We start from the raw sequence: 144,179 nt of genomic DNA, 5'->3' as shown, positions 1-144,179 counted from the left end.
TTTGTGTATGGTGTTAGGGAGTGTTCTAATTTCATACTTTTACATGTACCTGTCCAGTTTTCCCAGCACCACTTATTGAAGAGGCTGGCTTTTCTCCACTGTATATGCTTGCTTCCTTTATCAAAGTTAAGGTGACCATATGCGTGTGGGTTTATTTCTGAGCTTTCTATCCTGTTCCATTGATCTATGTTTCTGTTTTTGTGCCAGTACCATACTGTCTTGATTACTGTAGCTTTGTAGTATAGTCTGAAGTCAGGGAGCCTGATTCCTCCAGCTCCATTTTTTGTTCTCAAGATTGCTTTGGCTATTCAGGGTCTTTTGTGTTTCCATACAAATTGTGAAATTTTTTTGTTCTAGTTCTGTGAAAAATGCCATTGGTAGTTTGTTAGGGATTGCATTGACTCTGTAGATTGCTTTGGGTAGTAGAGTCATTTTCACAATGTTGATTCCTCCAATCCAAGAACATGGTATATCTCTCCATCTATTTGTATCATCTTTAATTTCTTTCATCAGTGTCTTATAATTTTCTGCATATAGGTCTTTTGTCTCCTTAGGTAGGTTTATTCCTAGATATTTTATTCTTTTTGTTGCAATGGTAAATGGGAGTGTTTTCTTAATTTCACTTCCAGATTTTTCATCATTAGTGTATAGGAATGCAAGAGATTTCTGTGCATTAATTTTGTATCCTGATTTTTTTTAGCAGTTCCTTGCTTTCTGTTTTAAATATTGTTTGTGTTAAATGTTATCTGAATACACTGAGAACTACTTTAAACAACACTATATGTTTTTTTGCTTTTCAATAGCAAACAATTTTTAAAACCTCAGTGGAGAATAATCTAGTATCCTCACAAAATATTAACCCTTTCTATTCTTCTTTTTCACTCCTGACATTCCCTGTTTCCTTCTGTTATCATTCCCCTTCTGTCTCAAGAACTTCCTTTAGCAATTTTCAAATTAAGTCTGCTGGCAACAAATTCACTCAGTTTTCCTTCATCTGAGAGTGCCTTCATTTCACTTTCATTTCTGAAGGATATTCTCACTGGATATAGAATTCTGTTCACAGTTCCTTTCTCTTAGCACTTGAAAAATGTTGTGCTATTTCCTTCTGGCCTCCATGGCTTCTAATGAGAAATCACAGGAATTAGAGACAATCTGCCCCAGAAGGCAATGTGTCATCTCTCTATGGATGTGTTCAGGAAGTTTTTTTTGTTTCTTTTTTTGTTTTTGCTTTTTATTCCTTTAGTTTTCAGTAATTTGATTATGCTGTTTCTGGGCATTATGATGTTTTGGGGCTTATTCTTACTCAGCTTCTTGAATCTGTAGGTTATGCCTTTCCCCAAATTTGTGAAGCTTTCAGTCACTATTTATTCAAATATTATTTTTCAGCCTTGCCCTCTTCCTCCTCTCCTAGATGTTAGATATACTGCTATTTTCCTACCAGCCCTTTATATTCTGTTTATTTTAATTTTTTTTATTTAAATAGTTTTAATTGTGGAAAAGAACACATATAAAATTTACCATTTGAACTATTTCTAAGTGTACACTTCAATAGTGTTAAGTATATTTACAGTATTGTGCAACCAATATCCAGAAGTTTTCATCTTGTAAAACTGAAACTCTATACTCATTAAAAAACAGCACCCCATTTCGTCCTCCCTCCAGGCCCCAACAACCATCAATCTAATTTCTGTTGATATGAATTTGACGTCTCTACATATTTCATATAAGTGGAATCATACAGTATTTTTCTTTTTGTGACCTGCTTATTTCACTTAGCATAATGTCCTCAAGATTCATTCACATTGTAGAACATGTCAGAATTTTCTTCCTTTTTCAGAATGAATAGTATTCCATTGCATGTATATACTGCATTTTGTTTATTCATTTCTCTGTCCATGGACACTTGGGTTGCTTCCTCCCCTTCCCTATTGTGAACAGTGCTACTATGAAAATGGGTGTGCAAATATCTCTTCAAGATCCTGCTGTTAATTCTTTTGATATATACCCAGAAGTGGAATTACTGGATCACAGAGTAATTCTATTTTTTTCTTTTTTTTCTTTTTTAACATCTTTATTGGAGTATATTTGCTTTACAATGGTGTGTTAGTTTCTTCTTGATAACAAAGTGAATCAGTTATACATATACGTATGTTCCCATATCTCTTCCCTTTTGCATCTCCCTCTCTCCCACCCTCCCTATCCCACCCCTCTAGGTGGTCACAAAGCACCGAGCTGATCTCCCTGTGCTCTGCGGTTGCTTCCCACTAGCTATCTATGTTACTTCTGGTAGTGTATATATGTCCATGCCACTCTCTCACTTTGTCACAGCTTACCCTCCCCCCTCCCCATGTCCTCAAGTCCATTCTCTACTAGGTCTGTGTCTTTATTCCCGTCTTACCTCTAGGTTCTTCATGACCTTTTTTTTTATCCTTTTTTTTCTTTTTCCTTAGATTCCATATATATGCGTTAGCATACTGTATTTGTTTTTCTCTTTCTGACTTACTTCCTTCTGTATGACAAACTCTGGGTCCATCCATCTCGCTACAAATAACTCAATTTTGTTTCTTTTTATGGCTGAATAATATTCCATTGTATATATGTGCCACATCTTCTTTATCCATTCATCTGTAGATGGACACTTAGGTTGCTTCCATGTCCTGGCTATTGTAAATAGAGCTGCAATGAACATTTTGGTACATGGCTCTTTTTGAATTATGGTTTTCTCAGGGTATATGCCCAGTAGTGGGATTGCTGCGTCGTATGGTAGTTCTATTTTTAGTTTTTTAAGGAACCTCCATACTGTTCTCCATAGTGGCTGTATCAATTTACATTCCTACCAACAGTGCAAGAGGATTCCCTTGTCTCCACACCCTCTCCAGCATTTATTTTTTCTAGATTTTTTGATGATGGCCATTCTGACCGGTGTGAGATGTTATCTCATTGTAGTTTTGATTTGCATTTCTCTAATGATTAATGATGTTGAACATTCTTTCATGTGTTTGCTGGCAATCTGTATATCTTCTTTGGAGAAATGTCTATTTAGGTTTTCTGCCCATTTTTGGATTTGGTTTCCTGTGTTTTTGTTATTGAGCTGCATGAGCTGCTTGTAAATTTTGGATATTAATCCTTTGTCATTTGCTTCATTTGTAAATATTTTCTCCCATTCTGAGGGTTGCCTTTTCGTCTTGTTTATGGTTTCCTTTGCTGTGCAAAAGCTTTTAACTTTCATTAGGTCCCATTTGTTTATTTTTGTTTTTATTTCCATTTCTCTAGGGGCTGGGTCAAAAAGGATCTTGCTGTGATTTATGTCATGTCATAGAGTGTTCTGCCTATGTTTTCCTCTAAGAGTTTGATAGTGTCTGGCCTTACATTTAGGTCTTTAATCCATTTTGAGTTTATTTTTGTGTATGGTGTTAGGGAGTGTTCTAATTTCATACTTTTACATGTACCTGTCCAGTTTTCCCAGCACCACTTATTGAAGAGGCTGGCTTTTCTCCACTGTATATGCTTGCTTCCTTTATCAAAGTTAAGGTGACCATATGCGTGTGGGTTTATTTCTGAGCTTTCTATCCTGTTCCATTGATCTATGTTTCTGTTTTTGTGCCAGTACCATACTGTCTTGATTACTGTAGCTTTGTAGTATAGTCTGAAGTCAGGGAGCCTGATTCCTCCAGCTCCATTTTTTGTTCTCAAGATTGCTTTGGCTATTCAGGGTCTTTTGTGTTTCCATACAAATTGTGAAATTTTTTTGTTCTAGTTCTGTGAAAAATGCCATTGGTAGTTTGTTAGGGATTGCATTGACTCTGTAGATTGCTTTGGGTAGTAGAGTCATTTTCACAATGTTGATTCCTCCAATCCAAGAACATGGTATATCTCTCCATCTATTTGTATCATCTTTAATTTCTTTCATCAGTGTCTTATAATTTTCTGCATATAGGTCTTTTGTCTCCTTAGGTAGGTTTATTCCTAGATATTTTATTCTTTTTGTTGCAATGGTAAATGGGAGTGTTTTCTTAATTTCACTTCCAGATTTTTCATCATTAGTGTATAGGAATGCAAGAGATTTCTGTGCATTAATTTTGTATCCTGATTTTTTTTAGCAGTTCCTTGCTTTCTGTTTTAAATATTGTTTGTGTTAAATGTTATCTGAATACACTGAGAACTACTTTAAACAACACTATATGTTTTTTTGCTTTTCAATAGCAAACAATTTTTAAAACCTCAGTGGAGAATAATCTAGTATCCTCACAAAATATTAACCCTTTCTATTCTTCTTTTTCACTCCTGACATTCCCTGTTTCCTTCTGTTATCATTCCCCTTCTGTCTCAAGAACTTCCTTTAGCAATTTTCAAATTAAGTCTGCTGGCAACAAATTCACTCAGTTTTCCTTCATCTGAGAGTGCCTTCATTTCACTTTCATTTCTGAAGGATATTCTCACTGGATATAGAATTCTGTTCACAGTTCCTTTCTCTTAGCACTTGAAAAATGTTGTGCTATTTCCTTCTGGCCTCCATGGCTTCTAATGAGAAATCACAGGAATTAGAGACAATCTGCCCCAGAAGGCAATGTGTCATCTCTCTATGGATGTGTTCAGGAAGTTTTTTTTGTTTCTTTTTTTGTTTTTGCTTTTTATTCCTTTAGTTTTCAGTAATTTGATTATGCTGTTTCTGGGCATTATGATGTTTTGGGGCTTATTCTTACTCAGCTTCTTGAATCTGTAGGTTATGCCTTTCCCCAAATTTGTGAAGCTTTCAGTCACTATTTATTCAAATATTATTTTTCAGCCTTGCCCTCTTCCTCCTCTCCTAGATGTTAGATATACTGCTATTTTCCTACCAGCCCTTTATATTCTGTTTATTTTAATTTTTTTTATTTAAATAGTTTTAATTGTGGAAAAGAACACATATAAAATTTACCATTTGAACTATTTCTAAGTGTACACTTCAATAGTGTTAAGTATATTTACAGTATTGTGCAACCAATATCCAGAAGTTTTCATCTTGTAAAACTGAAACTCTATACTCATTAAAAAACAGCACCCCATTTCGTCCTCCCTCCAGGCCCCAACAACCATCAATCTAATTTCTGTTGATATGAATTTGACGTCTCTACATATTTCATATAAGTGGAATCATACAGTATTTTTCTTTTTGTGACCTGCTTATTTCACTTAGCATAATGTCCTCAAGATTCATTCACATTGTAGAACATGTCAGAATTTTCTTCCTTTTTCAGAATGAATAGTATTCCATTGCATGTATATACTGCATTTTGTTTATTCATTTCTCTGTCCATGGACACTTGGGTTGCTTCCTCCCCTTCCCTATTGTGAACAGTGCTACTATGAAAATGGGTGTGCAAATATCTCTTCAAGATCCTGCTGTTAATTCTTCTGATGTATACCCAGAAGTGGAATTACTGGATCACAGAGTAATTCTATTTTGAATTTGTGAGTAACTGCTATATTGTTTTCCATAGCAGATGCACCATTTTACATTATTTTGTGTCAAGTTTCTTTGCTGAACATTGTGTTTGGGATTCATCCATGTTGTTGCCAGTAGTTATGCTTTGTTTATGCTCATTGCTGTGTAGCACTCCATTAGGTAAAAATCCCACAATTTATTTATTTATTTTACTATAGACTTTGGGGTTGTTTCCAGGTTTGGGCTATTAAAAAGAGTGTTGCTATGAATATTCTTGTGTGTTTCTGGTGAATATATATGTATATATATATATATGTATGTATGTATGTGTGTGTATATATATATATATATATATATATATATATATATATATATATATTTACACATTTCTGCCAAGTTAAATTCCTAAGAGTGGAATGATTCTGGTGATTATAGTAATATTGTATTACAGTTTTTATTTGAAATTTCCTGATGACTAGTGGAGTTAGCACAGACCTTTTCAAATGCTTATGGGCCATTTGGCTATCACCTTTTGTGAAGTGTCTATCACAGGTTTTGCCAATTTTTCTGAAGGTTTGCTTCTTCTTTATGATTTTGTAAGAGTTCTTTATAAGTTCTGGATATGAGTGCTTTGTCAGATACATGTGTTACAATACCATGTCCCTTTTTGTGGCTTTGCTTTTCACTCTCTGAATGGTTTCTTTTGATGAAAAGATGTTCTTACTAATGACGAAGTCCGACTTCTAATTTTTATTTCCCTTTTAGTATTTTCTGTAACCTTATTTAGAAAAGGCTTACCTAACCCAAAGTCATTAATATATCATGTTTTCTTCTAAGAGCTTCATTGTTTACCTTTTATATTTAGGTATGCCGTCCATCTGGAATCAATTTTCGTTTATGATTTCAGATTTGGGTCAATAGACATTTCTTCCTGATATGACTTTTCAAATGACCCGTAATATTTTTTGAAGACCATCTTTTCCAATTCCACCACTGTGTCTACCCTCACCATTTATAAGAGCTGTAAAGCATGTCATTTTAAGTTACTCTCATAACTTATTCAGCCACTCTTCCATGGGATATTTGGATTATTGTCTGGTCTCTGCCATCATCAAACAGGGTGAACATCTTTGTATGGACATCAAGGCCTTCTTCTGAAGTTGTTAGAACAGAGTAGAATTTCTGAGCCTGAAAATTCTTACTTTTTTTAAGAATTAATAAATTATACAGTTCACATCTCAAAGAATACGAAGAGCCCCAGTGAAACATCTGCCTCCTACCCTGTCCGCAACCCTCCCAGTCCCTTCACCAGGTAAGCACAGTCATGAAATCTTGAGTATTTTCCAGATATCCTGTAATGCACAAAAATTCATTCTTTATATTCTTTTCTTCTTTTCTTTTTACACGGCTAGTGGTACTCTATATGCTCTGTTCTTCATCTTGCCTTTCTAACTTAACAATACATCTTAGAAATCTTCCTATTATTGTAATAAAAAAGCATCCTTGTTCATTTTTAAGGTAGTGAGCATAGTTTTTCATTTGATGGGTGTATCAGAATTTAGACAGTCTCCTATTGATTGGCATCTATGGTGTTTCTAATCTTTTGCTATTCAAACTATGCTTCAATGAATAACTTTGAACATGTCATTTCGCTGTGTGCAATATATCTGTTGGAGGTACTTCTAGAAGAGACCTTGCTGGGTCCAAGGGGATATGCAGTTGTACTTTGATTAGCATTGCCAATGCTTCAGCAATATATGCAAGCTCCTGTTTTCCCACAGCATGGCCAATGTGAGGCAGGAGATAGAGGGGCTCCAGGCTAGACATTTACAGCTGGCCTCCTGTTTGCCCTTCCTGGGGTGAGAAGAAGTTGTACTCCAGGCTGGACATTCATAACCAGCCCCCTGTTTACATTTCCTGAAGCAAGAGATAAATGGGCTCCAGGACTACATATTTATGACTGGACTCCTGTCTATATTTTGAGATCTGCACCTCAGTATAAAAACCAGCAACAGGAATAGGGTAAATAACTGGACACTGGAGATTTTTATGGCAGGGACAGAGTGGGACTAAACCCTGTGAAAAGATCAAGGGGTCATACATTTCCCACCCTTGGGGCACATGTGCAGAAAGGCTCGTTGGGAGTCAAAAGGGAGGGGGCACCACCCCATAATATGTGATGCTAAGGTCATCCCATAGGCCTCTGGGCTGTAATCCATCTTGGAAAAAAGTTGCGCATGCACGTTGGGTAGTGTCCTAGGGCAGGTCAGGTGTGGAAAAGGAAACCAGATAATTGGCCAAAGGTACACAAAGACCCAGAAGAACTGCCCTATATAAATGACTTCACCTCCTCTTTACTGTGCTCCCCCTCATTAGGGAGGACACCCACACCCTTTGTCTCCAGGTGTGCATCTCTGCCTTGCTTCTATCTTAACTAAACAAACTGTTTCTCTGTGTGCTCTCCCACTTGTTGTTGTTGTACTGTGTCTCTAATAATAAACTTTGTACCTGTTTTTATAGTTTTGCCTCCATGAGAAATGCATTTTTCACAGGGGGCAAGAGCCAAGGGGTGGTGGCTAGGATTCCTGGTTTTCATCTAGGCTACCCAGGTTCAATTCCTGGCACGGAATTAAGATCTTGCTTCACTCCACCACTCACTGCTGCCTCTCCAACATGAAATGGACTGTTAGATCTGAGATCTTTAGCTATCCCAAAGATGGAAAAATGTAGATTATTTTACATTTATCTCATTGTGTATGAGATCGAGCACCTTTTCAGAAGTTTAAAAAGCTAATTGTGTTTTTTGTCAACATCCCTTCATGGCATGAACTTCTTAAAAATCACTCAGGCTGCAAATTCCTCCAAATGTTTCCTCATGAGAAGCCCTTAGACATGGACTTTCCGGGGCAGAGTTTTTACTCTTTAAACGTTGTCTTTACATGTTGCCAACTGACGCTCCCTCCACAATGCAGACCCGAACCCGTCTCGTCTTAATCATCATTGGCTTTGGGGCTCATAGGTGGAAATGGCACCTGTAGGTTCTCACAGGTGGAAGCTTGAACCTCTAGGTATGGGGGCGAGGGTACCCTGGCCTGCCAGAGTAGCCGACCCCGCCCCGTCACCTTTCGGCCACGCCCTCGGCGCCGCGGTCCCGCCCCCGGCTGTGCGGTCCCGCCCCGTGCCCCGCTCGCCCCGCTGAGTGCCCCGCCCGCCTCGCTGAGTGCCCCGCCTCCACCCCGGAGAGCGGCTCCACGCTCCGCCTATGTAGCCCGCTCCCAAGGCTGTTCCGCCTTGCTCGCTGGCTGCATGCCCCCGCCCCTCTGCGTAACCAGGCGTCACTCGTCACGTGACGCCCGGCAGTGCCGCGAGGGGTCGGCGGTGGCTCTCGCTCCCGCTGGCACGGTCTGCGCACGGGTGATTCCCGCCGAATGAAGCGCACTGAGGCGTGGTGGCGAGGGCCTAGGGGGAGGCGCAGACAGGCCTGGACGCTGCCTGTAGCTGCCTTCGGCCTCCCGGCCTCTGCGCTCTTTCCTGCGCCGTTGCTAGGCAGCCGCATCTGGGCGCGGCAGGCAGGGCGGGCTAATGCGGAAAGGTACGGGTGCCGGGGAGGGGCTGTGATTGCAGAGGGTCCGGGTGTCTGGCAGAGGGCTATGGAGCAGTACTGCATCCTGGGCCGCATTGGGGAGGGCGCGCACGGCATCGTCTTCAAGGCCAAGCACGTGGAGGTGAGCACCCAGCCCTTCCTCCTTGGGTTCCATTGAGATTTACCCGTTGTCCCGACCCACGCTTGGGCTCCTGCCTCCCCGCAGCTTTTCGTGGCGTGCTCCCGCCTCCTTTGCTCTCTTGAGTGGAGGGCGTCCAGCAACCAGCGGTGCTTTCTTCGGGCGAGTGCCCCCTAGGAGCGTGGCGTGGATGTCTCTGAGCTGCTTGCTCAGCGCTGCGCCTGCTGGCCCTGATTTCCCTCCAGCCCGGGGTGGGGGGCGCGTCCCACCCCCACGAGGGCCTCAGGCCTCGGCGTCGCAACCCCTTTTCCAGCCGGGGATGGGCCTGCAGTGTCTGCGTCCTGTCCCAAACAGACTGGAGAGATCGTTGCCCTCAAGAAGGTGGCCCTGCGGCGGCTGGAGGATGGCATCCCCAACCAGGCCCTGCGGGAGATCAAGGCCTTGCAGGAGATCGAGGACAGTCAGTATGTGAGTGGGGCTGGTGTTCTGAGGTGCTGGTTCCCGCCCTCCTCCACTCACTCCCACTCTGAGGTCCTGCAGTCACTCTGTTCACTCATTTGCTTCCTCACCCCTCACTCACTCCCTTTCTTCTCCACTTGTTGTTCACCCTCATTCACTCAGTTACTTCACTCATTCATTCCCTGTCGTTCACTCGCTTATTTCTTCGCGTACTCGTTCGCTCATTCACTAACTTATCCCTTTTTTCTCAAAACACTTGGTGATTTCTGATGATAATGATAATTGCCACCTATTGAGCTCCTGTTATGTTCTGCATGCCAGGTTAACTGCTTTATGTATATTGTCCTTCTGAGTTTCGTCCTCTGCTCCGCAAGGCACGCTCAGGCCCTCCCTATCTCAGGCCAGGGGAGGAGGCGCAGCCACCAGCTTACCGGTGCTCAGCTTGTTCCGCTTGTCTGTGGAGGCTTTGGCCCAGGTCTGATCGCAGAATCAGGACGGTTTAACACTGGGGCCTCCCATAGACTCTACCCTCTACTGGCTACTGGCAACACAGAAACCAGCCCCTACCCTGCTCTTGAGAACTGAAGTGTGGTAGGGGAGATGGCCAAAGGCTACAGCGCCCATCTGGCGTGGTTTGTGCTGTGACAGGCCTGGGAGGGGCTGTGGGCACACGAGGAGAGACACCTCACACACCCAGTTTCATTCTCTTTGTGGTATTCTCTCTTGTCCATGTCCTGAGTAGAGGATGTGCTTAACTTCCCAGGGAGTGACAAGGGTAGGTCCACCCACCTAAGGGTGGGTGATACTCTGACTTGTTTCTTATTCTCTGGAGATGTCCTTGATATATTGGGTGACACAAGCATGTTATAAAACTGTGTGTGTCATCTTGGTTTTGTATGAAAATATTTTGTATATATATACGAATACATGCCTGTGTGTGCCATGTCTCTTGTAAAGTCTGGTGGAATAGACTCCTAAGGTTGACTGTAGGTGATAGGATTTTTCTTTTGCTGTTTTTTTCATTATAATTTTGGGTATTATCTGAATGTATTTGTTTGTCCCAATCTGTAAAATGAGTGTCTACTACCCTCAACATCAGAAAAACAGCAATATGGCCATTCTTGTTTTTTGAGGAAAGTAAAAGGGCTTTGCTGACAGCTTGTGTGTGGGAGAGGTGGAGGGCCCATAGGAAGCTGGTGATACGGTCCCATGTCCTGTGCATCAGCAGGCCTGAAGAGTCTACGTTCAAAACACTCCAGATCTTACCCTGGCCCAGGCCATCCTCACCTCTCATCAGAACAACTACAGCAGGCTCCCCTGCCCCCCCGCCCCCCCGCCACTGCCTCCACTCCACAGTCAAAAAATGTACATGAAATCATCCACTCCCTGGCTTGAAAAGCTCCAGAGGCTTCTCTTCACTCTGAAAGAACTGTCACCATCTGCTTCCACCCCGCTCCAGCCTCTTTTTTCATTCACAACTTCTTAAGTGTCTCGCCCGTGATAAGCACTGTCTAGGCTCCAGGAGTGCAGAACAGAGCAGCCTCCTTCCTGTTCTTGCCTCCGGGCCTTGTGTTTGCTGTCTCCTGGCCCAGAGCTCCTTCCCAGATGCCTCCTCTTCTTTCTTCATCAGAATCTTCATCAGAATACCCTATACGTTTGTTGTTTGGTCATTTGTCAGTCATTTGTCCCCTGAACTCCTTCAAGTCCTTCGGGACCCACCAGCCCTTGCTCCTGTTCACTACTGTGCAGCCTGCCCTTGTGACCTCGTGGGCCCTCAGGAAGTATATGTGACATGTCTCCTGCTCTCCCAGTGCTGGGAGTTGTGATCACCTGTGTGTGTGTGTGTTTCCAGGTGATTTTCCAGTTCGTGGGCTGGGTGGGGGACCAGACACTGCCCTAAGTCGCCTTTCTTAGACCTCCTTTTCCCTGAGTGTTTACTGGAGCATTAGAGTAGGGACTTGCCTTCTCCTGGGAGAGGGAAGCAAGAGATCACCAAGCTCCCTGATTCTGAGCTCAGATCTCATGCCACCATCTCTGCCTGCCTGGTCCTCTGTTGGTGCAAGGGCTGAGGGTCCCAGAGAGAGTCTGAGCCATGTGAGTCTGGCGGCTGACGGGATGCCCCGCTTGCAGGTGGTACAGCTGAAGGCCGTGCTCCCGCATGGCGCAGGCTTCGTGCTGGCCTTTGAGTTCATGCTGTCAGATCTGGCTGAGGTGGTGCGCCACGCCCAGAGGCCGCTGACCCAGGCGCAGGTCAAGAGCTACCTGCAGATGCTGCTCAAGGGGGTCGCTTTCTGCCATGCCAACAACATTGTACATCGGGTCAGTTCCAGCATGGGCTGGGGTGGGACCGGGGGGGTGGCTGGGCTGTGGGTAGGCCAGCCCTTGATGAAGGGCATGGTTAGAAAAGGGACAGAGGGGGCAGGGCCTATGGGTAGGAGGCCAGGGCTGGGGCCCTGGAGGAGGTCGGGTCTTGCGCTGACCTGGGTGCCCAGCCTGCCAAGCCCTCCTGTCCCGAGGTCCTGTGGGGGCTCTGGAGGGACTGATGCCTCTTCGGGTGCCCTCAGGACCTGAAACCAGCCAACCTGCTTATCAGTGCCTCGGGCCAGCTCAAGATAGCGGACTTTGGCCTGGCCCGGGTCTTTTCCCCAGATGGCAGTCGTCTCTACACGCACCAGGTGGCCACCAGGTAGGGAGGACCAGTTCCCAAGCAGGACCTGGCAATAGACAGGCCCCAACCCTCCTGCTGGGAAGAGATGCTTCTGGACCTTCTGTCCAAACAGTGCTCTTGGGGCTGGTGTGGGGGCCAGGATGACCTTCCGAGGCAGCTTCCTGACAGACCGGTGACCTGGCTGTGACCACCTGCCCTCCTCTCACAGGTGGTACCGAGCCCCTGAGCTCCTGTATGGTGCCCGCCAGTACGATCAGGGTGTCGACCTGTGGTGAGACTCCTATGGGCTGGGCAAGGGGGAGTGTGGGTCGTTGGGTCACCTTTTCCTCCTGGGCATTGAGGTCTCTAAGCCATTTGGGGGTTTTCCTGCTGTGAGCTCTAGGTTGCCATGGGGGTGTCTCCCCTGGTTAGAGTATCTCTGCGGAGTTTGGGATCAGTGTTCCTCCCCATGACAGTTTTGAGCTGGGAGGGGTCAAGTGGGATCAGAGTGGTTGTCCCAGTAGGAAGCTTCTGGGCTGAGGTCGGGGAGGTGGTCCGAGGCATGGGGCGTCTAAGCTGCTATGCAGGGTGTGATATCCCAGGATGCAATGTTCTTGAGCTATCCAGAGGCCTGGGTCCCTGGATATGAAGGCCCTGAACCTTTATTTGGGGTAGGATGGTTTGTATATGCCTAAGAGTTTGAGATTTGGGGGCCGTTTTGGAGTCTGCCCCAGAATGGGAGGAGGTGGCAGTGTGTCCCAGAATGTGAGGCTCTGAGAAGTCTCAGAACGGTTGAGGGGTTGATGTGTGTTCCAGAGTTGAGGCCTGAGAGCTGTTTAGAGAGGGGGATATGCTCTGTGTTCTAGGCTTGAAGTCTTTGACTGTTTGGGGATCTGTATCCTTAGCTATGAAGCCTGAAGGCTACTTTGTGGGTATCTTGACCACAGTGTGAGGTGTGGGTGCTGGTGTGGGGAGATCTGTTTCCATGGTGTGAGATCTCTGAGTTGTTTGGGTTCTGTATCTGCAGGGCTGTGGGCTGCATCCTGGGGGAGCTGTTGAACGGGTCCCCCCTTTTCCCAGGGGAGAATGACATTGAACAGCTTTGCTGTGTGCTTCGAATCTTGGGCACCCCCAGTCCTCAAGTCTGGCCGGTTTGCAGGGGCCTACAGTGGGGAGGGGTGGGGGCGGGTGGCTTCTATTACCCCAATAGCTAGTGACTCCCCTGCCCTGCACCTTCTCTCTCGTGGCCCCATGCCTCCTTGACTTGCCGGACCTCGGTCCTGGCCCAGCGTGGGGTCTCCTCCACCCCTGCCCTGCTGGAGGTGCGAGGGCCAGGGCCCAAGCCCTATCCCTTCCCACCCGTCCCCAGCACACACGCATCCAAACCGAGCTGGGCATGGAGCAGGCGCCTGAGATGTGGAGGAAGGACTGAAGGACTGAGTGAGCACGTGATGTCATGAGTGACTTGTGAGCAGGGGTGCATGGATGGGGGAGTGATGAGTGAATGGGAGCAGGTAGGTGACAGGGAGCGAGAACTGACACCTTAAGGGGGCTGGCGGGGTGGGTGCCGGCTCTGATGGACCCCCTTCTCCTCCAGGAGATCAAGGACCTGCCTGACTACAACAAGATCTCCTTCAAGGAGCAGGCTCCCGTGCCCCTGGAGGAGGTGCTGCCCGATGCCTCTCCCCAGGCCTTGGACCTGCTGGGGCATTTCCTCCTCTACCCTCCACGCCAGCGCATTGCAGCCTCCCAGGTAGGGTGACACCCGTTGCCCTGACCCTCCTCGTCCGTGTCCTTTTGACCAGGCAGGCTGAGATTCTCAGAACCTGTGATGGGCTGGGACCAGAACCCCTGGAGCCAGGGTTAGGAGGGTGCAGGGCAGGTGTGCCTCTCCTGAGTGGACCCTAGAGCGAACCCTAGAGGGCAGGTGGCCAGGGGTGGCCCATTAGAAGGGCATGCACACGTCGCAGAAGAGCGAGTCTTGGGTTATTGGTGACTCACTTCTTCGTCCCTTCATTCCTTCAACAAGAATTTACTAGCATCTGGCACGTGCTGAGCACTGTCCTGGAGGCTGATCCAGAGTGAACAGACGTGGCTTGTGCCTGTGGGGTCTCCACCCTGTGGTGAGGCAGGGCCGTCAGTCTGTGGGAGCCGAGGGGAGGGATGTTGGGACTGACTTTGGGGTCATGCAAGGCTTCCTGGAGAAGGGCAGGTTTAAGCATGGGGAGCTGTTTTCCCAAGAGAAATGATGAGCAGAGGCCTGGAGAGGAGGACCCAGGAGGGGTGGGTCGTGGCTAGAAGGCAGGGGAGGAGGGGAGGACCATGGGCTGATGGCTGATGGTGTGAGGGCCTCTGTCGGGTGTATCTGTCCATCTGGCCTCATGGCAGCCTCCCCTCCCTGCCCTGGGCACTAGCAGTGTGTGTTTACACATGCCCCTGGCGAGTTCCCATGTCAGCAGCACCTTCAGAGTGTACTGAGGCCAACTGACCACCTCTCAGCTCCCTGCTGCTGCCCCCATTCTAAGCGCCCCCCCCATTGCCTCCCAGAATCTGCTTCTCCTGCCCATTTAGTCTTTCCTCCACGTGGCAGAGAGAGGGACCTTGTCCAGGTAGGCTGTCGCATCCTCGCCTGCAGGGCCCTCCTGGGGCTCCCTCAGAGGAGAAGCCAGGTCCTAGTGGCCCACAGCCATCACACATTTGGGGCCATCACCTCTGTGACTCTGCCAGCTCCCATTCCCCTTGCTCACTCCCCTCGGGCCCCAGGGCTTCTCCATGTCCTGGGGGTCTGTGCATTTCTGTCCCTAGGCCTCACTCATTCACCTTTCAGGTCTCTGCTTGAGCGCCACCTCCCAGGGGCCTCCCTTCACCATTCTTCAGGCCTGCAGCCCCTCCAGTATTGCTCATCCCCCCCTCATACTTTCTCTTTCCCACAGCACTAATCATTTGATGCACTGTTTGTCTTACTTCTTTATCGTGTTTATTACCCCCACCCCTCACTATGTGGAAAACTTGAAGGCAGAGCTCTTTGTTCTGTTTACCGCTGCATCTCCTGTCTCTGGAGCAGTGCGCAAACAGTGAGCACTGCGAGGTGTTGGAGTCACCTGAATGATGAGCAGATGAAGGAAAAATCCTCTCCAGGGCAATGTTCACGTCTCCCCCTCGGAGGGAAGTGGCTGAAGCTGGGACGGGGAGGTGACCAGTTTCCTTTTGCTGCCCCTCGCTTGCTGCCCTCAGGCCCTCCTGCACCAGTACTTCTTCACAGCTCCCCTGCCTGCCCACCCCTCGGAGCTGCCGATTCCTCAGTGGCCAGGGGGACCTTCCCTCAAGGCCCCCCCAGGACCCCCCAGCCACGTCCATGACTTCCACGTGGACCGGCCTCTCGAGGAGTCGCTGTTGAACCCGGAGCTGATTCAGCCCTTCATCCTGGAGGGCTGAGACGTTGGGCCAGGCCCCACCGGCGTGTCCCCCACTTCCCTCCCCAGGACAAGCCAGGCCTCTTGTTCTTCTGCTCTGGCCTGATTCGACCACAGTGGTCCTGCTCCTGGCCAGGCCATCCAGCCTCAGCAGAGGGGACCCTCGGCCTGTGCTATCGGCCTCCCATCTGTTGCTGGTAACAGATCCATCAGAAGGAGGCAGTGAGTTCTGCTGCCATGCCTGCCATGGGGCTGGTTCTCTAGTTGCTGCCTTCCTGGTCAGGGACAGTCCTGGTAGAGCCATTTGGGGGAGCGCTGAGTGTAGGATGTCCTCATGTCGGAAATCCAAGTGGGAAGGAAAGTTTGGTTTGATTTTGTTCTCAGAGACATTAAGCACTAGTTCACTTTTGAGATTTATTATAAAAACGCCCGGTAGTTCTACATGATGTATGCCCCTCTTCCTTTCCAGTTGAGGGAAGTGGCTGAGGTAGCATCATCCCCTGGCCCTTGCTTCTCTGTGGTCACTGGGAAAGTGGCCCCATTCATGGCTACTTTAGTCTTGGGAGATTGCTAGGTGCTTCATGTGACAGAGCTCCCTTTTGGAGGTGAGTTGGCAGAAATCAGGACCCAGGAATGGCTCAAGTTGGGGACCCAATAAGTGACCCTCCACACCTTGAGCTGGTTTACCAACATCACCCTCAAGATACGGGTGAGCCTGGACCACATGGGCCTCCTCTTTACTCAGAGATACTGGGCAAATAAGAAGACAGACATTCCTGGAACTCATTTGTTAATTCAGTAAATCCCAATACAATCTGAACTGGCTCTTGTTTTTCTTATTAAATAATTTGGTAAGCCAGTTCTGAAGTATATGCAGAAATGAAAGGGTTAAGAGGAGGCAGAAGCAGAAGAAAAGGCAAAAAATGATGAAAGGACTTACCCTATCAGATACCAAGACTATCATAGGGCTGTAATAAGCAATGTGGTATTGGTTCACAGATAAAAACAGATAAATCAGAGAAACTTATTCTTAGCAATCTTGTATTCTTAAAATATTCATTTTGTGCTCATGTGGATAAAATTCTGTAAGCACTGCAGTCACAGAGGTGACTAACAGTGCCACAGTCACTGCCCTCCAATCTCTTAGAGGGCAAAGCACAGTAAACTCCAGTTGTTGCTTTCAGGGAAGAGTCTGAGTGTCCCATATGTCTTTAAAGATGTTTTAAGGATCTGGCCTCTGCCTGTTTGTCCAGCCACATCTGTAGACTCTAAGCTTCAGTCTAGCTCAGTTTCTGGTGTCCCTCACCTTCGTATGAATGCAAGGCTGTACGCAAACCCTGACCACTGACCCTCAGCCAGTTCCACTCACAAAGACTCTAAAGCTTCCACCCTGACATTGACCCTCACCTTTACCTTAAACCTTACACTTAACCTGACCCTATCACCCTGACCCTGACATATACACTGACTCTCACCCTCACTCAATTCTTTGCCAGCCCCTTCCCCACCCATGCCTGGCTTTGATCTTGGCATTGACTCTGACCCTCACCCAAACTCTGACCCCGTTTGACCTAGAACTAAACCTTGTCCATGAACTTGGCTCTTATCTTAACCTTAACCCTGAGTCTCTAATTGACATTCCTCTTACCTTGATGCTCATTATGATCCTGATCCTGACCGTTAACATGTCCCTTACACTTGCCCTGAACTTGACTTATCTTTGACAATGACAGCTTCTCTCACACTGATTGTGAATACTGTGATAAATGAGATACTCACCACCTTCAATCTGATTCTGACCCTCAACTTCACTCTGCTCCTAGACTGAATCCTCACCTTGACAAGGACCATCATACTGACACACCCTGCCCTTGAACTTGCGCCTTGATGCTGAACTACACTGTACACTCAAGCTGAAACTAGTCAGCACCCCAAGCCTGACCATGATCCTGATCCTAACCCTCATCTTGACCTAGACCTCAATTTCATCCTGACCTGGGTCCGCATCCTAATGCTGAGCCTCACACAGAACATGGACTCACACTTGGCTGTCACCATTGACACCCTAATCCCATCATGACCTTGAACCTGATCTAGACCCTGACCCTGAAATTGAACTTCACACTGACACTGACTTTCATTATTATGATGACTCGTCCTCAGCCTGATCGTCACCTTCATCTTGACCCATCCTCACTTTGAAACTTAACCTTGAACTTGATTTTGGCTATAAACCAAACTCTGACCCTCTGTGGTAAGCATAATAATGCCCCCCCCCACCAAAGATGCCCATGTCCTAACCTATGAATACATTGCATTACACACAAAAGGGACTTGGCAAATGTGATTAAAGGGTACAGACTTTGAGATGGAAAGAGTATCCTGGATTATGCAGATTGGGCCAATGTAATTGGGGTTGGGAGGAGGGTGAGTTGGAGGAGGAGGACTTAATTCCTTCCAGCAGCAATGGAAAAGGGACCCACCTTGACTTTTAATTGACCTTGACCTTCACAATGAACATCATGCTCACCCTGACATTACCTCACATTGATCTTGACCCTGAACCTGACACTGACTCTAATCCTGAACATCAACCTCACCCTCACCTTGACCCTGAATCCTACACGGAACTGGACATCCACTGTCAACTTGAATCCAACTTTCAATCTTACTTTCACCCTGACAATAACCATCATCCTAATCCTGACATTCATCCTCTCACTGATCCTCTCTAATGGAGCCTCAACCTGATCCTAACCTTGGCTCTCACACTGATCTTGAACTTGATCTTGAACCTAACCCTGGATCTAAAATTTCCCTCATAGTGATCTTGTCCTTGAACCTGATTCAGACACCATGACCCTGACCATTCTCTTATCTTGATCCTTAACCTGACATAGAATTTTACCTTGAACTGTACACTCACCCTCACTCTGACTCTGATCTTCATCACTCTGTCTCTGATCTTACCCTCATCCTGACTGTGACCCTGGCTGCTCTGACATTGAGCTTGATCATGACCTTCACCCTTACACTAACTCTGATCTGATCTCGGCCAGGGCCACGACCAAAACCAGGGTGATGTCCAGGGTTGGGGCTAAGGCTAGGTAGGGTGAGAGCCCGGGCAGGGGCCATGATGAGGGAAGTACCAGGTTAGAGCCAGGGCTTGGGCAAGGGCCAGTGCCAGTGTAAGACGGAGGCTGAGGGTCATTCTGAAGGTGATTGTGAAGGCCAGGGTCGGGGCTAGGGCAAAGCTCAGGATGAAGGTGTGCATTAGGGTGAGTCAGGGTCAGGTGAGGGTAGGGACAGGAGTATGGTAGATGTCAGATGCTAATGAAATCAAGGGTGATGATTAGGGCGAGGTTGAGGAAGAGGGTCAAGTTCTGGATAAGAGCCAGCACCAGGGCAAGGTCTCGGGAGGTGCTGGGTTCAGGGGCACCACAGGGTCCCGCGTGAGGGTCAGGGTGAAGGTCAGAACAAGGATGAATGTCAGTATAAGGGGGTGGGCGAGGGTCTCAGCGAATGTCAGGACAAGGGTTAGAAGCCAGTCTAAGGTCAAGTAGAAGCGGGGCTGGTGAGCGGATTAGTAGAAGTGAGTGTTCCGAACAGAAGCACGGAGGCTGGGCGAGGATGAAGCGAGCGGGCGGGGCTCGGCCTGCGGGCGCCGGAAGCGCAGCGAAGGCGTAGCCCGACCCAGGCAACCACGGGGGCTGGCGCCGTGGAGCCGCAGATGGGTTTGCCCGAGCTGCTGCACGTCTTCTCCTTCTTGGAGGCCCGAGACATGCTCTGCGTCGCCCAGGTGGATAAGGTAGCGCGTCCTGTCCCAGGCGGGAGGCAGGGCTGGGCTCCTGGTCACTGGCGTGTCCATGGTCGGCCCGTCCCCTCGGAGCCTCCGTTTCCCAAATCTGGGAGGGGGCGTCGGACGGCCCTGAATCCGCGATCTGCAGAGGACGCTCTTGGCCCCCGGGGTGGCAACCTCGGCGGCCTATGAAGGGGTTGCTGTGGAAAGCTCTTATCCCTCTGTTCCTCCGTCTGTCGGTGTGTCCAGAGCCCCTGCGCGGTTGGCTTGCACTGGGCACCTGTGAACAGGGTTCACCCCTAAGATTGGCCTAGGGATCCCACCTCTTCTGGAATATTCTGGAATTCCCCTTCTGGGGCCTGCCTGGAAAGCCGTGCCCTCCCTGTGAGTGGCACCTCCTCCTGCGGGCTCCGCCTGTCCCTTCCCAGCCAGTCGAGTTCCTGTACTGGCTGTGCTCCCTAAGTGCCTGTTTGGTGTTAGTCTGATCTGCGCTTCTGCCCCTGTTGTGCTCCGAGCTCTTCCTCCTCTGTGCTCTTACTCAGCACAACTGTGACTAAATGATCACATACTGTGCTTGTTAAATGTTTGCTTCCCCCCCACGCCCGCTAGACTCATTCTTTTGTCTCCTGCATCACTGTGTGTATAACCACTGTATGATCACTGTGTGTATACACTCAGCGTATGGCTTGATATTTAGTGTACTCTAAGTAAATGTTTGTGGAGTAAATGAATTTCTTTACTTTTAAAATACATTATTATATCATTTTACAGAAAGATTAATAAACAGGCCCTTACCTGAATTGTGTAATTATAACTTAAATGTATCAAGTAAAATACTGGGTTGTTATCCCCATTTTTACCAATAGGGAAAGTGAGTATCGTGCCGAGAGTGCATTGGCTGAGGTTGCCCAGGTAGTCTCCCAGCAGATTTTGAAAGGGAGGTGCCTTTTACCCTTTGATAGCAGCAACTTCTCCAGGTTCTGGTTTCCCTGTTAGGTAAAATGAGGTCAATAAACCCTGCCTCACAGTGTCATCATGAAGATCAGCATCTAACAGAGGCATTCTCCAAGGTGGGTAACACCCATTTTGCAGGTTATATTACATATTATAATTTTATGTTAGGGAAGTAAGAACATCTCAGTTGGGTTTTGAACTGGGAACTATAGAAAAAAAGAATGCGGAAATCTTCTTACTTGGTTTGATTATTGCAAAATATCAACTTTACATTCCTACTAGCCAAAAAGATTTCTTAAGGACTGAGAAACTTTGATCTCGGGTGAGTGAGGGCTGTGGAAGTAGGAACCTGGGCTCAGACAGGGTGGTTGTTATTTCTGCCAGGGCCTGGAAAGCCACGTATCTGGCTGGGACCCTCAGTAGGTCTGGGCCACAGAAAGCTCCAGAGTGGTTTCTACTGAAGCTGTATAGGCTCCAGAACCCAGGGTGGCCCAGCTGGAGAGGCCAAGAAGTTCCAGGATGCAGGTGTGGGCCTGAGGGAGGGGGAGGCAGGGTACTGTGGTCCCTTCCCAGGGCCACCTGAGCCTCTTCCAAATACTTCTGCAGAGAGCAGTTTGTGGGAATACGGCCTGTGTGCCCTCCCCAGGTAGCAGTTCTGTTCCTGCACCTTGGCATCTCTGGGACATCCCTTTAGCCAGAGCCTTAATTTACTCCATTGCAGAAGCCTTCTTATGGGTCCTGCTGCTCTGCCCTCGTTTCCAGTCTTTCCTTCTCTCTCTCTTTTTTTTAATTGGCCCTACCACGTGGCTTACAGGATCTTAGTTCCCCAACCAGGGATCCAACCCGTGCCCCCTACAGTGGAAGCTCAGAGTCTTTTTTTTTTTTTTTTAATATTTATTTATTTATTTTGCTGCATCAGGTCTTAGTTGCGGCACACGGGATCTTTGTTGTGGCACGTGGGATCTTTCGTTGCAGTGCACGGGCTCTCTAGTTGTGGCGCATGGGCTCTAGAGCGTGCATGGGCTTAGTTGCCCCCGCATGTGGGATCTTAGTTCCTCGACCAGGTATCCAACCCATGCCCCCTGCATTGGAAGGCGGATTCTTAACCATTGGACCACCAGGGAAGTCTCCAAGTCCTTCCTTCTCATAGCAGCCTAAAACACAGTTTGACTTGCCACTCTTCCATTCACAGTTCTCAAGTGACTTCTCACTGTTTTTGCCCTTCTGACTTCCAAGAGTTGGTCTAAGCCTGTCTCCAGCTCCTTTCTCTATGTTCTGATTAAGGCAACTTACTCATCATCTTTTTCATACTTCTGAATCTTTGCCCAAGCGGATCTTTCTCTCCCTGACATGCTTCAGCCGTTTTCTTAGAGGATAACTACTCATCCTTCAGGAGTTGATCAGTGGTTACTTCTGAACCCCTTGGCTCCAACTGAGTTGGTCTTTCTCTCCTTTGTCATTCATTAATTGGTGTGTTTTATTTGATGGTCTGAATTTGTCTCTAACTCCCCAGGGTGAGTGTTCTTGAGTGCAAGCACTGGGTCTCATTTAGCTCTCTGTCCCCTCCACAGGGCCTGGCAGGCTAGGCACTAACTGCATGTTGACTGACCAGCTACTCTTCTAGGTCTGGAATGAGGCTTCAAGGACCAAGGAACTGTGGCGGTGAGTGGAGGAAGAGCCAGGCCTGCTCAGGAGAGTATCCCTCCAAGGAGAGAGGGGTGTACTTTTCAGCACTCACTGCGTTTCTGTTAAGTAGACAAGAAGGGACAATCCACAGCCCTTACCAGCAGGAAACTCCTCCCTAGTTGGGGGTGTGAGACTTTTTTTTACAGTATATTGAAATATAAGCGATTTTGTTAATCAAGTGGAGGTTGATGTAGGTGGGGGTACCAAACTCAGGGGCAGAAATGTACAGCAAATTGAATGCAACTGGCTGATAGACAAATCAATAGACAAATAAACCACTTTTATTTGATTTCAACTTTGGTGTAACAACATAGTTATATAAGCATGTTTGATATGAGAACTTAAATAAAATACAAAAAATTAAAAGTAGAAAATAAAAAATATTTTAATCATTAAATTATTAAAATTTTCTTTTCTGTTCATTCCTCCTTTGGAACCTGACATCTTTTCTTTTGTCCCAAGAGGTAAGTGTCAGATCTTCTGCCTCTTGCAGAATATAGGACAGACTATATAGCCTTGACTATCAACTAGGAGCTATATTTAGTTTTAGTCTTTCATGATGGAAAACAACTGTTCACATGAAGTTTCCTCCAAACATGGAGGGAATCTTTGCTTGATGGTTTTTATTTTTAGAATAACTGTGAATTGATATATTTGAGAATTGTGGAATGCCAATCTTGCCATATTTATTTTTCAGTATCATACAGCACTGTTCTGTTTGTTGCTTTTTATTCATTTTTTTATTGCTAATAATATTAATTAGAAAAATGATGTTAATCTCTAGTCAATTTTGAAGTAAGGGAACTTTTATTGGATTTCAGTCTTTATCTCTACAATTTGGGGGATGTACTCCAGATAGAACATTCAATTCTGGAAATTGATTTCTCTGTAGATAAGTGGACAAGAGAATGTCTTGCCAAATGTGATTCTCAAAGACACTGTGTCACTAGAAATAAATGAGTTGACTCATAGATTGGTGTAACTATTTGTGGAAGCCCTTGGAGGGCAATTCTCACAGTTGAAATGGGTAGGATGCCAACCTTAAACCCTAGTCTTTGTTCTCATCTTTACTGATAAGCTGGGGTAGGAATTTCCCTTTGAGTAACATAAGTAATATATTTCTTTCAGCAGTTCAAAAACTCTCTTGTGCAGCTTATCACCTAACCCCCACATGTATGCATGTGTTACCATATTGTGTGTACCTCCAGGTTCCTCAAGCAGATTCTTCAGCTGTCTGCAAGCCAAGTCACGAATGGGTTTTCGGTTCATTACTATTTTATAGTTTTTGGTGCTAAACTCTTTTTAGCATACAGTCATTCTTTGGGATGGTATCCTTGACCTATGTTCATATAAAAAACACTGGGTTTATGTTTCTGGAACTGGGACAACTGCAACAGCATTCCAGGAGCATCGTCACATGCACGTGTCATTTCTAATGTTGTACCTGTCATGGGTACTAGGCCCCAAAACTCTCCAGGCCCATAGGAACTCTTACGGACACAGTAAATGAACATGGTTAACCGGTCATATGTTTTTAATATGTACTCTATAATTCTAATTTAAAACACTGCAAGTTACTTCTTTAAAATGCTTCATGACCTTTTAAATTCTGCCATCTTTTTAACACACTATGTGTTAGATTTTTGGTTAAAAGTAAAATTGCAAATATTTGCTTTTGTTTAAGGTACAAATTTTTTTTTTTGTTTGTGTACAGTAGATTTTTTTTGCTGTTAATTGCTATCTGAAAGGTTTTGGTGCCATGGTGTTTTATCACTTGATACATCCTTGTATTTCAGAGGCTTATCTCATACTTTACTCATGTGCACACTTTAGCCATGTTGACAGTCTGCCCTTTTTTTGGTCAAATCACTTGGTTTTATTTCTTCTGAATATTGGTCATGGTTCCTACTTATGGTTTGATGTATAATGGCCTTAAATATGTAGAAATAGACTTCACTTCCACAAAGAAATGTTATCCCCCCTTTTTCTTAAACCACATTATCTTCTTAGTCTAGCTTTTATTTTCACACTGTTTAGGTTGAGATATGGGTACAAGAAATTTCCCTTTCCGATTATTTCAACTAAAAGAAAATCAACAACATAAGAATGATGATGTGAGGCAGCTGATACTCAGCCTCTTAGTCCAAGAGATAAAAGGGATGGTGAAGGCCGTGGTGGAGCTGAAAGCTCATTCTTTTTTTTTTTTTTTGGCTGTGCCATGCGGCTTGCAGGATCCTAGCTCCCCGACCAGGGATAGAACCCAGGCCCTCAGCAGTGAAAGCGCAGAGTCCTAACCACTGGACCACCAGGGAATTCCCTGAAAGCTTATTCTTGTCTGAAGAGTACCCTTCTGTGTGGCCCCAGATAAATTTTTCCAGGTGAGAATTTGATTTCAGTATAGTTAGATCTTCTTCTTTTACCTAATTAGTATGTGAAATCTCTCGATTTTTAAGTATTGGCAGTTAGTTCACATAGGCCAATCCTATGCAGGCCAGACAAGGTAATCTGGATGCCCATTCTGCCTGCAGGCTGTGAGTATGCTACTTCTGGTAGAAGGAACAGGGTTTCAGTGGGTACAGGAAAACCCATATCCAACATAAGCACTGGATCCTTCACAGTGTGTTAGAAGGTCACTGGTGCCTAGTACAGAGCCTGACACATAGGTGCTCGGTGAGTGTACAGGCTTTGAATGGAGAGAAACTCTTTGCGTTGTACTTATTGGGACCATGGGCTGTGAGCTACTTATTTCCCACCCAGCCTCATTTTTCTCCTCTGTGAGATATGACTGGAGTCCTCTGATGCTGTATCAACTCTGGTGACTGTAAATTTTGAAAGCCTTTGTCCATGGGGCCTCCCTAATCCTCTCCCAGATGTTCACTCTCCTTGTGTTTTACTCCCGTGGCACCATAGGCTGCCCCTTCTGAAACTTAGCATTTCTCTCCAGAATTTTAGTTTTATTTTTCCTCCTAACCACCAGCTGAGAGTACTCATAGGGCAAGGACCATGTCTCACTCACTTTGGGGTCCACAGACTAGGTGGGGATTCAGTATTCTCCATAGTGTGGATGAGCTAATGTTTTATCTTCAACAACCTTATAAGCGAGTTGCTATCATAGAATTGACAGTAGTTATTGATACATACAAGTTAAGGATGCAGACTCTTGGAAAATGGTGGATTAATGACTTCTGAAAATTTTCTCCTCCATAAAAGTAATGAGAAAACTGGCATAAATTGTCAAAATCAACTTTTACAGAACTCTGGAAATTAACCAGAGACTTACAGTAGTCTGGGAAATGTTTATTCAAGAAAAAAATGGCTTATTCTCAGTAAGAGCAGCAAGTGTTCACTTGCCCTGTTCCCATAACAACCTTCCAGCTTTGTGTTAGCCTTGAATACCAACAGTTCACAATCACAGTGAAAGCAGGAGCTGCAGTCACTGGAAGGGTAAGAATGGGATGAGAGATTCTTCAAAGCCTTATTCCCAGAGAATTGTCATTGTTCGACCTGTCTGGTGTTTCCTGGAAGAGCTCACGTGTAAGCTGTCTTTATTTTACCTTGCTTGGAGTTCACCCAATGTGAAAAACCTTTACCTTGGGGCATTTGTCAAAACAACTAAAGAGAATTGATTAACTTTTTAATTAGTCTTTAATCAGAGTTGATGAATGATAGTTAAGGAAACAATAGGCTAACCAAAGAGTTTAAAAGGAAAAGCTGGGAATGTGATGTCCTTAGGGGTTTTGGAAAGCTCCAACACATTCCTAGGAATCTAGAAGGCCAAGTGCTTGTGCAGGGCTGTGTGCTAACTCAGGGAAGATATAAAAGGGCTCTAAACTTTTACCTCTGGTTAACCTTGAGGTTCTGTGGAAGCAGGAAGTGAAGACTAAGGCAGAGAAGTCAACTGCCTGGCTGAGTGTTGAATACATGCCGCAACCTGCACATAGAGCCTTTGGCAATGACTAGGAAACTTAGTGGTTCCAGAAATTTAGGAAACCTCTGTCCTCTCATTACTGCACATTAATTTAACTGAGCAGAGACATAAGTGGCCCTACATAACAAAGAATACAGACTTTCAGAGTTACTTCAGAAACTTTTCAGAGTTACTTCACTAAACAAACAAAAAATAATAACAGCAATAATAACAACCCGGGGGTGGGGTGGAATCAGATTTCCAGAGTTCTACATTATGTTATTTAAAATGTTCAGTTTTCAACAGAAGTTATGTCATGCAAAGAAATAAAGTGTCGCTAATATGCAGGAAACAAAGCAAACAATAAAGACTGTCCCCAAGGAAGCGCAGGCATCAGACCTACTAGACAAAGACTTTAAATCAACTATTTTAGTATGTGCAAAGAACTAGAGGAAACCACGTGAAAAGAACTAAAGGGAAGTATGAGAACAGTGTCTCATTTAATAGAGAATATTAATAAAGAGAAAGTATAAAAAAATAACTAAACAGAAATTATGGAGTAGGAAAGTACAATATCAAATTAAAAATTCAAGAGCAGATTTGAGCAGGCAGAAGAAAGAATCAGTAAACTGGAATATAGGTCAGTTGAGATTATCCAGTCTGAGGAATGCAATGAAGCTAAAGATGAAGAAAAATGAATAGTGCCTAAGAGACCTGTGGGACACCATCAAGCATGCAAGCAACACATAATAGGGAGTTCCAGATGAGAGGAGAAAGAAAGTAGAAAGTATTTAAAGATATGGCTGAAAACTTCCCAAATTTGATGAAAAATGTTAATTTACACATCCAGAAGCTCAGTGAGCTGCAAGTAGGATAAAGTCAAAAGAGTTCCATGTCGAGACACATTATAATCCAACTTGAAAGCCAAAGACAGAATCTTGAAAGCATCAAGAGAGAATCAACTCATCATGTATGGGACAACCCCAATGAGATTAACAGTTGATTTCTCATAAAAAACCATGGAGCCCAAAAAGGAGTGGGCTGATATGTTGAAGGTGTGGGAAGAAAAAGATTGTCATCAAGAATTCTATATCCTTTGCTGTGCAAAAGCTTAGAAGTTTCATTAGATCCCATTTGTTTATTTTTGTTTTTATTTCCATTACTCTAGGAGGTGGATCAAAAAAGATCTTGCTGTGATTTATGTCAAAGAGTGTTCTTCCTATGTTTTCCTCTAAGAGTTTTATAGTGTCCGGTCTTACATTTAGGTCTCGAATCCATTTTGAGTTTATTTTTGTGTATGGTGTTAGGGAGTATTCTAATTTCCTTCTTTTACATGTAGCTGTCCAGTTTTCCTAGCACCACTTATTGAAGAGATTGTCTTTTCTCCATTGTATATCTTTGCCTCCTTTGTCATAGATTAGTTGTCCATAGGTGCATGGGTTTATCTCTGGGCTTTCTATCTTGTTCCATTGATCTATGTTTCTGTTTTTGTGCCAGTACCATATTGTCTTGATTACTGTAGCTTTATAGTATAGTCTGAAGTCAGGGAGTCTGATTCCTCCAGCTCGGTTTCTTTTTTTTTTTTGCACAGCAAAGGAAACCATAAACAAGACGAAAAGGCAACCCTCAGAATGGGAGAAAATATTTGCAAACGAATCAACGGACAAAGGATTAATCTCCAAAATATATAAACAGCTCATTCAGCTCAATATTAAAGAAACAAACAACCCAATCGAAAAATGGGCAGAAGACCTAAATAGACATTTCTCCAAAGAAGACATACAGATGGCCAAGAAGCACATGAAAAGCTGCTCAACATCACTAATTATTAGAGAAATGCAAATCAAAACTACAATGAGGTATCACCTCACACCAGTTAGAATGGGCATCATCAGAAAATCTACAAACAACAAATGCTGGAGAGGGTGTGGAGAAAAGGGAACCCTCTTGCACTGTTGGTGGGAATGTAAATTGATGCAGCCACTATGGAGACCAATATGGAGGGTCCTTAAAAAACTAAAAATAGAATTACCATATGATCCAGCAATCCCACTACTGGGCATATACCCAGAGAAAACCGTAATTCAAAAAGACACATGCACCCCAATGTTCATTGCAGCACTGTTTACAATAGCCAGGTCATGGAACCAACCTAAATGCCCATCGACAGACAAATGGATAAAGAAGTTGTGGTACATATATACAATGGAATATTACTCAGCCATAGAAAGGAACGAAACTGAGTCATTTGTTGAGACGTGGATGGATCTAGAGACTGTCATACAGAGTGAAGTAAGTCAGAAAGATAAAAACAAATATCATATATTAATGCATGTATGTGGAACCTAGAAAAATGGTACAGATGAACGGGTTTGCAGGGCAGAAGTTGAGACACAGATGTAGAGAACAAACCTATGGACACCAAGGGGGGAAAACCGCTGTGGGGTGGAGATGGTGGTGTGCTGAATTGGGCGATTGGGATTGACATGTATACACTGATGTGTATAAAATTGATGACTGATTATAAATAAATAAATAAATAAATAAATAAATAAATAAATAAATAAATAAATAAATCTATATCTAGCAAAATGAAGGAGAAAATTAAGACATTCCCAGGTTAACAAAAGCTCTGAGAATTTGTTGCTAGTAGACTTGCCCTACAAAAAATACTAAAGAGAGTCTTTCAGATTGATATGAAAGGACATTAGACAGGAACTTGAATCCACGTGAAGAAGTAGCATCAGTAAAGTAACCATATGGGTGTATATAAAAGGCAACATAAATGAATTCTTTTGTTTGTAACTCCTTTTTTCCTATGTGATTTAAAGGACAACTGCATAAAACAATAATTGTGACTCTCCATTGGGTACATAATGTATGAAGATGTAATCTGTATGACAATAACAGCATGAATGAGAGGGGCATAAAATGGAGCTACACAGGAGCTAAGTTTTTTGATACTATTAAGTTGCTATTAATCAAAAGTAGATTGTCATAAATTAAGATTTTTATCCAGTAACCCCCAAGGCAACCACTAAGAACTAAAAGAATATACAGTTGAAGAAATGACAAAGGACACAAGAAAATACTTAATACAAAAGAAGGCAGTAACAGAGGAATAGAAGGAAAAATGCATAGAAATATGCAAAATGACATATGTAAATCCTATCTTATCAGTAGTTGTATTAAATATATGGATTAAATACTCCAATGAAAAGGCAGAGATTGGCAGAAGGGATTAAAACTATCCAAGTATATGCTGTCTACAATAGACACACTTTAGATTCAAAGATACAGGTTGAAAATAGTAGAATGGAAACATATACCATGCAAACAGCAACCAAGAGAGAGCTAGAATGACTATGCTAATATCAGACAAAACAGACTTTAAGACAAAAAGTGTTACTAGGGACAAAGAAGGGTATTTTATAATAATAAACAGATCAATCCATCAAGAAGATCTAAAAATTATAAATGTATATGGACCTAATAACAAAGCAACAAAATGCATGAAGGGCTGACAAAATTGAAGGGAGAAATAGACAGTTCAACAATAGTTGGCGGCTTCAAAAAAATGCAGACCCTTGAGTTCCAGTTGCATGACCAAGGCTGCATGACCCTGGGTTAGTTGTTTAACCTCTCTCTCATGTGTAAAATGGAGATGAGGACCGACCTTATGGGGTTGTTATATAGATTGACTGGAAACACGAAAAGCACCTATTCCTGACACGTGGTGAGCACTCGTTCAGTGTCATATCATTATCCCCATTTAACAGTGGAGGAAACTGAGGCCTACATAGGCAAAGTGAGTTGTCCAAGCTAGTAGATGGTGAAGCTGGGAATCAAAGCTAGGCCTATTGATGCCAAAACACTCCTGTTCTGCCTGGGACTGTGGGTGTTTGTTTCAGGCAGCTGTGTCTGAGACGCTGGTCCTCCTGTAAAGCCTCCCAGACGACCCTGGGCACACAGACATGGAAACAGTACTATCTCTGCTGATCTGAACTGGAGTTCCGAATGGAATCTGGGTGGCCAGAGAAGGACTTTTATCTGCAAAGCCATTGCTGCGCACAAAGGTATGGGGTGGGGAAGGTGGTAACTCTGTGCATTCCCACTCTTTCCCTGGTCAGATCTCTAGGGATTTGGTTTTTCAGCCAATTAGTTGGAAAATGCCACATAATGAGGACATACCCTGCTATGTTCTATACCTGTGTTTTCATTTGATCCTCACAGAGATCATTACATCTATTTCAGAGTAGAAAGAAACAGAAACTAAGAGATAAGGATGTTGTAACTGTTGTTCACAGTAACATGGCTGGCGGGTGGTAGGCAGTCCTGGGCATGACACCCAAATTGTAAGTCTGAAGTCCCAGCTCTTTCTGTCCACCACTATCCCCAGAATCAGCATCTGTCATGCTCCTGAGAGAGAAGAGGAATGACTTGCCTGCCTCCCCTTCACCAAGTTGACTGTTCACATCCCAGGCATCCATGTGTGTGCTTAAGGCAAGTCTGTGTTCTCTTTCAGAAGAGATAGATGAGCTGGCCTACATCTCAACCAAAGAGTACTGGTTTGATGGGCAGGAGAAGTCCGTGGTGTGCACCGTGTCGTCAGATGGCACCGTGTGTGCCTGGGATCTGCAAGAGGTGAGCTGTCCAGGAGGGGGTCAGGATGAGAAGTGACCAGATGCTGCTATGTCCTCAGTCTTAGCGAGGCCCTTTGCCTTTATTCTCTTTAACCATCACAGCCAACTTGTGAGGTGAGGAGTGGGAGCCCCATTGTACAGATGAGAAATCTGAGCTGCAGGAGGCTCAGTCGCTGTGCCAGGTCACACTTCAGACTTGAGTCTGATTGATCGCAAATGCCCTTGACTCTCTGCTGTCCTGCCTCAGGGAGATGGGCATTTTTGCAGTGCCTGATGGAGGCTGTTTATGCAAGGGGATGACAGCTGCCATGCCCAGTTCTGTGATGTCCACATTGGAGCCAATGCCAGCCTCTGGGTGGTTTTGCCCAGATAATGCAGCTTTTACTCACCCCACTTGCAAACTTAAGTGTTACAACCTCGATAACTTGATTAGTATTTTGGACTTGGTTGGTACTAATTGTTAAAAAGCTTTCCTATCCATTTTCATATTCTCTGATTGCTCTTTTTTGTTGTTTAAAGGATACAGTTATTTGCATCATATGTCTTTCCTCCATGGTCAGTTTTTCATTTGTTTATCATGTTTTTTTTTCTCTTCCACGTGCTTTATTTTCCTCATATACAGTGATGTTTGACATTATAATTTCGAGTGAAGGTCCCTGGTGACTGATGGGTGCAGGTGGCTGGTCTCTGTTTCATTGCAGTTGTGTTGCCCTGAAAGAGACCCCCCTTAGGCTGTGGACATGAGACCACACAGGCTTAGATGAGGGGCTCTTGGGCAGGAAGAAGACCTGAAGGCTGGGAGGTTCCATAGTTGCCAAAACAAAAAGGTCTTGACTTGAACATAAAGAGCTTTGGTGCTGGGGTGGCAGACCTTTTCTGTAAAGGGCCAGAGAGCAAATATTTTAGGCTTTGTAGACCACATGGTCCTGTTGCAACTACTTAACTATGTGGCTGAAATGCAGAAGCAGCTGTAGACAACAAGTAAACAAAAGGGGAGTGGCTGTGTTCCAATAAAACGGTACTTATGGACCCTCACATGTGAGTTTCTTGTTTTTTTCATGTGTCATGAAATATTCTTTGATTTTTTTTTTTTTAACGAAAATACAAAAATGGTTAGTGGGCTGGGTTTGGCTGCAGGCTGTGGTTTGTTGAACTCTAGTGTGGTCCGTTGGTCACAGTGTGGGACTGTTAGACAGGGCTAGACCCCTCTGCACCCATTCTGCCTGGCTTGCCAACCTTAATCCTCTTTGTGAACACATCTCCAATCTTATTTTATTTTTATAAAGCTCAATCATTTTGTTGGAGTCATGCAGTATGTAGCCTGTTTCTGCGCTCTGTTCCCCTGGTTGCTACTTTCTATTCTGAAATGGGAAGGGGAGTTTCACTGCTTCTTTGCCCACTTCCATACTACTAGCCACTGGTGAATAATGTGTATTCTCCGAGACCTAGTTGACATGACCCAGTCACCGGTGCCGAGTTCCTACTAGTAATAGTCTTGTTAGCTGTTTAAGCAACAGAAATCAACTGTTGATTTGTTGATGTGAGGGGGAAGAAAGAAAGGAATGGAAGAATACTGGGATATCATGATTGGAAAAAGATCATGCTAACATGATAACACCTGATAGAAAAAGAACCGTAATAACTCCAAATTGGAAAGAAACCCCATGTGGCAACTCTGAGAAACTCAGAAAGAGCAATTAGAGGATTGGTTCTCTGACGCTCTGTCCTAATGTGCCATGGGCCTGCTGGACCCGGGCTCTTTACCTCGCTGTTCTAGCTTTCAGAATCCTGGGAGAGACCATGTATCTGGGAATCAGCCCATCTCGGACCAGTCATTTTCCTCTGTGCTAATGGCCGTGACAGGGCATGGGCCTTCGCCAGGCCTGGCCCGCGGTGGCACTGCTGGGTACACCACTGGGAAGGGCATGTTCTGAGCAGGGCAGTTGCAGATATGCAACAGAAACTGTTTACAACCACAAGGCTGAATTAGCTTATCTGTAAACCTGGGTTCCTTGGGGACCAAGTGAGTCGTTCCACGTGGAAGTTCACTTTATGCAGCCCTGCAAAGCCCAGGTCCTGAATACAGCCCAGGTCCCCAGCACAGCCTAGGTCCCAAGCACAGCCCAGATCCCGGGCAGGGTGGGTAGTGTTGGGTCCTGCCTCCCTGCCCAGCCTTCTTCAGTTGAGCCATAGGTAACCACTGGGAGTGCTTCAGACATCCTGTGCCCAGTGCACATGAAGGACCCCACCCTCAATCCCCCTGCAATGGCACCAACCCCAGGCAGTCTCAACACCCACGCTCAACCACTGCTCTCCTCCAGGACACACCTGTCTCCTCTATGGTGGAACATTGCTTCTGTGTTGTGTTCCCTACCATGCTGTGCAGCCTGTGAGGATGGGGATCATATCCTTTACACCTACATGTCCCCAGCGTGCACTGGGTGATGGTCGAATGAATGAAAATAATAAGTGTTTAGGAAATAAATGGGCCCTATGTGAGTTGTTACATTAATTTTGTTGTTGCCTAGGGCACGGAGATCTGTCGAGCCCTCTACAGCCTGCAGCTCTGGTGAATTTGGTGACTTACCCTCGGCTGCAACTGGTTGTCACCGTGGACGAGCGGGGACTGATCAAAGTATGGAAAGCAGAGAACGGGTGTGAGCAAGCCTCCTGCCTGCCTACATACTGTGACTTTCCAGAAGGCCCCCTCCTGCTGGTGAGTGACCCAGCTCTCAGGAACCTCTGCTGTTTCTCAGGGTCTGTGGACCTGGCACCAGACCACTGTGCCAGGTGGCACTTCAAGCCAGGCCCTCCACATGGCAGAGCAAGTGACCACATAATTCTGCTCGGTCCCCCAAGCTCCTCCTTGCCTGCCACGTGGAGGGCAGACTCCTCATCCCCCTTCGGCTGTTGTGTGCCACAGCCTGTTCCCTGGCCCCATCTCTGCAGCCTCTCACCCTTTCAGAGTGAGGTCCAGCCCTGTGGGCTGCCTGTGTTTTCTTGTCCACGGGCCCCTGCTTTCCTGTCTCCTGGTCCTACTCATAGTCTTTCTTCCCCTTGCAGTTCCTTCTCACTACTGCATTCTCACCCTTCTTTCCCCCTTTTCAAGTCTCCACGAGGGCCCAACTCAAAGGAAAACTGAGGCATGTTCGACAGAATGCAAGCATTTGCCTCAGATGATGAAGGCCTTCTGTTGCCAGGACATTTGTTTTAGAGGTGATTCTTGGGCATTGGGAGGGAGCATTTGGCCAGAGAGAAATGGCAAAAGTGGATGTTAGCTGGCAGATTGAGGAAGTAGCTCTCACCTGGGGGCAGTATCCTCCTCCTGGAGGGAAGGAGGTCTTTGCAAGTGTGGGCAAACTGGCATCCCAAATATCAAGATGAGCAGACATCCAGGAACAGTTTCATATGTAAACAGAACTAACTCTGTAAAAGAACTAAGCTCGTAAACAAAAAAAGTAAAACCTGATGAAACAGATTTCACATAAACAACTCTAGTTGTTTAAAGAAGACTTTGGAATAAGTGTAATTAACATCTCCAGAGCAATTTGAGAATATATTGTGTAGATGAAGAGGAAGCCACTAAGTTTCTCTCCTGGGAATGGTAGAGCACATGATTCACACATACTTGTCAGTGAAGGACAATTAGAAAAATTAGAATATATATCAAGTCAGAGAGCTAAAAAGAGCAAACGGTTTCTAGGCCAAGATTCAGAAGATGGCAGAAATCAAAGTGCTGAGCCTAACAATGGGGCTGCTTTTGCCCTGGAGATGTTTACTACAAAGCTAAGGGGCTGAGCAGAGCTTAATAGCCAAGTAGACAAAAGTTGGACTGCAGGGCCACCAAGGAATGGAGCCCTGTGAATCCTCTTACGTTGGGTGGGTTATCAAGTTTCAACCTAAGAGTGAGGGTGGTCTGAAAGTAAACAGTCCCTGAACTGGCTGCAGCTGCCCAGTTACTGGCTGGGAGTAAATGAAAATCCTTTCTGGAGAAGGTTAACAACTCCCAAGGCCTCTCTTTTCAAATACAGTGTTCAGCACTCACTTAGAGATAAGTAGGCACATGAGGTAAGATGATATGAACTACCCAAGGCAATCTACAGATTCAGTGCAATCCCTATCAAACTACCATTGGCATTTTTCACAGAATTAGAGCAAAGTTCTTTTAAAATTACATGGAAACACAAAAGACCCCAAATAGCCAAAGCAATCTTGAGAAAGAAAAATGGAGCTGGAGGAATCAGACTCCCTGACTGCAGACTATACTACAAAGCTACAGTAATCAAAACAGTATGGTACTGGCACAGAAACAGAAATATATATCAATGGAATAAGTTAGAAAGCCCAGAAATAAACTCACGCTCCTATGATCAATTAATCTATGACAAGGGAGGAAAGAATACACAGTGGAGAAAAAGCAGTCTCTTTGATGTGTGGTGCTGGGAAAACTGGACAGCTACATGTAAAAGAATGAAATTAGAACATTCTCTAACACCATACACAAAAATAAACTGGAAATGGATCAAAGACCTAAATGTAAGGCCAGACACTATAAAACTCTTAGAGAAAAACATAGGCAGAACATTCTTTGACATAGACTGAAGCAATATCGTTTTTGATCCACCTCCTAGAGTAATGAAAATAAAAACAAAAATAAACAAATGTGACCTAATTAAACTTAAAAGCTTCTGCACAGCAAAGGAAACCATCAGCAAAACAAAAAGATACCCATAGAATGGGAGAAAATATTTGCAAATAATGTAACTGACAAGGGGTTAATCTCCAAAATATACAAACAGCTCATGGAGCTCTATGTCAAAAAAACAAACAACCCAATCAAAAAATGGGCAGAAGATCTAAACAGACAGTTCTCCAAAGAAGATATACAGATAGCCAAAAAGCATACGAAAAGATGCTCAGCATCACTAATTATCAGAGAAATGCAAATCAAAACTACAATGAGGTATCACCTTGCACCTGTCAGAATGGCCATCATCAAAAAGTCTACAAACAGTAAGTGCTAGAGAGGGTGTGGAGAAAAGGGAACCCTCCTACACTGTTGGTGGGAATGTAAATTGGTACAACCACTATGGAGAACAATATGGAGGTTCCTTAAAAAACTTAAAATAGAGCTACCATATGATCCACCAATCCCACTCCTGGGCATATAGCTGGAGAAAACCATAATCCAAAAGGATACATATGCCCCTGTGTTCATTGCAGCACTATTTACAATGGCCAGGACATGGAAGCAACCTAAATGTCCATCAACAGAGGAATGGATAAAGAAGATGTGGTACATATATACAATGGAATATTACTCAGCCATAAAAAAAGAATGAAATAATGCCATTTGCAGCAAAATGGATGCTAAAACCTAAAGATTATCATACTAAGTCAAGTAAGTCAGACAAAGACAAATATCATATGATATCACTCATATGTGGAATCTAATTTAAAAAAAAAAAGATACAAATGAACCCATTTACAAAACAGAAGCAGACTTAATAGATATCAAAAACAAACTTATGGTTACCTAAGGGGAAACGTGGTGGGGAGGGATAAATCAGGAGCTTGGGACGAATACACACACTACTATATATAAGATAGATAACAAGGACCTACTGTATAGCACAGGGAACTCTACCCAATATTCTGTGATAACCTGTATGAGAAAAGAATGTAAAAAAGAATGAATATATGTATATGTATAACTGAATCACTTTGCTGTACAGCTGAAACTAACACAATGTTGTAAGTCAACTATACTCCATAAAAAAGAAAAAAAGATAACATGAACTAGAACCTGCAAGATAAACAGCTGACAATGTCAGTAGAGCCCCAGGGGATTTGGATATTGTAGTTAATAGACACAAACACTAGCACACCTGTGGTTGCCCTGCTCAAGGAGATAAATTTCAACAGAGAACTTAAAGCCGTGAAAAATGACATACAGATTTGGAAAAGAACCAAGTAGAAAGAAATTCTGGAGTAGCAAAACTGAATAACAAACGTTAGGACTCAGTGGATGAATTTAATAGCAGAGTGGACAGTTGAATCCCACAGAAGTCTGGGGTGGGTGGGGGGAGCTTGTGGGCCACTGGCAGTGTTCTTAACTTCGGTGGTGACATGAATATTTACTTTGTAAAAATGTACTGGGCTCTTATGTTTATGTCTTGTGCAATTTTCTATGTGTATTATATACATCAATTAAGAAGTTAAGAGTATGAAAGAATTAGTGAACTGGAAGATAAAAGTAATTATCTACAATGGAATGGGGAGACGAGGAGTGGTAAATGTGGAAGAGAGGCTGAGAGATGGAGACCAGTGCTTCTCAGACTTGAATGGGATGTGACTCACCTGTGGATCTTGTTTAAATGAAGATTCTGATTCAGTGGATCCCTGGGGATGCCTGAGATGCTGAGTTTTTAGAAGCTTCTTGAGAATATTGATGCTATCAGGTCATAGACCACACTTTGAATGGCGAGGCCATAAAGGATCCATGAAAAAAATTTAGTATTTGTTTATTTTATATCCTAGGCGTAGGTGAGGCAGGGGCGCATAGGAAACATTTGAAGAGATGATGGTAGAGATTTTTCCAAAATAGACTAAGGACAGTACTCCATGGAATCAAGAAGGCCCCGCAAACCCCAAGCAGGGTAAATAAAAATAAATCTGCATATAGACCCATCAGAGTGAACTGAGATAACTGAAGACTAAGAAAAATGTATGTAATAGCAGCGAGAGGAAGTAAAACGACCTTCGGTGTAATACTAATGAGACTTCTTCAGGCAGAGGGAAAATGATCACAGACGAAATGTCAGAGAAGCAGGAAAGATCGATGAGCCGCAACAGTGAGGAAATCCACCTCACCTTTGATGAGGAAATCTAAATATTGACTGTATAAAACAGCAACAACAATGCCTTGTGGACTTTAAACTATATGTAGAAATAAAATGCATGACTTTAGCATTTAGGCTAGGGGAGGTTTATGAGGAACTAAAAGGTCTAAGCTCCTTGAATTGTCGGAGAAGATTAAATGTACCAATTAGCAGTATACTTTATAAGGCAGGCTGCAAATAGTAATCTCTCGTCTAACTCCTAGAAGAATAGTATACAGCATATAGCTTCTAAATCATAAGAGGAAGATGAATGTGTTTTGTGGTTGCACCACAGGGGGCAGGATCAACCTGACCCAAAATGTGGCTTGGTTATTGTTGACTGAAAAAAAAATGCACAACCTAAAAGTTGAGAGTTATGTTTTATTGGGTGGACTTTCTGAGGACTTCAGGCCCGGGACATGGCATCTCAGATGACATTGCAGAAACTGTTCCGAAGAGGCAAGGGTGGGGAGCCAGGATATATAGGAGATTCTCAACAAAAGACCAGGTAGTCAGAACATCAAAAGATTACTGTTAATAAAAGAAAACCAGATTTCTCAAGTTATGGAATTTAGCACTTTTCTAAGTTTGGGAAGATGCAAGAGCCTGGGCTCACTGAAATCATTCCTTTCATATGCACCTTAAATATCTGGGGCCAGTATCCTGTGTTTTCTCATCCTGAGTTTCCTCAGGGTACACTCGCAGAACCAGGGGGTGTGGCAGTGGCTGAGGGTTTGGCAGTGAGCAGCCCGTTTGTCTACATCCTGGGTTCCCTTAGGGCTCACCCTCCGGTGGCTGTAATATGATGGCTTGATGGCTGCAACATCCTTTGTTTACTGATATGGCAGGCAACATTTTAGTTCTCATTATCAAGACTGATGATGCCACACATGCAGCGAGTGGGTGTGAAAAGGTCAATTTTTCACATAATGAGACTTTGCTGGGAGAGCAGGGTGGGCTCCCAGGAGGCAGCTCTGGAAATGGCCTGAGGAAGCAGGGAGGAGTTACTGACTCTGGCTTTCCCTGTGGTTTGGGAGGTGGGGTTCTTACCCTGGGCCAGGGTTTACTGGTGTGAATTCTCTGCAGGTGCCCCTTTCTTATCAGCTTGCCCTGGGGTAAGAGAGGGGGGTGGTCCTTAAAGGCTATCAGCTGTCAAACACCAAAAATGGAGTAAGTTATTATGATGCATTTCTGATGTTTGATGACTGACAGGTGCATGTTTCATTTCCCCGAACCTGAACTTGTATAAGTAGGCCATATGGTCCTCTGTGAGGCCTGCGTTCTAAATTGGCAGATGAAGGGAAGTTCTCTTGAATGACTTGCTCAAGAGCTTGGTGTTGTGTGTTTTTAAAGTGAAATGAGAGTCTTGGTCACTGTTGGTAATGTCTGGGTCTCCGAAGGGGATAGGAGTGCCTGCTATGTGCAGACATGTGTGACTATCATTTATATTTGGGGTGTTTGGGGGGCAAGAGGTCCTGAGGTCTTCCTCCCAAACGGGAAAGCTTGGATGAGAATTTAGTTTCTGCATTGGCTGGCCACATGGCCATGCCACTGGCAATGGCCAAAGAGTGTAAACATGCTGGTTGTTTGCTGGGGCATCAAGGGCTAAGGTGACTGAGATGACAGCCTGAAGGTCAACCATTTGTGTGGACTGTTGTGTCTGTCCTTTATCAGGGACACCCGGTAAGGTACGGGCAGCAGCAGTGCTCTGGTGGGCCGTGTGGCATGGGACAGTGGCAGTGCTCTCTATACCACGAGAGAATTCCCTTTCTTGTCTACTCAGAGGGTGGCCTGCTCTAGTGTCATTGCCTGTAGCAAGGGTCTGAGGACAACAGGAAGCTACTTCCTCCTGCACCAGATGGCCAGGCCTGCCTTCATCCTGAAGATGTCATTTCTGTCTTAGCAAGGAGGCTCCAGTGGCTGTACGGAGCCTGCAGGATGCTACCTCCACGTCCCAAGGCATAATACGTACCTGGGAACAGAGAGTCACCTGTGATCTGAACCTGAACCTGTGATCACCTCTGTCACCACTAGGGCCCAGATGTAGCCTGCAGCTTTCACTTTGATGGTGTGTTGTGCGGGGCTGAGGTCGGTAGGTTTTGTATCAGAAGCACTGATTTTCTTGAGGTTGCCCTGTCGGAGGATGGGGCAGGATCAACCCCCTACACAAAATTTGGCTCAGATTTGGAGACTGCTGACTTTACACATGCACCAGTGGGGTACGGAAAAGGGTATCCCCCCAAAATTCAGGTCTACCCAGAGCCTCAGAATGTGACCTTCTTTGGAAATGGTGCTGCTGCGATGTATGTATGTATGTATTTATTTATTTATTTAACATCTTTATTGGAGTATAATTGCTTTACAATGGTGTGTTAGTTTCTGCTTTATAACAAAGTGAATCAGCTATACATACATATATACCCCCATATCTCCTCCCTCTTGCATCTCCCTGCCACCCTCCCTATTCTGCGACGTGTTTAGTTAAGGATCTCAAGATGAAATCATCCTGGATTTAGTCTGGGCCCTTAATCTAACGGTATCTTGCTAAGAAGAGGAGAGGGCACAGAGACACACACAGAGAAGCCATGTGCAGATGCCGCAGACATTGGAGTGTGCTGTTACACGCCAAGGAAAGCCCTAGAACCTTCAGAGGAAGCAGAGCCCTGCTGGTACCTTGACTTTGGGCCTCTAGCCTCCAGAACTGTGAGGGAGTAAATTTTTGTTTTTTTAAGCCACCCTGTTTTGTTACTTCAGCCCTAGGAAATTAATACAAGACTCATCTAAAACAGAACACTTAAGGAGGATGGAATTAAAAGGATGGGAAAATGACAGGTGTTGGAGATGCCAACCAGAAGCAAGCTCACACAGCTGGTAATGTTAGACGAGAAGACCGGAAGATCAAAGTTTTTACTAGATCTTAGGGGTCATTTCAAAATAATAATTTGATCAGCCTCCCAGAAAGATACAGCGAGGCTAATTTTGAATGCACTTTAAAGTATGGCCTAAAATATATATGGAACAAAAATGTGTGGAATTTCAAGGAGAAATGGTTAAAGTTACAAGCATCATGAGAAATTTCTGTTACCTGGCTAAAGAGAGATGATCTGGGCGGGCCCACTTTAATTCCATGAGTGCTTCAAAGGCAGAGAGTTTTCTCTGACTGGTCACAGAAGAGGAAGTCAGAGACTCACGGGTGCGGGGGCCTCACGTGCTGGCTGCCAGGCTGTCGGTGGGCCTGAGAACAAGAATAGTCTCTGCCACCAGCCAGCAGGCAGGGCAACCTTAATTCTGTAGCCACAATGTCCTGGACTGCCAACAACCTGAATGGGGCCCCAATGAGAACCCAGCACCTTGACGCCTTGGCTTAGCTTTGTGTGACTTCGTCTCATGGGTTATTGGGAAGATGATCTACATATAGGTCTGTGGCTCATTTCAAGTTAAATTATATTTGTGTGCATGGTCAGCGTCAGGGTTCATTTTTATTTACAAATGGGTATCCAGAATTTGTAGGAAAGACCATCCTTTCTTCATCAAATTATATCATCACCTTCGTTTGTCAAAATATCAAATGACTGTATGTGTTATATGTGTTATATGTTGAACATGTGGGTCAGTCTCCACTGATCTGTTTGTCTGTCCTCATGACAGTAACACAGGGTCTTGTTTCCCGCAGATTACAGTTAAGTCGTGACCTCCAGCATTTTCTTTTTTGGAAAATATATCCATTTCCATAAAATTTGTCAAGTCAGCTTGGAAATTTCTACAAAACGGCTTACTGGGATTTTGATTACTTTGAATCTATAGATTGATTTGGGGATAACTGACATCTTAATGTTTAGTCTTCTAAGCCATGAACATGGCATATATGACCCCATTTATATAGGTCTTCATTTATTTCTCTCAACAAAGTTTTGTAGGTTTAAGTGAACAGGGCTTGCACATATTTTGTTAAAATTATTCGTAAGTATTTTTATACGATTTAAATGTTATTTTAAAATTTGATTTTCCAATATTTTCATTGCTAGTATACAGCATATATAGAAATACATAAATAATTGTATGATCAAGCCACCCAAGATGGCTCTTCTCTTGCTCGCTGTACAACCCCTGCCCGACCAGTCCTCCTTCATCTACACACTACTCACATCACCAACCTTCCCTCCTAATACATACTAGCCCCCGGCCCCAGCTAGTGATTGTTCTAATCTTTAGATCAGAGCATCTCCACCGTGATAGCTTATCAAAGGGACGGTGAGGGACATGCCCCTCTGCTTGTTTCCCTGGTAACCGATGAGCCAACCTGATGTCAATTCCCCCTATAAGCGGTAACCTCCCCGAGCCCTGGAAGCAAAGACTACTACCATGTCCTGCCCGCTGTCTGCCGCACACCGTGGAGTGTTGCTCCAGGACATGTAAGCTCCTCCATCCATTAAACCATTGATGTCTATGTCGCTGACTCCAGGCTCTTTCTTCGGTCTCGAGGCTGGGCAAGTGCAGGGCTTGCAGGCCTGTAGGGTGCAACGCAATAGTAATAAATAGGGGAATGTATAGTTTTGTATTTACAGAAAAAATTCTGTGCATACTATATGTAGCATACATAGAAATCATTTGTGTATAAATATAAATAGAAATGCATTCGATTTTTGTATATTGACCCCTATTCAACTGCCTTGCTAAATTTACATATTAATTCTTTTTTTCTGTGTGTGTGTGTGTTTTGAGCACTTAGAGTAAATCTAATTTCTTTTTTTTTTTAAACATCTTTATTGGAGCATAATTACAAGGTGTTAGTTTCTGCTGTATAACAAAGTGAATCAGCTATATGTATACATATATCCCCATTTCCCCTCCCTCTTGCATCTCCCTCCCACCCTCCCCATCCCACCGCTCTAGGTGGTCACAAAGCACCGAGCTGATCTCCCCGTGTGATCCAGCTGCTTCCCACTAGCTATCTGTTTTACATTAGGTAGTGTATATATGTCCATGCCACTCTCTCACTTCGTCCCAGCTTACCCTTCCCCCTCCCCATGTCCTCAAGTCCATTCTCTACATCTGCGTCTTTATTCCTGTCCTGCCCCTAGGTTCTTCAGAACCTTTTTTTTTTTTTTTTTTTTAGATTCCATATATATGTGTTAGCATATGGTATTTGTTTTTCTCTTTCTGACTTCACTCTGTATGACAGACTCTAGGTCCATCCACCTCACTACAAATAACTCCGTTTTGTTTCTTTTTATGGCTGAGTAATATTCCATTGTATATATGTGCCACATCTTCTTTATTCATTCATCTGTTGATGGACACTTAGGTTGCTTCCATGTCCTGGCTATTGTAAGTAAAGCTGCAATGAACATTGTGGTACATGACTCTTTTTGAATTATGGTTTTCTCAGGGTATATGCCCAGTAGTGGGATTGTTGGGTCGTATGGTAGTTCTATTTTTAGTTTTTTAAGGAACCTTCATACTGTTCTCCATAGTGGCTGTATCAATTTACATTCCCACCAACAGTGCAAGAGTGTTCCCTTTTCTCCACGCCCTCTCCAGCATTTATTGTTTGTAGACTTTTTGATGATGGCCATTGTGACCAGTGTGAGATGATATCTCATTGTAGTTTTGATTTGCATTTCTCTAATAATTAATGATGTTGAGCATTCTTTCATGTGTTTGTTGGCAATCTGTGTATCTTCTTTGGAGAAATGTCTATTTAGGTCTTCTGACCATTCTTGGATTGGCTTGTTTGTTTTTTTGATATTGAGCTGCATGAGCTGCTTGTATATTTTGGAGATTAATCAATCCTTTGTCAGTTGCTTCATTTGAAAATATGTTCTCCCATTCTGAGGGTTGTCTTTTCATCTTGTTTATGGCTTCCTTTGCTGTGCAAAAGCTTTTAAGTTTCGTTAGGTCCCATTTGTTTATTTTTCTTTTTATTTCCATTTCTCTAGGAGGTGGGTCAAAAAGGATCTTGCTGTGATATATGTCATGGAGTGTTCTGCCTATGTTTTCCTCTAAGAGTTTCATAATATCTGGCCTTACATTTAGGTCTTTAATCCATTTTGAGTTTATTTTCATGTATGGTGTTAGGGAGCATTCTAATTTCATTCTTTTACATGTAGCTGTCCAGTTTTCACAGCACCACTTATTGAAGAGGCTGTCTTTCCTCCACTGTATATTCTTGCCTCCTTTATCAAAGATAAGGTGACCATATGTGCGTGGGTTTATCTCTGGGTTTTCTATCCTGTTCAATTGATCTCTATTTCTGTTTTTGTGCCAGTACCATGCTGTCTTGATTACTGTAGCTTTGTAGTATAGTCTGAAGTCAGGGAGCCTGATTCCTCCAGCTCCGTTTTTCTTTCTCAAGATTGCTTTGGCTATTCAGGGTCTTTTGTGTTTCCATATGAATTGTGAGATTTTTTTGTTCTAGTTCTGTGAAAAATGCCTGTGGTAGTTTGATAGGGATTGCATTGACTCTGTAGATTGCTTTGGGTAGTAGAGTCATTTTCACAATGTTGATTCTTCCAGTCCAAGAACATGATATATCTAGAGTAATATAATTATATATATATACATATGTATTATATATATAATATATTAGAGTTAGATATATTTATAAATATATTATATATTATAATTATGTGATTTATATAATAAATATAAAATAAATACATTTATATTATAATTATATATTTATAAATATATATTATATAATATATATTTTGTATATATATAAAAATATATATACTTTGTGGTATAAAATTGGTTAAAGCAGTCAGAAAATAACTACACATAAGGAATAGATTTATAATTGAACTACATTAAAATGTAAAAGTTCTGTATATTAAAACACTATTTAAAAGTTGAAAGATAAAGTAATGAGTGTCAGAGAATATTTTCTAAAGATATAAACAATAAAGGATTAAAATGTATATAGATATATATATTGTTAAATTGAAACATATAATTTTAAATCTCTTTGATTCAATAGGAAGGCAGGCAACGTATAGAAAATAGGTGGTGCTTCATAATAGAGAAAATAAAAATGGCCAAAAAGATATGAAAATTTACTTAAAATCATTATTATTCAGGGAAGTGCATATTAAACTATGGTGAGATACCACTCTATCCCCTCAGACTGGCAAACATTAAAAACCTTTAGAGTTATGAGTGTTGTTGAGGATATGTCACAACAAGAACTCATTCAGCACTGGAGGCAGTGCATATTAATCCGTCCCTTTGGAAAACAAGTTGTTATTAAATGGTAAAGTGGTGATATTCCTATCACCACCCCTAGGAATATATAACTTTGAGAAGCTCATGAGCACATGAACCATGACAGTATGAACAAGATTGTTCATAAAAGCAAGCATAGTAGTCCCAAATTAGAAACAACCCAAGTATTCATAAATAGTAAAATGGATAAATATGCTGCAGTAGAGTCATACAATGGAAATATTCTACAGAAATGCAAGTAAACAAACTAGAGCTCCATACAACAACATTGATGAATCTTACAAAAGGTTGAACAGAAGAAGGCATAAAAAAGTAAATCTATGATTCCATAGATTCCATTTATATGCAACTCAGAAATAAGCAAAACTAACTTGTATTGTTTAGAGATGTAAACATAGGAGATAAAATCATAAAGCAAAGCAGAGAAATGATCACTATGACAATCAAGATTGTGATTGCACATAAACTGGAGCAAGAGGGTTTTGATCATGAAAGAACACTCATATTCTTTTCGGGGACCTGCAATTTTTAATTTCTTAAGCTGGGTAGTAATTACATTAGTGTTTGCTTTATAATACTTTGTTAAATTGTACATCTATGTTTTGTTTGCTTTTGCACATACATTGTGTTTAACAATAAAAAATTTTAAATTATATATTACTTATATGTTGTAAAATGATTTACCACAAAATTCAACAGTTTAAGTAGGCAAATACTTATTATCTCACATATTTTCTGAAGGCCAGGCCTTTGTGAGTATCTTAGCCGGGTGGCCTTGGGGTCAAGCCATAGGCCAGGGCTGTAGTCATATGGCTTGACTGGGGCCGGAGGATCCACTTCCATGAAAGTTCACACACATGTCTGTTGGTTGGGGGCCTCAGCTCCTTACCATGTGGGCCACTTCACAGGGCTGCCTGAGTTTCCTTACCACATGACAGCTGACTTCCTCCAGAGTGAATGATTCAAGAGAGAAAGAGAAGAGGGCAATGCCTTTCATAACCTACTATCAGAAGTCAAACACTGTCACTTTGCCACATTCTATTCATTAAAAGGAAGTCATTAAAGTCCAGTCCATGATGAAGATAGAGGAATTAAACTCCATCTCTTCAAGGGAATGGTATCAGAGTATTTGTGGACATATTTTAAATCACCATAAATTTTATCAGAAGTCTACTATAAACAAATTCAATGTAGAGTACCTATATTAGGAAAAGTATTTGCAACATATAGGAAAGCAAAATGACTTAATCTATTATAAATGAGGATAAGAACTCAATATACACACTGAAAAAAGACATGAAAAAATTCTAATGAGCATATAAGAGGAAAAATATAAACATTGCTAGTGAAAATGAAAATCTGAGTTTTTACAGCTTTTGTGGAAGAAATGTCACATATATTGTATATTAGTGTGGAGACTTAAACCACTTAATATACGAAGAATTTATTTCTTTAAAAGGGAATAAAGACACAGACCTACTAGAGAATGGACTTGAGGATACGGGGAGGGGGGAGGGTAAGCTGGGACAAAGTGAGAGAGTGGCATGGACATATATACACTACCAAACGTAAAATAGATAGCTAGTGGGAAGCAGCCGCATAGCACAGGGAGATCAGCTCGATGCTTTGTGACCACCTAGAGGGGTGGGATAGGGATGGTTGGAGGGAGGGAGATGCAAGAGAGAAGAGATATGGGGACATATATATATGTATAACTGATTCACTTTGTTATAAAGCAGAAACTAACACACCACTGTAAAGCAATTATACTCCAATAAAGATGTTTAAAAAAAAAAAAGGGACCAATATGTATAAAATATATATGGAGATGTTTATTTTACATTATTTGCAGAAGAAAAAAGCTGAAACAAATTGAATGACCAATAAGTACGGAAATGTTTGAATACATTATGACACATCCATGATGTGAAAACATTTTTTAAACTTTCTATTGACAAATAGTGTACATACAGAAAAGTGCAATATTGCATGCATAAAGCCCAAAGAAATATCACTATCTGGTCATACTCATGATATCAGCATTCTAATCAAGAAAGAGAACAATGCCAGGACCCCCAAAGCCCTCTCAGCTTCCTTGTAGTCTCAAACTTCTCTGAGTAACCACTATCCTGACATCTGAGAACATAGATTAATGTTGCTTTTTTTGGTACTTTGCATGCGTGAAATCATATAGTATGTTATGTTATATATTATATAGTTGACGCTTGAACAGCACTGCTTTGAACTGTGGGTTCACTTATATGTGGCTGTTTTTCAATAGTAAATAGTATAGTACTACACAGTCGGTGGTTGGTTGAATCTGCAGATGCAGAGGAACCAGGGATATGGAGAGTTGACTATAAGTTATACATGGGTTAACTCCCATGTTGTTCAAGGGTCAACTGTAGTTTTATTTTCCTTTGTATTGTGTTTGTCAGATTCATCCATACTACATGTAGTTATAGGTAATTGATTCTCATTGCTGCATAGTACTTTATTGTGTCTCAACTTATTTATCCACACCAGTTTTAACAGGTATTTAGTTTCCAGCTTGGGACTATTATGATTAGTGCTATGAATATTCTAGTACATGTCTTTTGGTAAATAAATGTGCGTATTTCTGATAGATATATACCTAGGAGCAGAATTGCTGGGTCATAGGATATGCATGTGTTTGGCTTTGGTAGACTCTGCCAAACAGTATTCCAAAGTGGTTGGACCAATTTATGCTCCCAGTAAGAGTGTATGAGATTTGCTGTTGTTCCACATTCATACCAACACTTGCTTATTCCATGTTTTAGATTTAAGCTTTTGGATGTGTGTCATGAAGTGGTTCTCATATATTCTCTTCTAGAAGCCTAATTGTTTTTTCTTCACATTTAGGTATGCAATCCATATGGAATTGATTTTTATGTATGGTATGAGGTAAGTGTCAGGTCACATTTATTTTTTCATATGGATATTCAATTGACCCAGCACCACTTATTGAAAAGATCCATCTTTACCATGCTATTTTGATGATGATAGCTTTTTAGTATAGTTTGAAATCAGGGACCATGATACCTCCAACTTTGTTTTCTTTATCAAGGTTGTTTTGACTATTTGGGTCTTTTGTGTGGAAAGATACACTGTGTTCATGAATTGGAAGAATTAATATTGGTAAAAATGACCATACTACCCAAGGCAATCTGCAGATTCAGTGCAATCCCTTTCAAAATACCAACAGCATTTTTCACAGAACGGCAATAAATTATTCTAAAATGTGTATGAAAACACAGAAGACACAGAATAATCAAAACAATCTTGACAAAGAAGAACAAAGCTGGAGGTATCATGCTCCCTGATCTTAAACTATACTACAAAGCTACAGTCATCAAAACAGTATGGTACTGGCACAAAAATAGACACATAAATCGTTAGAACAGAATAGAGAGCCCAGAATTAAACCCACACTTATATGGGCAATTCCTCTATGCCAAAGTAAGCAAGAATATACAATGGGGAAAAGATAGTGTCTTCACTTATTGGTGTTGGGTAAACTGGACAGCTCCATGAAAAAGAATCAAACTGGAGTACTTTCTCACACCATTAAAAAAAAAACCCAAAAAACTCAAAATGGATTAAAGCCTTAAACGTAAGACCTGAAAACATAAAACATCTAGAAAAACATAGTCAGTACACTCTTTGACATTGGTCTTAGCAATATTTTTTTGGATATGTGTCTTCAGGCAAGGGAAACAAAAGCAAAAATAAACAAATGGGACTACATCAAACCAAAAAGCTTTTGTATAGCAAAGGAAACTTTTAACAAAATGAAAAAGCAGCATGCTGAATAGGAGAAGGTATTTGCAAATGATATCCAATAAGGGGTTAATATCCAAAATATACAAAGAACTCATATAACCCCAAAGAACTCATATAACCCAATACCAATTGAAAAATTTGCAGAGGACCTAAATAGACATTTTTCCAAAGACATATATATATGGCCAACAGACACATGAAAAGATGTTCAGCATTACTAAATATCAGGGGAATGCAAATCAAACCACAATGAGATATCACTTCACACCTGTCAGAATGGCTATTACAAAAAGACAACAAATAACAAGTGTTGGTAAGGATGTAGAGAAAAGGGAACCCTTGTGCACTGTTGGTGGTACAAATTGGTGTAGCCACTATGGAAAACAATATGGAGGTTCCTCAAAAAGTTAAAAATAGAACTACTACATGATCCAGCAATTCCACTTTGGGTATTTTTCCAAAGAAAACAAAAACATTAATTAGAAAAAATATATGCATCCCTATGTTTATTGCAGCACTACTTACAAGAGGCAAGATATGGAAACAACCTAAGTGTCCATCGATAGATAAATGGATAAAGATGTGGTATATTATACACAGTGGAATATTACTCAGCCATAAAAAAGAATGAGATCTTTTGTGATTTCGATGTGACAACATGGATTGACCTAGAGGTTATTATGCTAAGTGAAATAAGTCAGGCAGAGAAAGAAAAATGATGTATAATTTTAACTTATATGTGGAATGTAAAAAACAAAGTAAATGAACAAATGAACAAAATAGAAACAGTCTCTTAGATACAGAGAAGAAATAGTGGTTGCCATAAGGTAGGGGGTGGGGGGTTGAGTGAAATAGGTGAAGGAGATTAAGAGGTGTAAACTTCCAGTTACAATATAAATGAGTTGTGAGGATGAAATGTACAGCATGTGGAATATAATCAGTAATATTGTAATATCTTTGTATAGTAATGTACTGTAACTAGATTTATCATAGTAACATTTTCTAATGTATAGAAATATTGAATCACTATGTTGTACACCTGGAACTAACATAGTGTTGTAGGTCAATTATACTTCAATTAAAAAAAAAAAACTAGTTCTTTGAAAAGATCAATAGAGCTGATGAGCCTCTAGCCAGGCTAACTAAGAAAAAAAGAGAGAAAATACAAATTAGTAACATCCAAAATAAAGGAGGGACATTACTACAGATCCCATGGATAGCAGAAGGATAATCAAGGAATATTATGAACAACACTATGGCCACAAATTTGATAACTGAGATTAAATGGAGTAATTCCTTGAAAGACACATCTGCCAAAACTCACACAAGAAGAAAGAGATGCTGAATAGGCCTGTATCTATTAAATAAATTGAATCAACAATTAATAACCTTCCAAAACAGAAAGCAGCAGGCTCAGATAGGTTCACTGGTGAATTCAAACATTTAAGGAAGAAATTATGCCAATTTTATACAATCTCTTCCAGAAGATAGACACAGAGGGGAAACCTCCTAACTCATTATATGAGGGCAGCATTACCCTAAAACCAAAACCAGATAGTCTTTAAAAGAAAACTACAGACCAATATCTCTCATGAACACAAATGCAAAAATTCTCAGCAAAATATTAGCAAATCAAAACCAAAAATGTATGAAAAGAATTATACACCATGACCATGTGAGGTTTATCCCAGGTGTGCAAGGCTGGTTTATCATTTGGAAATCCATTAATGTAATCTATCACATCAACAGTCTAAAGAAGAAAAATCACATGATCATATCAATAGATACAGAAAAAGTATTTGACAAAATCCAATACTCATTCTTGATAAAAACTCTTAGCAAACTAGGAATAGAGGGGAACTCTCTCAAATTGATAAAGACCATCTATACAAAATCGATAGCTAACATTATACTTAATGATGAGAAACTAAGTTTTTCCACTAAAAGCAGGAACAAGGCAGATGTCCTCTCTCACCACTCCTTTTCAACATCATACCAGAGGTTCTAGATAACTCAATAATACCAAAAAAGGGAAATAAAAGTTATACAGAGTGTAAAAGAAGAAATAAAACTATCTTTGTTCATGGATGACATGATTGTCTATATAGAAAACTCAAAAGAATTAACAACAAAATTTCTGGAACTAATAAGTTATTACAGCAAATTTGAAAGATGTAAGGTTAATGTACAAAAGGTTAACACTTTCCTTATCCCAGCAATAAACAAGTAGAATTTTAAATTAAAAACATATTGCCATTTACATTAACACAAATACTTAGGTGTAAATCTAACAAAATACATACAAGATCTATATGAGGAAAACTACAAAATTCTGATGAAACAAATTTAAAAAAGAACTAAATAAGTATAGAGATATTTCATGTTCATGGATGGGAAAACTCAATTTTGTCAAGATGTTGGTTCTTCGTAACTTGATTTATAGATTCAATGCAATCCCTATTAAAATGCCAGCATGTTATTTTGTGGATGTCAACTAAGTGATTCTATAGTATATCTGGAGTGGCAAAAGACCCAGAATAGCCAGTATTGAAGGAGAAGAACAAAGCAGAAGGACTGACACTGCCTGACTTCAAGACTTACAATAAAGCTATAGTAACCAAGTGTGGTGTTGGTGATAGAACAGTTAAATAGACCATTGGAACAGAATAAAGAGCCCAGAAAGAGACTCACATAAATATCACTATATTTCTGTGAAATTATCACTGATCTTGATGAAATACAACGGTAAAATGGAGAAAAGACACTCTCTTCAACAAATGGTGCTGGAACAACTAGACAGACACATATTAAAAAACATAAGAATCTAGAGACAGACCTTTCAAAAATATTAACTGAAAATGGATGATAGATAGACCTTAATATAAAATGCAAAATTATAAAACTCCTAGGAGTTAACACAGAAAAATTCTAGATGGCTTTTGGTATGGTGATAACTTTTTAGATACAACACCAAAGGTATGGTCTGTGAAAGAAATAATTGATAAGGTGGACTCATAAAAATTAAAAAAAAGAAAAACCTTCTGCTCTGTGAAAGACACTGTCAAGAGAATAAGAAAACAGCCACAGACTGCGAGAAAATATTTGCATAAGATTTATCCAATGAAGGACTGTAATTCACAATATACAAAGAACTCTTAAAATTAAATAATAAGAAAATGAACATCCTGATTTAAACATGGGCAAAAAACCTGAACAGATACATCATTGAGGAAGATAAACAGATGACAAAATAGCATGCAAAAAATGCTCAACATTATATGTCATTAGGAAATTGCAAATTAAAACAATAGTAAGATACCACTACATACCTATCAGAATGGCCAAAATCTGTAACACTGACAACACCAAATGCTGACAAGGATGTGGAGCAAGAGGAACTCTCATTCATTGCTAGTGGGAATGCAAAATGGTACCACCACTTTGGAAGACAGTTAAGCACTTTCTTACAAAACTAAACATACTCCTACCATATGATCCAGCAATTGCACTACTTGGCATTTACCCAGAGGAATTGAAAAGTTATGAACCTGCACATGGATGTTTATAGCATCTTTATTCATAATTGCAAAAACTTAAAAGCAACCAAGTTGTCCTTCATTAGGTGAATAAATAAATAAACTGTGAAACATCCAGGCAATGGAATATTATTCAGCACTAAAAAGAAATGAGCTTTCAAGCCATGAAAAGACATAGAAGAAACTTAAATGCCTATTACTAAGTGAAAGAAGACAATCTGAAATAGCTATGCACTGTATGGTTGCAATATATGAAATTCTAGATAAGGTAAAATTATGCAGACAGTAAAAAAGAACAGTGGTTTCCAGGGGTTCAGAAGGAGGGAGGAATAAATAAATTTGTGGAGCACAGAGGATTTCTAGGGCAGTGTAGCTGTTCTGTATGATACTATAATGGTGATACATGTCATTATACATTTGTCAAAACCCACAGGGTGAACCTTGATGAACTTTTGGTGATAATGATTGTCAATGTAGGTTGATTATCAAATAACCTGCAAATGTACTCTCTGGTATGAGACATTGGTAGTGGGGGAAGCTGTGTGTATGTTGGGGCAGGGGGTAACTTTTATACTGTCTCCTCAATTTTTCTATGAATATGAAATAAATAGAGCTTCTTAAGAAAATATTTTCAAATTAAAAAATAGAAAAGGAGAGATTCCTAACTCATTTCTGAGGCTAGTATTAGCCTTAAAAGGCCTTGTAAGAAAGTTACAAATCAATATCCCTTATGAAAATAGACATAAAATTTTCTAATAAAATTATAGCAAATTAAATCCAGAAATTTATAAAAGGAATAATACATCACAACCAAATGGGGGTTTTCTTGTGATGCAAAGCTAGTTAAACAGACAGAGATCATTGATGCAATCCACTATATTAATCAACTAAAGGATGATTTGGCAATTGTTTTTCAGTAAAGAACCAGATAGTAAATAGTTTAGACTTTGTGAGTGACATACAGTTTTTATAGCATATTCTTCTTCTTTTTACAATACTTTAAACATATGAAAAAATCATTTTTTGGCTTGTGGCCTCTAAAGAAATAGTCAAAGGGCAGGGTTTGGCCTGTGAGTCACAGTATGCTGACCCCTGGACTAAAATAATTAAAACCACATGATTATATCAATTGATACAGAAAAAGAACTTGAAAAATTCAACATCCATTCAACATTAAAACTCTAGTAAATTAGGAATAGAAAGCATCTACAAAAAAATTCTATAGCTAACATCATACTTAGTAGTGAAAGATTTAATGTTTTACCCCAGGATCAAGAACGAAGCAAAGATATATATTTTTACCACTCCTATTCAACACCATAGGTTGGTTGACAAGCCAGTGCAATAAAGCAAGGGGAAAAAAGCATAGAGATTGGAAAGGATGACATGATTGTTAAAGTAGAAATCTCCAGAATCTATTTTAAAAGCTACTGGAATGAATAAGTGACTGTAGCAAAGTTGCATAATAAAAAGTCAATGCACAAAAATTAAAATGTAATTTATATAATATTAATGAAAAATAGGAAACCAAATCTGTTTTTTAAATACCATTTACAATAGCTTCTTTTAATAAAAGGAAATACTTTGATATAAATCTAACAAACGTGCAGGAGCTGTACACTTAAAACTAAAAAAAGCTAATGAAAGAAATCAAAGGATGTCTAAAAAATCTAAATAAATAGAGAGGTATATCATGCTCATGGATTGAAAGACTCAATATAATTAAAATGTCAATTCTTTAAAAAATGATCTATAGACTAACACAATTCCAATAAAAATCCCAGCATCACTCACTGTATATATTGACAAGTTAACTTTAAACTCTTTATAGAAAGTCATAGGAATGAGAGTAGCCAAAATAAATTTGAAAAGAAAAATATTTGACTTTAAGACTTACTGTAAAGTCACAGTTATTAAGACAGTGTGGTAATGGTGAGATGATAGACACGTAGATCAATGGAACAGAACAGAGAGTCCAGGTATGAATCCACACAAATACAGGCTTTTTTACTAAGGTAAAATTTACATGAAATGAAATTCATCATGTTAACCATTTTTAAGAGTACAATTCAGTGCTATCGTTAGTACTAAGGTCTGTAGTAATTTCCTCACTTTCGTTTCTGATTTTAGTAATTTGAGTTTTTCTCTTTTTTGGTCACTCTAGCTAAAGGTTTGTCAATTCTGTTGCTCTTTTAAAATAAATTTGGTTCATTTATTTTCCCTCTTGTTTTTCTATTCTCTATTTATCTCCACTCTAATATTTATTATTTCCTTCCTTCTACTAGTTCTGTGTTTAGTTTGCTCTTCTTTTTCTAGTGCTTTAAGGTGCAAAGTTAGGTGACTGATTTGAGATATTTTTTAATGTAGGCATTTAAAGCTATAAATTTCCCTCTGAACTTATCTCACTGCATCCCATTAAGTTTTGGTATAGCATGTTTATGTTTTTGTTTTCATTTTTCTTAAGGTATTTTCTAACTTCTCTTGCAATCTTTTCTTTGGCCCATTCGTTGTTTAAGAGTGTGTTGTTAGTGTGCACATATTTGTGAATTTTCCAGTTTTCCTTCTGTTAGTGTCAGGGCAATTTCATAAGAATTTCTTGACTTACTTGGGCAAGGGAAGAAATTCATGAGTAGACCAGAAGAAGCAGAAATTTTGTGGAATGCATTCTGGCTCTCTTCACAGGGCTACTTTTTTCAACATTTAATAAAATAAGGTTATATTTTACTGAAATGACTCTCTCCAGCATTGACAGTGACAACTACAGGGAAACTTAATTTTTGATCCTGAGATGGGGGGGAGGAGAAAAGGTCGACTAGAGACCTGCCTTCTCCCATAAGAATGAGAGATGATAATACAGATGCTCATTCCTTCTACTCCAGCAATAAGATGTAAACCTTGCATTTGGTATGGTCTGGAAATAGAGCACTTTGTTTAGTCAGATATTACTGTTGTCAGAAAGTTACATACTTTCGTTTAAAATGCCAACTTTTCTACATTTCACACTAGTAAAGGCACATTTAAGTTGATTTTATTTATAACGGTCATGAGATAATGATAGCTGTAGTACCATAGTTCATTTCACCGCATCTCCAATTCCTAGAAATTCGACTTCATAGACATGCCCAATGAAGAACTGACTGGTAGCAGTTTAATGGTTCTCCTGTGAAACCTCTTAGAACTGATTTCAGATTGGAAGTATTACTACAGTGAGAAGTGAATTACTGTAATACCTTTTTTGTTGGCTAACATTTTACAAATTTTTCTCTGAAGGGTTTCACAGATGTGATTTCAGGATGGAGTTGGAAAAGTGAGAGTCCACTACTGCAGAAGAAACAAAAGGACAGGTTCCTCTCCAGGTATATAATACCATAAATAAATGATCATATTCGCCACTTTTTGAAATTACGATGGCTATCCTCAAGGGGAAATTGGAAGAGGTGAATTTCGAATTGCCAAAATATCTTGGCCTGTTTTTAGTTTCCTGAACAAGGTGCTGAGCTAGAGGAGCTCTGAAGTCCATTGCATCTCAAGGTTTTTATTCTCCCTGACCAGAGATCATAAAGGAAGCCAGCAGCCATTTCGGGGCTGATGGAGGTGTGCTGGGTTTACAGATGCCAAGCTGGCAAGCCCCAAGCTGGCTCCATGGGGTGAACCTCTGCTCTCAGTTCATGCTGGAAGCCACCCCCAATTAGGACATAACCTGCACTGAGGTTAATTACTGAGGATATGGGTACCCTGTGGATATTTTCAGAAATGCCAAATTTCACACACTGTGGTTGTTTGACTATAATGGCTAATAAACTTTAACAACGTTTTTGCAAGGAACTTTATGACGAACACCATACTAGGCTGATTGTATGGTATTGTTAATGGTGTCTTCATGAAATTTATTACATATATTTATTTACTCATGAACTATTAATAATTTATGGGACATCATATTTGCTTTCTAATCCTAGTGATATTCTTTCCTACCAGAACAAAAAATTAATTCTGTGTCAAAGAAGCCTTGGTTTGATTAGATTCTTATGGAAATACTCAATATTGATAAACCTCTAACAGATGTATTCTCACCAATTTTTCTTCTATTATGAAAAATTTTGTCACATTTTATATTTATATACAAAGTGTGTGTGTGTATAGAGACAGAGAGGTTGGCTTTCAACTTTCAGAAGTGACCTAAATTTGTTTTTATTCTCATTTTGTATTATACAACTCTAAGCCATTATTAATATTTTACTTCATTTTAAAGTAAAAATAAAATGATGGTGTTGGTTTTGAGGCTTCAAGTTGTTTCAGGGATTGAGGCAGGAGGTAGATGGGTCCCAGGCTGAACAGTTTCTCCCCTGTGGACAGGAACTCCATAATAGCAGGAACCCCATAAAAGCAGGATGATGGAGGAGGTTGGGCCCTGCTCAGATAAGAGATAAAAGACCACATGTTCCTCATTCTTGAAGTCAAGGAGACCTTCTCGACTATACATGCACAGAAAGGCTCCATGGAGGTCAAAAAGGGAGGGGGGGCCACCCCATAGTAAGTGATGTCAACTACCTATAGGCCTCTTCACCAGAATCCAGCTTGGCTAAGAGATGCGCACGCACACATGGGAGGACCCTGAGATAAACCAAATACAGACTCAGAAGCAGGCAAAGCAAGATGATTGGTCTAAGGAAACCCAGAAGAAATGCCCCATAAAAGTGATACAAACTACCACGAGGGAGCGACTCTCTCTCTGAGCCCACCTGTGTGTCCATCCACATGTACTGTACTCTTTTCCTCCTAATAAACACTTTACTTGTTTCACTACTTTCCGTCTCTATGTGGAAATTCATTTCCACACAGCTGACGGGCCAGGGACTTGTCACCGGCCACTGGTCCCTGGCAGTGTGGTGGCTAGGATTCAGCACTCTCACTGCCATTGCCCGACCTCAATCTCTGCCTGGAAGCCGAAATCCTGCTTCAAGCCGCTACAGGCCAAGGCCACCTGCGATCAGGATGATGCTGTTTTACCAAACAAACATTCTTTTCACATTAACAGGTTTAAAAATTGCTCAATATCAAAGTATATCGTCAAGTCATCCTTTAAGAAATTAGATTTCCCCACAAATGCAGAGCTTTGAATTCCAGCATATAATTTATTAAATTCTTTTTTCATACTTGAAATAATCACAAGAGTTGGTGGATGCCACATTTCTGAAGCCCTGACATTAAGGAACTAAGCTGAAAGGATATTTCCCAGGCTTAGGGTTTCAGGAAATTGCAGGTGGAGTAATGTCAACAATTCACAGGACTCTGATATAGATCACTAGTTTTCATTCTCCCAAATAGAAAAACTCGCCATGTGACCCTTCGTTGGCTGCTCTAGTGAAGCAATTTGAATTTTGCTGACCTAAAGTAAGTGAACAGTTTATACAAGCTTTAAGTATTGGTCATTTGAAAGAATTCTCTTGTTTCTGAGTATCGTGCCTTTTATGTTTCTAATGATACTTGCTTGGAATTCCTAAAAAGTATAATTATTTTTACTTTGGAAAGTGCTGAAGTATAGAGTACAGTATAGGATAGATATGTGGTATGAGGTTTGTTATTTAATTTCCTTAATTTAGGGTTGTTAATAATTTTCCTGAATCAAACCATTTCATTTGTATACTGCCTTTGTCATGATTTTGGAAATGTACTCTATGTCTTATTGTCATTATTATTCATGAAATTCTTTAGGAATTTACATTCTTTCTTCGGTTGGGCTGTGCAAATGGGAAGCCACTTTTCTTCCTGCCATATACAAATTTATCCAGCCCACCATAGATATGTAAAACTGCATGAGATTTTTTCAAAGAGAAATGTTAATACACATCTTTCTTTCTTTATTTCCACAATTACCTGAACCATAACCATTTTATTTTGAGGGATGATTAGTGTACTGAAGGAGAGTGATGATGACAACTGCTTTTCTTGCTGAACTTGAGAAAATAATAAAAATAAAGAGGTGAAGAACAGGTTAGTGAGGTAAGATTATATTTTTATTTGTTATTTCCATGCTACTGAACCTCAGTATTAAAAATACTTCAGGTTAAATATTATCTTCCTTATGATAGCAATTATACTGCCCTTGTGAATGTTTTACTATACCTTTAGAGCTATGAATCTGAGATTGTAAGTCTCCATGTCATGATAGGAGTTACTCATCTGTACTTTTGTCCAACTCTCCCATTTTTCTGCCATGTTGCCTATTTTTCATTAATTTGCAAGAGTTGTTTATACATTCTTTCAATGAGCTGTTTGATACTTACAGCGTAAACTGCTGATCACTTTTTTTGTGGTGGTTTATGATAAACAAAGTATTCCATTTTAAGTTCCTAAACATCAATATTCTCTTTAAAGCTTAGGGCTATTTATTCATTGTTTTGGTGACACATTACAATTTTATTTCATTTTCTTACTTTTAAAGTTGAGGTAAAATTCATACAACATTACATAAAATTCACACAAAACAAACCATTTTAAAGCAAACAATTCAGGGGCATTTAGTATTTTCACAAGGTTGTGCAAACACTGTCTCTATCAAAACATTCAACACATATTCATCGCCCCAAAAGAAAACCCCATACTCACTGAGGAGTTACTCCCCACCCCCCTTATTGTTAGGGCTGAATAATATTCCATTGTATGTATACACCACAATTTGTTTATCCATTCATGTGTTGATGGACATTTGGGTTAACTTTTTGATTATTGTGAATAGTGAATAGTGCTGCTACGAACATTCAATAAGTTTTTGTATAGACAGATGTTTTAAATAATCTTGGGTATACACATAAGAGTGGAATTGCAGGGTCATGTTGTAACTTCATGCTTTCCAAGTTGGCTGCACTATTCTACATTTCCACTACCAATGAATGAGGATTCCAATTTCTCCACATTTTTGCCAACACTCGATACTGTCTGCCTTTTTAATATATCCATCCATATAGGTGTAAAGTGCTATCACATTGGTTTCTTTTTTTAAACATCTTTATTGGAGTGTAATTGCTTCACAATGGTGTGTTAGTTTCTGCTTCGTAACAAAGTGAATCAGCTATACATAAACATATATCCCCATATCTCCTCCCTCTTGCGTCTCCCTCCCACACTCCCTCTCCCACCCCTCTAGGTGGTCACAAAGCACTGAGCTGATCTCCCTGTGCTGTGCGGCTGCTTCCCACTAGCTATCTATTTTACATTTGGTAGTATATATAAGTCCATGCCAGTCTCTGACTTCGTCCCAGCTTACCCTTCCCCCTCCCCTTGTCCTGAAGTCCATTCTCTACGTCTGCGTCTTTATTCCTGTCCTGCCTCTAGGTTCTTCAGAACTTTTTTTTTTTTTTTAGATTCCATATATATGTGTTAGCATACAGTATTTGTTTTTCTCTTTCTGACTTACTTCACTCTGTATGACAGACTCTAGGTACATCCACCTCACTACAAGTAACTCAGTTTTGTTTCTTTTTATGGCTGAGTAATATTCCATTGTATATATGTGCCACATCTTTATCCATTCATCTGTCGATGGACACTTAGGTTGCTTCCATGTCCTGGCTATTGTAAATAGAGCTGCAATGAACATTGTGGTACATGACTCTTTTTGAATTATAGTTTTCTCAGGGTATATGCCCAGTAGTGGGATTGCTGAGTCATATGGTAGTTCTATTGTTAATTTTTTAAGGAACCTCCATATTGCTGTCCATAGTGGCTGTATCAATTTACATTCCCACCAAGAGTGCAAGAGGGTTCCCTTTTCTCCACACCCTCTCCAGCATTTATTGTTTGTACATATTTTGATGATGGCCATTCTGACCAATGTGAGGTGATACCTCATTGTAGTTTTGATTTGCATTTCTCTAATGATTAGTGATGTTGAGCATCATTTCATGTGTTTGTTGGCAATCTGTATATCTTCTTTGGAGAAATGTCTATTTAGGTCTTCTGCCCATTTTTGGATTGGGTTGTTTGTTTTTTTGTTATTGAGCTGCATGAGCTGCTTGTGTATTTTGGAGATTAATCCTTTGTCAGTTGCTGCATTTGCAAATATTTTCTCCCATTCTGAGGGTTGTCTTTTCGTCTTGTTTATGGTCTCCTTTGCTGTGCAAAAGTTTTTAAGTTTCATTAGGTCCCATTTGTTTATTTTGGTTTTAATTTCCATTTCTCTAGGAGCTGGGTCAAAAAGGATCTTGCTGTGATTTATGTCATAGAGTGTTCTGCCTACGTTTTCCTCTAAGAGTTTGATAGTGTCTGGCCTTACATTTAGCTCTTTAATCCATTTTGAGTTTATTTTTGTGTATGGTGTTAGGGAGTGTTCTAATTTCATTCTTTTACATGTAGCTGTCCATTTTTCCCAGCACCACTTATTGAAGAGGCTGTCTTTTCTCCATTGTATATTCTTGCCTCCTTTATCAAAAATAAGGTGACCATAGGTGTGTGGGTTTATCTCTGGGCTTTTTATCCTGTTCCATTGATCTATATTTCTGCTTTTGTTCCAGTACCATACTGTCTTGATTACTGTAGCTTTGTAGTATAGTCTGAAGTCCAGGAGCCTGATTCCTCCAGCTCCGTTTTTCTTTCTCAAGATTGCTTTGGCTGTTTGGGGTCTTTTGTGTTTTTATACAAATTGTGCAATTTTTTGTTCTAGTTCTGTGAAAAATGCCATTGGTAGTTTGATAGGGATTGCTTTGCACCTGTAGATTGCTTTGGTCATTATAGTCATTTACATAATGTTGATTCTTCCATTTCAAGAACATGCTATATCTCTCCATCTGTTTGTATCATCTTTAATCAGTGTCTTATAGTTTTCTGCATACAGGTCTTTTGTCTCCTTAGGTAGGTAGGTTTATTACTAGGTATTTTATTCTTTTTGTTGCAGTGGTAAATGGGAGTGTTTCCTTAATTTGTCTTTCAGATTTTTCATCATTAGTGTATAGGAATGCAAGAGATTTCTGTGCATTCATTTTGTATCCTGCTACTTTACCAAATTCATTGATTAGCTCTAGTAGTTTTCTGGTAGCATCTTTAAGATTCTCTATGTATAGTATCATGTCATCTGCAAACAGTGACAGCTTTACTTCTTTTCCGATTTGGATTCTTTTGATTTCTTTTTCGTATCTGATTGCTGTGGCTAAATCTTCCAAAACTATGTTGAATAATAGTGGTGAGAGTGGACAACCTTGTCTTGTTCCTGATATTAGAGGAAATGCTTTCAGTCCAACACCATTGAGAATGATGTTGGCTGTGCGTTTGTCATATATGGCCTTTATCATGTTGAGGTCAGTTCCCTGTATGCCTACTTTCTGGAGGGTTTTTATCATAAATGGGTGTTGAATTTTGTCGAAAGCTTTTTCTGCATCTATTGAGGTGATCATATGGTTTTTCTCTTTCAATTTGTTAATATGGTTTATCACATTGATTGGTTTGCATATATTGAAGAATCCTTGCATTCCTGGGATAAACCCCACTTGATCATGGTGTATGATCCTTTTAATGTGCTGTTGGATTCTGTTTGCTAGTATTTTTTTTTTAATAAATTTATTTATTTATTGTTGGATGCATTGGGTCTTTGTTGCTGTGCTCAGGCTTTTCTCTAGTTGTGGCAAGGGGGTCTACTTTACGCTGCAGTGCGCGGGCTTCTCAGTGTGGTGGCTTCTCTTGTTGTGGAGCACAGGCTCTAGGTGTGCGGGCTTCAGTAGTTGTGGCTCACGGGCTCTAGGGTGCAGGCTCACCAGTTGTGGCACATGGGCTTAGTTGCTCTCCATCATGTGGGATCTTCCCGGACCAGGGCTCGAACCCGCATCTCCTGCACTGTCAGGCAGATTCTCAACCGCTGTGCCACCATGGAAGCCCTGTTTGCTAGTATTTTGTTGAGGATTTTTGCATCTATGTTCATCAGTGTCATATTGGTTTTTAAATTTTTTATTTCCTTGGGACTTCCCTGGTGGCACAGTGGTTAAGAATCTGCCTGCCAATGCAGGGGACGCGGGTTCGAGCCCTGGTCTGGGAAGATCCCACATGCCGCAGAGCAGCTAAGCCTGTGCATCACAACTACTGAACCTGCACTCTGGAGCCTGTGAGCCACAACTACTGATCCTGCGTGCCACAACTACTGAAGCCTGTGTGCCTAGAGCCTGTGCTCTGCAACGAGAAGCCACCACAGTGAGAAGCCTGTGCACCTCAACGAAGTGTAGCCCCCACTCGCCACAACTAGAGAAAGCCTGCACACAGCAACGAAGACCCAATGCAGCCAAAAATAAATAATATGTGAATAAAATTTGTATTTCTGTAATGTCTGCTGTTGTTGAGAATCTTTTCATGTGCTTATTGGCCATTTGTATACCTTCCTTGGTGAAATGTCTACTCAGATCCTTAGCCCATTTTAAATTGGATTATTTATTTGTTATTGATTTGTAAGAGAGTTCTTTATATATTCCAGATACACATCCCTAAGATACAGGATTTGAAAAAAATTCCTATTGTGTGCATTTTATTTTATCTTTCTTGATAGTGTCTTTTGAAACACGAAGCTTTTACTTTTGTTTGATGAAGTACAATTTATCAATTTTTTTCTTTGGTTGCTTGTGCTTTAGTTGTCATATTTAAGAAAACATTGCCCAATCTGAAGATTTACATCTGTTTTCTCAAAGCTTTATAGTTTTACTTCTTACATTTATGCCTATGATCTATTAATTTGTGTGTATGCTGTGAGTAAGGGTCCAACTTCATTCTTTTGCATGTGGCTATTCAATTGTTCTTAGCACTATTTGCCCACTGAATTTTCTTGGCACCCTTGTTGAAAACCAATTGACCATAAATGTATGAATTTTTTCTGGACATTTAATTCTATTTCATTTATCTCTATGTCTATTCTTATGCCAGTACCACAGAATCTTCATTACTGCAGCTTTATGGTATATTTTGAAATGTGGTAATGTGGAGTCCTCCAACTTTTTGGGTCCTTGAGACTGGCCCTTCCTCACTGAATGGTCTCAGCACTCTTGTCAAAAATAATTTGATCCTATATGTGAGGGTTTATTTCTGGGTTGTCTATTCTGTTCCATATATATATATATATATTTATGCCAGTACCACACTGTTTCGATTATTGTAACTTTTTAGTATATTTTGAAATCAGGGATGGTGATTTCTCTAGTTTTCATCTTCTTTTTCAAGATTTTTTTGGCTATTTGGGGTCCCTTGAGATTTCATATGAATTTTATTTCTGCAAAAACCTCTGTTGGGTGTTTGACAGGGATTGCATAAAATCTATAGATCTCTTTGGCAAGCATTTACCTATTAACAACATTAAATTTTTCAATTCATGAACATAACATGAACATGTCTTCCCATTTATTTGTGTCTTCTTTAATTTCCTTCATCAATATTTTATAGTTTTCAGTGTACTAATCCTTCACCTCCTTAATTAGGTTTATTTCTAAATATTTTACTATTTTTGGTGCTATTTATTGTAAGTGGAATTGTTTCTCAATTATCTTTCAAATTGTTCATTGTTAGTGTAGAGAAATCTGATTTTTGTGTTGATTTTTTTATCCTGCAACTTCACTGAACTTATTTAATGGTTTCCTTTGCTGTGCAAAACTTTTAAGTTTAATTAGTTCCCATTTATTTCTTTTTGCTTTTATTTCCATTCCTCTAGGAGAGGGATCTAAGAAAATATAGCTGTGATTTACGTCAAAGAGTGTTCTGCCTATGTTTTCCTCTAGGACTTTTATAGTATCCAGTCTTATGTTTAGGTTTTTGATCTGTTTTGAGCTTGTTTTTGTATATGGTGTTAGGGAATGTTCTAATTTCATTCTTTTACATGTAGCTGTCCAGTTTTCCCAGCACCTCTTGTTGAACAGACTGCCTTTTCTCCACTGTATATTCTGGCCTCCCATGTCATAGATTAATTGATCATAAGTGCATGGGTTTATTTCCGGGCTTTCTATCCTGTTCCATTGATCTATATGTCTGTTTTTTGTGCCAGTACCATACTGTTTTGATTGCTGTAGCTTTTCTGAAGTCAGGTAGTGTCATTCCTCCAGCTCTGTTCTTCTTTCTCAAGATTGCTTTGGCTATTCAGGGTCTTTTGTGTTTCCATAGAAGTTAAAATTTTTTTTGTTCTAGTTGTGTGAAAAATGCCATTGGTAATGTGATAGCGATTGCATTGAATCTGTAGCTTTCCTTGGGTAGTATGGTCATTTTAACAATATTGATTCTTCCAATCCAAGAACAGTAGATCTTTCCATTTGTTTGTGTCATCTTCAATTTCTTTCATCAGCATCTTATAGTTTTTGGAGTACAGGTCTTTTGCCTCCTTAGGTAGGTTTATTCCTAGGTATTTTATTCTTTTTGATGCAATAGTAAATGGGATTGTTTCCTTAATTTCTCTTTCTGGTATTTTATTGTTAGTGTATAGGAATGCAACAGATATTTGTATATTAATTTTGTATCCAGCACATTACCGCTGAGATCTAGGAGTTTTCTGGGAGCGTCTTTAGGATTTTTTATGTATAGCATCATGTCATCTGCAAACAGTGACAGTTTGACTTCTTCTTTTCCAATTTGGATTCCTTTTATTTCTTTTTCTTCTCTGATTGCTGTGACTAGGACTTCCAATACTATATTGAATAAAATTGGCGAGAGTGGGCATCCTTGTCTTGTTCCTGAACTTAGAGGGAATGCTTTCAGTTTTTCACTTTTGAGTATGATGTTAGCTGTGGGTTTGTCATATATGATCTTTATTATGTTTGGGTATATTCCCTCTATGCCCACTTTCTGAAGTTTTTTTATCATAAATGGTTGTTGAATTTTGTCAATTTTTTTCTGCATCTTTTGAGATGATCATATGGGTTTTATTCTTGAATTTGTTAATGTGGTGTATCACATTGATTGATTTGTGGATATTGAAAAATCTTTGAATCTCTGGGATAAATCCCACTTGATCATGATGTATGATCATTTTAATGTATTGTGGGAGTTGGTTTGCTAGTATTCCATTGAGGATTTTTGCATCTATGTTCATCAGTGATATGGGCTTGTAATTTTCTTTTTTTGTGATATCGTTGTCTGGTTTTGCTGTCAGGGTGATGGTAGCCTCATAGAATGAGTTAGGAAGGGTTTCTTCCTCTGCAATTTTTGGGAATAGTTTCAGAAGGATATCTGTGAAGTCTTCTCTAAATGTTTGGTAAAATTCACCTGTGAAGCCATCTAGTCCTGGACTTTTGCTTGGTGGGAGTTTTTAAATTACTGATTTAATTTTATTACTGGTGATTGCTCTGTTCATATTTTCTATTTCTTCCTGGTTCAGTCTTGGGAGATTGTACCTTTCTAAGAATGTGTCCATTTCTTCTAGGTTGTCCATTTTATTGGCATATATTGAATAGTTGCCTGTAGTAGTGTCTTATGGTCCTTTGTACTTCTGTGTATTTTTCATTTCTAATTGTATTGATTTGGGTCCTCTCCCTTTTTTTTCCTGATAGGTCTGGCTAAAGATTTGTCAGTTTGTTTAACTTTTCAAAGAACCAGCTTTTAGTTTTATTAATCTTTTCTATTGTTTTTTTAGTCTCATTTATATCTGCTCTGACCTTTATGATTTCTTTCTTTGTACTAACTTTGGGTTTTGTTTGTTCTTTCTCTAGTTGCTTTAGTTGTAGCATAAGATTGTTTATTTGACATTTTTCTTGTTTGCTGAGGTAAGTTTGTATCAGTATAAGCTTCCCTCTTAGAACTGCTTTTGCTGTGTCCCATAGGTTTTGGATCATCATGTTTTCATTTTCATTTGTCTCTAGGTATTTTTTGACTTCCTCTTTGATTTCTTCAGTGATCCATTGGTTGTTTATTAGCATGTCATTTAGCCTTCACATGTTTGTGTTTTTTGCAGTTTCTTTGCTTATAGTTGATTTCTAGCCTCATAGTGTTGTGGTCAGTAAAGATGCTTGATATGATTTCAGTTTTCTTAAATTTACCAAGGCTTGCTTGGTGGCCCAGCATGTGATCTATCCTGGAGAATGTTTCATGTGCACTTGAAAAGAATGTGTATCCTGCTGCTTTTGGATGGAATGCTCTATAAATATCCATTAAGTCTATGTGGTCTCATGTGTCAGTTTCCTTTAGTACACTCACAATATTGTGCAACCAGTACCTATAAGTTCCAAAACATTTTCATCACCTCAAAAAAACACCACATACCCACTGCACAGTCACTTCCATTCTCCCCTATTCTAACTCCTCATAACCATCCGTCTTCTGTGTCTATATGTTTACCTATGGATATTTCATATAAATGGAATTGTAAACTACATCATCTTTTGTGTATGACTTCTTTCATTTAGCATAGCTTTTATTTTTATTTATTTATTTATTTTGTTTATTTTTAATTTTGTCTGCGTTGGGTCTTTGTTGTTGTGCATGGGCTTTTCTCTAGTTGTGGCGAGTGGGGGCTACTCTTTGTTGCAATGCACGGGCTTCTCATTGTGGTGGCTTCTCTTGCTGTGGAGCATGGGCTCTAGGCATGCGGGCTTCAGTAGTTGTGGTGCACAGGCTTAGTTACATCCATGGCATGTGGGATCTTCCTGCACCAGGGCTCGAACCCATGTCCCTGCATCGGCAGGTGGATTCTTAACCGCTGCACCACCAGGGAAGTCCCTAGCTAGCTTTTAACTATTCACCCACATTGTAGCGTTTATGAGTTCTTCATTCCTTTTTATGGCTGAATAACGTTTCATCGTATGTATATATTACAATTTGTTTATCCACTTATCTGTTGATGGACATTTGGGTTGTTTCCATCTTTTGGCTATTATAAATAATACTGCTGTAAAGATCTGTGCTCAGGATTTTGTTTGAACCCCTGTCTACAATTAGTGGTAGTCTATAGTTAGGAATGGAATTGCTGGGTTGTATGGAGTTCTGTTTTTAACTTTTCAAGGAACTGTCAGACTGTTTTTACACAATGACTGAACCATTTTATACTCCCTACAGCAATGTACAAAGGTTCCAATTTCTGCACATCCTTACCAACACTTGTTATTTTTATCTTTCTTTTTTTAAAAATTTTAGCCATCCTAGTGGGTGTGAAGTGGTATCTCATTGTGGTTTTGATTTTCATTTTCCTAATGACTAATGATGTTGAACAGTTTTCATGTTGGAGAAATGTCTATTCAAGTCTTTTGCCCATTTTTTAATAGAGTTGCTTTTTGTTCTTGAGTTATGAAAGTTATTTATGTATTCTGGATACCAAACACTTATCAGGTATGTGATTTGCAAATATTTTCTTCTATTCTATAAGGTTATCTTTTCACCTTTTGATAATCTCATTTGGTGCACAAAAGTTTTTAATTTTGATGAAGTTCAATTTTTTCATCCTCAATAATATTAACAGCTGATTTCTCATCGGAAACCATGGAGGCCAGATGCAGTAGTATTGCAGGAAAATGGGGCATAAGAGGATGGTCAGGTCTCAGGTGAGTTCCTGGGATGGGCTGCCAAGAAAGGGTCCCTGGCTTCACGCAGGAAAGAATTCAAGAGCAATCCATCGTAAAGTGAAAGTGAGTTTATCTAAAGTGATACACCTTCAACAGACAGAACACAGGCCATTTAAGAAAGTGAGAGTGGCCCCGAGGTATGGGGTTGTTAGTTTTATGGGCTGGGTAATTTCATAGACTAACAAGTGGGAGGATTATTCCAACTGTTTTGGGGAAGCGGCAGGGATTTCCACGACATGGGCCACTGCCCACTTTTTGGCCTTTTATGGTCAGTCTTGGAACTGTCATGACACCTGTGGGTGTGTCAGTTAGCATGCTAATGTATTACAATGAGCATATAATGAGGCTCAAGGTCTACTGGAAGTTGAACCTTCTGCCATCTTGGACCTAATCACTTCTAATCATTTTCTGTCGTATCCCATTCTTCTCAATGGCTATGTCATTCTTTTAATGGTTGTGCCCTGCCTCCTTCCATCTTGTCTCAGTATGAGGATATATTCAAGTGCTGAGAGGAAAAAAAGCTTGTCAAATGAAGTATTCTATATCCAACAAAACTATGCTTCAAAGATGAAGAAAAATTAACATATGTTGAGCTATACAAAAGCAAAGAATTCATTGGTAACAGACCTACCTCACTAAAGGGGTGACATTAGCAAAAATGTCAGCGTTGATAGTTCCAGGGGCCTACCCATCAATAGAAACACTGAAAAATCGAGTAAAAGTGATAAGAATCAACTTAGTCAGAATTGTTGAAAACAGGTTTATAGCAACCAAGAGAAGGCTGAATCTAGAAAAAGTCAACTTTAAAATGGTAGGAAAGCATTGCAACATTTTTACTTGTACTTGACCTACACCCTTCATCAGCTTGGCAGCGGTCTTGAGAAAAGAAGCTTTCATTCCCAGCATGGGACCCTGGTCCCTGGTTCTAGAGGGAGCAGAGAAGCCCTTATTTGCAAAGAATTGTGTTTGTCTGCTTTGACCTGTCTTGGATACTACCTGAAAGACTGGTAGAAGGTGCCTGTCTGTTTCATCTAATTTGGAATTCTCTCAGGCCAAAAAATTGACTACACAGATGGCATTCCTCAGAAACATTGTAAGGCAAATGAACAAACTTCTTCAGCCCAGGGCAAAGGATTACAGTTGAGGAAAATAATAAATACACAAAAGCCTGGGAAGAAAAGCTAGGGAAAGACTTCCTTTGGGACATTAGGGCTTTCAAAAGTGCCTGTGTATAGTGGGTAATTTGGAAAGACATGCATATAACCTAGGCGTGACACATGCTCAGAAAAGACCTGAGAAGATTCTGAGCTTTCATCTCTGGCTGATCTCTAGGCTCAGCACAAACAGGAAGTGAAGGTGAAGGCAGAGTTGTAATTGGCCTGGCTATGCAATAAAGGAGTGCCTAAACACGCAATCAATCTGAGAAAACTGGGAGAAGTTTTTATTTTCCTTTTTTTATTCTTAGGCATTAGGGGACTTTTAGCTTCCTAGCAACTTTTCAAACCCTTATGAACATCTCATTACCCAGTTTTTCCTTTTACACTATTTGGCTGGTCTATTGTTTACCCCCACTATTATTCAGTGCCTCAGGTGACTGCAAATGTAAACAATTGCCTGTAATTGTTCTTGACAAACACCCCCAAAGAAGACTTTTCACACTGAGCTCTAAGGTCAAATAAAGTTAGTCCTCAAAGCAGGGTTTCCAGGGAACCACTGGTCAGATCAAGTCATGATAATTCTCTGGTAATGGAACTTTGAAAAATCTCCAAACTTGTTCTGATCCTTCCAGTGGCTGGCAGGCTGCTGGTTTTCACTGTGATTGGGGGCTGTTAGTTTTCAAAGCTACCATGGATCTGGAGAGTGGAGGATGGAACTCGTGCAAGTTAAAACACAACAAAACAAACTTAAAAGTTTTTGCACAGCAAAGGAAAACATAAACAGGACAAAAAGACAAGCTATGGACTGGGAGAAAATATTTGCAAATGATGAGACTGACAAGGGCTTAATTTCCAAAATCCACAAACGGCTCCTACAACTCAATAACAAAAAACAAGCAACCCAATCAAAAACTGGGCAGAAGATCTAACTAGATATTTCTCCAAAGAAGACATACAGATGGCCAACAGGCACATGAAAAGATGCTCAACATCATTAATTATTAGAGAAATGCAAATCAAAACTACAATCACGTCACACCAGTCAGAATAGCCATCATTAAAAAGTCTACCAATATAAATGCTGGGAAGATTTTGAAGAAAAGGGAAACCTCCTACACTGCTGGTGGGAATGTAAATTGGTACAGCCACTATGTAAAACAATATGGAGGTTCCTTAAAATACTAAAAATAGAGTTACCATATGATCCAGCAATCCCATTCTTGGGCATATATACAGAGAAAACTCTAATTCGAAAAGATGCATGCACCTCAATGTTCATACCAGTACTATTTACAATAGCCGAGACATGGGAGCGACCTAAATGCCCATCGACAGATGAATGGATAAAGATGTGGTATGTATGTATATGTCTGTGTATATATATTGATTAACCGAGATGGCGGAGTAGAAGGACGTGCTCTCACTCCCTCTTGCGAGAACACCAGAATCACAACTGGCTGCTGGACAATCATCGACAGGAAGACACTGGACTTCACCAAGGAGGATACCCCACGTCCAAGGACAGAGGAGAAGCCACAATGAGACGGTAGGAGGGGCACAATCAGAGTACAATCAAATCCCATAACTGCTGGGTGGTTAACTCACAGACTGGTGAACACTTATACCACAGAAGTCCACCCACTGGAGTGAAGGTTCTGAGCCCCACGTCAGGCTTCCCAACCTGGGGCTCTGACAATGGGAGCAGGAATTCCTAGAGAATCAGACTTTGAAGCCTAGTGGGAATTGATTGCAGGACTTTGACAGGACTGGGGGAAACAGAGACCCCACTCTTGGAGGGCGCACACAGAATAGTGTGCGCATTGGGACCCAGGGGAAGGAGCAGTGACCCTGGGGGAGACTGAACCAGACCTACCTGCTAGTGTTGGAGGGTCTCCTGCAGGGGCGGGGGCTGGCTCTGTTTCACCATGGGGACAAGGACACTGGCAGAGGAGGTTCTGGGAAGTACTCCTTGGCGTGAGCCCTTCCAGAGTCTATCTGCCATTAGCCCCACCAAAGAGCCCAGGTAGGCTCCAGTGTTGGGTTGCCTCAGGCAAAACAACCAACAGGGAGGGAACCCAGCCCCACCCATCAACAGTCAAGTGGATTAAAGTTTTACGGAGCTCTGTCCGCCACAGCAACAATCAGCTCTACCCACCACCAGAGCCTCCCATCAAGCCTCTTAGATAGCCTCAACCACCAGAGGGCAGACAGCAGAAGCAAGAAAAACTACAGTCCTACAGCCGGTGGAACAAAAACCACATTTACAGAAAGACAGACAAGATGAAAAGGCAGAGGGCTATATACCAGATGAAGGAACAAGAAAAACCCCCAGAAAAACAACTAAATGAAGTGGAGATAGGCAACCTTCCAGAAAAAGAATTCAGAATAATGATAGTGAAGATGATCCAGGACCTTGGAATAAGAATGGAGGCAAAGATCGAGAAGATGCAAGAAATGATTAACAAAGACCTAGAAGAATTAAAGAACAAACAAACAGAGATGACCAATACAATAACTGAAATGAAAACTACACTAGAAGGAATCCATAGCAGAATAACTGAGGCAGAAGAACGGATAAGTGACCTGGAAGACAGAATGGTGGAATTCACTGCTGCGGAACAGAATAAAGAAAAAAGAATGAAAAGAAATGAAGACAGCCTAAGAGACCTCTGGGACAACATTAAACGCAACAACATTCGCATTATAGGGGTCCCAGAAGGCGAAGAGAGAGAGAAAGGACCAGAGAAGATATTTGAAGAGATTATAGTTGAAAACTTCCCTAACATGGGAAAGGAAATAGCCACCCAAGTCCAGGAAGCGCAGAGAGTCCCATACAGGATAAACCCAAGGAGAAACACACCGAGACACATAGTAATCAAAGTGGCAAAAATTAAAGAAAACATGTTTCTAATGTAGTTCACTTTGCATATCCACATAGCAATTTTAGAAAGTAATTGAAAAAATATTTGGAGTCTTTTAAAATGAGAACAATGAGGGAATTCTCTGGAGGTCCAGTGGTTAGGACTCATCTGGCCCTTTCACTGCCATGGCGTGGGTTTAATCCCCAGTCGGGAAGCTGAGATCCTGCACACCGTGTGGCGAGGCCAAAGATAAAAATAAAATAAAAGAGAACAATGAAGAAATTGTTTTAGGGGTAGGACTTATTTTTAAGAGTATTAGATTATTTTAAAACAATGGGGAGGATTAACATAAAAGTAGCAGAATATATGACAACTGGGATATTTATTTGTAATTAATTAATTATTTATTTTTTGGGCTGTGTTGGGTCTTTGTTTCTGTGCGAGGGCTTACTCTAGTTGCGGCGAGCGGGTTCCCCTCTTCATCGCGGTGCGCGGGCCTCTCACTATCGTGGCCTCTCTTGTTGCGGAGCACAGTCTCCAGGCGCACAGGCTCAGTAGCTGTGGCTCACGGGCCTAGTTGCTCCATGGCATGTGGGATCTTCCCAGACCAGGGCTCGAACCCGTGTCCCCTGTATTAGCAGGCAGATTCTCAACCACTGAGCCACCAGGGAAGCCCCAACAACTGGGATATTTCTAATAATCTTGGAGGCATGATTAATTTGTTTACATTGCCATCCATTCAAGTAACTTAACATTAAAATTTGTGACTTGCTTTCTATCTAAGGTTATAAAAAAAGAAGTAATTAGGAGCCTCTGTTGATCATTACAATTACAAATGTCTTCAAGCAAATATTTAGTGTGAGGATTTAAAGGTCCTCAGTATGAAAGACTAGGGTTCGTGACAGTGCTCGCCTGCCCTGTCTCAGTGTTTCTTCCAGGGCACTTGCTTCCTGGCTAAAGAAATTATGTTTTTAAATTCTGAAGCCCCTTGAATGGACAGACTGGTTATTAAATGGTTTCCTCATTCTTGGGAGTCTACATTCATGCCAGAAATTTCTGTCTAAGACATCATAAGAAATCAAGCAAGTGAAAAATTCCCAGTTGGTTGACAGCTTCTTATACATTATTTTAGGTCTTGTAAACACTTACTTCAATTGTTTTTTCAGCTTTTCTGATCATGAAATTTAGTTAATTCTGACATTGTTAGAATTGCTTTCCTGACTGTTCTGATTTATACCTGATTACCATTCATTATACTCGGCATGTATGTAGGTGTGATACAATTCAATGACAGCTACCTCCTTTCTAAAATGGGAGATTTGGGTAGTTTGTTGCTAGGGCATAATTTGCAGTAGAAAATAAAAGCTTGTACAATGACAGTAACGTTTGACTTTTTTTTTTTTTAAAGGATACTTATATGATCTCTGACCTTTCATTCCATCCCCCTTCATAAACTCCTTTTTTTTTCATAGTTTTTATGATACTATTTAATCATGGCATTTTATCTTAACAGACTACATTTTGTCAGATTTCTTTTGTGAGTTTTGTCACTTCTGCTTAAAGTTAAGGATTCCCTTCTCCTTCTCTATCTACTTTGCTAAGTGCTACCTTTTCTGTAAAGCTTTTTCTTTTCTCTTCTAAGTGAGAACCATTGCAGGGTCTTTCCTGTGCTCCCACAGACCCTCAGCACACCTCTGGTAGAGCCCTTACCTCCCCCTTCTCCATATAAAATTGTGAACTCTTGTGGGAACTCTCCCTCTTTACCTTTGTTTTTGTATTCTGGGTCCTTGAAACAATGTGACTTATAGTAAGAATTAAACATGTTTTTGGTTTGATGAAGGGGATTATGAGAAGTTGTACAGATGCAGGCATATTTTATCAATTCAATGAAAAATTTCATACTTTTTGAGTGTTCCATATAATAATAGATACGATAAAGTAGAGAGAGGTTCTTTTTGGTAATACCAGAGAGATCATTTAGACTGTTGTCCTGTTTGACAAGAACTGACTTTTTTGTGTTTCTTTCCAGCATACAAGACAGTATCAGGAGTTAATGGTCCACTAGTGATCTTAGATCATGTTAAGGTAATACCACTATCATTATCGTCTAACCATTTAAGAAGTTAAAAGCATAGTATTAAGTACTGTTTAGTACACTTTAAGTTTTTTGTTATGATTCTTTTAAGCCATTCCTTGGTCGGAATGTCAGTGCTATATGGAGACAAGAATTTTAGGTCAGAAGTCAGAAGATGGGATTCTAGTACTGAATCTGTTGTGGATTCTGTTTGTGGCTTTGAGTCCCTTGTCTGTAAAATTTAAAATTTTATTTGTTTGTTAATCATACCTCACAGGTTTATTAGGAACACAACAGTAATATTTGTGTGTTTTATGACTTGTAGGATATTATTTAGATATACGGTATCTTGTGGCTCTTGTCATAGACTACTGTGTGTTCTAACTACTTGTTACATTTTTGTCTTCTCTACTAAAGTTTAAGGTCTTTGAGTGAGTAAACAATGTTACTTTTGTCTTTGAGGGCCTGACACTGGTATTCAAGTAATGAATAAACAACAGATTATCTCAACATTGACTAAAACCATAAAGCAGAGAAAAGTTTTTCTTATTCAGTTTGTTGAAAGACTCTTTATTTACGTGGGGTTTTTTTAGCCACACCTCTACATAAGGATTATCTTAGAAAAAGAGGCATAGAATATAGTCTATTATTGAATAGACTTCACCCTGGGTGAAGCCTCCTGCCTGAGTTCAGTGATTAAAATATCTTCAGAGGAGATAATTTGTATAATATGCTCTGTAGAACAGTAATTCTGCTTTGGTTGTTGTTGGGAGTGGATGAGGGGGAAAGGTACACAGTTATTAGTTTGTTGAGAGAAGTAATGGCAGAAGTATGTTTGGCATGTGGCCCCTCTGGATGCAGAAAATAAATTGAAAACCATTTCTTAAAGAAAGGGCAAAGTGCACTGTCTCTTCAGCTTTATCACTAAGATATTTTTGTGCATGACAAGGTACCTATACAAATTAATTGCAAGATTAAGCATATAGCTTACTCCTGGCCACAGTTTCATACTAGTCTGCAGTTTGATTCAAAGCCTCAGTATACAAGTTGTACAGGGTTTAGGCAGGTGCCCGTTAATATTTTGTGAAAGGATGAAGCATACACTTTTATTTTGGGGGGAAGTATTGAAAGCATTATTTGCTTCTTTGTCCTTTATTTCTTCTTTTTTATATACTTTTTATTGGATAAAATTTTTGACTCATATTTTAAAAATATGGAGCTTTTATATTAGTAAATATATTTTCAAAAACAGTTAAAAATATTCATGCTTCAACTATGTTAAGCGCTGAACTCAGCACCAAAAATACACAATACAAATACGTAAGTGTCTAATTGATAAGTGCTATGAAGGGTGAGTGCAGGATGCTATGAGAGTCAATAGTGAGAAGGACTTAGAAAACATCTTGGGGGAAGTAATTTTAAGAAAGCTGAAAAAGTTTTATTGAATGTTTGTTTGGGGTATAACTCCAGCTGAGGAAAAACTGGTAAATAAAGTTTATGTAGTTGTAAGAATAGCTTTATACCACCAGATTTAGAGTGTTTTTTGTTTGTTTTTAGTTTTTGGCTCCTGTTTTTAACTTAAAACATACACATAGGATCAAGGAATAGATAATTTTATACAAATTGTATCAGAATAGATGATGATGGAGACTGCTGTCCAACTCATTTTCTGAAGGTAGCACATCTTTGATTCCCAAACCAGACAAAGGCTAGTATCAGAAAAGAAACAATGTAGCTAGTCTCATTTACAAGCACAGATTCCAAAATTCTTAATAAAAATGTTCTCATGTATTGGATATTAGCAAAAATACACTTTAAAAACTCAACAGAATTATGACAAAGTAGAATTTATCCCAGTAATACAAAGATGATCTGATATTAGCAAATGTCAGTATAATTCAGGTCATTCATAGATTAAGCTAGAAAAAGCTTACGCTCTTCTCAGTAAATACGGAATATGTACCTGATAAAATTACTTGTTTCTAAAAAACAAAACAAAACAAAAGAAGAAGGTGGTCTTAGAAATAAGGGCTAGAACAAACGTTTAAAACCTCTTTAAGGATCTCCACCATAACCTACAGCAAACAGCGTACTTAAGGAGAGCCTCTAGCAACCTTCCCATTTAAATCAGGACCAAGGTGAGGACCGCTGTTGTCAGCACCACTGTCCGTCTGTGTTCTGTCTCTGTGCTTGGCCCCTGATCAGTGCTGCGGGGAGAAGGGATCACAAGGAAGAGGCACAGCTGTCAGCATTTCTCGGCGGTATGATTAACTAAACAGAAAACACAAGTCATTCAGTGGACAAACTATTAGAGACAATGGTGTAAAACAAACAGTGTTGCCGGATACAGAGGATGTCTATAGAAATCAGTAGTGTTTTGTATGCCAGAAGTAACTACTAGAATAATTAGGAACTTTTTACAAAAAACTGTGAAACTTTGTTGAAAGACATAAAAGAAGACTTCAAATAACTGGAGATTCCACATTCATGAATGGAAAGACTCAGAATAGAAAAGATGTTGATTCTCTCCAGGTAACAAAATCAGTTAGAAATAGAGTAAGAATAAAGATTTGGTGAGGGAGTAAGCAGATATTTCAGTGGAGCAAAGTTAAGATTCTTAAAACCAACTCTCCTCACACCTGAGAATTTGACTTGGTAAATGATAAAGGCTACATTACAAGTCGTGCTACTTGTAGCACAAATTACATTTGTGCTACTCCGTAAATATTGTTGGGGTATTTGGCTTCCTGTATGAAAAATAAAGATAAAAATGAGAAAAACAAAATTACATACCAAAAATAAATCCAGATGGATTAAAGACCAAAACATGAAAAACCTATTAGAAGACAGTATAGAAGGCCATTTTTATGACTTCAGATTGGAAGGTTTTCCTACACAAAAGACACAAATCATAAAGGAAAACAAGTCATTTTATTGCAAAAACTTCTGTATGATAGGATACCATAAACAAAATTAAAAGACAAGGAAGACTGGGAGCAGATATTCGCAAAAGGATTGATGTCCAGAATCTATGAAACTTACCTAAAAGTAAATAAGAAGAAGCAGATGTAGTTGAAAAGCGAGGAAAAGATATTATTAATAAGGCCATTATAGGAAATGAAGTCTGAATTGTCAGTAAACATGAAAAGATGCTCAATATTAGTAGAATCAGGAAAATGCAAATTGAAAGATACTATTTTTTATTTTATCAAAATGGTAAAAATTAAAGTTTAATAATGTAAGATTGACAAAGATGTAGGCAAAAGATACTTTTCTATCCTACTAGGGAGTTTGTAAAGTAAAAGGTTCCTTTGCAGAGTAATTTCACATAACAATGGACACAGCCTATAGCCCACCACTACGGAACCAGCTACCTTAGGGAAACTTGGGCCCACATGTGAGAATGTTCATTGCAGCATGTTTGTAGTAGTTTAAATTTGGAACAGCCTTGAACACCAGTGGTAGAAGAACAGCTGACTAAAATGTAGTGTCACTTGATTTTATTTTAGCTATATCTGTTCTAACATTGATTCTAGATGCCCATTTATTCATATTAGCATCGCCAGAATAAGTGTCCTACAGTCAGTGTTGATTCACAGATGCATTGGCAGATGTTTTCCTTCACATCACACAACGTAGTGATGCATTTTTCAAAAGATTCTGTTCATCAAATAAGGTAAATATGACTATGACAGATCCAAAACATACGGTGAAGTGGGAAAAAAACGAGTTGCAGGATGATACATTTAGTATGTTGCCATTTAGGTAAGTGAAACACTACAGTATATTTTTGGAAACATGCAATTTAAAATATTAAAAATGGATTAGAGGAATACATTTCTGGTTAGGAGAATTAGATTGAGGAGGGAATATTAGCATTATTTATTATAATAGTAATTATTTTATTGTTCAGTTGCATTTTATTCCTGTCCTCCCAAGGCACAAGGTGATTACACAGCCCAGAAGCAAACATCATTTCTGAGTAGTGGGAACATAGTTTTTTAACTTTCTGTAGTCTCAAAGCTTAAAAACATACACACAGAAGGAAAGAATTTAATTGCCGTGGTTTCATAGATTTAAGATCCTTCTCTCTGTACCTTATGCTGTGTTTGCCAGTATATGTGCCAGTGATCAGTGTTCTAAGGACTTACACTACCTGAGGATATTCTAAACTCTGGATGTATACCTGTGTGCTTCGGGGAGGTGTGGGGTCTGCATGTGCATACGTGCTGTGAAAGACAGAGCATATAGAGTATTTTGAGGAGCTTTTAAAATGTTGGTTATTGAGCCTTTATTTTTTTCCTATTTAGTTTCCCAGATATGCTGAGATTGTGCACTTAACACTACCTGATGGCACGAAGAGGAGTGGGCAAGTTCTAGAAGTTAGTGGTTCCAAAGCAGTGGTTCAGGTAAGCATCGCTTTCAAAACCTGGCCAGTTGAACGTTTTTCTGATCACAACAAACATAAGAAACACCAATAGTTCTTTTTAGTAATTATCACATAAGTATACAGATCTTCATCAACTTATAGGTTGGGTGACATCTTGATAAACCCATCATAAGCTGAAAATATCGTAAGTTGAAAATGCATTTAGTACACAGAACCTACCGAACATCATAGCTTAGCTTAGCTTACATTAAAGGTGCCCAGAACACTTATATTAGCATACGATTGCACAAAACCATATAACACAAAGCCTATTTTATAATAAAATGTTAAATATCTCATGTGATTTTTTTTTTTTCTCATGTGATTTTTCTGAAGTACGGTTTCTACCAGATGTGTATTGCTTTTGCACCATCATGAAGGTGAAAAATCTTAAGCCAGGGACCCGACTGTTTACTGGCTGTGAGGGAAGAAAAGTATTTTTTCATGTTTTCTTGCTAAATGCCAGCCACCAATATCCATTCTAGCCCAATAGCTCCACTGGTAAAATGGCTTTTTAAAAAAAAATTTTTAATGGATAAAATGAAACAGTCACATAGAAGGGGAGAGATGAAAAGTAGAATTCAGAGCTTATGGGCTGAAACCAAAATGAGATCTGAGTCTACTCCTTTAAATTGTCTCTGATAATTCCTAGTTTTTAATGTTACTGATTATAGGAAGTGCCAGTTTTCTCAAATAACATATTGCCCTAAAAAGTAATCTAGAGCAGAGGTCAGCAGAATTTCTGTAAGGGGCCAGATAGTAAATTTTTTAGACTTTGTGAGGGTTGCACCTAAGGTCTCTGATGCATGTTCTTATGCTTTCTTTTCCTTTTTTTTTTAAAAAACAACCCTTTAAAAATGTAAAAACCATTCTTAGCTTGCTTGATGGATTTGGCTGCAGGCATGACTCTGGGTCAGAGGTTGACAGTTTGGTTCGTCGTCCACCATGAACACTTCTTCAGTCATGAGGCTACAAGTAGTATATACGTTGATGTATTTTACTTTATAAGGGCTGACAAATAAATCATAAGCGCTTATGATCTAAATTTCCTTTACCCTTCTGTTTACTTTTCTCTCTTGATAGGTATTTGAAGGGACTTCAGGTATAGATGCCAAGAAGACATCCTGTGAGTTTACTGGGGATATTCTCCGAACGCCAGTGTCTGAGGATATGCTTGGTAAACGGATATTATTATTCATGCTGAGCAGAGATCTGCTTCCTTTTTAACGTATTTGCATGAAGTCTTTTTAAAGATTGTGAAGATTTGAGTCATTGTCCACTCTGTACTGTCTCGTTACTGTTTACCAGGTCGGGTATTCAATGGCTCAGGAAAACCCATCGACAGAGGTCCTGTTGTACTGGCTGAAGACTTCCTTGATATCATGGGTAGGGACAGAAAATGGGTTTCTGTGTTTTGGGGAAAATAGCATCTACCTATCTTATACCTTTGTCAGAGAAAGGGTGATTTTTATGATACTTTAAGTAGATAACCAACATACTCCATGTTTGATTAATTATGTTTTGTTTGTTATTTAATAAATTTATTTTTCCTTGAGGTTATCTTAAATTTTTATATTTTATTTATTGTAAAATATCACCAGGATATATCTGAGATGTAAAAGCCATACTGGCTTTGAAATTAGGATTTCTCTCTTATTTGCTATACATTACATTTCACTTTACTACCATATAATTTGTGAATCTACAAAAGATTAATGGAAAAGAATATTTAAACAGTTTCAGATTTCAAAAATAACTGATTTTTTAAGAGTAGAAAGAAATGCTTTATATGCTTTATATGGTTGTAGTCTTAATGTAGAGACATATTAAAATTTTCCCTTTTGGAAATGCATTAGGCCAGCCAATCAATCCTCAGTGTCGGATCTATCCAGAGGAGATGATTCAGATCGGCATTTCGGCCATAGATGGCATGAACAGTATTGCTAGGGGGCAGAAAATTCCTATCTTCTCTGCTGCTGGCTTACCGCACAATGCGGTGAGACCTAGAATCTGTTTGGTATGAAATTTAAGGAGAAAGAATTTCCGAGTGCTTCACTCTTAGTGAGAAACCAAATATAGGATTTTCAAGGTAAATGCCCAATGTTACTGTTTATATAATCCAATTACATTGACTCTTTATCTACACATATCTGACTTCTTGCTTACTCTTAGGAATCTGCAAAAATTACAAAATAGTTTCATTGGGTAAAGCCCTTTAAGACAACCCAGTTTCATTTATGATTACAGTTCCCCAAAGTTTAGGGTAAAATTATTTTGTTGTAGAAATATTATTTTAGATTTTAACTTGGTTCTTTTGTACTCCTCATCAGATTGCAGCTCAAATCTGTCGCCAGGCTGGTTTGGTAAAAAAATCCAAAGATGTAGTGGACTACAGTGAGGAAAATTTTGCGATTGTATTTGCTGCTATGGGTGTAAGTATTATCTTTTTCTGTTTTAGTATGAAATGTAAAAGTGCTTGTGTTCTTAGAACAATGTAGAAAACTACACATATATTATTCGATTTATCTCTAGGCAGAGAAGTTGCAAGTTGGCATTTTGGGCAAACCATGGATTAGTATTTAGCATTTGACTGTAGAATGTAAAAATAATTCCCTTTGTGCCCAAAGCAAGCTGTTTACTCTGTTGGCTTTTGTGAACGTTTTGGGGGTACTTGAACCTTTAAAAGAAGGAGCAGTGCAGATCTATAGCTTGGCCTTCATCAGAAATAAATATTGGGGGGGGGGGAGGGAAAAAGAAAGAAAGAAATATTGAGAATTTTTCTTCTCCCAGCACTGATGAAGTCATTGCCATTTTGGTAAACATGGAAACTGCCCGGTTCTTCAAACCTGACTTTGAAGAAAATGGCTCAATGGACAACGTCTGCCTCTTTTTGAACTTGGCTAACGACCCAACGTAAGTAAACAAATAGAGCTGTTTTCCCCCTATTCATGCAGCCTTCTGGTCAAAAATGTCACATTACACTAAGGAGGTAGAACATTAGAGTGAAAGCTGCACAGGCCTAGGTATGAGATAACCGTATTTAAATTCCAGCTCTGCTTCTTGCAAGTTATTTGGTTTTGGGTAAGTCACTTAGGCTGTGAAGCTCAGTGTCTTCTTTCATAAAATGTGATAAATAATACTTGTCTCACAGAGTTGTTGTGCATATGAAATGAGATAATAGTGTACGTTACCTAGCACACAGTCCATACTCAATAAATGACCTTTTCCTCTTACCTGCAAAATCTGGCCCCTACTTCTTTCATCCCTTTCTCCTTCTCTCTCTCTTCCTTTCTTGCTCAGTTTTGAGAACTATATAGTTCTGAGAAATTATGGGGCATTTATAAAATAAATCAATTTAGCTGTGTAGCACTAAGTAATTCTTATTATGTAAATGCATAAAAGAACTCTGCCTTACTTAAGAACTTTTAAAGTAATAATTGCTTAACCTTCCTCAATTTATGTGAAACTTTAAAAGGGAGACTGTACTATTATTTCTGGAATCATTTTGTGTTTTTTTTGGCCTTTTTGTTTGAGTGACGTAGGACTTAATGTTTCATTTCAGTATTGAGCGAATTATCACTCCTCGCTTAGCTGTAACCACGGCCCACTTCCTGGCCTATCAGTGTGAGAAACATGTATTGGTTATCCTAACAGACATGAGTTCTCATGCTGAAGCACTTCGAGAGGTAATTTTTTTTCTTAATTAAAATGGATTATCTTGTCAGGGTTATCTTGTCCCTCTGCAAGTTTTCATTTTTTTTAAAATCATGTTTTTTAAAATGCATTGCTCATATATTAGTAGAATACCTTAATTAATCAGAAAAGAAAATATTACTTTTGTCAACCTAGTTGAAATGATTAGAGGACGAGATTTAAATTATTAGCCTATTTATCATACTCTCACTGTCTCCATTGGTTAAGACTGGATTCTTAGAGTAAATGATGCAAGCTATTTAATCAGTTACTCTCCCTGGTAGTTCTGTCTCTGTCCAGACTGTAGTTTTTAGCCCTTTTCAAGAATTCCATTTTTAATGGTGTAAGTTTTTATTTATTTACATAAGTAAAGACTATACTGTGGCAGAACCCTCTTCAGAACTTTTTTTTCCTTTAGAAAACTCAGTGATTATTTAGAAACAATATAAGATTCTAGCAGTTACCATCCAGAAGTGTGGGGTGTTTGTTCTAATGCAAGTTACTGAAATTTTGAGTGACTTGCTCTTTTAAGTGTGCAAAAAAGGGAAGAAGACTTTTGAAGAGACAGGCTTTATAAATATCTAGCTTAAGATTCCCTAAGATCCATCATCATATCTCACTCGGCTACAGTGCTTTTTCATCGAAGGACTTCTTTTCTCCCATCCATCACAGATACTTTTCTAAAAGGCAGTAAAAATAAGTATTAGAAAAGTGAAAATTAAAAAAAAAAAAATTTACAAACCCTTTTATTAGTATTATTAGATTCGACAGACAATTATTCTATCAAATTGCCACTAAAGTTTTCTATATGTTTATCTTGCTTTCTGTATTATCTCCTTTCACATTGATAAAAGCTGGTCTGCAGGCAGGCCACGCTTTGAGTAGCACTGCTGGACCGTACTCTTGGAGGAACCAAAGTAGCGGTTAGAAGTTGGGCTTAATGACTCACAGTTCTTGTTGGCTGTAGATTAAAATGTATGCATATATTCTAGTGTGCATGTCTCTAAGAGAAAGACCATTTATTACTATTCTTGTCTTGTGCGGTGATCCAGGGAAATCATCTGGCCCTTGATTGCGGTTGTAAGTTGGGGTTAATAACATTAACTTCCTCATAGGGTTGTTGTGAGGATTAAATTAAATAATGTATGTAAAGTGCATCAGATGATTTCTGATATATGTATTTCCTTCCCTTTTGATCTTTTCAGGATTAGCTTATGTAAATCTGGCAAGATCCATAACATGAAGGAAACCTTGTGAACTGAGACTGTTCTCTTAGTTTTAAAACCTTTGATTTATAAAATTGCAAGCAGATTTTCTTCTAGCCAGCTATTTGAAGATTTGTGTTATGGCAGTATGATTTTAGCAAAAAAACTTCTGGTCCCCAATTGTCAACATTTTTGTTGCAGAATAATCTGAATTTATGTCGCTAGATTTTTCTAAATCGTTTCTAGAGGTGATATTTAAAACGAATAAGATGATATTTCCAACTTTGTAATTTGGCATGTTCAAACAAATGTTTTCCAACCAAGCTTTAATTTTCATTTTCTGGTATGTGATACAGTTCTCCTTGACTCACTGTCAGGTTTCAGCAGCCAGGGAAGAGGTTCCTGGTCGACGAGGTTTCCCAGGTTACATGTATACAGATTTAGCCACACTATATGAACGCGCTGGTAGAGTGGAAGGTAGAAATGGCTCTATTACTCAAATTCCTATTATCACCATGCCTAACGATGGTAAATTTTGGGTCTTTGGATTATAGCCTCCCTAATCGTTGTAAGGACTTTGATTTGAAGAGAGAAGACCATCTATCTTTTTGAGTTGAAATTCTTTTGAGAGTTTATCCTCCAGAAGTTTACCTTACCTAGTGATTTGTTTCTAATAAAATTTTTCATTTCAAAACTACCCATAATTATTATTCTTTTGTAGAAAAATTTTCTTGTAATTTTAATTTTTAATTTTTATTTATTAGCTAGTATTTAGTGTCTACTATTTGCAGGACACTGGTCTAGATGAAAGAAACGAATTTTTAAAAAAATGTATGGGCTCTACTTAATGTAAGCCTCTCATTCTAGTTGGATATTTTTTAAATGTCTGTGCATCAGTAATTTAAGGTAGCCAAAGTGCCAGATACGGAGCACAAATGGTAAATGCCACGAGACTCTAGAGATAGAACGATCATCAAAGACTTGCTAAAAATTACTTGGTTTTATCATGTTTGTGTAAGTGCACAGTGCAGTGCCTGCCTGGAGGTATGCCCAGCAGCTCCCGGGTGAGACTTGCAGCATTCCCCTTATGTTAGTGTCTTTTTGTCTTTATCTCAGTCTTTTAAAAACACTTTTTCAAACTATTTTCAGAAACAGTAATAACTCATTATAACTGAGCACTGTTCTAAGTGTTTTGTAAGTTTTGACTCATTTGATCTTCATAGCGACTTTTTAGATGCTCTCGTGTGAGGCACAGGGAGGTACAGTGTCACAGTTAGGAAGTGGCGGCTTTAGAACCCAGGCAGGGGCTTCCCTGGTGGCACAGTGGTTAAGAATCCGCCTGCCAATGCAGGGGACACGGGTTCCAGCCCTGGTCCGGGAAGATCCCACATGCTGCAGAGCAACTAAGCCTGTGCGCCACAACTACTGAGCCCGTGCGCCACAACTACTGAATCCCGCATGCCTAGAGCCTGTGCTCCACAACAAGAGAAGCCACCACGAGAAGCCTGCGCAACGCAATGAAGAGTAGCCCCCCCACCCCCGCTCACCACAACAAGTGAAAGCCGTTGCGCAGCAACGAAGACCCAACACAGCCAAAAGTAAATAAATTAAAAAAAAAAAACAACAAAAAAAAACCCAGGCAGTCTGAATACTACCTCTGATGTGAAAATGATTTGTTCCAAGGAAGTAGCTACAAAATTACTCTCTGTAATTTAACAGACTTAGAGATGTCTTGCTCTGTAGGACCTGCGTGGTGCTGCCTGTGTAGTGTTGCTTAACTTGTTGAGCCTCTCCGTATTTTCCATGTTGAAATGTTGTGTATCCCTCTGGGATAGCTTATGGACTGAGAATGTTCTCTCAGTGTACATCAAATTGGCAAATCTCTGCAAATGAACTTTGTGTTTAAAATGGAACTTTATATTTGGGGGAGAGAGAGCATAACTAGGAGAAATAGTACTTTTTATGAAGATAGCTAATTTAACTTGTGCCAACACATGTCTAACTGTGCTGCAACCAAATAAGTGAGACTGGCCAATACGGTAACCTCTAGCCACATTTGGCTGTTTAAGTTCTAAAGTTTATTAAAATCAGATAAAGCTTGAAATAAAGTTTTTCAGTCACATTAGCCGCATTTCACATGTTCAGTAGCCACATTTGACCAGTGGCTGCCATATTGGACAGCACAGATAAAGCACTTTTCCATCATCACAGGAAACTATTTTCTATAGCACTGTTTAAGTAGTGCAGATTGACTTCCTGTGGTTTTGTTTATATGAGATGGACACTTTAACTAACATCAGGTGTCTTTCTCTGGTAGATATCACTCACCTCATCCCTGACTTGACTGGATATATTACAGAGGGGCAGATCTATGTGGACAGACAGCTACACAACAGACAGGTATTTGAGAGTTGAATGATGCTCTAAGCCTACAGATCTATTCTTCAGTTATTCTTTAGTGACTCTGACTTTGCTCTTAGGAATTATTTATTTAGAAAATATCAAATTGAATTGTTTTTAATATGGCTATAAAATTGTCATTTCTGTAATACTAAAATCCTGGTGTGGAAAAGAGTGCCAGAATTAAGAATTAAATTTCCACTTTCTTTATTATGCCTTAAAATGGAGTGAGTTGTTCAAAGAACTTTTTTGGGTCTTCTGTTCCATAACGGTATAATCTACCACTTTTGTTATTAATACAAGAACAGATTTTTCAGAGTTTTTTCTTTGTCTTTTATTGTTAAAATTTTTTTAATTGAGGTATAATTGACGTAACATTACATTGGTCGCAGGTGTACAATGTCATGATTTGATGTTTGTAGATGTTGCAGAGTGATCACCGCAATAAGTCCACTTAACATCCACCACCTCACATAGTTACAACACTTTTTTTCTTGTGATGAGAATTTTGAAGAGCCACTCTTCTAGCTACCTTTAAGTATGCAATACAGTATTATTAACGTACATAGTCACCATGCTGTGAAAGTTCCATCCCCATGACTTACTCATTTGATAACTGGAAGTTTGTACCTTTTAACCTCCCTCACCCATTTGGCTCACTCATCCCCTGCCTCAGGCAGCCACCAGTCTGTTCTCTATCCGTGAGCTTGACATTTTTTTGTTTGTTTTTTAAGGTCCCATATATGTGAGATTATATGGTATTTATCTTTTTCTGTCTGGCTTATTTCACTTAGCATAGTGCCCTAAAGGTCCATCCATGATGTTGCAAACAGCAAGATTTCATTCTTTTTTATGACTGAATAATCAAAAACAGATTTTTTATCGGTTCTTTAGTAGATGCCAGCTTCTGATATCAGCTTTTAGATGAAATTATTGTTAATCTTTTTATGTGTGATTTTATGAGTCAGAGTTCAGAAGACCATTTGGATTTGCTATTGTAGGCAGATGTTGAAAATTCAGTTTTTTAATAGAATCTTATACTGTTTTGTAGATTTTACTTTTTGGATATGATTCTCAAAAAGAAATCTTAACCTGTAAAATGTTTCTTACTTCCTTTTCTTACCAGGAAGAGATATTAGGAATCATCTAGGAAACAAATGTAGCAGTTTTATGCAATTTAAGCAATAAAAATGAGTTTCAAAATCCTCCTTTACTACCAGTAAAGCTTGAATTTTGTACTTAAATATAATATTTTCCCCCTTCCCCTTTTACCCAAGATTTACCCGCCTATTAATGTGCTGCCCTCGTTGTCTCAGTGAATGAAGTCTGCTACTGGAGAAGGTATGACCAGAAAGGATCACGCCGATGTGTCTAACCAGCTGGTACGTATGTTTTCTCCAGGATTGTGTTTAAAGAAATGAATACTTTCTCAGTTCATGCTGCTGTCTTATACCTCTTGTCTTTCTTCCATATCACTTTTCTTCTCCCCCCATCAAAGTAGAATTTTAATATAGAATATATAATATAGAATACTGGAATACAGAAACATTCATTAGAGCCAAACAGTCTTTTTCATAAGGATAACTGCTCATGACAAAGATTAAAGATCACATGCTTGAAACCCACCTCTAATGCTGTATGAGGTAGTTTTTAAATAAAAAAGGCATAAGACGATTAAGTTTTTATTAGTAACCTTTATTATAGAGTACTTCTGAAAGACTATTCTAACTAATTTTTTGTTTAACATATTAGGCAATCACCAGAACGCTAAGGGATACAGCTGTGTATATTCTATGAAATCCTTGGTTTCTATAGTCCTGAGATTGTATACCAAGCATAATTAAAGAAAAATACATTTGACCTTAAAGTAGAAATGACAAATAAACCTACTGATAACACAGATATTTTTTTTTTGAATAGAATTTAGAGATGGATTTCTCCTATTGTGTAAGTTGTGATTTTTAAATGCTCTACAAAATGGAAGCTCATTGATATATTGAGGGAGTGTATTTTTTGTAGAGTGTTAGTAATGTCTATGTATTGCATGCCTGAAGACTCCTTCCTTAGTGAGACTGCTGTATAATAAAGTCTTTCCAATACTTGCATATGTGAATTATGTTTGGAAATAATGTGAAATACTGTGAAGATAGCTACAGCAATACACTTACAATGCCCAGAGTACCGTTACCATTTATAAAGGTTCATGTAAACCTTTTTTTCTCTTTAGTATGCATGCTATGCTATTGGTAAGGATGTGCAGGCCATGAAAGCCATAGTTGGAGAAGAAGCCCTTACCTCAGATGATGTGCTTTACTTGGAATTTCTGCAGAAGTTTGGGAGGAACTTCATTGCTCAGGGTAAGATTACTATTTTCCTATGAATAGAAACAGCATCATATTTAGTTTTGAGGACTTCTTTCCTAGTCTGAGAGAATTTACATTGGTCTCCATACAATTTTCCTTCTGATTAGAGAAGAGGTTCTTCCAGCCGCCTGCCATGTCTTCGTTCTTAGCCCTCTGGTTCCTTCCCCTCTACCTTCAATTTCTTTATCCATTTATTTAGCTCCTGTCTTATTTTTTATCTTCCTTACAACCGGCCTTCTGCTCTCCTACCTCCATTGCCACTTCTCCTCGCTCTTAACCTGTCTGCAATGCTCTCCTCTGGCTTTGGGGGTTTTGGACTTTCCCAGTCCCTCTGTTTTCATCCTCCTGATTTCTTATCTTCCTGCTTCTTAATTGTTAATGTTCCCAAAGGCTTAATTACCTGTTCTTTCTGTGCTTTTTTCCCCTATGCTGATGACTAACTTGCTATGTATGAGCCTTGACCCTCTTTCTGAAGCTCTAATCCCTCATCTCCAGCTAGGAAGCCTGTGTTTATGCCACCATCCTCTCTGGCTCAGCGTGGTGAGAACCAAAGTCTTTTCCCAACTGACCACCTGCCTAGCAATTCCCTTTTCAATTTCTGTCTACCTCTGGCATGACCATTACCCTAGTTAGCCCAAGCTCAGGAATTGGGCATTCTTAACCCTCTTCATTTATTCTCCAGTCATCAAATATTTGCTAATTTGCATTGTTCTCCTTTGAAACATCTTATCCTGTTCTCTTTTCATTCCTATTAAAAAAACTTAGGCCAGTGTTTCTCAAAGTTGAATATGCTTTTGAATCTACCAGGGATCTTGTTGAAGTGCAGATTGTGATTCGGTAGGTGTGGGTGGGGCCAGAGAGCCTGTATTTTGACAAGTTCCTGGGCGATGTTGAAGCTGCTGATCTCTGACGACTCTTTGTGTCCCAAGACCTAGTCCAGACCTTTGTCCCATCATCCTTGGCCGTTAGTGCCAGCATCTTCACCAGTCTCCCTGACTCTCTATGTGCCATTGCCGGGGTAAATTTAGTATTAATTTTATTGATTGTCCTTCTGTTAAAAAGTCTATAATGGTTTTTATTACAGAGCATGTGTAGGGCTTTCAAGCTGTTTTGTTTGGTCTCTTCCCTACCACCCCTGCTAATGCTGGTAAACTCTATTTTTGACCTCAGTGATACTTACAAACGATGTGTTTATTTTGGAATAATGCATCAGCTGCACACTTAGGATTTGTGCACTTTTCTATTTGTGTGATACATTTTTTAAGTACCATTAAAATCCCCAGAACATATGATTGTTGGGTTTTCGAAAAAAAAAAAAAAAAAAATTTATGCAGAACCTTAATATCTTAAAAAGATAAAAATTATTCTGGTCGAGAAAAGAATGCAGAACTCTAGCCACTCTAACTCCTTAGTTAAAAAATGAGATTTATTTGCAGGATAAGAATGATTCTGCTATTAAAAATAATAATAGCAATAGCAAGTTTGAAAACTTTCACGTGGACCTATTCAGGTGCTTCATTGGCATTTAAGGCCTTCTAAGTATCTGTACTAGCCTCCTTCAGGTCAGCCTGTGTTGCTGGGAAACTGCTTTTCTCACTACTCTCTGGACAAAACTCTGGGTCTAGTTTCCATTATTCCGTGGAGTGTTTTTAGATCCCACCCGTTGTTAAACACACACACGCACGCACGCGCCCAACGTCTCACCTGCGGGCTTTCTCCCTTTTCTCTGATTCCCAGGGGTACTTACTGTCTAGACCCTCATTTCCACATTTGGTCACATCCAGTCCTGGGAGACCTGACTGCTTTGTGTCTCTTTTTTATACTTCATGCTCACAGTGCTAGACCCATAACAGTAAATTTTGAATAACGCTGATAAGTTGGAAGTACTTGGCCTTTATTCATCTAATCTCAATTTTTTGTAAGGTCCTTACGAAAACCGCACTGTCTATGAGACTTTGGACATTGGCTGGCAACTGGTCCGAATCTTCCCCAAAGTAATGCTGAAGAGAATCCCTCAGAGCACGTTGAGCGAATTCTACCCTCGAGACTCTGCAAAGCATTAGCTGCTACTTCATCGCTGGCTCGATGCTCTTGTGAAATACTGGTTCTGTTTTCTTTATTCCTTTTGCACTCCCCCATCCCCACCTTTGTGTTGGAGTTTACTGTGTTACCCTGTAATTAAAAACAAAGAATAGGTAACAATTGTGCCAGTGTTGCAATGTTTTAAACTGCTAACAGACTTTACAATATCCCCTGTTCCGAAAACCTGGAACTGCAGTGCTTTGTTTAAAGTAGCTGAGGGTTGGAGGTGAAGTTTTCTTACTGATGTGTGTATTTGTACGTAGTGGTGTAGTTAGCTGCCTAGTGTCCTCATTATTTGGGTCTCTCAGACCTTCCCTGTCCACCCCCTCCAGAGTATCACTATCTGAAGTGACAATGCTTTGATCTCCAAACTAGGGACAAGATAGGGTCTGAAAGACGCTTCCTCTCCGAGCCGAGACGCTTTCCTGAGCGCTTGTTTTTAGACTTTGGTGTGCCTCTGGGTCTGCTCTAAGCAGATGGCTTTTCCTGTCCACCTGCTGTTTCCTATTTAATGAATAGGTTAGAAAAGGAGTTTCCTTTTCCTCTTTGGTGCGGATAAGTTTCAACTCCTGTGTCTTACTGTTCTCCCTCCCTCTGAGTAACACAGAATCATGCAGCTTTTGCCCAACTGGCATTGATCTGATAGTAGTGAGATGCCCTGTCTTGATGATCCCTTACTGGGTTTCCATGCAGAGGAATCATAATGAAAATAATTAATAGAATTCTTGGTTGGAAAGAGTTGGGATACAATTTTTTAAGAAAGAAAAAACCTATATCGGTTCTACATTCGGATATGCTAACAGTGGTTTTAAGTTTCTAAAGTGTTGACCGGATGCTAAAGGCAAGGTGGGGAAGAGAAAGCTCTTCTGTGTATGGAATCTTTTATATATATATATAATCTATGGATATTTGAAACTCTGTTAGATAGCAGCCTTTGGAAAATCCCCTATTTGGTCCTGCTTTCTGACCTATCTGCCTTTTCAGGGTAATCTTGTGGCACAAGTGATAGCATTTAAAAGCTTTAGTCTTTTAATTCCTCCTCCTTCCTGCTGCGCACCCTGAGCTGTCTTCTGTGCACTTCTGACATGTCTACTGTTTGGTCTCTCTGTGTTCTTTGTTACTTGGGTGCAGTAGCAACTTCTCTGTGCATTCCATCTTTCTTTCAAGTTGTGTAAAGTTCTTCACTTTTTTTCTCTGAGGGTGTAGGGGGTGGGGGGAGTCAGCATAATTATATTTTGATGTAGAAAATGTGACCTGGATATAAAATGAAGATAAATATTAAATTAAATGGAAGTTACCTAAAGTGACTCTGTATCTTCTAATCAGAAAAGCAATAGCAACAAGCAAATATATAATAATGCACCTCTCTTTGATTGACAGTTTTGAACATCATAACCAGTATTGTGAACCAGCCCCTTGATTCACAATATTATGAACCATGTCACCTTTACAGGGACATGGCCCATGTTCTGTACTCTCTGCCTTTTAGGCTGCCCTTTCAAGCTCTTTTCAGTAATACCTCTTCCAACATATTATAGTTTGATCCAAGGTTGAGAGTTGCTAGGGTGTGGGGTTGTTTGTTTGTTTATTTGTTTGTTTTGCAGATCGCTAGTGGCTGTAAGTTCTCTGAAACTTGAAGTTTTGATTCAGGGTCCACTTAGCATTTTCGAGAGTTACTAAGGTGTTTTATAGCACTCTTTGTTTCAGACATTCTCAGGACCTCTAGAGCCTGTCTGCCATGAATGAAAGAGGGTAATAAATGGAAAATGAAATACATACTGAAGCAAGCCAAAACTTGCTTCAAATAAAACCTGAAATAGATGGTCCAGTATATAAAGAAAACATACTGGTTAAAGCACAGGGATGTGGCATCACGGTGGTCTCCCATTTCTTTCCCCTCTTCAACTCAGAGTGACATTTAATAGAAGAGGCTCAGTCATAGCAAGAGTAGGTAGACCTGTGTTCTGATTCTGGTGCTGCCACTAACTGTATGGTCTTGCTTAGTCATTTAACAGATTTGTGTTCCTTTTAGGGTTTTTATAAGGACTAGAGATTTTGCTTTTTATATCACTTTTTAACTTATGTAAAAAAAAAAAACAGTTTGTTGTATTGGCATGTGTCTATTTCTGTATTCTCTATCCTATTCATTGAACTATGTATCTATCCTTCCACCAATACCACACTGTCTTACTTATAGCTTTACAGTAGGTCTTATTATCCTCTAACTATATTCTGCTTTCTCAAAATTGTTTTACTTATTCTGGTTCCTTTGCCTTTACCTTTTGTTCATACATTTTAGAATAAGCTTGTCCATGTTGACAAACAAATTCTGTTGGAAGTTGACCTTTTATTATGTTGAGTCTTCCAAATCCATGAATGCGATATGTCTCTCCATTGATTTAGGTCTTGTTTGGTTGTATCATACAGATCCTCTATTAAAATATTTATAATCAAATATTTCATGTTTTGGAAGCATTGTGTATGGCATTGTGTTGTTTTTTTTTTTTAATTTTTCTTTTTTTATTTTTGTCTGTGTTGGGTCTTCGTCTCTGTGCGACGGCTTTCTCTAGTTGTGGCGAGTGGGGGCCACTCTTCATCGCGGTGTGCGGGCCTCTCACTGTCGCGGCCTCTCTTGTTGCAGAGCACAGGCTCCAGACGCACAGGCTCAGTAGTTGTGGCTCACGGGCCTAGTCGCTCCACGGCATGTGGGATCTTCCCAGACCAGGGCTCAAACCCGTGTCCCCTGCATTGGCAGGCAGATTCTCAACCACTGCGCCACCAGGGAAGCCCCGGCATTGTGTTTTTAGTTTTGGTTTCCAGTTGTTCATTGTTAATATTTGGAAATATGACTAATGTTTTTGTGTTGATCTTGTATCCTGAGACTTTGTTAAAATAATTGCCACTTATTAATTGCTTCTTAGAGATTCCTTGGGATTTTCTATGCAGACAGTCATGCTATCCATGAGTATGGACAGTAATATTTCTTCCTTTCTAATCTGTGTGTCTTTCTTTCTTTTTCTTGCCATGTTGCACTGGCTAGTACCTACAGTACTAAGTTGAAAAGGAGAGATGAAAGAGGACATTCTGACCTTCTTTTGAATTTAGGAGGAAAACATTCATTCTCTCACCATTAAGTATGATGTTCACTGTCGGTTTTTTGTAGATATTCTTTACTGGGTTGAAGTAGAGCCCTTCTATTCCTTGATTTCTGAGAGTTTCTGACATGAATGTGTGTTGAAGTTCATCAAATGCTTTTTCTTCATTAATTGATGTGGCCATGTAGATTTTCTTCTTCAATCTATTAATATGGCAAATTACGCTGATGATTTTTGAATAGTAAACCAAGCTTGTGTTCCGAGAATAGACTCCATTTGATCAGAGTGTATTGTTATTTGCTTCCTTCTTCATGTGTTGATTTTATTGTGCAATTTTTTTCCCGTTTCCGTGTGTGAAAGCTTAGATTATTGATCTGAGACCTTCCCTCTTTTCTATTATAAGCATTTAGTGCCATTCGTTTCCCTCTTAATAGTGTTTTATCTGGATCCTTCCACATTTTATGTGTTGTATTTTCATTTTCACTCAGTTCTATTTATGTTAAAATTTTTCCTTGAAATTCCTCTTTAACCATGGATTATTTAGAAGTGTGCATCTTAATTTCCAAATGTTTGGAGGCATTCTACTTCTTGTTCTCATTTTTATACAATTTAAAGCTTAGACTGTGGACACAGTGGAATAAAATGCGATTGTGTTTGTTTAGTTATTTTATAGAGGTTCTTCAAATATCACTGGAGTGAAGTTTTCAAATATTAGTTTTACATAGTAGTTCTCAGTCTTTTGCACTTGTAACCATAAGAGAGTTCCCTAAAAATATGTAACCCTGGCTGCTGGAGCCATGTTTATCAGGGGCAGTTCACAGTCACAGGAATAGTGGGGAGTTTGTGGGTCCCCACTGCACACTTTGTTCTGGGCCAGCACACAGGGATCCAGTAGGGATCCAGGGTCCAGGAGAGGGACCCAAACTTTGGGCTCTGGTGTTTATATTGCAGAATCAGGGAAGCCCAGGTCCCGTGTGGGCAGGAACTAGGACCAGCACTGGGACACACAGGACCCAGGTCCAGTCCCTCTCCATGGAACGAGCACTCAGGCTGAGGGAGGCCCAGCCTCTCTCCTGCTGGTCAGGGCTGAGCCAAGCTGCGGTTGCAGCTGTATTGCTCAGTAGGCCCATGGCTGAGTCACCAGCTATGACAGCCTTAAGCCCTGGCTATGGGTAGTGTCCATGAAGTCTTGAGGAAGGCCGGCCTTCCTCCTGCAGGGAGGCAGTTTTGAACAAGTTAGCCCTGCCCTGTCACTACTTCAACAACCAAAATTTTCATTACTCCCTCTTGCTCCCCAACCCCACTCAGATAAAAGCATAGTTTCTCATGGGGTGGCCAACCTTTTATTTTTCAAACATTATCAACATCATTTCATACAAGAAAGGACATTCGAACCCCAATTAACTAAGAAGCACATATTGCAGAATAAGCTCATTTGCCCTAAAACAAGACCCTTAGCTATTTCCATGGACCATCCTTGATTTCTCCATTATGCTGCTGAGTAGTGCAAAGTTGGTGCTCAAGAACTCCTTGGATGATGGTGTGCTATCAACAGCTGCTGTGAAAGCAAGAAGCTGGCACCCTCGGTGGCTATATGGGCAGAGGAGTTGAGGAGACAGTAGGTGATGGCTCTGTGCTGTCAGTGAGGGCTGTCCTCTGCCCGCACCCCTTTTAATCCCTTTGTATCCCTACCACCTGAGGAATGAAGGCAGTGATGAGTTATTGGCAGAATTGCCCTGTCTGATAAGAGGGTCACCTGCAAGCCAGAGGGCCCAAATCCTCCCTGGAACACATCACTCCCTACCCACCACTTAACAATTCCCTTCAAACAAAGGTGCAAATTTGTAATAGCTGTACCGTTAAGATATGCCGTCTGTGATTCGGACAACTGTGACTCCTTGCCCTGTTCTTGGAGGAACATGACATTTTGTAGGGAGAACCCAGGCCAGGTGGCCAAAGTCTCTGTCAAGTCTGTTTCTTCAGCCAATACTTTGATTCAAGTTGAGGGTGGTGGAGATGAGTGGGCCTTCACCATGATAGCCTTTCCCTGGTATCACTGGCCAAGGTTCCCTTTGGTGAACATTACATACAAAAGCTTGCCCAGCACATGCCTCGCTCTCAGCCGAGCCGTGGCCATGCTGCTCCTGGGATTAGGCACCTCCTTTGCACACCCTGTGGATGGTGCTCATTTCCTTGATTCTGTGAATGGGGCATTTGTTAAACTATTATTTCTTGAGGCCTGTAAACTATTATTTCTTGATGTCTGTGCAAGTTTCAATTCTGCAATTTCTATTTCCTTCTTCTTACGGATTGAAAAACACTAGTGAAATTCCTCATCTTACAATCTCTGCTCCTTAACATTAACCGTAGTCTTCTTAAAGTCCTTGGTCTTGCTCTCTCAAAGGCTCCCTGGGGCTTGATTCCAGTGGGCTGGTGAGGTGGACACCACTGAGCTTGACAACATGCCATACTCCACCCAAGCCTGGAGATCTCCGGTGTCTGGGGGAAAAGGCAGGGGCCGTGAGACAGGAGACAAGAATGGAGGTAAATTAAGGGGTGAAGCCCAGGGAAGAGTCCATATGTCAGTTACAGGTCAGCTATGTGCCCTGTGTCCGAGAAGACGCCCCTCAGTGTGGGATGACCAGCTGCTCTCAGAGAGAGCGAGGCTCCTGGGCCCGGCTTCTCATGTGATACTGGGGCAGATCCTATGCACAGAGGCTGTGGCCTGCAGGGGGCGTGTATCGGCACCTCTGCAGGGTTGAGGGGCCAAAGGGGGCCATGGGCAACCTCTCCCAGGAGAAGTCACCTGCCCTGGGGCTGGGGCATCAGTCCCTCAGACCCACACCATCTACCTTTCTACCTGGGTTCCAAGCCCAGCAAGGCACAATCCTGACTTCCCCAGTGTAGGATTTCCCCAGTGTGTGACAAGCCAGGCTGTGGCCACCTACCCCGAGGGTATAGTTCAGCGGGGCAAAGCCCGTCACTGCCCCCTGGTGAGGCAACTACAACAGAAAGGTGAGCTTTTGAGAGCAAGGGTCAGGAGTCAGGGAGGAGAGGCAGAAACCCAAGAAAGGACCCATCGCCTGAGCCCACATCCTTGTCCACCTCTGTGGGGTCAGTCAGCCTCCAGTGTCTGCTCTGAGATCACAAGACCCCACAGTACTGGCCATCACAACCACCTGCCTCAGAACAAAACAAGAGGGCACAAGAGCAGGAGGCCCATATGATAAGTGTGGTCCGTTGAGGAGGTGCTCCCTGGGCCAAGTGACAAGACATGGCTTCTCAGGGCACAGCTGCCCCCAGACTCAGCATAAATGTCTGGGCTGTGAGCCCATTGATTCTGGGAAGGGCACCAGCACAAGGTGAACAGATACTCCATACTTTGCGTCAGGCAAGCCAGGAGCCAAGCACTGACAAGCAGCCTGTGTTACACCCTCATGTTTCACAGGGCAGGAGCCTCGGGGCGGGGGGGATGGGGCCTGCCCTGAGGTCACAGCAGAGAAGGTTTGCTGCTGGAGGGCCACACACAGGACAGCTGTATAGAATGTGATCAAAGGCTCTCTGGTGCTTCATGCCATTCAAAACCAGGGGCTCTTAAACAGCCCGAGGGTAAGATACCACCAAATCCTTGCTGAAATTTCTGAGCCCATCCTCAGATCCCCAATTTTGCCCAGATTGCCAAAAGTTTCATGGACTTCTGGTCAAGGACCCGATTCATCTGGACTGCTCAGTGCACAGCAAGATTGCCAGGACGGGGCCTAGGGATCTTGCCCACGCAACCGTCCCTGACATTTGCTCCTGGAGAACCACCTGCCCAGCTACCGACATCTCCTCCTTCCCTCTCATCAGGCTAAATGCAACTGGGAGAAAGGCAACACAAAAGGAGGCAAATGTGGAAACATAAACCCAACAGTGCTGTCTCCCCCAGCCAAGACTAAGAGTCCATGAATCTACCCACTGCACTCACCTGAAAGCCCCCACATATCACCAGGAGCACAGAGAGCACACAGGCCATCAGATACACCTGACCTCAATTTCCTCCTGAGAGAGCACTCAGGGGCCTCCCTGGGATTTGGAGGTGTCAACAATTCACTGCATTGTGGCTTATGCCACAGAGCAATTTTGAACAAGGATTAGAGTACCAGTAAACTTTAAGCACTGCTTTAAGTCCAATCACTTTATGTTTAAAGAGAGAGGAATTGGGACTTCCCTGGTGGCACAGTGGTTGGGAATCCGCCTGCCAATGCAGGGGACATGGGTTTGATCCCTGGTCTGGGAAGATCTCACATGCCGCCGAGCAACTAAGCCCGTGCTCCACAATTACTGAGCCTGTGCTCTAGAGCCCACGAACTACGACTACTGAGCCCGTGTGCCACGACTACTGACGCCCGCGCGCCTAGAGCCCGTGCTCCGCAACAAGAGAAGCCACCGCAATGAGAAGCCTGCTCACCACGACTAGAGAAAGCCTGCACACAGCAACGAAGACCCAACGCAGCTAAAAACAAATAAATCAATTAATGAATTTGTAAAAAGAGAGAGAGGAATGGAATATTTTAAACAGAGACATATGAGCCCTTTAAAGGGCAAAAACATGTTGCTTACAGCTTTTCACATGGAAAAGGAAACAAAAAGTGACTGGGTTTGCCGTTTTCCTTGAATTTGTCTAGTATTAGCACTAGATAATATTGACGATCTTCACGCTTGATCACAAACAACATGATGCTGTAATATTCAAACTGTTGGTGAAACTTTTTTAATCTCATGATTTACTCTGGAACAATTGTGTTGACATAGGTACTGATGGTGCAAAAGCAAAGGTGGCAGAAGTGCTGGCATCTTAACCCAAATCAAGGAGTAGCACCAAACTGTACTAGCTGGGCTTGTATTCACTATCATACACTTGTATTAACAGTGCCAGTTCCAGTTAAGAATGTTCTGTCTTCAACAGTAAAAATGATTGATGTTAGTAAATCTTGACCATTGAAATTGAATATTTTATAGTGGATGATGAAATTCAACATACAAACATCACACATCTGTATATCAAAGGGAGTGGGAAAAAGTTAGATCAGACACTGATAAAGAGGAAGTGGATGACATGGATGATAGATGTGAAAAATTAGCTAAAATGTAGCACAGAAAAGAAACGGTCAGAAATTATGAAAGAAATGTATGGACCTAGAGTCTGCTGGTGGCTTGATTTTGGACTTTGCAGCCTCCAGAACTGTGAGAAATATACGTCTTTTGTTTAAGCTACCCAGTCTGTGGTAGTTTGTTATAGCCCTTTGAGCTAAGACATATTTTAGTACCAAGAAGTAGCAAATACCTAAATATGTGGAAGTGGCCTTGGAATTGGATAGTAGGTAAAGGCTGAAAGAGCTTTGAAGTGCATGCTAAAAAAGCGCTGAAATCGCCATAAAGTCCTTTCAGCCTATACCTATTAAAAGTGATTCTGGTGATGGCTCAGAAAGCAAAGAGGCACACTGGAGAGAAAGTCTCCATCTTTGTAGAGAATACAGAAATAATCATGAACAGATAGAAATATGGACGTTAGGTGCTATTCTGGTGAGGTCTCCAACAGAAATAAGGAACACATTATTAGAAATTGGAGGAGAGGCAATTCTTATTATAAAGTGGCAAAGAACCTGACTGAACTGTGTTCTAGCGTTTTGGGGAAGGTAGACCTTGTAAGTGATGAAATTGAATATTCATCTGAGGAGATCTCTGAACAAAGTTTGGAAGAAGTAGCTTGGTTCCTCATCACCGCTCCTAGTAAAACACATCAGGAGAAAGATAAATTGAAGACCGAATTGTTAAGCAAAAAGAAATCAGAACTTAGAGATTTGGAAACTTCTCAGCCCATCCATATTTGAAAGTGAGAAAGCTTGTTCTGAAGAAACTCTAAGGGTGCAGCTGAGCAACCCTTTGAAGAAGAGATCATAGGTGTGATATTAATTTAACTAGTCATCTCAGCAGAGGCCAGGAGTAGAGAAGGGACACTTCCAGTTTGAACTAAAGGGGACAGAGAAAGCCAGGCAGAATGAGGAAGGCTGTCAGAATTCTTGGATTCTACAGAATGGGAGACTAGAGCAATTTGGCTGTGAATGTGTACTCCTCTTGACGAAAAGGGAAGAAGGACCCCAAAGGTGATTCCGAGGTCATCGGGTCTGTCAATCCCACCACAGGCCCAGGGGGCCTCAGTTTCAAAGTGTGAGATTGTCGCCCTCACAGAGAGTCATGGTGTAGGTGGAGGCCCTACAGAGAGCTGCAGTGTGGGTGGCACCCCACCAAGCTGAAGGAGTGGGGCTGCCCCACCGAGCTGTGGGGATGATGTTGCCACCCCAGCAGGCCTGGAGGGCAAAGCATCAAACTAAAGAGGGTTATTCTCGTACCTTAAGATCTAATGGGATTGGCCTTGCTAGGCTTTGGACTAGCTTGGAAACTGTCACCCCTTCCTTCTTTCCTATTTCTTCCTTTTGGAGTAGGGATGTCTATCATATGCCAGTCCCAACATGGTATTTGGAAACACTTAACTTGTTTGGGTCACAGATTTACAGCTACAGAGGAATTTTGCCTCAGGAGGAATAGTACCTCCAGTCTCACCCATATGTGATTTAGATGGTGTTCAGATCAGACTTTGGACTTTAAATTTTACAGTTGATGTTGGAATGAGTTAAGGCTTTTGAGGCTGTTGGGATAGAATGAATGTATTTTGCATACAATAAGGACACGAATTTTGGGTACCAGGGGCAGAATGCTATGGACGTATATCCCCCCCACCAATTCTTATGTTGAAGCCCTACCCTTCAATGTATTTGGGGATAGGGCCTTTGGGAGGTAATTAGGGCATGGGAATGGAGCTTTCATAATGGGTTTAGTGCCCTTAAAAGAAAAGACACAAGAGCGATCCCTCTTTCTCTCTGCCACGTGAGGACGCAGTAAGAAGACAACCATCTGAAAAGTAGGAAGAGAGCTCTCGCCAGGAACTGAATATGGCACCTTGATCTTGGACTTCCAACCTTCAGAACTGTTAAGAAATTACCGTCTGTTTTTCAAGCCACCAGGTCTATGGCATTTTGTTATAGCCGTCCAAGCTGATGAAGACACAGAGAATCTATAAGATGGTCTAATATACATATATCCAGGGTTCTAGAAGTAGAGACAGGAGAGAATGAGTAGAAGTAACATATGAAAAAGATAATATTATGTTCTAGATGAGATGAAGAATGTGTATTATCAGTGAATGAAGCAAAATAGATCACATGGAGGATACATTTTTTTAACCTGAAACTAATCACACGTTAAGAAACTGGAGAACACAAAAGACAACAGACAGTCTTCCAAAAAACAATTAGCAAGGAAACTGATCACCCACCATGAAAGGGTGTATTGATGGCATAATTTGAAAAAAACAGTAACAAAAGCCATATTCGATGGAATAAATACTCAAAGTTCTGAAAGGAAAAACTTTTCCTCTGGAACTGATTACCCTGTCACATTATAATTTATAAAAGTTCACCAACAAGGGAACTGATAAATTATTTTTAATGTATGCATACAATGCAAAATTATAAATAATTAAAAAATTAAAGAACATCTAATATATCCATTTTTCTTAAAGTAAGAATGTTGAAAGAAGAAGCCAAAGGCAATATGATTTACATGACACCATATATAACCAAAAATATTGTTATTATACATAATTTTGATTATCTACAGCTCTGCTAAAAGCATAAACATTTTTATAAGATGGATATATACCAAGTTCTTGATGGTGGCTATCTTTCTCATTGTTGATGAGAGGTGTAAAATGGGACAACCCTTACGGAAAACAATATGAAGTTTCCTCAAAAAATTAAAAATATAACTACCATGTGATCCAGCAGTCCCACTTCTGGGTATGTATCCAAAAGAATTCAAAGCAGGATCTCAAAGACATATTTGCACACCCGCATTCGTCATAGCATTATCCAAAATACCCAAAACGTGAAGAAACCCAAATGTCCATCAACAGATGAAGGGATAATGGGGTCTATAAACACAAGGAAATATTTCCTTCCTTGAAATAAAAGGAAACCATATCTCATGCTACAACATGGATAAACCTCTAAGACATTATGCTAAGTGAAATAAGCCACTCATCAAAGGACATATCATAGCCACTCACATGAAGTATCTACAGTAGTTAAAATCATAGAAACATACAAAGGTGATTGTCAAGATCTCAGGGAGGAGGAGGGAGAATTAGGGAGTCTCTGCTGTTCCAACCCCCGCTTGGGTCCTGGGGAAGGAATCAGAACTCAGAACCGGGAGAAGAGGCTTTGGCCAGCAGGGAAGGGCGGGGGGGGGGGGGGGTGAGGCCCAGGGCGGGTCCACTAAGGACCAGAGCATCTGAGTGCATTAGGAGGAAGGGGCTTCAGAGGTGGGCCAGCACAGGCCATGACGGGAGCTAAGCAGGCTGCGAGGGGGGGCAGTTCAGGGAGACAGCAGGGGTCTGCTCCCTGCCCCTCATTGTTTGCTCGTCTCACCCTTATGAGCGGGTCATTTCCCCTGCTCTGATGATTCAAAGTCTCTGCCGGCAACCGCAGGACGGTGACTGAGGCCTCCACACTCCTCAGCATGGATCCCAGCTCCCACCCAGATCTGGGGCCACAGACACCTCTCCCCCACCCCTGCTGCCCCTGTGAGCAAGCTGTTCTTGTGAAACACGGTCATAGTTTGTCAGGAGGAACTGTTTTCTATGGGAATACAAATCAGTGTTGATACCGATACACACACATGTCCAGCCATGGGTGGAAAGGGAAGGGACAGTAGTTCTGGGGTGTCTTTGCACACCCCTAGGCCCCTAAGGCCAGTCCCCACAGCCACAGCCAGATGGGTCCTCCTCCCTCAGTTGAACGAGATGCTGCTGCACGGAAATCCCACAAGTTCCACAAAGGGGCCCAACTGTCGTTTCCCTTAGACACACCTGTAACAGGTGCCCCATGAATTTCCCCGCGCCCATTCCCCTCGTTGCATCCTCACTGGGATTAAGAGGTAGCTGCCTCAACCACTCTCCACATTGCAATAATCCCAGTGGGACTAGAGAACGCTCCCGCTATGACGAGGCAGACAGTCCTGTCCCCATGGCCAAGACTTTTCCTGTCTGGTCAGGCCACCCCCACAGGAAACCCTGGAGGAGCGGAGGGTCACCCCAGCGCCATCGCCTGGCCACTTCAGGGAAGCAGAGAGCAGCTCCATAAAGACAAGGGCCGTCTCCAGGCTCCGTCCTAGAAACTGGTTAGTGTCCAGAGGGCTGAGAGGCACAAAAGCAGCTATCCCTCCCCAGACGGTTCAGGGATGCAGAAGATGCTACAGATGCCCCAGAAGGCCCCTAGCCAAGCAGGCTTTAGAGAAGGGGATGATGAGGGGGTCCCTGGGGAAAGTGAGAGCTGTGCGTTCCCAGGGGCAGCCTGAGGAGTCCTTGTCTATGTGGAGGAAAGGTTTGGCCACCTGTAGATCCATAGCTCCTGTGACCTCCCTCACCCTTCCTTCCTCTCAGGATCGCTCTCTGTGGAGCAGCTCCACACGAAGAAGATGACAGTGGCCTGAGAGCATTTCCCACCAAAACTATCTTTATTCACCATTTTCATACATCACTCCGAAGGTCCTGCCCACACCCACCTCCCCCACCTCCCTAACCCCCCACATCCTCCAGGATCAGCACTGGGGTGAGGAGGAGCCCCTAGGCTCCCCTGGGGGCCGCCCTGGGGGGCTCGCCCTGGAGGGCCGGCCCGGCTGTTCCCTACTGGCTGCAGTGCTTCCTCTTCTTCTTCCTCCTCTTCCCTGTGACAAACGGGTCACGCTTTCTCTTTCTCGGCTGTGAGGGGCGAGCCAGCCCCAGAGCCAAGGCTGGCCTCGCAGAGACCCTGTGGCCAGCCCCAGGGATGGGCAGCTTCTCAGCAGCGGCTGGGCGCCCACACAGAGCCCGCTTCCTCGACTTGGGAGGGGCTGGTGGAGCTGGGCTGGGGCCTCTTCTCTGAGGGGAGGGGGCCTGGGGAGCACTCTGGGCCCCCCAACCTCCAGGGGAGGCCAGGCCTGAGGCAGGGGCAGGTGTCTGGGACAGCCCGCAAGGCGGCAGGCTCTGCGGAGAGGCAAAGAGGAAGGACAGGCTGGGGAGCGCCTCCTCGTCCTCACTGGACGCGTCCCTGGGCCCTCGGGCCTCCCGAACAGGAGACGCCTCTCTGAGAACAGACGCATCCCTGGGTCCCAGTAGAGGGCCAGTGCGCCTTTGACCCTGGGGAGGGGAGGGCCGTCCGGCCCGGAATGGAGAGACCTCCTGATGTTCTCGAGAGGGAACAAAGACTTTGGGCCCGAATGGGCCAGTGTCTGTTCGGATGGGCCTATGAAGAGCCTCAACATCAATCTCTGGTGGGCAGGCTTCATCACTGACCCCTAGATGGCGGTCTTGGTCGTGCCTCTGGGCATCTTGGCCGGCGTGGGACTCAGATGGACTTGAGCCCATTCCGGGTGCACTGTGGCTCGGGGCTGCCGGCCCACCTTCGTCCTCTTTCAAGTCCAGGAGTTGTTTCTGCACCAGCTGGTAGGAGGGAGGAGGACAGTGACGGCTCCACGCGCACGTGTGAGAGGAGGAGCACTGGGCAGTGGGACAATGGCCCTGGGGGGGAGGAGGGGACGGGGGACCCCAGGACTAGACTCCAAATACAGACACGGTGGCATTCCTGCCATCCTCCTGCACCTTATTCCCAGCTGTGTGTCCTTCCCTCCGCTCCCGGCTCCCCATCCTCTCCTTCCTATCACCTTGCACTGCACCCACCCCAGAGAGGGCCCTTCCCCATGCCAGGCCTCCGAGGCAGGGAACGGACGGACAGAGCCATGTGGGCCTCCTGTTCTGGGGCCCTACCTCTCCCCTGCTCACTGGGGTCCCTCCATGCCCTGGTCTTCCTGGGTGTCCCTTGTCTCCCCTGTTCTACCTGCGATCCCTCCCTCCTCTGGCTCCCCTGGGCTACCTGGTTTCCCCTGTCCTCTGGATCACCTGGGGTCCCCCCTCCCCTGGAGTCCCCTGGCTCCCTAAGTGTCCCTCTCCCTCCCCTGGCTCACTTCTTCAGGGGTGAGTCCTTCCTCCTGCTTCAACTCCTCAGCAAGGGTCAAGAGATCCAGCTGTGGGTCTGGGGAAAACAATTCTGCCAGGAATCGAGGGTGAATGACTGCCTCCACCTCGGACAGAAAGAAGAGGCTGTGAGCATCCTTGGCCAGGAGTGGCCTGTGACACAAGAAGACCAGGAGGGAAAGTGAAAAGCAGAGACCCGCCCCCACTCTCCTCCACAAGGCGGGGATGGTCAGCACACACACACACACACACACACACACACACACACACACACATGCACATACACAGTCACACACAAAAGAGCACATATACAGATGCACATACACAGGCACACAAAGGCATACACACAGACACAAACATATACACACATACATCTGCGTAAACCTCCCCTAACACCGGGCTCAGGAACAAGGAGCTGAGCTTAAGTCCCATCGGCCTGAGCAGAACCCAGATCTTGGGTGCTGAGAGTTCCATGCCCTGGCATCTTGTAGACCCCAGGCTCCAGGCCCAGCCTACCTTGGTGACAGAGTCTTCCCGGGAACGCAGCTCGTCAATGTAGCTCAAGAGACACGGGTCCAAGTAGGTGTCGTCCTCTTCCTGCTTCAGCTCATTTCCGTCCTTTCCACATTCTGCATGTGACTTGCCTCTGGCTGAGTGGACGGTCCCCACCAGCGCCTCCATCCTGTCCACATACTCCCTCACAGTCTCAGGGGGAATCTCCTTGGGCGCCTTGGGCTCCGGGGTCCGCTGGGATCTGTGTGGCTTTGGGTGCGAGGGCTGGGCCCTGGGGCCGGACATCCTGGGAGCACAGGCTGAGGCAGAGCAGGAGGAAGGGAAGGAAGGTGAGGGACTCCCGGTCCACCTCCTGACCACCGAGCGCACGTTGGTGAGGGCATTGTTTGGGGGACGTTGATGTGGGTGTGGGAGGGTTCAGGACCATCTGAAGCCTCATGCACAGTTGGAGAGGGGAGGTTAGGGGGTCATCTAAGAGAGTCACAAGTAAGGAAGTGGGGAACCTCCAATTTTCTAGGGGTCTCCCATCAAGCCCACTTCTTAGGCAGACTTCGTGCGGGGTCCTTTGACAGGGAGGTGTGAGAGGAGTTACAAAACTGACCAAGTCAATACCCCGTAGTGACAAAGGGCAGCTGAGACCCCACCTCCCCACACCCCGCCTCGGTGGCTGTTTTGGTTGAAAGACCAATGCCCCTGTCTTGAAAGAAAAGGATCCACATGGGGACGGTGGCCAACCCTAGGCCCCTGTTACCTGTGCCTTCAGCTCCAGTGGGAACCTGGGTGCCTGGCTGAAGGTGCACTTTCGGGGCTGGGGGCCCCCGAGGATCCAGCTTCGGTGGGGCTGGAGGAGGCAGGTCCTGTGCGCACTGCATGCACTGCAAATGCTGAATGTGCATCTCCTCCTCGGCCGCAAATTCCATGAACCTGGGGGGTGACGGAGGCACAGGCCACCCTGAGAAAAAGGCCTCGGTTCTGGAGCCCAACAAAGGCAGCCAAGAATGAGGCACTGGGACAGGATGTGCCTTGGGGCCGTCAAGGCCCTGTGAGGTGCTGTCCACAGCAGAGAGCTGCTCCTGGAAGTGACAACAAGATCTGGGACCCTTCCTGCCTCACCAGCACTGGAGGGCATTCAACAGCATAGACCCAGGTCGCTGAATTGAACCAGGTCAACGGGACACATGGCTGACCCAGGGGGCACCCTCCTCATGCCCCCGTCCCCATCCAGAACCACATGAAGGGCTGACAGCCAGAGGCTGGAACAGGCATGTGTTCCCCACAGGGGTCCGTGCCCGAATCCAGGACCCTGGGCTAGGACTGAGAGTCCTGCAACATAGACCTGGAGACAGGGCCCAGGAGAGGCTGGACGATGTGGATGCTGAGCTTAGAGGAGAGGCCTTCCCTTCCTCTGAGAGGCGCTCGTTTGTTTGCTTTTGTTTCTTAAACCAAGGGGATTACCATGGAGCAAACACTGGAAGGGCCGGAGACCCTTGGGCCGACGACAGCTGGCTTCCCCAGCCTCTTCAGGGATGCCAGGGTACCCACTCAGGGCACTTTTCATGAGGAGAGGTGGTCCCAAATCTATGTTAGTGGCCGCCAGCCACCCACCACTAAGGAAGCAGCAGGCTGGCGGGTGGAGCTCTTTCCCCGGCCCAGCCCATATGGCCGGAGTGGGACCCCTACTGGACTCACAGCTTCACCCTGCCCCGTCCTGAGACCTTCATGTCAAGGCAAGGGTAGGTCAAAATCAGGGGAGGGCAGAGCTCCTGGTGGAGGAAGGACAGAAGTCTCAAACTCTCAAGGTGAGGGAGGGGTTTCTGGAGGACAGTAGGGCCCCTGGGCTGCGGGGCCCCTGTGCTGGGTGACAGCCCTTCTCCTCTGTCCTCTCTGATGCGCACCCCCACGGCCAGACCCTGCCCTCACCCACTCGCCTCACCCTCCACGCAGCCCCTGGGCCCAGGACGCTGACTCACTTTTCCGCCCTGTCGTAGTAGATCATCCGGTCAAGGTTGCTCAAGCGCCGCCATTCCTGCACGGCCCTCCGCAGTCCCTCCTCCAGCAGCACGGTGGGATTCAGGCGGGCCACGGATCGAAGCACTGGGCTGTAAGCCCTCGGGGTCAGTCTCCCGGCCCAGCCCAGCCCCCACCTGCCTGACCCCACCCGCCCATGCGGACCACACATCACTCAACCCAGAATGACTGAGCAACAGGAGGGTGAGAGGCGGGCGTCTGGGAGGGCAAAGACAAGCCTTCCCGGCCACTGCTGTCACCGCCTCACACTCACTCAAGGACGACCATCCACTCCCAGACTAGAGCTCGGACATTGTGCCTTGGGGAGCTCTTTTCCTCCTCAAGGCTGCATTTTCATCATAAAAATCACCATCATCAATGAGGCATGGCATGTGCCATGCAATCTGCTCACACTTCATAGATTAGCCCAAAGACTCTTCGGCACAGTCCTCTGAGTGAACTGTAATTGTCCCCTTTTTACCAGGGACCGGAGGTTTAGGATGGAAATACCTGCCAGGCTCACAACTCTAGTGGGAGAGAGCCCACGCCCTTATGAGAGCTCTACCATCACCCTGTTCCTAGTGGAATTCTCCACAACGAAGTGGAGGCATGCATAAAGCGCTCTCCTGGGCCCCGCGCTCCTCTCCCTCCTCTGAAGTGACCTCCCCTGGCCATGTACACTCAAGTCCTGTATGAAGGACACGGCACCACAGGAGAGTGCGGCATCCACTCCTTGGCTCCTCACCTTACACCACGACCCTCTCTGACTGCAAGTCTTCAGTCCATATTGCCATGAGAATCATGGAAGAGCAAGCTGGCCAGACTCACAGGGTGGTGGGGCCCGTTGAGATAGGGCACATTTCAGTCCTGATGTCACGGACTGGCAGGCCCACCCATGTGACCGACAATGTGCCCTCTCATAGCATGGACATCGCCCTCACACCTTCCTTCCAGTAGCCCTAGAAACCTAACGTGCGAGTCCATCCCCAGTTCCTCTTTATCTAAAAGCTCCCATAAGCTCAGGACCCCCTGAGCATTCACTCACATGAGAAAGCAGGAAAAAGCTTCTGCATCAGGACTCAGGCGAAAGTGTCTCCGGGCCAGGGGCTTGAAGCGCTGCCAATGGCGGAAGTTACTGTACTCTCTCTGGGGGTTAGAGGAGCCATCCTGCGAGGCGTTGGACTGGTTGGTGGCCAGGCGGCCCTCCCTGGAAGTGCCATGTGGCCATGGCCCAGAGTTCACTGGGCGAATGATAGGGGCCAGCTGGGCAGCTGGTGGTGGAGCTTGAGGAGGAAAGCCTGGGGTCCAGCCTCCCTTGCCAGCCTGACGTCCTCGACAGGGAACAAAGACTCTGAGCACGAACGGGCCAGTGTCTGTTCGGATGGGCCTATGAAGAGCCTCAACATCAATCTCTGGTGGGCAGGCTTCATCACTGACCCCTCGATGGCGGTCTTGGTCGTGCCTCTGGGCATCTTGGCCGGCGTGGGACTCAGATGGACTTGAGCCCATTCCGGGTGCACTGTGGCTCGGGGCTGCCGGCCCACCTTCGTCCTCTTTCAAGTCCAGGAGTTGTTTCTGCACCAGCTGGTAGGAGGGAGGAGGACCGTGACGGCTCCACGCGCACGAGTGAGAGGAGGAGCACTGGGCAGTGGGACAATGGCCCTGGGGGGGAGGAGGGGACGGGTGACCCCAGGACTAGACTCCAAATACAGACACGGTGGCATTCCTGCCATCCTCCTGCACCTTATTCCCAGCTGTGTGTCCTTCCCTCCGCTCCCGGCTCCCCATCCTCTCCTTCCTATCACCTTGCGCTGCACCCACCCCAGAGAGGGCCCTTCCCCATGCCAGGCCTCCGAGGCAGGGAAGGGATGGACAGAGCCATGTGGGCCTCTTGTTCTGGGGCTCTACCTCTCCCCTGCTCACTGGGGTCCCTCCGTGCCCTGGCCTTCCTGGGTGTCCCTTGTCTCCCCTGTTCTACCTGCGATCCCTCCCTCCTCTGGTTCCCCTGGGCCACCTGGTTTCCCCTGTCCCCTGGATCACCTGGGGTCCCCCCTCCCCTGGAGTCCCCTGGCTCCCTAAGTGTCCCTCTCCCTCCCCTGGCTCACTTCTTCAGGGGTGAGTCCTTCCTCCTGCTTCAGCTCCTCAGCAAGGGCCAAGAGATCCAGCTGTGGGTCTGGGGAAAACAATTCTGCCAGGAATCGAGGGTGAATGACTGCCTCCACCTCGGACAGAAAGAAGAGGCTGTGAGCATCCTTGGCCAGGAGTGGCCTGTGACACAAGAAGACCAGGAGGGAAAGTGAAAAGCAGAGACCCACCCCCACTCTCCTCCACAAGGCGGGGATGGTCAGCACACACACACACACTCACACATGCACATACGCAGTCACACACAAAAGAGCACATATACAGATGCACATACACAGACACACAAAGGCATACACACAGACACAAACATATACACACATACATCTGCGTAAACCTCCCCTAACACCGGGCTCAGGAACAAGGAGCTGAGCTTAAGTCCCATCGGCCTGAGCAGAACCCAGATCTTGGGTGCTGAGAGTTCCATGCCCTGGCATCTTGTAGACCCCAGGCTCCAGGCCCAGCCTACCTTGGTGACAGAGTCTTCCCGGGAACGCAGCTCGTCAATGTAGCTCAAGAGACACGGGTCCAAGTAGGTGTCGTCCTCTTCCTGCTTCAGCTCATTTCCGTCCTTTCCACATTCTGCATGTGACTTGCCTCTGGCTGAGTGGACGGTCCCCACCAGCGCCTCCATCCTGTCCACATACTCCCTCACAGTCTCAGGGGGAATCTCCTTGGGCGCCTTGGGCTCCGGGGTCCGCTGGGATCTGTGTGGCTTTGGGTGCGAGGGCTGGGCCCTGGGGCCGGACATCCTGGGAGCACAGGCTGAGGCAGAGCAGGAGGAAGGGAAGGAAGGTGAGGGACTCCCGGTCCACCTCCTGACCACCGAGCGCACGTTGGTGAGGGCATTGTTTGGGGGACGTTGATGTGGGTGTGGGAGGGTTCAGGACCATCTGAAGCCTCATGCACAGTTGGAGAGGGGAGGTTAGGGGGTCATCTAAGAGAGTCACAAGTAAGGAAGTGGGGAACCTCCAATTTTCTAGGGGTCTCCCATCAAGCCCACTTCTTAGGCAGACTTCGTGCGGGGTCCTTTGACAGGGAGGTGTGAGAGGAGTTACAAAACTGACCAAGTCAATACCCCGTAGTGACAAAGGGCAGCTGAGACCCCACCTCCCCACACCCCGCCTCGGTGGCTGTTTTGGTTGAAAGACCAATGCCCCTGTCTTGAAAGAAAAGGATCCACATGGGGACGGTGGCCAACCCTAGGCCCCTGTTACCTGTGCCTTCAGCTCCAGTGGGAACCTGGGTGCCTGGCTGAAGGTGCACTTTCGGGGCTGGGGGCCCCCGAGGATCCAGCTTCGGTGGGGCTGGAGGAGGCAGGTCCTGCGCGCACTGCATGCACTGCAAATGCTGAATGTGCATCTCCTCCTCGGCCGCAAATTCCATGAACCTGGGGGGTGACGGAGGCACAGGCCACCCTGAGAAAAAGGCCTCGGTTCTGGAGCCCAACAAAGGCAGCCAAGAATGAGGCACTGGGACAGGATGTGCCTTGGGGCCGTCAAGGCCCTGTGAGGTGCTGTCCACAGCAGAGAGCTGCTCCTGGAAGTGACAACAAGATCTGGGACCCTTCCTGCCTCACCAGCACTGGAGGGCATTCAACAGCATAGACCCAGGTCGCTGAATTGAACCAGGTCAACGGGACACATGGCTGACCCAGGGGGCACCCTCCTCATGCCCCCGTCCCCATCCAGAACCACATGAAGGGCTGACAGCCAGAGGCTGGAACAGGCATGTGTTCCCCACAGGGGTCCGTGCCCGAATCCAGGACCCTGGGCTAGGACTGAGAGTCCTGCAACATAGACCTGGAGACAGGGCCCAGGAGAGGCTGGACGATGTGGATGCTGAGCTTAGAGGAGAGGCCTTCCCTTCCTCTGAGAGGCGCTCGTTTGTTTGCTTTTGTTTCTTAAACCAAGGGGATTACCATGGAGCAAACACTGGAAGGGCCGGAGACCCTTGGGCCGACGACAGCTGGCTTCCCCAGCCTCTTCAGGGATGCCAGGGTACCCACTCAGGGCACTTTTCATGAGGAGAGGTGGTCCCAAATCTATGTTAGTGGCCGCCAGCCACCCACCACTAAGGAAGCAGCAGGCTGGCGGGTGGAGCTCTTTCCCCGGCCCAGCCCATATGGCCGGAGTGGGACCCCTACTGGACTCACAGCTTCACCCTGCCCCGTCCTGAGACCTTCATGTCAAGGCAAGGGTAGGTCAAAATCAGGGGAGGGCAGAGCTCCTGGTGGAGGAAGGACAGAAGTCTCAAACTCTCAAGGTGAGGGAGGGGTTTCTGGAGGACAGTAGGGCCCCTGGGCTGCGGGGCCCCTGTGCTGGGTGACAGCCCTTCTCCTCTGTCCTCTCTGATGCGCACCCCCACGGCCAGACCCTGCCCTCACCCACTCGCCTCACCCTCCACGCAGCCCCTGGGCCCAGGACGCTGACTCACTTTTCCGCCCTGTCGTAGTAGATCATCCGGTCAAGGTTGCTCAAGCGCCGCCATTCCTGCACGGCCCTCCGCAGTCCCTCCTCCAGCAGCACGGTGGGATTCAGGCGGGCCACGGATCGAAGCACTGGGCTGTAAGCCCTCGGGGTCAGTCTCCCGGCCCAGCCCAGCCCCCACCTGCCTGACCCCACCCGCCCATGCGGACCACACATCACTCAACCCAGAATGACTGAGCAACAGGAGGGTGAGAGGCGGGCGTCTGGGAGGGCAAAGACAAGCCTTCCCGGCCACTGCTGTCACCGCCTCACACTCACTCAAGGACGACCATCCACTCCCAGACTAGAGCTCGGACATTGTGCCTTGGGGAGCTCTTTTCCTCCTCAAGGCTGCATTTTCATCATAAAAATCACCATCATCAATGAGGCATGGCATGTGCCAAGCAATCTGCTCACACTTCATAGATTAGCCCAAGGACTCTTCGGCACAGTCCTCTGAGTGAAGTGTAATTGTCCCCTTTTTACCAGGGACCGGAGGTTTAGGATGGAAATGCCTGCCAGGCTCACAACTCTAGTGGGAGAGAGCCCACGCCCTTATGAGAGCTCTACCATCACCCTGTTCCTAGTGGAATTCTCCACAACGAAGTGGAGGCATGCATAAAGCGCTCTCCTGGGCCCCGCGCTCCTCTCCCTCCTCTGAAGTGACCTCCCCTGGCCATGTACACTCAAGTCCTGTATGAAGGACACGGCACCACAGGAGAGTGCGGCATCCACTCCTTGGCTCCTCACCTTACACCACGACCCTCTCTGACTGCAAGTCTTCAGTCCATATTACCATGAGAATCATGGAAGAGCAAGCTGGCCAGACTCACAGGGTGGTGGGGCCCGTTGAGATAGGGAACATTTCAGTCCTGATGTCACGGACTGGCAGGCCCACCCATGTGACCGACAATGTGCCCTCTCATAGCATGGACATCGCCCTCACACCTTCCTTCTAGTATCCCTAGAAACCTAACGTGCGAGTCCATCCCCAGTTCCTCTTTATCTAAAAGCTCCCATAAGCTCAGGACCCCCTGAGCATTCACTCACATGAGAAAGCAGGAAAAAGCTTCTGCATCAGGACTCAGGCGAAAGTGTCTCCGGGCCAGGGGCTTGAAGCGCTGCCAATGGCGGAAGTTACTGTACTCTCTCTGGGGGTTAGAGGAGCCATCCTGCGAGGCGTTGGACTGGTTGGTGGCCAGGCGGCCCTCCCTGGAAGTGCCATGTGGCCATGGCCCAGACTTCACTGGGCGAATGATAGGGGCCAGCTGGGCAGCTGGTGGTGGAGCTTGAGGAGGAAAGCCTGGGGTCCAGCCTCCCTTGCCAGCCTGACGTCCTCGACAGGGAACAAAGACTCTGAGCACGAACGGGCCAGTGTCTGTTCGGATGGGCCTATGAAGAGCCTCAACATCAATCTCTGGTGGGCAGGCTTCATCACTGACCCCTCGATGGCGGTCTTGGTCGTGCCTCTGGGCATCTTGGCCGGCGTGGGACTCAGATGGACTTGAGCCCATTCCGGGTGCACTGTGGCTCGGGGCTGCCGGCCCACCTTCGTCCTCTTTCAAGTCCAGGAGTTGTTTCTGCACCAGCTGGTAGGAGGGAGGAGGACCGTGACGGCTCCACGCGCACGAGTGAGAGGAGGAGCACTGGGCAGTGGGACAATGGCCCTGGGGGGGAGGAGGGGACGGGTGACCCCAGGACTAGACTCCAAATACAGACACGGTGGCATTCCTGCCATCCTCCTGCACCTTATTCCCAGCTGTGTGTCCTTCCCTCCGCTCCCGGCTCCCCATCCTCTCCTTCCTATCACCTTGCGCTGCACCCACCCCAGAGAGGGCCCTTCCCCATGCCAGGCCTCCGAGGCAGGGAAGGGATGGACAGAGCCATGTGGGCCTCTTGTTCTGGGGCTCTACCTCTCCCCTGCTCACTGGGGTCCCTCCGTGCCCTGGCCTTCCTGGGTGTCCCTTGTCTCCCCTGTTCTACCTGCGATCCCTCCCTCCTCTGGTTCCCCTGGGCCACCTGGTTTCCCCTGTCCCCTGGATCACCTGGGGTCCCCCCTCCCCTGGAGTCCCCTGGCTCCCTAAGTGTCCCTCTCCCTCCCCTGGCTCACTTCTTCAGGGGTGAGTCCTTCCTCCTGCTTCAGCTCCTCAGCAAGGGCCAAGAGATCCAGCTGTGGGTCTGGGGAAAACAATTCTGCCAGGAATCGAGGGTGAATGACTGCCTCCACCTCGGACAGAAAGAAGAGGCTGTGAGCATCCTTGGCCAGGAGTGGCCTGTGACACAAGAAGACCAGGAGGGAAAGTGAAAAGCAGAGACCCACCCCCACTCTCCTCCACAAGGCGGGGATGGTCAGCACACACACACACACTCACACATGCACATACGCAGTCACACACAAAAGAGCACATATACAGATGCACATACACAGACACACAAAGGCATACACACAGACACAAACATATACACACATACATCTGCGTAAACCTCCCCTAACACCGGGCTCAGGAACAAGGAGCTGAGCTTAAGTCCCATCGGCCTGAGCAGAACCCAGATCTTGGGTGCTGAGAGTTCCATGCCCTGGCATCTTGTAGACCCCAGGCTCCAGGCCCAGCCTACCTTGGTGACAGAGTCTTCCCGGGAACGCAGCTCGTCAATGTAGCTCAAGAGACACGGGTCCAAGTAGGTGTCGTCCTCTTCCTGCTTCAGCTCATTTCCGTCCTTTCCACATTCTGCATGTGACTTGCCTCTGGCTGAGTGGACGGTCCCCACCAGCGCCTCCATCCTGTCCACATACTCCCTCACAGTCTCAGGGGGAATCTCCTTGGGCGCCTTGGGCTCCGGGGTCCGCTGGGATCTGTGTGGCTTTGGGTGCGAGGGCTGGGCCCTGGGGCCGGACATCCTGGGAGCACAGGCTGAGGCAGAGCAGGAGGAAGGGAAGGAAGGTGAGGGACTCCCGGTCCACCTCCTGACCACCGAGCGCACGTTGGTGAGGGCATTGTTTGGGGGACGTTGATGTGGGTGTGGGAGGGTTCAGGACCATCTGAAGCCTCATGCACAGTTGGAGAGGGGAGGTTAGGGGGTCATCTAAGAGAGTCACAAGTAAGGAAGTGGGGAACCTCCAATTTTCTAGGGGTCTCCCATCAAGCCCACTTCTTAGGCAGACTTCGTGCGGGGTCCTTTGACAGGGAGGTGTGAGAGGAGTTACAAAACTGACCAAGTCAATACCCCGTAGTGACAAAGGGCAGCTGAGACCCCACCTCCCCACACCCCGCCTCGGTGGCTGTTTTGGTTGAAAGACCAATGCCCCTGTCTTGAAAGAAAAGGATCCACATGGGGACGGTGGCCAACCCTAGGCCCCTGTTACCTGTGCCTTCAGCTCCAGTGGGAACCTGGGTGCCTGGCTGAAGGTGCACTTTCGGGGCTGGGGGCCCCCGAGGATCCAGCTTCGGTGGGGCTGGAGGAGGCAGGTCCTGCGCGCACTGCATGCACTGCAAATGCTGAATGTGCATCTCCTCCTCGGCCGCAAATTCCATGAACCTGGGGGGTGACGGAGGCACAGGCCACCCTGAGAAAAAGGCCTCGGTTCTGGAGCCCAACAAAGGCAGCCAAGAATGAGGCACTGGGACAGGATGTGCCTTGGGGCCGTCAAGGCCCTGTGAGGTGCTGTCCACAGCAGAGAGCTGCTCCTGGAAGTGACAACAAGATCTGGGACCCTTCCTGCCTCACCAGCACTGGAGGGCATTCAACAGCATAGACCCAGGTCGCTGAATTGAACCAGGTCAACGGGACACATGGCTGACCCAGGGGGCACCCTCCTCATGCCCCCGTCCCCATCCAGAACCACATGAAGGGCTGACAGCCAGAGGCTGGAACAGGCATGTGTTCCCCACAGGGGTCCGTGCCCGAATCCAGGACCCTGGGCTAGGACTGAGAGTCCTGCAACATAGACCTGGAGACAGGGCCCAGGAGAGGCTGGACGATGTGGATGCTGAGCTTAGAGGAGAGGCCTTCCCTTCCTCTGAGAGGCGCTCGTTTGTTTGCTTTTGTTTCTTAAACCAAGGGGATTACCATGGAGCAAACACTGGAAGGGCCGGAGACCCTTGGGCCGACGACAGCTGGCTTCCCCAGCCTCTTCAGGGATGCCAGGGTACCCACTCAGGGCACTTTTCATGAGGAGAGGTGGTCCCAAATCTATGTTAGTGGCCGCCAGCCACCCACCACTAAGGAAGCAGCAGGCTGGCGGGTGGAGCTCTTTCCCCGGCCCAGCCCATATGGCCGGAGTGGGACCCCTACTGGACTCACAGCTTCACCCTGCCCCGTCCTGAGACCTTCATGTCAAGGCAAGGGTAGGTCAAAATCAGGGGAGGGCAGAGCTCCTGGTGGAGGAAGGACAGAAGTCTCAAACTCTCAAGGTGAGGGAGGGGTTTCTGGAGGACAGTAGGGCCCCTGGGCTGCGGGGCCCCTGTGCTGGGTGACAGCCCTTCTCCTCTGTCCTCTCTGATGCGCACCCCCACGGCCAGACCCTGCCCTCACCCACTCGCCTCACCCTCCACGCAGCCCCTGGGCCCAGGACGCTGACTCACTTTTCCGCCCTGTCGTAGTAGATCATCCGGTCAAGGTTGCTCAAGCGCCGCCATTCCTGCACGGCCCTCCGCAGTCCCTCCTCCAGCAGCACGGTGGGATTCAGGCGGGCCACGGATCGAAGCACTGGGCTGTAAGCCCTCGGGGTCAGTCTCCCGGCCCAGCCCAGCCCCCACCTGCCTGACCCCACCCGCCCATGCGGACCACACATCACTCAACCCAGAATGACTGAGCAACAGGAGGGTGAGAGGCGGGCGTCTGGGAGGGCAAAGACAAGCCTTCCCGGCCACTGCTGTCACCGCCTCACACTCACTCAAGGACGACCATCCACTCCCAGACTAGAGCTCGGACATTGTGCCTTGGGGAGCTCTTTTCCTCCTCAAGGCTGCATTTTCATCATAAAAATCACCATCATCAATGAGGCATGGCATGTGCCAAGCAATCTGCTCACACTTCATAGATTAGCCCAAGGACTCTTCGGCACAGTCCTCTGAGTGAAGTGTAATTGTCCCCTTTTTACCAGGGACCGGAGGTTTAGGATGGAAATGCCTGCCAGGCTCACAACTCTAGTGGGAGAGAGCCCACGCCCTTATGAGAGCTCTACCATCACCCTGTTCCTAGTGGAATTCTCCACAACGAAGTGGAGGCATGCATAAAGCGCTCTCCTGGGCCCCGCGCTCCTCTCCCTCCTCTGAAGTGACCTCCCCTGGCCATGTACACTCAAGTCCTGTATGAAGGACACGGCACCACAGGAGAGTGCGGCATCCACTCCTTGGCTCCTCACCTTACACCACGACCCTCTCTGACTGCAAGTCTTCAGTCCATATTACCATGAGAATCATGGAAGAGCAAGCTGGCCAGACTCACAGGGTGGTGGGGCCCGTTGAGATAGGGAACATTTCAGTCCTGATGTCACGGACTGGCAGGCCCACCCATGTGACCGACAATGTGCCCTCTCATAGCATGGACATCGCCCTCACACCTTCCTTCTAGTATCCCTAGAAACCTAACGTGCGAGTCCATCCCCAGTTCCTCTTTATCTAAAAGCTCCCATAAGCTCAGGACCCCCTGAGCATTCACTCACATGAGAAAGCAGGAAAAAGCTTCTGCATCAGGACTCAGGCGAAAGTGTCTCCGGGCCAGGGGCTTGAAGCGCTGCCAATGGCGGAAGTTACTGTACTCTCTCTGGGGGTTAGAGGAGCCATCCTGCGAGGCGTTGGACTGGTTGGTGGCCAGGCGGCCCTCCCTGGAAGTGCCATGTGGCCATGGCCCAGACTTCACTGGGCGAATGATAGGGGCCAGCTGGGCAGCTGGTGGTGGAGCTTGAGGAGGAAAGCCTGGGGTCCAGCCTCCCTTGCCAGCCTGACGTCCTCGACAGGGAACAAAGACTCTGAGCACGAACGGGCCAGTGTCTGTTCGGATGGGCCTATGAAGAGCCTCAACATCAATCTCTGGTGGGCAGGCTTCATCACTGACCCCTCGATGGCGGTCTTGGTCGTGCCTCTGGGCATCTTGGCCGGCGTGGGACTCAGATGGACTTGAGCCCATTCCGGGTGCACTGTGGCTCGGGGCTGCCGGCCCACCTTCGTCCTCTTTCAAGTCCAGGAGTTGTTTCTGCACCAGCTGGTAGGAGGGAGGAGGACCGTGACGGCTCCACGCGCACGAGTGAGAGGAGGAGCACTGGGCAGTGGGACAATGGCCCTGGGGGGGAGGAGGGGACGGGTGACCCCAGGACTAGACTCCAAATACAGACACGGTGGCATTCCTGCCATCCTCCTGCACCTTATTCCCAGCTGTGTGTCCTTCCCTCCGCTCCCGGCTCCCCATCCTCTCCTTCCTATCACCTTGCGCTGCACCCACCCCAGAGAGGGCCCTTCCCCATGCCAGGCCTCCGAGGCAGGGAAGGGATGGACAGAGCCATGTGGGCCTCTTGTTCTGGGGCTCTACCTCTCCCCTGCTCACTGGGGTCCCTCCGTGCCCTGGCCTTCCTGGGTGTCCCTTGTCTCCCCTGTTCTACCTGCGATCCCTCCCTCCTCTGGTTCCCCTGGGCCACCTGGTTTCCCCTGTCCCCTGGATCACCTGGGGTCCCCCCTCCCCTGGAGTCCCCTGGCTCCCTAAGTGTCCCTCTCCCTCCCCTGGCTCACTTCTTCAGGGGTGAGTCCTTCCTCCTGCTTCAGCTCCTCAGCAAGGGCCAAGAGATCCAGCTGTGGGTCTGGGGAAAACAATTCTGCCAGGAATCGAGGGTGAATGACTGCCTCCACCTCGGACAGAAAGAAGAGGCTGTGAGCATCCTTGGCCAGGAGTGGCCTGTGACACAAGAAGACCAGGAGGGAAAGTGAAAAGCAGAGACCCACCCCCACTCTCCTCCACAAGGCGGGGATGGTCAGCACACACACACACACTCACACATGCACATACGCAGTCACACACAAAAGAGCACATATACAGATGCACATACACAGACACACAAAGGCATACACACAGACACAAACATATACACACATACATCTGCGTAAACCTCCCCTAACACCGGGCTCAGGAACAAGGAGCTGAGCTTAAGTCCCATCGGCCTGAGCAGAACCCAGATCTTGGGTGCTGAGAGTTCCATGCCCTGGCATCTTGTAGACCCCAGGCTCCAGGCCCAGCCTACCTTGGTGACAGAGTCTTCCCGGGAACGCAGCTCGTCAATGTAGCTCAAGAGACACGGGTCCAAGTAGGTGTCGTCCTCTTCCTGCTTCAGCTCATTTCCGTCCTTTCCACATTCTGCATGTGACTTGCCTCTGGCTGAGTGGACGGTCCCCACCAGCGCCTCCATCCTGTCCACATACTCCCTCACAGTCTCAGGGGGAATCTCCTTGGGCGCCTTGGGCTCCGGGGTCCGCTGGGATCTGTGTGGCTTTGGGTGCGAGGGCTGGGCCCTGGGGCCGGACATCCTGGGAGCACAGGCTGAGGCAGAGCAGGAGGAAGGGAAGGAAGGTGAGGGACTCCCGGTCCACCTCCTGACCACCGAGCGCACGTTGGTGAGGGCATTGTTTGGGGGACGTTGATGTGGGTGTGGGAGGGTTCAGGACCATCTGAAGCCTCATGCACAGTTGGAGAGGGGAGGTTAGGGGGTCATCTAAGAGAGTCACAAGTAAGGAAGTGGGGAACCTCCAATTTTCTAGGGGTCTCCCATCAAGCCCACTTCTTAGGCAGACTTCGTGTGGGGTCCTTTGACAGGGAGGTGTGAGAGGAGTTACAAAACTGACCAAGTCAATACCCCGTAGTGACAAAGGGCAGCTGAGACCCCACCTCCCCACACCCCGCCTCGGTGGCTGTTTTGGTTGAAAGACCAATGCCCCTGTCTTGAAAGAAAAGGATCCACATGGGGACGGTGGCCAACCCTAGGCCCCTGTTACCTGTGCCTTCAGCTCCAGTGGGAACCTGGGTGCCTGGCTGAAGGTGCACTTTCGGGGCTGGGGGCCCCCGAGGATCCAGCTTCGGTGGGGCTGGAGGAGGCAGGTCCTGCGCGCACTGCATGCACTGCAAATGCTGAATGTGCATCTCCTCCTCGGCCGCAAATTCCATGAACCTGGGGGGTGACGGAGGCACAGGCCACCCTGAGAAAAAGGCCTCGGTTCTGGAGCCCAACAAAGGCAGCCAAGAATGAGGCACTGGGACAGGATGTGCCTTGGGGCCGTCAAGGCCCTGTGAGGTGCTGTCCACAGCAGAAAGCTGCTCCTGGAAGTGATAACAAGATCTGAGACCCTTCCTGCCTCACCAGCACTGGAGGGCATTCAACAGCATAGACCCAGGTCGCTGAATTGAACCAGGTCAACGGGACACATGGCTGACCCAGGGGGCACCCTCCTCATGCCCCCGTCCCCATCCAGAACCACATGAAGGGCTGACAGCCAGAGGCTGGAACAGGCATGTGTTCCCCACAGGGGTCCGTGCCCGAATCCAGGACCCTGGGCTAGGACTGAGAGTCCTGCAACATAGACCTGGAGACAGGGCCCAGGAGAGGCTGGACGATGTGGATGCTGAGCTTAGAGGAGAGGCCTTCCCTTCCTCTGAGAGGCGCTCGTTTGTTTGCTTTTGTTTCTTAAACCAAGGGGATTACCATGGAGCAAACACTGGAAGGGCCGGAGACCCTTGGGCCGACGACAGCTGGCTTCCCCAGCCTCTTCAGGGATGCCAGGGTACCCACTCAGGGCACTTTTCATGAGGAGAGGTGGTCCCAAATCTATGTTAGTGGCCGCCAGCCACCCACCACTAAGGAAGCAGCAGGCTGGCGGGTGGAGCTCTTTCCCCGGCCCAGCCCATATGGCCGGAGTGGGACCCCTACTGGACTCACAGCTTCACCCTGCCCCGTCCTGAGACCTTCATGTCAAGGCAAGGGTAGGTCAAAATCAGGGGAGGGCAGAGCTCCTGGTGGAGGAAGGACAGAAGTCTCAAACTCTCAAGGTGAGGGAGGGGTTTCTGGAGGACAGTAGGGCCCCTGGGCTGCGGGGCCCCTGTGCTGGGTGACAGCCCTTCTCCTCTGTCCTCTCTGATGCGCACCCCCACGGCCAGACCCTGCCCTCACCCACTCGCCTCACCCTCCACGCAGCCCCTGGGCCCAGGACGCTGACTCACTTTTCCGCCCTGTCGTAGTAGATCATCCGGTCAAGGTTGCTCAAGCGCCGCCATTCCTGCACGGCCCTCCGCAGTCCCTCCTCCAGCGGCATGGTGGGATTCAGACGGTCCACGGATCGAAGCACTGAGCTGTAAGCCCTCGGGGTCAGTCTCCCGGCCCAGCCCAGCCCCCACCTGCCTGACCCCACCCGCCCATGTGGACCACACATCACTCAACCCAGAATGACTGAGCAACAGGAGGGTGAGAGGCGGGCGTCTGGGAGGGCAAAGACAAGCCTTCCCGGCCACTGCTGTCACCGCCTCACACTCACTCAAGGACGACCACCCACTCCCAGGCTAGAGCTGGGACATTGTGCCTTGGGGAGCTCTTTTCCTCCTCAAGGCTGCATTTTCATCATAAAAATCATCATCATCAATGAGGCGTGGCATGTGCCAAGCAATCTGCTAACACTTCATAGATTAGCCCAAGGACTCTTCGGCACAGTCCTCTGAGTGAAGTGTAATTGTCCCCTTTTTACGAGGGTCCGGAGGTTTAGGATGGAAAGGCTTGCCAGGCTCACAACTCTAGTGGGAGAGAGCCCACGCCCTTAGGAGAGCTCTACCATCACCCTGTTCGTAGTGGAATTCTCCACAACGAAGTGGAGGCATGCATAAAGCGCTCTCCTGGGCCCCGTGCTCCTCCCCCTCCTCTGAAGTGACCTCCCCTGGCCATGTACACTCAAGTCCTGTATGAAGGACACGGCACCACAGGAGAGTGCGGCATCCACTCCTTGGCTCCTCACCTTACACCACGACCCTCTCTGACTGCAAGTCTTCAGTCCATATTGCCATGAGAATCATGGAAGAGCAAGCTGGCCAGACTCACAGGGTGGTGGGGCCCGTTGAGATAGGGAACATTTCAGTCCTGATGTCACGGACTGGCAGGCCCACCCATGTGACCGACAATGTGCCCTCTCATAGCATGGACATCGCCCTCACACCTTCCTTCCAGTATCCCTAGAAACCTAACGTGCGAGTCCATCCCCAGTTCCTCTTTATCTAAAAGCTCCCATAAGCTCAGGACCCCCTGAGCGTTCACTCACATGAGAAAGCAGGAAAAAGCTTCTGCATCAGGACTCAGGCGAAGGTGTCTCCGGGCCAGGGGCTTGATGTGCTGCCTACGTAGGAAGTTACTGTACTCGCTCTGGGTGTTAGAGGAGCCATCCTGCGAGGCGTTGGACTGGTTGGTGGCCAGGCGGCCCTCCCTGGAAGTGCCATGTGGCCATGGCCCAGACTTCACTGGGCGAATGATAGGGGCCAGCTGGGCAGCTGGTGGTGGAGCTTGAGGAGGAAAGCCTGGGGTCCAGCCTCCCTTGCCAGCCTGACTTCCTCCAACAGCTGGAGCAGTCACAACGGTCCCCATCACAGGGTTTGCTAAGAATACGGGTGCAGGACATTCAGCACTCCTGCTAAGGGCCCCTGGAGCGCTCCAGTTGAGGAGGGCCTGAGCAACGACAAAGGTCTGAGTCTGGGGGGCCTCCACTGTCCTCCCTTTTGACCTGACTTGGACAGTGAGGTTGCAAGCCCCAGGGGCACTGGGGCCACGGCCACCATTAGCCACCAAAGGCGTCCTGGTGAAAGCTGGCAGCAGCAGGCTGCTGCCAGGAGGGAATGCTGGGGTGATGGGACGTGGCAGGTGCTGCTGCCAGGGTGGCCGGTGCTGGGCGCCAGGAATGGGTGGAGGGAAGGGCACTGCCGTGAAAGTAGACAAGGAGGCACCGGGGTTCATGGTCACATCCGTTCCCAGCACTGGACATCCTGTTGAGGCAAAGGAGAGGAGTGAATGGAGGAGGAGAATGGGCAAGTGGGACTGAGGCTTTCTGTGGCATCAGAGTGTAAATCTCCACAGGTGAGGGACACTTGGCAAGGGAAACTGTGCAGCGTGCAATTGTCTTCAAGTGATTTTCATGCCCTGACCTCCAGTTGAGAATTATTCCACTGGTGACCCCGCGCCCATCCACCAAGGTCCCTGACCCCTGTCTGCCGAGAAGAAATCGCCTCAGCAAGCACTGACTTGGAGAGCCTCCCTAAGGCACCCCCTGGCACCTAAGCCTCACAGGCTGTCTCCTAAGACCTGGAACTGGGTGGACATCCGCTCTGTGAGAAATGCCCCTCAGCCGGCGTACTAGCAGGTAGGGACCTTCTCCAAGGTAAGTTCTAGGCACCCAAAGGCCCTTTGTGGACAGGTATTGTGTAAAATATTAGGGCCCCACCTCCTCCTCAGTCCTCCTTTTCCTGATGCTCAGTATAAATCCCCTCTTTCTTTCCTAGCCTCACAAAACAAAACAAAATGCTGGAAAATATCTCTCTAATGGAATCCCGATACAAACCCATAACATTGGCCCAGAATGCACCTGCCTCTCAGAACAACCCACAGCAGACACGTAACATGGGCCACGTCCTGCCACCCCCTCCCCAGTGCCCAGAGTCACTGTCATCACTCAGGAGTTCTGTTCCTAGGAGGCGGGGGTGGGGGGGGTGGTGTGTGAGAGGTAGGCACGTGTCCCTTAGATTCTGTCATTTCACAGCCAGTGATGGCTGCAGAGGATTAAACAAGGGCCAGGGAATTGTCATGTTACATTGGTCATGGGAGTACAGACCGCCTGTGGTCCTTCCCCTTCCAGCTCCCAATAACGGAAAGAAAATCTGAGAAGCAGGCATAAGCCAGTTGCCATGGCGATCAAATTGTCTGGAACACATCCCTGTTCAGGAGAACAAGGTACACAAAACGGTGCACCTAATTAATCAGAACAGGTGTCATAGGACGTGTAATAATAACACAGAAGATCTTCTTTCTGCCCCTTCCCCCTTTAAAAGAGGAAGCAGCCTTCACACACATTCCACCCGAAACAACCCCACTCCACATCTGTCCCCTGTCCATGAAGGAGTGACAGGAAATATGAACAAACTCTTCCTCTCAAGGCAGCCTGAGGGTCCACCATGAGATACTGGATGAGATGAAGTAAGTCTGAAGAACTGCGATTCCACAAAAGGAAGAACAATTCAGAACAACTCAGGGACCTGAGCCCTCTCTTGGCTGAAGTTACACGGTTGCCCATCCCCTGTTGAATCCCAAGCAACAGTTGCCTGAACTGAGAAGTGAGCTCTGGGCTGGAAGCAGTGGACGAGGTGTGGGCTGCGGCAGTTAGAGTAACCTCCTGCCTAGCTCTCGGAGAGGGCACTTCACTGCAGGTGTGGCCACACACAGCCCCACTGAATAGTTTTCTCACCAAGACCATCTCTCCCCACGGCCCCCTTAGATACAGTATGCTCCTGTTCAAATCCCTTAGAAAGATATGGTGAGGCAAGCTTCAGGTGCCTCAGGAACACAAGACAGGTCTAGGCTTTCCTCATGACCCTCCCTGTGTCACCACCAGGACATCACACACATCCTTACACACACGTTTCAAAGTGGCTTGTCTCCCTTCTAGAAAGAATTAACCTGCCTGCTGCCATCCTTTCTCCATAGCCAGGGCAATTCCTCTTGATCCGCCTCCAATGACCCCTCCTCCCCAGTGCAGTCTCAGGTTTCTTCAGGCTCCCCAGTCTCCCCAGGTGAAATGTCCTCGTGTGTCCAGTGCTCTCTTCTCCCTCTACTTCAGTCCAACTGTGTGCCCACCGTGAAGTGTCACTTGTGAACCCGAAGGATGTGAGGGATGGCAGGGTCTCTGAGAACACACCCCCAGACTATAGGCTTACCTCCTTCTGAAGCCATCCTGCATGCTTGGGCACGGACTACTGCTGCCTGGTAGCCTCAATGAGAAAAGTCAAGACCAGGACCCAGAGAGTGACCTGCTTCAACGACGCTCAGGATCCAACTGAAGGAGGGGCAGGTTTGAGTCATAACAGTAGAATGTGGCTGAAACATTCTGCAGTGGGGGAGGGGCAGAGGGCACGTGGGTCTGGGTAGGGTGGGGGTGGGGAGACATTCCACGAGGGCTCTGGCAGGTAGGCAAGAACCGGAAGTTCCTTCCACCTCACACAGTGGCAACACAATTGGCGTGTGCCTCTTTACGCAGTTTATAGACTGTTTTCTTGATTCACGGCACCGAGGTTGGACTTGACGGTCCCTTCCTTTCACTTCTTTTTCCATCAACCTAGTTTTGTGTCCCTCAACACACTCTGCTTCCTACCTGGCTCTTGACTTACTTCAACAGAGACTAGACTTTCTGAACAAAATTCAGAACTGTTAGTCTGATAAACACTTGGGTATTTATGGCCACATGGAACTGAGTATTTGAAATTAGGATTGTCTCAGCAGATCCAGTGTCTTTGACTGCTGTATGTACATCACTCCTAAGGGAGTGGTCCTTGTGCTCCAACCAACATCCAGCAGGACCAGCCTTACTAATGAGCCTTTGTGCTGGAAAGCCCCCGTCCATCAAAAAACCGTCATGCAGCCCCCATGTCCAAGACCAGAATTCACTAAATGTCTTTCTCATAGTATTCCATGGTTGTAAAAGATTGAGTTTTTTACCTTTTAAATGATTTTAGTATAATATTTTAAGCGAGCAACACCTTCTTATGGTTCAAAATTAAATTGTGCAAAATGGAATATGCAGTGGCGAGTCCTCCTCCCACCTCTTTCCCCTGTCAACCCAATCCTCTTTCCCGGAGGAAACCAGTGTTATCTCTTTCACTAAAATCTTCCCAGAGATACGTCATGCAACTAAAAACGAAGGCAATCTGTTTTCAGTTTTTAAAATGCCTTCATTTTTTTTCTAGTTGAAAATTCATATATGTTCCAATATATCTGAGGATATTTCCAATGATTGTCTTTGTACGGGTATCGTGGCTCCTCTGTTTCTGCACTAGATTCCTAGAACAAGAATTTCTAGTCTCTTAAATTTCAAAGCACCTGAAAGAATAGGGTGGCTCGATCTAGTAAAGAAAAGTCACAAATGCCTAACTGAATTTGACTTTTGAATTTCACATAAACAATGAATTCATTTTTAGTACAACTTTGTCCCATGCAACATTTTGGACATAGTTTTACTGCAAAGTCTTTCCCTGTTTATCTGAAATTTACATTTAACTCGAAATCTGTATTTTATCTGGCAACACTACCAAAAAATCAGAACATACTAAGCTATTATCAGTTACTCATCCTTATGAGAAAGAGAACTTGGAGTGATGAGACTCAAGTGTGCACCTTGGCTCCAACAGAAAACACAACTGTAAACATACACAAAATCTGCAGGCTCTTTGGAGGAAATGGATTTGGAAGAGCCATCATATAGCACTGAACATCTTGGCTTAGTAGGGGTAAGGACAGAAGTAAGGAACAAGAAGGCAGAAAATCTTCTCTTTCCTTATGTTAAAGGGACTAAACATCCTAGAGCCCTGGTTTTTCTAGGTGTTAAAAGTCCACTACCCATGAGATGGATGTGCACCTTGGCACAATGCCAAGAGTTTATCCACCAGTGTCCAATCCCCATTCAGACAAGCCCACTTCCATCTAAATCCTAGCCTGCAAGCCCTGCTTACAAGTTTGTTCATTTCCTGTCTGCATTACATACACTTGCTCTTTACCATCTAGGCTCATCGTTGCATATGGCCCCATCTGCATGGGAATCATGGTAGCATTCCTTTTGCAAAACTTGTTTGATTATTATTTTCATATTGAGAATCCATGTCAGTCAGTTTACCACTATCAAAATGATATGAAAGAGTATTCGTGTTTTGTGTTGTGAGAAGAGAGGACTGTTAGGAAACTTGTCAAGGGAGATGAAGGCTGAAAACCTCAGAGGATGGCAACCAAATCTCTTGCGAGATGAGATTCTCTCACTGCTGTAGCTGCAGTAGAACTCCAACTGATTGTGGGGTGTTGGGGAAGGAAACAGTGGTTTAGAAGGACTGTTCCACAGTGTGAAAAAGACTCCTGTTGGTGCTTAAGAAGTTCCTTGCCCCTTGTCAGGAAAAATTGACTCAGAAGAAGATGAGAAGATAAGGTGAGAATATTTCAAGCAACATCATGGTGAACTTTATATCTAAAGAAACTCCTGTCGGGGACTGAAAAAAATAAACAGTTTGGGAATATCGCTCAGTACTGGAGCTTTTACAATGAAGGAAAACTCAGATGATTTTCAACCAATAACTTCATACTAGAGGGATGGTGAGGCAAAATATTGTACCCAGGCACTCGAGAAAGGCAGGCTTCCTTGTTGCTTCCTCCCTTTGTTCAGTCATTCAACCAATTATTTACAAGATTCTCACTCATAATTCTGATACAGTATTTGAAGGACTCTTCTCAAGGCCCCTGATACAAAAATTGCACTGTGCAAAAATTAGCCAGTCCCAATTCTGCAATCACTTTTGTAATACTTCAAAATCCTACACCCGAGAGACAGAGAGAATCAAATTAGCCCAAATGTAATTTGGGAAGAGCAGTCACAGAAGGGAGTATCTAAAAGTCCTTTGGATCATGGTCTCTGACTATTCCTGCACAGAGGCTGCGGGCAGGCATTGACTACTGAGAAAAAACAACTCTGGACATGCATCACAAGCCTCAGAAGACAGTTCATCTTCCACTCAATCAGGAAACGTTAAAGAAACAAAGAGATACAATGTTTGTGTCTTGTGGAGTTTTCAAGTCTGTGCACTTGGAGGCGCTTAGTGCTGTTAGACGTGAGGGGTCTTCAGAGGCATCCTGTTGAGTGAGAAATGCTCTAATCTTGCAATTGACCAGAAAGAGGATCTGATGATTGAAGTTTCTTTGGGAAGTATTACAAAGTCAGGTCAGTAAGTTGATCCCGCTACTATTTTTGTTGTTGTTGTTGTTTTTAATGCCAACTGAAAGTCTGCAAGATATTACAAAAAAGGAGGGAGGGAAAGTGAAATTGTTCCCATACTACCTGCTGTGTTGAAATTGACCCAGATTGTCCACTCTCTCTCAAAGTTATTAAAAAAAAAAAAAAAAACCGTACAAAGGAAACACCTGTGAATCAACATTTATTGAAAAACCTCCATGTATTAAATACACTGAGAAAAAATATTCTAGTAGAGTAAATGCGTTTGGAAAAACTCTAGGAACGGAGTCAGGAGACAGTATCTTAAGAGTGTTTCCCAGGTCTGAATTCTTTGCTAGAATTTTTCTTTAAAGGAAACTTCAGGCTTGCTAGGAAAAAGGACCTACTGTTTTTTTTTGTTTGTTTTTTTTTTTTTTTTTTATTTTTACAAGAGATAAATAGACTGACACCAAGCATTGTACATGGATGACCACAACAAAAGCAACAATGATTGCAATTACCAAACATGAAACACACTCATACTATGTCATAATATTGACGTTCAGTCCAGTAATCCTCCACTGTAACAGCTCCTTTACTTTGCAGTGAAAATTGATTTGTATATTCTTTGCCTCTGAGTCCTTGTGGGATTTTTTTTTTTTTTTTTTTTTTAAATTCAGACAGAGTCACAAAAATTATACTCATCCTCATCAGTTCACTCAGTCCCATGTAATTAATTGTTTTTTTTCATCTTGATCTTTTGTTGGCACTTTTATGAGTTCATCAGTTTTTCATCAGCGTTCTGAAAATGCTTATTCATTCAGTTCAGCAGTACAGTCAGTTACCAGAAACCTGTACTTGTCAGAGTCTTTACCATGAATTTCTTGAAGATGAAACCCTTTTATAGGAACATATTTGCAAAATCATCAGAGTACACCCACAACTGTCTGTAAATGACAAAAGACTTAAAAATGACCACGGTAAAAGATTTGATGAAAGTTCATAATAATGCAGTTGACAAGAAAATTAGTTATTTCTGAGATATACATTTTAAAGTAATAACTAGGATTATTACTTATAACATTATACCAGAACATATAAGATTTTTAGAAATTTCATGTAATGTCTGAAACATTTATATTAACATATTTCCATACATATTTCCATACAAATACAAATATAAGATTTTTAGAAATTTCATGTAATGTCTGAAACATTTATATTAACATATTTCCATACAAATAACCCAATGAAAGTTTAGTATTAGTTGTTTTGTTTGTTTTTTTATACTGCAGGTTCTTATTAGGCATCAATTTTGTACACATCAGTGTATACATGTCAATCCCAATCGCCCAATTCAGCACACCACCATCCCCACCTCACCGCAGTTTTCCCCCCTTGGTGTCCATATGTCCATTCTCTACATCTGTGTCTCAACTTCTGCCCTGCAAACTGGCTCATCTGTACCATTTTTCTAGGTTCCACATACATGCATTAATATATGATATTTGTTTTTCTCTTTCTGACTTACTTCACTCTGTATGACAGTCTCTAGATCCATCCACGTCTCAACAAATGACTCAATTTCGTTCCTTTTTATGGCTGAGTAATATTCCAGTGTATATATGTACCACATCTTCTTTATCCATTCGTCTGTTGAGGGGCATTTAGGTTGCTTCCATGACCTGGCTATTGTAAATAGTGCTGCAATGAACATTCGGGTGCATGTGTCTTTTTGAATTACGGTTTTCTCTGGGTATATGCCCAGTAGTGGGATTGCTGGGTCATATGGTAATTCTATTTTTAGTTTTTTAAGGAACCTCCATATTGTTCTCCATAGTGGCTGTATCAATTTACATTCCCACCAACAGTGCAAGAGGGTTCCCTTTTCTCCACACCCTCTCCAGCATTTGTTGTTTGTAGATTTTCTGATGATGCCCATTCTAACAGGAGTGAGGTGATACCTCATTGTAGTTTTGATTTGCATTTCTCTAATAATTAGTGATGTTGAGCATCTTTTCATGTGCTTCATGGCCGTCTGTATGTCTTCTTTGGAGAAATGTCTATTTAGGTCTTCTGCCCATTTTTGGATTGGGGTGTTTGTTTCTTTGATATTGAGCTGAATGAGCTGTTTATATATTTTGGAGATTAATCCTTTGTCCGTTGATTCCTTTGCAAATATTTTCTCCCATTCTGAGGGTTGTCTTTTCGTCTTGTTTATGATCTCCTTTGCTGTGCAAAAACTTTGAAGTTTCATTAGGTCCCACTTGTTTATTTTTGTTTTTATTTCCATTACTCTAGGAGGTGGATCAAAAAAGATCTTGCTGTGATTTATGTCAAAGAGTGTTCTTCCTATATGTTTTCCTCTAAGAGTTTTATAGTGTCCAGTCTTATATTTAGGTCTCTAATCCATTTTGAGTTTATTTTTGTGTATGGTGTTAGGGAGTATTCTAATTTCATTCTTTTACATGTAGCTGTCCAGTTTTCCCAGCACCACTTATTGAAGAGACTGTCTTTTCTCCATTGTATATCTTTGCCTCCTTTGTCATAGATTAGTTGACCATAGGTGCGTGGGTTAATCTCTGGGCTTTCTATCTTGTTCCATTGATCTATGTTTCTGTTTTTGTGCCAGTACCATATTGTCTTGATTACTGTAGCTTTGTAGTATAGTCTGAAGTCAGGGAGTCTGATTCCTCCAGCTCCATTTTTTTGCCTCAAGACTGCTTTGGCTATTCGGGGTCTTTTGTGTCTCCATACAAATTTTAAGATGATTTGTTCTAGCTCCGTAAAAAATGCCATTGGTAATTTGATAGGGATTGCATTGAATCTGTAGATTGCTTTGGGTAGTATACTCATTTTCACAAAGTTGATTCTTCCAATCCAAGAACATGGTATATCTCTCCATCTGTTGGTATCATCTTTAATTTCTTTCATCAGTGTCTTATAGTTTTCTGCATACAGGTCTTTTGTCTCCCTAGGTAGGTTTATTCCTAGGTATTTTATTCTTTTTGTTGCAATGGTAAATGGGAGTGTTTCCATAATTTCTCTTTCAGATTTTTCATCATTAGTGTATAGGAATGCAAGAGATTTCTGTGCATTAATTTTGTATCCTGCAACTTTACCATATTCATTAATTAGCTCTAGCAGTTTTCTGGTGGCAGTTTTAGGATTCTCTATGTACAGTATCATGTCATCCGCAAACAGTGACAGTTTTACTTCTTCTTTTCCAATTTGTATTCCTTTTATTTCTTTTTCTTCTCTGATTGCCGTGGCTAGGACTTCAAGAACTATGTTGAATAATAGTGGTGAGAGTGGACATCCTTGTCTCGTTCCTGATCTTAGAGGAAATGCTTTCAGTTTTTCACCATTGAGAATGATGTTTGCTGTGGGTTTCTCATATATGGCCTTTATTATGTTGAGGTAGGTTCCCTCTATGCCCACTTTCTGGAGAGTTTTTATCAGAAATGGGTGCTGAATTTTGTCAAAAGCTTTTTCTTCATCTATTGAGATGATCATATGGTTTTTATTCTTCAATTTGTTAATATGGTGTATCACATTGATTGATTTGCGTATATTGAAGAATCCTTGCATCCCTGGGATAAATCCCACTTGATCGTGGTGTATGATCCTTTTGATGTGTTGTTGGATTCTGTTTGCTAGTATTTTGTTGAGGATTTTTGCATCTATATTCATCAGTGATATTGGTCTGTAATTTTCTTTTTTTGTAGTGTCTTTGTCTGGTTTTGGTATCAGGGTGATGGTGGCCTCATAGAATGAGTTTGGGAGTGTTCCTTCCTCTGCAATTTTTTGGAAGAGTTTGAGAAGGATGGGTGTTAGCTCTTCTCTAAATGTTTGATAGAATTCACCTGTGAAGCCATCTGGTCCTGGACTTTTGTTTGTTGGAAGATTTTTAATCACAGTTTCAATTTCATTACTTGTGATTGGTCTGTTCATAATTTCTGTTTCTTCCTGATTCAATCTTGGAAGGTTATACCTTTCTAAGAATTTGTCCATTTCTTCCAGGTTGTCCATTTTATTGGCATAAAGTTGCTTATAGTAGTCTCTTAGGATGTTTTGTATTTCTGCAGTGTCTGTTTAACTTCTCCTTTTTCATTTCTGATTTTATTGACTTGAGTCCTCTCCCTCTTTTTCTTGATGAGTCTGGCTAATGGCTTATCAATTTTGTTTATCTTCTCAAAGAACCAACTTTTAGTTTTATTGATCTTTGCTATTGTTTTCTTTGTTTCTATTTCATTTATTTCTGCTCTGATCTTTATGATTTCTTTCCTTCTGCTAACTTTGGGTTTTGTTTGTTCTTCTTTCTCTAGTTTCTTTAGGTGTAAGGTTAGATTGTTTACTTGAGATTTTTCTTGTTTCTTTAGGTAGGCTTGTATAGCTATAAACTTCCCTCTTAGAACCGCTTTTGCTGCATCCCATAGGTTTTGGGTCGTCGTGTTTTCATTGCCATTTCTCTCTAGGTATTTTTTGATTTCCTCTTTGATTTCTTCAGTGATCTCTTGGTTATTTAGTAACGTATTGTTTAGCCTCCATGTGTTTGTCTTTTTTACGTTTTTTTCCCTGTAATTCATTTCTAATCTCATAGCGTTGTGGTCAGAAAAGATGCTTGGTATGATTTCAATTTTCTTAAATTTACTGAGGCTTGATTTGTGACCCAAGATGTGATCTATCCTGGAGAATGTTCCGTGCGCACTTGAGAAGAACGTGTAATCTGCTGTTTTTGGATGGAATGTCCTATATATATCAATTAAATCTATCTGGTCTATTGTGTCATTTAAAGCTTCTGTTTCCTTATTTATTTTCATTTTGGATGATCTGTCCATTGGTGTAAGTGAAGTGTTAAAGTCCCCCACTATTATTGTGTTACTGTCGATTTCCTCTTTTATAGCTGTTAGCAGTTGCCTTATGTATTGAGGTGCTCCTATGTTGGGTGCATATATATTTATAATTGTTATATCTTCTTCTTGGATTGATCCCTGGATCATTATGTAGTGTCCTTCCTTGTCTCTTGTAACATTCTTTATTTTAAAGTCTATTTTATCTGATATGAGTATAGCTACTCCAGCTTTCTTTTGATTTCCATTTGCATGGAATATCTTTTTCCATCCCCTAACTTTCAGTCTGTATGTGTCCCTAGGTCTAAAGTGGGTCTCTTGCAGACAGCATATATATGGGTCTTGTTTTTGTATCCATTCAGCCAGTCTATGTCTTTTGGTTGGGGCGTTTAATCCATTCACGTTTAAGGTAATTATCGATATGTATGTTCCTATGACCATTTTCTTAATTGTTTTGGGTTTGTTTTTGTAGGTCCTTTTCTTCTCTTGTGTTTCCCACTTAGAGAAGTTCCTTTAGCATTTGTTGTAGAGCTGGTTTGGTGGTGCTGAATTCTCTTAGCTTTTGCTTGTCTGTAAAGCTTTTGATTTCTCCATCAAATCTAAATGAGATCCTTGCCGGGTAGAGTAATCTTGGTTGTAGGTTCTTCCCTTTCATCACTTTAAGTATATCATGCCACTCCCTTCTGGCTTGCAGAGTTTCTGCTGAGAAATCAGCTGTTAACCTTATGGGAGTTCCCTTGTATGTTATTTGTCGTTTTTCCCTTGCTGCTTTCAATAATTTTTCTTTGTCTTTAATTTTTGCCACTTTGATTACTATGTGTCTCGGCGTGTTTCTCCTTGGGTTTATTCTGTATGGGACTCTCTGCGCTTCCTGGACTTGGGTGGCTATTTCCTTTCCCATGTTAGGGAAGTTTTCGACTATAATCTCTTCAAATATTTTCTCTGGTCCTTTCTCTCTCTCTTCTCCTTCTGGGACCCCTATAATGCGAATGTTGTTGCGTTTAATGTTGTCCCAGAGGTCTCTTAGGCTGTCTTCATTTCTTTTCATTCTTTTTTCTTTAGTCTGTTCCGCAGCAGTGAATTCCACCATTCTGTCTTCCAGGTCACTTATCCGTTCTTCTGCCTCAGTTATTCTGCTATTGATTCCTTCTAGTGTAGTTTTCATTTCAGTTATTGTATTGGTCATCTCTGTTTGTTTGTTCTTTAATTCTTCTAGGTCTTTGTTAATCATTTCTTGCATCTTCTCAATCTTTGCCTCCATTCTTATTCCGAGGTCCTGGATCATCTTCACTATCATTATTCTGAATTCTTTCTCTGGAAGGTTGCCTATCTCCACTTCATTTAGTTGTTTTTCTGGGGTTTTTTCTTGTTCCTTCATCTGGTACATAGCCCTCTGCCTTTTCATCTTCTCTATCTTTCTGTAACTGTGGTTTTTGGTCCACAGGCTGCAGGATTGTAGTTTTTCTTGCTTCTGTTGTCTGCCCTCTGGTGGTTGAGGCTATGTAAGAGGCTTGATGGGAGGCTCTGGTGGTGGGTAGAGCTGACTGTTGCTGTGGCGGTCTGAGCTCAGTAAAACCTTAATCCACTTGACTGTTGATGGGTGGGGCTGGGTTCCCTCCCTGTTGGTTGTTTTGCCTGAGGCAACCCAACAGTGGAGCCTACCCGTGCTCTTTGGTGGGGTTAATGGCAGACTCTGGGAGGGCTCACGCCAAGGAGAACTTCCCAGAACCTCGGCTGCCAGTGTCCTTATCCCCACGGTGAAACAGAGCCACCACTCGCCTCTGCAGGAGACCCCCCAACACCAGCAGGTAGGTCTGGTTCAGTCTCCCCCAGGGTCACTGCTCCTTCCCCTGGGTCCCGATGCACACATTACTTTGTGTGTGCCCTCCAAGAGTGGCGTCTCTGTCTCCCCCAGTCCTGTCAAAGTCCTGCAATCAATTCCCACTAGGCTTCAAAGTCTGATTCTCTAGGAATTCCTCCTCCCGTAGCCGGACCCCCAGGTTGGGAAGCCTGACGTGGGGCTCAGAACCTTCACTCCAGTGGGTGGACTTCTGTGGTATAAGTGTTCGCCAGTCTGTGAGTCACCCACCCAGCATTTATGGGATTTGATTTTACTCTGATTGCGCCCCTCCTACCGTCTCACTGTGGCTTCTCCTCTGCCCTTGGACGTGGGGTATCCTCCTTGGTGAAGTCCAGGGTCTTCCTGTCAATGATTGTCCAGCAGCCAGTTTGGATTCTGGTGCTCTCGCAAGAGGGAGTGAGAGCACGTCCTTCTACTCCGCCATCTTGGTTAATCCTCCGAGAAATCATAATGATCAGATCAGAAATAAATGTAAAAGAAATGAAGGAAACAATAGCAAAGATCAATAAAATTAAAGCTGGTTCTTTGAGAAGGTAAACAAAATTGGTAAAACATTAGCCAGACTCATCAAGAAACAAAATGGAGAAGACTCAAAATCAATAGAATTAGAAATGAAAAAGGAGAAGTAACAAGTGACATTGCAGAAATACAAAGGATCATAAGAGATTACTACAAGCAACTATAGGCCAATAACACGGACAACCAGGAAGAAATGAACAAATTCTTACAAAAACACAACCTTCTGAGACTGAATCAGGAAGAAACAGAAAATATACACAGACCAATCACAAACACTGAGATTGAGACTGTGATTAAAAATCTTCCAACAAACAAAGCCCAGGACCAGATGGCTTCACAGGCGAATTCTATCAAACATTTAGAGAAGAGCTAACACCTATCCTTCTCAAACTCTTCCAAAATATAGCTGAGGGTGGAACACTCCCAAAGTCATTCTACGAGGCCACCATCACTCAGATACCACAACAGAAAAGATGCCAAAAAAAAGAAAACTACAGTCCAATATCACTAATGAACATATATGCAAAAATCCTCAACAAAATACTAGCACACAGAATCCAACAGCACATTAAAAGGATCATAAACCATGATCAAGTGGGATTATCCCAGGAATGCAAGGATTCTTCAATATATGCAAATTAATCAGTGTGATACACCACTTTGACAAATTGAAGGAGAAAAACCATATGATCATCTCAATAGATGTAGAAAAAGCTTTCAACGAAATTCAACACCCATTTATGATAAAAACCCTCCAGAAAGTAGGCATAGAGGGAACTTACCTCAACATAATAAAGGCCATATATGACAAACCCACAGCCAACATCGTTCTCAATGGTGAAAAACTGAAACCATTGCCTCTAAGATCAGGAACAAGACAAGGTTGTCCACTCTCACCACTATTATTCAACATAGTTTTGGAAGTTTTAGCCACAGCAATCAGAGAAGAAAAAGAAATAAAAGGAATTCAAATTGGAAAAGAAAAAGTAAAGCTGTCACTGTTTGCAGATGATATGATACTATACATAGAGAATCCTAAAGATGCTACTAGAATACTAGAGCTAATCAATGATTTTGGTAAAGGAGCAGGACAGAAAATTAATGCACAGAAATCTCTTGCATTCCTATACACTAATGATGAAAAATCTGAAAGAGAAATTAAGGAAACACTCCCATTTACCATTGCAATAAAAAGAATAAAATACTTAGGAATAAACCTACCTAAGGAGACAAAACACCTGTATGCAGAAAACTGTAAGACACTGATGAAAGAAATTAAAGATGATACAAACAGATGGAAGGACATACCATGTTCTTGGTTTGGAAGAATGAACATTATGAAAATGAATATACTACCCAAAGCAATCTACAGATTCAATGCAATCCCTATCAAATTACCAATGGCATTTTTCACAGAACTAGAACAAAACATTTCACAATTTGTATGGAAACACAAAAGACCCCTAAGAGAAAAAGCAATCTTGAGAAAGAAAAACGGAGCTGGAGGAATCAGGCTCCCGGACTTCATACTATAGTACAAAGCTACAATAATCAAAACAGTATGGTACTAGCACAAAAACAGAAATATAGATCAATGGAACAGGATAGAAAGCCCAGAGATAAACCCACACACATATGGTCACCTTATTTTTGATAATGGAGGCAAGAATATACAATGGATAAAAGACAGCCTCTTCAATAAGTGGTGCTGGGAGAACTAGACAGCCACATGGAAAAGAATGAAATTAGAACACTCCCTAACACCATACACAAAAATAAACTCAAAATGGATTAAAGACCTAAATGTAAGGCCAGACACTATCAAACTCTTAGAGGAAAACATAGGCAGAACACTCTATGACATAAATCACAGCAAGATCCTTTTTGACCCACTTCCTAGAGAAATGGAAATAAAAACAAAAATAAACAGATGGGACCTAATGAAACTTAAAAGCTTTTGCACAGCAAAGGAAACCATAAACAAGATGAAAAGACAACCCTCAGAATGGGAGAAAATATTTGCAAATGAAGCAACTGACAAAGGATTAATCTCCAAGATTTACAAGCAGCTCAGGCAGCTCAATATCAAAAAAAGCAAACATCCCAATCCAAAAATGGGCAGAAGACCTAAATAGACATTTATCCAAAGAAGATATACAGATTGCCAACAAACACATGAAAGGATGCTCAACATCGCTAATCATTAGAGAAATGCAAATCAAAAGTACAATGAGGTATCAACTCATACCAGTCAGAATGGCCATCATCAAATAATCTACAAACAACAAATGCTGGAGAGGGTGTGGAAGAAAGGGAACCCTCTTGCACTGTTGGTGGGAATGTAAATTGATACAGCCACTATGGAGAACAGCACGGAGGTTCCTTGAAAAACTAAAAATAGAACTACCATACGACCCAGCAATCCCACTACTGGGCATATACCCTGAGAAAGCAATAATTCAAAAAGAGTCATGTACCACAATGTTCACTGCAGCTCTATTTACAATAGCCAGGACATGGAAGCAACCTAAGTGTCCACTGACAGATGAATGGATAAAGAAGATGTGGCACATATATACAATGGAATATTACTCAGCCAGAAAAAGAAACGAATTTGAGTTATTTGTAGTGAGGTGGATGGACCTAGAGTCTGTCATACAGAATGAAGTAAGTTAGAAAGAGAAAAACAAATACCATATGCTAACACATATATATGGAATCAAAAAAAAAAAGTTTCTGAAGAACCTATGGGCAGGATAGGATTAAAGATACAGACATAGAGAATGGACTTGAGGGCACGGGGAGGTGGAAGGGTAAGCTGGGACGAAGTGAGAGAGTGGCATAGACATATATACACTACCAAATGTAAAATAGATAGCTAGTGGGAAGCAGCCACATAGCACAGGGAGATCAGCTGAGTGCTTTGTGACCTGCTAGAGGGGTGGGAGAGGCAAAAGGGAAGAGGTATGGGGATATATGTATATGTATAGCTCATTCACTTTGTTATAAAGCAGAAACTAACACACCATTGTAAAGCAGTTATACTCCAATAAAGATGTTAAAATAAGCAAGTGTTGGCAAGGATGTGGAGAAATCAGAAGCCTAGTATATTGTTGGTTGGATTGTGAAATTGTATAGCCACTTTGGTAAACAGTCTGACAGTTTCTTCAAATGTTAAGCATAGAGTTACTCTATGACTTAGCAATTTTACACTTAGGTATACGCCCAAGAGAGATGAAAACATACATCCATACAAAAATTTGTACATGAATGTTTATTGTAGCATTACCCATATAACTAATGTGGAAACATAAATTGATTAATGAATAAATAAAATGTGATATACCCATACAGAGGAATATCATTCTACAATTAAAAGGAATTAAATACTGATATATGCAACAACGTGGGTGGACCTTGAACACATTATGCTGAGTGAAAGAAACTAGACACACAATGCCACCTACCATATGATTCCATTTATATGAAATTTCCAGAATAGGGAAATCTATAGATACAGAAAGTAGATTAGTGTTTGCCAGATGCTAGGCGGTAGTAGGGGTGGGGCATGGAGAATGACTGCTCATGGATACGGGTATTTTTTGGGGGGGTGATGAAAATATTCTAAAATGAGGCAGTAGTTATGATTGCACAGCTCTGATGCTACACTAAAAAAAAATTGAGTTTGTACTTTAAATGGAGGAATTTTATGGTATGTGAATTATATCTTAAAAAAGCTGTTAAAAATTAATTCCTAGAAAATGAAATAAAATCAGGCATAGCAGTATTCACATTGATCCTGATTTTTTTCTAGATAAAGAGGCAGCATGATTTTGCATACAGCTGTTCCAAAAGTCCTCTAATATCTGTTTGTTGTTTATCATTTCCATGAAAGAGGAAAATCTTAAAATACTGAGTGTTATGAAATTTGAAACAAGAGAAGTCAGCTTAAAAGCTCCTCTGGGGCTTCCCTGGTGGCACAGTGGTTGAGAGTCTGCCTGCCAATGCAGGGGACACAGGTTCGAGCCCTGGTCTGGGAAGATCCCACATGCCACGGAGCAACTAGGCCCGTGAGCCACAATTACTGAGCCTGTGCGTCTGGAGCCTGTGCTCCGCAACAAGAGAGGCCGCGATAGTGAGAAGCCCGCGCACCGCGATGAAGAGTGGCCCCCGCTCGCCGCAACTAGAGAAAGCCCTCACATAGAAACGAAGACCCAACACAACCAACAATAAATAAATAAAGTTAATTATAAAAAAAAAAAGCTCCTCTGATTATGATGTTCAAATTAGAGATAACATTACAAAAATCATAGAATTTTAAAACTTAAATTTATTCTAAAGAGGATTTTATCATAAAATGCTATACCCCTGAAGATATCTTAATTAGTTACGCACATACAAAGACACACACTTCTAAATGCATTTTGACTATGCAAGCACCAGGGTAACCCCAGTCACCATTCTGACTCCTAACAGGTATAGAAATTGGCTTTTTCTATGTTTGTGAAAATTCACCTTGGCTGTCAAATAACTATCAATTGCTGATTTTACCTGCCTGAAACTTGAAATTATTTGAGTTTGCAAACTGAGTCTGCTCTAATTCCTTTATTAGTCAGATAAAGAAGATTAGCCGGTGTGTTTAAGAGACTAACCTAAGATGATATAGCTAAAATCAAAACTCCAGTCTCTGGATTTCATTTTCCTTTGTCTTTGCCCTAAATTTTGTCATCAAAATTTGTAATTTAAGAGCTATAATGTGTTGCTAATAATACTCTGTTTTGGAGTTTGCTGCCTCTTACAATTTTTTGGAATAGTTGTTCAACAGTGACGGTGATCCACACATCAGTGCCACCTTTTCATTGATGCCTGACATTGTTGAAGCAACAGCTATCATCTTGCCACTCAGGAAAAACAGTCATCACATCCACACAATTCTCTCACCAGAAAATGCTTTTCCTAAGAGGTGTGAGAATCTTATTTCCCACCTCCCATATTCTTTCATGTATTCTATCTTATTCTTAGGAATGTTTTTTAAAAAAAACACCTCTCTGAAATAAAAATCTACTTCTCTGTTTCAACCTGTCACATTATTTAGCACATTCTATACTGAAAAAGTGGACTGAACAACCATGCTAACAGTTTATTATATGACTGTAGAGATTGAAGGCTGTACACTATGGAAAATGTCTCCCACCATGAAGGGACAATGAGATACCCAGGTCTGTTAAGCTCTGTTGGATCCCCACAGTTCCCTCATTAAACAACCAGTCTCCATGTGGACATGCTATCCTTCTGCTGGCATGAGTTTTGTCTCCCTCCTTGACACATGTGTCCTACAACAAATGCTCACTGAAATAGCAAGACTGACTTCACTCCTTATAAGTTAAAGAGCCCACCCGACTCAGGGTTAAATGTATAGTATACCACGTAACTTATCAATGGGACCTGAGTTAAATACTGAATTTGGAGTTTGAATATAAAGATAATTTGAGTGCAAAATTGAATAGAAGTTGATCTAAATAAAAAATTAATGAACTAGTTTTGGTTCACAATTTTTCTTACTGGAAAGAAGACAAATGATAATTTATCAAATATTTACATGCCAAGTGACTTACAAATTATGTTCTATTTAATCTTCACATGAAATGTATGAGCTAAGTATTATTCAGTCTGTACTACAAATGAAGAAATAGAGGCTCAAGAGGTTTTAATAATTGCTTAAGATCATATAACTAGTGAGATATATAATTACTTTATAAAATAAGTTTGACCAATTTTGTCATTTTTAATACCAGAATATACATCGAGATTTCCTCAAACCTAGAGAAGTATACAGAAGTTTTGGAATTGAGGCCATTTCACAGTAACTTATTGACATTAGAAGAAATTACTTAAATCATTTGAGAGTTTAAAAGATTGTTAAAGGAAAAGGAAATTGGAGAAGTGTGCTGTTGTTGTTTCTTCTGAAATAAAGTGGCTTTCCTGTACTCAGAGCTAGGGTTCAAAAGTAAGTGAACTGTCTGTCTGTTTGCTTCTCAGAGAAGGATGAAAGCCTTCCAAAATTCAAGGCAAAAGATTAGAAAACCTGATATTATAAAATATCTTGATTCCGTAGCTTTGCTCCTGTCATCTTCATGCAATTCATATTTTGACCCCACTACTTTCATATTTATCAAAATAATACAAAACTTTAATCAAAATCATATCAAAATTGACATTTTATTTCATTTAAAATATTCAATTAATATTGTCTGCCTTAAATGTATTTCCACTGTAGATAAAATCTAATTTCTGCATTTTAAAAATTGCATTAAAAGTAATTTCACTGGTTCCAATTCCTTCGTGAATTACTATTATAGAAAAAAATTTAATTTAATGACCAAAGTTTACTAAGTCTATCTTATCTCAATGTGCATTTTGTTTTGTCTGTAGTTGTTAACTAAGTGCAATTATTTAAGATTAGCTTGGTGCTTGTGTCCACCTAGAGGGGTGGGATAGGGAGGGTGGGAGGGAGACATAAGAGGGAGGAGATATGGGGATATATGTATACATATAGCTGATTCACTTTGTTATACAGCAGAAACTAACACACCACTGTAAAGCAATTATACTCCAATAAAGACGTTAAAAAAATTAAAAATAAAAAAATTTAATTTAATTTAATTTAAAAACATTTTAAACATTTAAACATTGTCAGAATTTTTAATTATTTTTCAACATTTTACCAAATTAAAATCTTACCATGTAAATTTTACCTGTCATCAATATTATTTTGTGCTGATTATTTCTACCAAGTGTAATTTTTTGTATTATACTATTGCTGTTTTTAAGGTTTCTAAGCTAAATGATTCTTCAATCATATTTTTACTTATAACTAATTTAACACTGTCAGTATGGGTTTGTGGATTACTTTAATCATAATACTTACTAGGAAATAGATAAAAGTTTTAGATGTAATTATCATCACGTTTCATGATAGGTATTTCAGACTTTTTAAAAAGAGTTATCATTTGGCTTAATAAAATAAAAAAAAAATTCTCCTGAATTCATTTCAAGAAATGCCATACTTTGGGCATTTTCTATCGAACAGTTCAGTAATCCTGTTCTATTCAATCTGTTCTTAAAGCTATCCATTTTGTTCTTAATTTTAGATATCACATTTTTCAATTTTAAGTTACGGGTTTTACTTCTATAGAATGTCTAAATTCTTTGATAAAATCATCCATTCAATCATTTTTGTGTCTTTTTCTCTATTCTTTTAGCATATTAATCATAATTACTTAGAGGTCCTGTCTGCTAAGGTTACCTTTTGGATCATCCATTGAACTTTTCTACTATCTGTTCTTTTTTCTTGTGGGTTTAGCCACACCATGTTACCTTGTTGCATGTCTTGTAATTTTTAATCGCATGTCACAGATTTTGGATAAAAGAACATTTGAGGATCTAGATGGTACCTTCTATTACATATCCATTTCTTCTATTAGACAGAAACCATAAGTGTCTGGTTGCTTCCATCCAATTAGTAAATTTCAGTTTGGGTAAGATTTCGTTTACCTCTCCCTCATCCTTCTTTCTAAGGCTGGGCCCTCAATAGCTTTCAATTGACAGATTGTTAGATTCTCCAAACAACATAGCCCTAAAGTAGATATTCTAGAATTTAAAAGTACATTATTTAAAATAAAACACAAAAGATGGGTTTAAGAGAGACTCATTTTTGCCCTTTAAAGATTTGTAGCTTAGTCTATCAGCCAACAGCTTCAAAATTTGAAAACTGGACTTCGGTTTTAGATTGGTGATGTAAGGAGTTAGAAAGAGGATTGCCCCCATCCTTAAAACAAGAAAAAAGCTGTAAAACTGGAAGCTAACTAATTTTCATGAGACTATAAGAGAACTGAAGACACAGCTGATCGACGAGAATCTGTAGGGAGAACAGCACCAGAACATTTGCTTACCTGAGACAGAAGTTGCCAAATAACATATAAATAGGTAGAAATGTTAAACAAGACATTTTAAACAAATTGTCGAAGCATGGGCTATATTGAGAGTGTGAAGCCGCTGATATGAGGGTGGGATTTTGCCGTCTTGCAGTCTTTTCCCTCTGGAAACCCCGCCAGACAACCACAGGGAAGATGGGGAGAATGCTGAGAAAGGTACTGGCTGGCAGAGGGAACAGCAGCCACTGCCAAAACCCCACCCAGACCCCTCCCTCCTTATTTATCCTAAAGAACAAAGATCTTAATTTAAAGGAGGAAGATCAGTTAAACGTGCAGTCTGGGGAGCTGGGGAAGAACAATGGAGGCCACCACTGAAAATCTACCCAGATCCACCTCCCCTATCTTTCCAAATGAATAAAACCTCAATCTTCAGAGGGAAGAGTGGCCAAACCATAGGGGAGGGGGCTGATGGAAATCCACGGAACCTGGAGGAGGGACAAGAACACGAGTGAGGTCCATCTCCCAAGACCCAGATTCAGAGTGACTGCTTAAAACTGAGGTTTAATTAAATAATCAGAGAATTCAACGATCATCCAACCTCCATCCCAAGCACCACACTAACCAGCCTGGAATAAAAATATCAACGGAACACAACATCACTGGTTTTAGGGAAGTGCAAATTAAAATCAGAATGAGATACCACAGTTAGAATTAGTAAAATTAAAACAATAAAATGATGACACTAAATACTGGTGAGTATGCAGAACAGGAATTCTCATTCACTGCTGATGTGAATCCAAAATGGCAGAGCCACTTTGGAAGACAGCTTCTTGTAAAGTTAAACATATGCTTATGTTACAACCCAGTAATCTCACTCCTATGCTTTACTCAAGTTAATTGAAAAATTATATTCACACAAAAATGGCCTGTACATGACTGCTTACAGTTGCCAAAAATTGGGAACAATCAAGATATCCTTGAAGAGATGAGAAACTAAACAAACTGTGGTCCACCTGTACAATGGAATACCGCTCATAAATAAGAAACAATGAGTTGTTGATTCACATAATAACATGGATGAATCTGAAAGGCATTTTGCTAAGTGTCAGAATCTCTCCCAACTACTCTGTCCCTCGGAAGATGCCTTCTGACAAAAGCACAAAATATGTCCAAGTGAAACAGAGCTGTGTTCCTCAGTGTCAATTCACCACTCTCTAGAACTTTCTTCCCAGTCTGTTTTATTTTCTGGGTCTGTTCACCGTCACTAGGATGGAGGGCACAGGGAAATGTTTTTTTCCTAAAGATTATGAAACTAGTGGAGATTTTACTCTGCCTTTTATAAGTTTTTATAATATGCCTTTTCACCTCTCATGTAGAAATCAGTAAATGTTTTCTAGGAAAATTGTTCATATGTTTGAGGTCCCCAGAGTCTCCAATTATTTTATTGCAGCTCCATGTGACCGCTAAAATCTTTGTTAGTTTTTGTTTTCTCCAGCAGCAGCCCAGCCCTTTGCTCGGCCAAACCCTGATAACAGGGGAAACACTGCCTATCGTCGGCTCGCCTCTGGAAGTTTTTGCCTTCTGAAATTTTAGTTCATTCAGTACTGTTGCTTCTGTATATCTCTGATGCTTTTAAATACATATTCTTTTTTTATAATTTATTCTACTTTTACTAGTTTTTGTTACTGGGGCCATTGGTCTGCCGTGACCAACTGCATTCCACTCTGAGCCAGGAAGAGACATTTCTTCCCTAATTGTTTTCAAGTAGGGCTAAGTTTTACATCAAAACATGGAGCCTCTCTTTTGATAACAATATTGTTTCCATATTTTCCCAATGATTTGCAG

At 43.0% G+C, this 144,179-nt stretch overlaps 1 protein-coding gene, 2 long non-coding RNA genes and 1 pseudogene across 7 annotated transcripts; 3 read left to right on the top strand and 1 right to left on the bottom strand.

Annotated features, from left to right (window-relative positions):
* The first annotated feature begins 8,685 nt into the window (after positions 1 to 8,685).
* On the top strand, positions 8,686 to 16,361 carry LOC309665247 (cyclin-dependent kinase 20-like). Of its 2 annotated transcripts, XM_082478884.1 has the most exons (8): positions 8,686 to 9,150; positions 9,502 to 9,615; positions 11,737 to 11,925; positions 12,171 to 12,292; positions 12,483 to 12,545; positions 13,281 to 13,404; positions 13,851 to 14,006; positions 15,488 to 16,361. In XM_082478884.1, exons 1-8 carry the CDS (start codon positions 8,854 to 8,856, stop codon positions 15,686 to 15,688), a joined length of 1,266 nt encoding a protein of 421 aa, XP_082335010.1. In that variant the 5' UTR covers positions 8,686 to 8,853; the 3' UTR covers positions 15,689 to 16,361. The 2 variants fall into 2 exon arrangements, with proteins under 2 accessions (XP_082335010.1, XP_082335011.1); XM_082478885.1 differs by lacking the exons at positions 12,483 to 12,545; positions 13,281 to 13,404 and having other exon boundaries at positions 8,687 to 9,150.
* Positions 16,362 to 30,535: 14,174 nt separating this feature from the next.
* Positions 30,536 to 55,456, top strand: LOC309665251. 2 transcript variants are annotated; one of them, XR_014266290.1, is made up of 5 exons: positions 30,536 to 30,656; positions 33,184 to 33,371; positions 33,765 to 33,871; positions 47,644 to 47,685; positions 55,371 to 55,456. It is a non-coding gene; the product is annotated as an uncharacterized lncRNA (long non-coding RNA). The 2 variants fall into 2 exon arrangements; XR_014266291.1 differs by lacking the exons at positions 33,765 to 33,871; positions 47,644 to 47,685; positions 55,371 to 55,456 and adding an exon at positions 41,749 to 41,792.
* Positions 36,118 to 42,056, bottom strand: LOC309665252. Of its 2 annotated transcripts, XR_014266292.1 has the most exons (3): positions 41,898 to 42,056; positions 40,622 to 40,771; positions 36,118 to 38,067 (listed from the first exon to the last, which is right to left on the bottom strand). It is a non-coding gene; the product is annotated as an uncharacterized lncRNA (long non-coding RNA). The 2 variants fall into 2 exon arrangements; XR_014266293.1 differs by lacking the exon at positions 41,898 to 42,056 and having other exon boundaries at positions 40,622 to 40,806.
* Positions 55,457 to 73,619: 18,163 nt separating the features above from the next.
* On the top strand, positions 73,620 to 89,981 carry LOC309665260 (V-type proton ATPase subunit B, brain isoform-like; annotated as a pseudogene). The gene is made up of 13 exons (XR_014268495.1): positions 73,620 to 73,706; positions 78,006 to 78,104; positions 79,208 to 79,301; positions 79,433 to 79,510; positions 79,981 to 80,120; positions 80,455 to 80,554; positions 80,926 to 81,037; positions 81,687 to 81,810; positions 83,400 to 83,550; positions 85,340 to 85,422; positions 86,700 to 86,804; positions 87,650 to 87,779; positions 89,709 to 89,981. The product of XR_014268495.1 is annotated as a V-type proton ATPase subunit B, brain isoform-like (transcript).
* Positions 89,982 to 144,179: the final 54,198 nt, after the last annotated feature.

This window comes from Balaenoptera physalus, assembly GCF_965194825.1.
Source record: "Balaenoptera physalus genome assembly, contig: SUPER_7_unloc_1, whole genome shotgun sequence".
Lineage (NCBI taxonomy): Eukaryota > Metazoa > Chordata > Mammalia > Artiodactyla > Balaenopteridae > Balaenoptera > Balaenoptera physalus.
The sequence above is the reverse complement of the archived record's forward strand: the minus strand, read 5'-3'. Positions and strand labels throughout refer to the sequence as shown.

Excerpts from the sequence above, each read along its gene's own strand:
- LOC309665247 (XM_082478884.1), top strand. The coding sequence starts at position 8,854 with ATGAAGCGCACTGAGGCGTGGTGGCGAGGGCCTAGGGGGAGGCGCAGA. Across the intron at positions 11,926-12,170 it reads CCAACAACATTGTACATCGG|GACCTGAAACCAGCCAACCT; the intron begins GTCAGTTCCAGC and ends GGGTGCCCTCAG. Across the intron at positions 12,546-13,280 it reads GATCAGGGTGTCGACCTGTG|GGCTGTGGGCTGCATCCTGG; the intron begins GTGAGACTCCTA and ends CTGTATCTGCAG.